Below are 144,179 nucleotides of genomic sequence, written 5' to 3'. Positions count from 1 at the left end.
TGAATTGTGAGTATGGCTGTTATGTTGGGGCTTTTTTACCCTGTTACGCTGTGCTGTGAATATTCCCACATATGAATAAACTATTTAATAATGCTCATACTTGTCATGCTGTGTAATCGGTGTTACTCCTGGGGACTCTCCATGTGCACCTGATATTTATACTATGTATGTAAATTTACTGTATTTACCTCTTGCTGTATTTATTTGAATAAAAATACTTTTATACTTTGGCAAGTAGATTTGATCTGACTAATTATTGGACTACTCAGTAGTCATATCTACTATAATCCCCTTGGTTCTCCTGTTTTTCTATAATTTTAAGGGTAGGTAAATTTTAGCAGTGAGAGATAGAATATCCAAAATAAAATCCAGAAAATCACATTGTATAAATTATATACATTTATTTGCATTTTGCATATGGAAATAAGTATTTGATCAGGTAACCTGTCAGGTAATTTATGTGTTGCATAAGTAGTAGCATAGTAGCAGTGTGATGTATGGCCTAGTAACCACTTCCTACCCATCCTTGTGTTGTAATATTGTGTAATATGAATGTATAAAAATATGTTTAATTACTTATGTGTACACTATGTAAATGAGCAGGGGCTCTAGCCCCATGGGCATCACATCATCCTGTGGGCGTTTGCATGTTTTCCATGATATTACGCCCCTGTGGGCGTGATACCATGGATTTACATGAGCAACATCCCTTCGCTCCTTGAGATCCCACACATGCATACTTATTATTCCTGCAGCCTTGTTATCCAGGTGCTTGCTTCTCGTCTTCAGACGCACACTGTGCATGACCGGAACCGCAGGAGTCTTCTGAGCATTGCACCAACAGTTGTCTTTTTCTCTCCCAGTGTCTTACTTATGGTTTTGTAGTCCATTCCAGCCTTGTGCAGGTCTATGATTTTGTCCCTGACATCCTTAGAAAACTCTTTGGTCTTGTCCATGTTGTAGAGGTTAGAGTCTGACTGATTAATTGAGTCTGTGGACAGGAGTCTTTTATACAGGTGGCAATATAAGACAACTGTCTTTAATGCAGATAACAAGTTAATTAGGAGCGTCTAAGTGGTCTGTAGGAGCCAGAACTCTTAATCGTTGGTAGGGGATCAAATGCTTATTTTTCTCTGCAAAATGAAAATAAATGTATATAATTTATACTGTCGTGGAAACCCCTTTCCTGAGAGCTAATTTAGGGTGAGATCCAAAGGGATCTCCAGATCTGCCAGTGTTGGTCCAATTAATAGCGATGCATCGGAGGCAAACACAAGAACACACAGCCAATGTCCGTGTACCAGGCTTCGTCTGAATCTCAGATGCCAAAACAGTAGTTTATTAAAACCACAAATGAAGAGGGGACGGCTTAGTACATGACCAAAAATGGAATGAAAGTTGGAAATAAAATCGTAAATTATGGATTCTGCTGAATTCCTTAAAACTAGATCTTTCCAGTTTTCTGGACCTTCAGTAACAAAGAAACTTTAGACAAAGGCCTCTTTAAAGAGACTACACCCTGTGTTATTGCTTTTATGAATAACACTTATAAATCTAATACAAAAATACAAAATTATTAAAGATATATAAATTGCTTAAATGATAATCAAAACGTAATATCAAATATTAACTATAACAATTCAATGTGATTTTCTGGATTTTATATGTGATATTCTATCTTTCACAGTTAAAATTAACCTACCCTTAAAATTATACAATATTAATATATTTTCCAGTGGTCAAACTTAATTTTTTCCCCCACAGTAGTTCTATCAAATCCACAAAGTAAAGCATGACTTCTATAGGAGATTCATGTCGCCTAACAGCAGTATAAATTAAGACCAAATCTCAAATTTCTACTAGAATTGCCCCAATTCTTTTATTACTGGTCCAGTAGTATTTATTGATAGATAATCTCATTTTAATTCTATTATTATAATTACAATTAAGTTTTTACTGCTAATATCTTTTACATTTCTTATTTTTTCCAAGTAAAATATATCTTTGTACCGTGTTAGCCAGTAGAGATAAAAAAAATTGTTTAAAAGAACAGAGAGTCCTCAGTGGATACCATTAAAAGGTATCAACCACTGAGGACTCTCTGTTCTTTTAAACAATTTTTTTTATTTTTTCCAGTGACACAAACATTTTGAATTATATTTTCCATCTCTCATATTTCTGGACTATTAAAATACGAAGAACCCTGCCTGATGTACCACTTATCAGTTAAACTCTTAAATGGCTGATGTTCCACCCTACATAATCGGTTTGCGATGTGCCCTCCTGTGCCAGGTCAGCAATGTGTTATACAATTATGGTACCGTCACAGTACGACACAGGGGCAAGCAACAGGAAAACAATTACTTTCACACAGCTTTATTCAATGTCACTGTTCACATCTACTGCTAATGTTTGTATTTATATAAATTTCCACTTTCAACAATTTATTAAGAATAGAGGAAATAACATTGCCTCGGAGATTGGAAGGGTTTAATGTAAATAAAAGGCATTTACAGTATAATGCACTATTTACGTGATGATGACATATAGAATGCACTATTTAGGCTGAAACATGCTTTTTAATCTCTAATTTGTATACTGTAAAAGCTTTTATACTAAAATTCTATGATGATCGTGTCTTTAATATTAGATTTTTATATTACGGGGAAAACTTTGAGACTTAAATTATAGGATATTCAACAAGTTTGTTCTAAAAAGTTAATCTCTTGTTCAAAAGTGTTCTTTGAAAATTCTACAGAACATTAAGAAAATTACTATTACTAATACTTTTATGTTATTTTATTCTTTGCTGAGCCGTACCACTGCATGATAAAGCACTTAGATCTGTCCCTCTCCCCAGTAAGGTATACAATCTAGTTTACTTATCTTAAACATGCAGTCACTCTCTGGGACCAGTTTAATAAAAGGTCAACAATTTTGGAGTTACAAGCTAGCAAAAAATCATGACCAAGTTAACAGATCTTTTCCTCCGCCATCCTGAATGTATGAGTGCTCGGTTATGCTGAACATTGATGGATTCAATATGGGGAAAGGATAGCAAGCTACCGAAAAAATCTGGTGGTGGTTTATCTGCCCAAAGAAAAAAAGCATTAAAAATGCCTGTGTCACAGGGTCTTTCTTCATTAGCACACAATCAACAGAGCAAGAGATGATTGAATAATCCAAAGAATATTTATTCCAAGGAAGTCAGAAGGTCCATTAAATAATCCACCATACAAAGGGTAAAATAGTCCAGAAACACGGATATAGTCCAGTAAGCGATAAATGTCCAGATCTCTCTGCAGAGCCTCAGCTTCTCACCCAGAGGATGAATCTTCCTACTTCTCTCTTAAAGTTCTCAGACAGACTAAATAATCTCCCAGGTAAACAAAGAAGTTGGGTGGATGCCAGGCCCCCTTCCCTCAGACTTAGGGGTACTTTACACGTTGCAACATCGCTAGTGTGACGCCCTGGACTAGCCAGATTGTCACAGGTAGGCCCTTACACAAACACCTTCCCCCCTTAATAAGGTGACATCAGCCAAACCACAAAACCCTTGTCACCTCCCTCCGGGTTTGATGTTCACACCAGGGGGGGCGGAGACAGGCGGTTGGCTTCGCCCACCAAGGAGTTCACAGGCTCGTTGGCAGGAAAAACAGTAGTCAAGTTTAGTAGAGTCTAGTCTGAGTAGTCTAGTGGAGTGGAGTGAAATTCAAGGGCAGACCTGTGTCCAGGTCTGCCATAGTTTACAACAGGAGGCTGGGTTGGAGCCCAGTCACCTCTGGCAAGGAGGCAGACGGTGATGGCCACCTGCAGGAGCTGGGATTACAGCCGTGGAACCGTAGGGACCGGGGACGAGCAATGGCCCGCCGGTACCGAACCGGGGAACCGATTGGAAACCGGAGCACCAGGAGGGGTACTCAGACCCAGCACGAGGCCCCGAAACAACTGGGCTGAGTCAAATCAACTGATTGAGGACTGGACTTTAGGCCCTTTCCCACCTAAGACCGACTGAAGACAACAGCCCAACCACAAGGGTAGAAAGCCACCGCCCAGGCATAGAGACCCGACGGGCCAGCGTCTGTGGGTAAAAAGGGCTCACCCGGCACACACCAGGCTAGGGAGTGGACTACCGTTGCTCAGGCATAGTGAGACATGCCCCCACGCTGAGTGACAGCTGTCTCACTGCCGTCAATCACAGCAGCTGGTGGGCGTGTCTATACTGTGTAGTAAAATAAATAAATAAATAATTAAAAAAAACGGCGTGCGGTCCCCCCAATTTTAATACCAGCCAGATAAAGCCATACAGCTGAAGGCTGGTATTCTCAGGATGGGGAGCTCCACGTTATGGGGAGCCCCCCAGCCTAACAATATCAGTCAGCAGCCGCCCAGAATTGCCGCAGACATTATATGCGACAGTTCTGGGACTGTACCCAGCTCTTCTTGATTTACCCTAGTGCGTTGGCAAATCGGGGTAATAAGGAGTTAATGGCAGCCCATAGCTGCTACTAAATCCTAGATTAATCATGTCAGGCGTCTCCCCGAGATACCTTCCATGATTAATCTGTAAATTACAGTTAAAAACACACACACCCGAAAAATCCTTTATTAGAAATAAAAAACACTAACAAAGTCCCTCATCACCAATTTATTAACCCCGACAAACCCTCCATGTCCGGCGTACTCCACAGTCCTCCAGCGTCGCGTCCAGCTCTGCTGCATGCAGGTGACAGGAGCTGCAGAATACACCGCCGCTCCGGTCACCTCCACGCAGCTAATGAGATGAGTAGCGCGATCAGCTGCTGTCAGTCAGGTAACTCACGGCCACCGCTGGATCCAGCGATTAACCTCAGTGACAGCTCAGCTGATCGCTATACTCACCTCAGTTGCTGCGTGGAGCTGACCGGAGCGGCGGTGAGTAGCGCGATCAGCTGAGCTGTCACTGAGGTTACCCGCGGCCACCGCTGCATCCACTGCTGGATCCAGGTAACCTCAGTGACAGCTCATCTGATCGTGCGGCTGTCTTCATTTGCTGCGTGGAGGTGACCGGACCGGCGGTGTATTCTGCAGCTCCTGTCACCTGCATGCAGCACAGCTGGATGCGACGCTGGAGGACTGTGGAGTACGCCGGACATGGAGGGTTTGTCGGGGTTAATAAATTGGTGATGAGGGACTTTGTTAGTGTTTTTTATTTCTAATAAAGGATTTTTCAGGTGTGTGTGTGTTTTTTAACTGTAATTTACAGATTAATCATGGAAGGTGTCTCGGGGAGACGCCTGACATGATTAATCTAGGATTTAGTGGCAGCTATGGGCTGCCATTAACTCCTTATTACCCCGATTTGCCAACGCACTAGGGTAAATCGGGAAGAGCCGGGTACAGTCCCAGAACTGTCGCATATAATGTATGCGGCAATTCTGGGCAGCTGCTGACTGATATTGTTGGGCTGGGGAGCTTCCCATAATGTGGAGCTCCCCATCCTGAGAATACCAGCCTTCAGCTGTATGGCTTTATCTGGCTGGTATTAAAATTGGGGGGGACCGCACGCCGTTTTTTTAAATTATTTAATTATTTATTTCACTGCACAGTATAGACACGCCCACCGGCTGCTGTGATTGGGTGCAGTGAGACACCTGTCACTCAGCGTGGGGGCGTGTCTCACTGCAACCAATCATAGGCGCCGAAAAGCAGGAAAGCAGGGAATACGAGATTGTTTAATGAGCGGCCGGCTTTTTCAAAAGAGGAAAAGCCGCCGGAGTTTAGCGAACAGCTGTGCAGCGCCGCGGCAGTGATCGGGGAACGGTAAGTAAGAGAGAGGGGGGAGAATGACCGACAGACTGTGAGAGGGACAGATAAGACAGAGAGAGACCGACCGACGGGAGATAGAATGAAAAAAAAATGACCGACATCGCTAGTAAAAAGCACAAAACGTGCGTTTTGGACATCAGAGTGCCACACAATGTTTTACGTAAAATCTTCCATGTATTAATCTCAAAAAGTAACATACACCAGCTCTATCTTACTATTGGATATGTGCCCTTGACATTTCCGCCATGAAAATTCATTTTGGTGTCATTTTGGAAGGTTTTCTGGTGAGTCCGTAAAAATGGCGTAAAACTCGGACAAAATTGTTCACAGCTGTGACTTTTGAGTGATAAATGCTTCAAGGGGTCTTCCCCATGCTGTTGCCATGTCATTTGAGCACTCTTCTGAGACTTTTGTGACATTTTTAGGGTTTCTACATGCTGCCGGGGGTGATTTCATAAAAATACTCGGGTCTCCCATAGGATAACATTGGGCTCGGTGCTCGGGCCGAGTACACGAGTATCTTGGGATGCTCGGCCCGAGCCTCGAGCACCCGAGCTTTTTGGAACTCGCCCATCACTAGTCAACACCAAGCTGCACAACCGTCCCCGGGAGCCTAGTCAACGGCAGCGGTGGTGTCAATCCATTCACCACAACCCGTGGGTGGCGTCATGAGCTCAAATCCCCAACAAACAACCGTGGCTCCGGCTGTGGACCTTCCCTCCAATGTACTACGTGTAGCGCCAACCCCCTTTCAGAGCGACGTGACCCCCGGGTCCGTGAGGAGCTCGAGCCACCCACCGACGAGGACAGATCCGAGGGGCTCGGCAGCCCGCCGAGCTCCGGGGCGGTACACATCGACTCTTCTGGCGTCACATACAGGATTGAACCCGTCCACTTACCTGTGGAAGTGCGCCTTGAAGTTCTTGTCAGCAGTGTCCCACTGAAAAATCTCAATCCATCATCGTGTCACTATCCTGTGGCACGAAGTTTCCCACCCAAGCCGTCTTCTCCAAGCAAAAGGGCGCGAAAGAAAAGCCCCACCCCCTGAGAGCAGAGCGGTGCAGAAAGAAAGCAGAGGGCCCTGAAAAGACCACGGGGGGGACACATGGAAAAATGTCGGCGTTCCCGGATGGGTGCGGAGAGGCGCCCGCTGCTGGAGCGGCGGGACCCATAAGGAGCAGAGGCGGAGTAGCCTTTGAGGATGAGGACTGCGGCCTGGGTGAGCTCCCCGCCAGAACCGCTGCCTGGTTGGAGCGGGAGCTGGGTCGATTCTGCTTGAAGGTGAGAGCGCAAAGTTTGCAGCAGGTGCTTGACTGGAAAGCGGAGTTACGGAGGATGGTTGCCGTGGTGTGGGCCCGTGAGCAGAGGGCCGCCGCAACCATGCAGCGCTGAGATAAAGCCACGCAGACCCCCATGTCGTCCCTCATCAGCTGGGAGCTGGAGCCCGCAAGTACCATGACCAGCAAGCCCGGGGTAGCACAACTCATGGAGGAAGAGGTACCGGCTACTCTGCCCCCACCACCGTTCCCGGTAGCGGCCTACAGCCCAGGAACCTACTGCACCTGGAAGGGGAAACCAATAACCCGTCCGACAATGGCGCAGTATGGTACCCTGCAATGGTGAGAAGTACCGCAAGTTAACCCCTTCAGTTCCACTATTTTAAAGTTTTTAAAGTTACAAGTTTTAAAAGACCCGCTTCTGCAAAAACCTCCTGCCTTTGTTGAACGTCCCCATGTTCCGGGGAGACGCCATACAGCACACGGGTGGAAGGAGGAGGACTCTGCCTGACTTGTTGAACGCCGCTGTGGTTGGAGTCCCAGTGGGTGCCATCAGGGGTTGGAGTCCCTGGTGGAGGACGGCAGGGAGTTAAAAGAGTTAAAACAGTTCCCGTTCCGGAGCTCGGCTCACCGTACCCGCACCGCAGGCAGTGAGGACGGGTGTTACGAGGGGGACCCGGGGAAGCGTGCCAAGATGGGATATGGACTGCTTCCGCCGGTCAAGGTCCACTGTGCGGTGTAAGGGACCGCCGCTATGGTGGGTGAAGAGTGAGCGGGTTGCTGCTAGCGATCGTCTGGAATGTCACAGACGATCTATGTACACCGATCTGCCCTAACCCGTGAGGGTTGTATGGCACAGATCTCACAGCTCGGTGTACCTGTTGCACGGGGAAGCACAGAGGTGCCCACGCACGTGTGCCAGTGGAAGTCACGAGAATATGGCACGAGGGTAGCACAGAGGTGCCCACGCACGTGTGCTTTCAATAACCAGGTGAGTCCAAAGGAGACTTGAGGAGCTCACCTGGGACAGGAACACGGCCTGTTGACGGGGGTACTGCCGGAGCAGCAAGGCAGGAACACGGCCTGCAAACGAGGTACTGCCGGAGCAGCAAGGGCCAAGCCCACAAGAGACAGTAATGCCTGAGCAGTGGCGTGGCAGCACGCTGCCAGACATCCAAACATAGAAGGACGGTCGCGCGCCGCCATGATGGCAGGGGGAGCTTTTAAGGAGGTGCAGCTCCACCCGAGGGCGGGCGCGAGGCGGAGATGACGGACTTGACCCAATCAGGGTCCACGACGTCCCAGCCTGGCCAGTCAGGATTCACCACGTCACCAGCCTTGTCATCAAGCCGTGTGACGTCAGTGAGCGAATCAGGACCCACCACGCATTGCACATGCTCACCCTCCTGCCTCTGGGAAATAGAGGCGGGATCCTCGGTCTCACAATGTGCAGAGATAATGGGAATCTCACTGCTTCCCTGAGCAGTAAACCTCTGCACATTGCGCAGCCTCGCAGACCTTCGGGGCCGCTGAGCAGGAGAGTCTGCGGCAGGCCAGGAATGGGAGACCGCTTCACTCCTTGTAACAGGAGAACCACTAGGTGTCACCCTTCTGCTGCCTCTCTGAGAAGGTATAAAAAAGCAAAAAGAAAATATCATTACTTACAGCAAGATGGAATTGCAGCTGTATATTGCTCAGGCCAAAAGACTACTACTACTCCAGCAGGATACAGCTAAACCCCCACTAGGTGGAGGCAACACAGGTGCAGGTGGAGCCATTCACACGCACTCCCAAATATGGAGGAGGTGATGGCTGGATGGTAAAACTGCACACTGGTGGCTTGCATAGAGCACTGTTCACACTAGCAGACGCACAGTCACAAACCCGCAGCCTATTAGGTGACGCCCATACTATTAGATCAGGCGGGCTGCCAAGCCGTACCCCCACTGCGCGCTACGTAGGGACAGAAACTCTGATAGCAAGGCCTAACAAAAAGGGGCCTGGCTGTATCCTGTACAAAAAAGTTTTTGAGGTTTTTTGTTAGCGTTATGGCCATAAGACGTAAGCCTACAACCCTCGTCACGGGAACCTCATGCTTGTAGGTCCCTACACTACATATGATATAAAAAAGCAAAAAGAAAATATCATTACTTACAGCAAGATGGAATTGCAGCTGTATATTGCTCAGGCCAAAAGACTACTACTACTCCAGCAGGATACAGCTAAACCCCCACTAGGTGGAGGCAACACAGGTGCAGGTGGAGCCATTCACACGCACTCCCAAATATGGAGGAGGTGATGGCTGGATGGTAAAACTGCACACTGGTGGCTTGCATAGAGCACTGTTCACACTAGCAGACGCAGAGTCACAAACCCGCAGCCTATTAGGTGACGCCCATACTATTAGATCAGGCGGGCTGCCAAGCCGTACCCCCACTGCGCGCTACGTAGGGACAGAAACTCTGATAGCAAGGCCTAACAAAAAGGGGCCTGGCTGTATCCTGTACAAAAAAGTTTTTGAGGTTTTTTGTTAGCGTTATGGCCATAAGACGTAAGCCTACAACCCTCGTCACGGGAACCTCATGCTTGTAGGTCCCTACACTACATATGATATAAAAAAGCAAAAAGAAAATATCATTACTTACAGCAAGATGGAATTGCAGCTGTATATTGCTCAGGCCAAAAGACTACTACTACTCCAGCAGGATACAGCTAAACCCCCACTAGGTGGAGGCAACACAGGTGCAGGTGGAGCCATTCACACGCACTCCCAAATATGGAGGAGGTGATGGCTGGATGGTAAAACTGCACACTGGTGGCTTGCATAGAGCACTGTTCACACTAGCAGACGCACAGTCACAAACCCGCAGCCTATTAGGTGACGCCCATACTATTAGATCAGGCGGGCTGCCAAGCCGTACCCCCACTGCGCGCTACGTAGGGACAGAAACTCTGATAGCAAGGCCTAACAAAAAGGGGCCTGGCTGTATCCTGTACAAAAAAGTTTTTGAGGTTTTTTGTTAGCGTTATGGCCATAAGACGTAAGCCTACAACCCTCGTCACGGGAACCTCATGCTTGTAGGTCCCTACACTACATATGATATAAAAAAGCAAAAAGAAAATATCATTACTTACAGCAAGATGGAATTGCAGCTGTATATTGCTCAGGCCAAAAGACTACTACTACTCCAGCAGGATACAGCTAAACCCCCACTAGGTGGAGGCAACACAGGTGCAGGTGGAGCCATTCACACGCACTCCCAAATATGGAGGAGGTGATGGCTGGATGGTAAAACTGCACACTGGTGGCTTGCATAGAGCACTGTTCACACTAGCAGACGCACAGTCACAAACCCGCAGCCTATTAGGTGACGCCCATACTATTAGATCAGGCGGGCTGCCAAGCCGTACCCCCACTGCGCGCTACGTAGGGACAGAAACTCTGATAGCAAGGCCTAACAAAAAGGGGCCTGGCTGTATCCTGTACAAAAAAGTTTTTGAGGTTTTTTGTTAGCGTTATGGCCATAAGACGTAAGCCTACAACCCTCGTCACGGGAACCTCATGCTTGTAGGTCCCTACACTACATATGATATAAAAAAGCAAAAAGAAAATATCATTACTTACAGCAAGATGGAATTGCAGCTGTATATTGCTCAGGCCAAAAGACTACTACTACTCCAGCAGGATACAGCTAAACCCCCACTAGGTGGAGGCAACACAGGTGCAGGTGGAGCCATTCACACGCACTCCCAAATATGGAGGAGGTGATGGCTGGATGGTAAAACTGCACACTGGTGGCTTGCATAGAGCACTGTTCACACTAGCAGACGCACAGTCACAAACCCGCAGCCTATTAGGTGACGCCCATACTTTTTTGTTAGCGTTATGGCCATAAGACGTAAGCCTACAACCCTCGTCACGGGAAACCTCAAAAACTTTTTTGTACAGGATACAGCCAGGCCCCTTTTTGTTAGGCCTTGCTATCAGAGTTTCTGTCCCTACGCAGCGCGCAGTGGGGGTACGGCTTGGCAGCCCGCCTGATCTAATAGTATGGGCGTCACCTAATAGGCTGCGGGTTTGTGACTGTGCGTCTGCTAGTGTGAACAGTGCTCTATGCAAGCCACCAGTGTGCAGTTTTACCATCCAGCCATCACCTCCTCCATATTTGGGAGTGCGTGTGAATGGCTCCACCTGCACCTGTGTTGCCTCCACCTAGTGGGGGTTTAGCTGTATCCTGCTGGAGTAGTAGTAGTCTTTTGGCCTGAGCAATATACAGCTGCAATTCCATCTTGCTGTAAGTAATGATATTTTCTTTTTGCTTTTTTATATCATATGTAGTGTAGGGACCTACAAGCATGAGGTTCCCGTGACGAGGGTTGTAGGCTTACGTCTTATGGCCATAACGCTAATAAAAAACCTCAAAAACTTTTTTGTACAGGATACAGCCAGGCCCCTTTTTGTTAGGCCTTGCTATCAGAGTTTCTGTCCCTACGTAGCGCGCAGTGGGGGTACGGCTTGGCAGCCCGCCTGATCTAATAGTATGGGCGTCACCTAATAGGCTGCGGGTTTGTGACTGTGCGTCTGCTAGTGTGAACAGTGCTCTATGCAAGCCACCAGTGTGCAGTTTTACCATCCAGCCATCACCTCCTCCATATTTGGGAGTGCGTGTGAATGGCTCCACCTGCACCTGTGTTGCCTCCACCTAGTGGGGGTTTAGCTGTATCCTGCTGGAGTAGTAGTAGTCTTTTGGCCTGAGCAATATACAGCTGCAATTCCATCTTGCTGTAAGTAATGATATTTTCTTTTTGCTTTTTTATATCATATGTAGTGTAGGGACCTACAAGCATGAGGTTCCCGTGACGAGGGTTGTAGGCTTACGTCTTATGGCCATAACGCTAACAAAAAACCTCAAAAACTTTTTTGTACAGGATACAGCCAGGCCCCTTTTTGTTAGGCCTTGCTATCAGAGTTTCTGTCCCTACGTAGCGCGCAGTGGGGGTACGGCTTGGCAGCCCGCCTGATCTAATAGTATGGGCGTCACCTAATAGGCTGCGGGTTTGTGACTGTGCGTCTGCTAGTGTGAACAGTGCTCTATGCAAGCCACCAGTGTGCAGTTTTACCATCCAGCCATCACCTCCTCCATATTTGGGAGTGCGTGTGAATGGCTCCACCTGCACCTGTGTTGCCTCCACCTAGTGGGGGTTTAGCTGTATCCTGCTGGAGTAGTAGTAGTCTTTTGGCCTGAGCAATATACAGCTGCAATTCCATCTTGCTGTAAGTAATGATATTTTCTTTTTGCTTTTTTATATCATATGTAGTGTAGGGACCTACAAGCATGAGGTTCCCGTGACGAGGGTTGTAGGCTTACGTCTTATGGCCATAACGCTAACAAAAAACCTCAAAAACTTTTTTGTACAGGATACAGCCAGGCCCCTTTTTGTTAGGCCTTGCTATCAGAGTTTCTGTCCCTACGTAGCGCGCAGTGGGGGTACGGCTTGGCAGCCCGCCTGATCTAATAGTATGGGCGTCACCTAATAGGCTGCGGGTTTGTGACTGTGCGTCTGCTAGTGTGAACAGTGCTCTATGCAAGCCACCAGTGTGCAGTTTTACCATCCAGCCATCACCTCCTCCATATTTGGGAGTGCGTGTGAATGGCTCCACCTGCACCTGTGTTGCCTCCACCTAGTGGGGGTTTAGCTGTATCCTGCTGGAGTAGTAGTAGTCTTTTGGCCTGAGCAATATACAGCTGCAATTCCATCTTGCTGTAAGTAATGATATTTTCTTTTTGCTTTTTTATATCATATGTAGTGTAGGGACCTACAAGCATGAGGTTCCCGTGACGAGGGTTGTAGGCTTACGTCTTATGGCCATAACGCTAACAAAAAACCTCAAAAACTTTTTTGTACAGGATACAGCCAGGCCCCTTTTTGTTAGGCCTTGCTATCAGAGTTTCTGTCCCTACGTAGCGCGCAGTGGGGGTACGGCTTGGCAGCCCGCCTGATCTAATAGTATGGGCGTCACCTAATAGGCTGCGGGTTTGTGACTGTGCGTCTGCTAGTGTGAACAGTGCTCTATGCAAGCCACCAGTGTGCAGTTTTACCATCCAGCCATCACCTCCTCCATATTTGGGAGTGCGTGTGAATGGCTCCACCTGCACCTGTGTTGCCTCCACCTAGTGGGGGTTTAGCTGTATCCTGCTGGAGTAGTAGTAGTCTTTTGGCCTGAGCAATATACAGCTGCAATTCCATCTTGCTGTAAGTAATGATATTTTCTTTTTGCTTTTTTATATCATATGTAGTGTAGGGACCTACAAGCATGAGGTTCCCGTGACGAGGGTTGTAGGCTTACGTCTTATGGCCATAACGCTAACAAAAAACCTCAAAAACTTTTTTGTACAGGATACAGCCAGGCCCCTTTTTGTTAGGCCTTGCTATCAGAGTTTCTGTCCCTACGTAGCGCGCAGTGGGGGTACGGCTTGGCAGCCCGCCTGATCTAATAGTATGGGCGTCACCTAATAGGCTGCGGGTTTGTGACTGTGCGTCTGCTAGTGTGAACAGTGCTCTATGCAAGCCACCAGTGTGCAGTTTTACCATCCAGCCATCACCTCCTCCATATTTGGGAGTGCGTGTGAATGGCTCCACCTGCACCTGTGTTGCCTCCACCTAGTGGGGGTTTAGCTGTATCCTGCTGGAGTAGTAGTAGTCTTTTGGCCTGAGCAATATACAGCTGCAATTCCATCTTGCTGTAAGTAATGATATTTTCTTTTTGCTTTTTTATATCATATGTAGTGTAGGGACCTACAAGCATGAGGTTCCCGTGACGAGGGTTGTAGGCTTACGTCTTATGGCCATAACGCTAACAAAAAACCTCAAAAACTTTTTTGTACAGGATACAGCCAGGCCCCTTTTTGTTAGGCCTTGCTATCAGAGTTTCTGTCCCTACGTAGCGCGCAGTGGGGGTACGGCTTGGCAGCCCGCCTGATCTAATAGTATGGGCGTCACCTAATAGGCTGCGGGTTTGTGACTGTGCGTCTGCTAGTGTGAACAGTGCTCTATGCAAGCCACCAGTGTGCAGTTTTACCATCCAGCCATCACCTCCTCCATATTTGGGAGTGCGTGTGAATGGCTCCACCTGCACCTGTGTTGCCTCCACCTAGTGGGGGTTTAGCTGTATCCTGCTGGAGTAGTAGTAGTCTTTTGGCCTGAGCAATATACAGCTGCAATTCCATCTTGCTGTAAGTAATGATATTTTCTTTTTGCTTTTTTATATCATATGTAGTGTAGGGACCTACAAGCATGAGGTTCCCGTGACGAGGGTTGTAGGCTTACGTCTTATGGCCATAACGCTAACAAAAAACCTCAAAAACTTTTTTGTACAGGATACAGCCAGGCCCCTTTTTGTTAGGCCTTGCTATCAGAGTTTCTGTCCCTACGTAGCGCGCAGTGGGGGTACGGCTTGGCAGCCCGCCTGATCTAATAGTATGGGCGTCACCTAATAGGCTGCGGGTTTGTGACTGTGCGTCTGCTAGTGTGAACAGTGCTCTATGCAAGCCACCAGTGTGCAGTTTTACCATCCAGCCATCACCTCCTCCATATTTGGGAGTGCGTGTGAATGGCTCCACCTGCACCTGTGTTGCCTCCACCTAGTGGGGGTTTAGCTGTATCCTGCTGGAGTAGTAGTAGTCTTTTGGCCTGAGCAATATACAGCTGCAATTCCATCTTGCTCTCTGAGAAGGTATCTCCTGCACACTGCACAGTCTGGCAGACCTTCGGCGCTGCTGAGCAGGAATGCTCGTGGCAGGCAAGGAATGGGAGACTGCCTCAGTCCTTGCCTCAGGAGAGCCACGAGATGTAACAGACGGGGTCTTTTTGGACAGTGTTACCTGTGAGTGAAGTGGCATTGGGGACCCGTGCTGCCCTGTGGTGGACTGAGGGAAAGTGGCTGGAGGAGGCTGCGCCGGCAGCAAAGTCCCATTTGTAAATAATCTCTTGACCGATCTGCCCCATTTCACGTCCTCCGGACAGGCAGACTGGAGGATGGGCCTGCGGGAAAGTGATGGCCGAGGCCCCGTCACCAATGCAACTGGTGGCAATCCTGTGGGTCAGGGGTCCCCTGGATGTGGGGCCCCTGAGAGACAAACAGGTGTGGAGCCCTGTATCCATCCCGTAAAGCAAACCTTGGCCCGTTCATGGACTGGGGAAAAGGGGTGCTGCCCGTTTCTTAGGGGCAGCATCAAGGCTAGGTTTGATTGGGGGGGCAAACAGAAGGACCCGTTCCCGTTCCCATCTTAATAAAAATGTTTTGATTTTTGCAACTTTTAAGAATATGCCTCCCGTAAAGGAAGATTCCAAAATATGCTTGAATTGTACAAAGTTTATTATACTTGTAACATGTTTTACTCTTTTCCAGTTATAAAGCAACAAAATAAACCGGTGGTGGACGGGCAGCCCGCAGACGGTCTGCATTAAACCAAGGGGGAATGTGACGCCCTGGACTAACCAGTTTGTCCCAGGTAGGCCCTTACACAAACACATTCCCCCCTTAATAAGGTGACATCAGCCAAACTATTAAACCCTTGTCACCTCCCTCCGGGTTTGATGTTCACACCAGTGGGGTGGAGACAGGCGGTTGGCTCCGCCCACCGAGGAGTTCACAGGCCCGGAGGCAGATAAACAGTAGTCTAGTCTAGTTTGATCAAAAACAGTGTTTACTAAGTACCCTATGTTTATATGCACTATGCTTTTATTTAGTTACAGCAGGGTATGTTTTCACAATTTTTCCCTTGGTTTCTCTTTGTCTAATGGCCAGTGTGAACATGACCATCTCATACTCCGGCTCACTTTTTTGTTTTTATGTAATTTTTTTTTTTTTTTTGTATTCAGTACAAATGGGGTGTGGCCCTCCCTCTTGGTGAGCTGGACATTTCATTCTGTGAATCCCCCTGACTGTGTGTGTCCTGTTGGGACCCGGTTGCTCTCAGCCCTTAGCCACATTGAGGCCTATTTTAGACCCATGGTAAGGTTTTAATATTAGAGAGTGTAGGTACTATCCCAACTGGGTACACCTTGGCGTTGGTGGGATAGCTTTATGCTTTTTTTGATCAAAAACAGTGTTTACTAAGTACCCTATGTTTATATGCACTATGCCTTTATTTAGTTACAGTAGGGTATGTTTTCACAATTTTTCCCTTGGTTTCTCTTTGTCTAATGGCCAGTGTGAACATGAGCTCACAAGCTCCATGTATACCATCTCATACTCCGGCTCACTTTTTTGTTTTTATGTAATTTTTTTTTTTTTGTATTCAGTACAAATGGGGTGTGGCCCTCCCTCTTGGTGAGCTGGACATTTCATTCTGTGAATCCCCCTGACTGTGTGTGTCCTGTTGGGACCCGGTCGCTCTCAGCCCTTAGCCACATTGAGGCCTATTTTAGACCCATGGTAAGGTTTTAATATTAGAGAGTGTAGGTACTATCCCAACTGGGTACACCTTGGCGTTGGTGGGATAGCTTTATGCTTTTTTTGATCAAAAACAGTGTTTACTAAGTACCCTATGTTTATATGCACTATGCTTTTATTTAGTTACAGCAGGGTATGTTTTCACAATTTTTCCCTTGGTTTCTCTTTGTCTAATGGCCAGTGTGAACATGAGCTCACAAGCTCCATGTATACCATCTCATACTCCGGCTCACTTTTTTGTTTTTTTGTTTTTGTTTTTAAGTAGTCTAGTCTAGTAGAGTCTAGTCTGAGTAGTCTAGTGGAGTGGAGTGAAATTCAAGGGCAGACCTGTGTCCAGGTCTGCCATAGTCTACAACAGGTTGTTGGGTTGGAGCCCAGTCACCTCTAGCAAGGAGGCAGATGGTGGTGGCCGCCTGCCGGAGCTGGGATTACAGCCGGTGGAACCGTAGGGACCGGGAACGGGCGGTGGCCCGCCGGTACCGAACCGGGGAACCGTTTGGAAACCGGAGCACCAGGAGGGGTACTCAGACCCAGTACGAGCCCAGAAACAACTGAGCTGAGTCAAATCAACTGATTGAGGACTGGACTTTAGGCCCTTTCCCACCTAAGACCCGACTGAAGACAACAGCCCAACCACAAGGGTAGAAAGCCACCGCCTAGGCATAGAGACTCGACGGGCCAGTGTCTGCAGGCAAAAAGGGCTCTCCCGTCACACACCAGGCTGGGAGCGGACTACCATTGCTCAGGCATAGGAGTCGTCATTTTTACACAAGTGAGGTGCAGGAGAAAGGCGGAAACCACCAACCTGAAAAGGGGAAAAGCGCAGCCCGCTGCGGGCACCGTTCACCATCTTGTTTAGTTTACCAGAGACTTCAGCGTGTTTGTAATAGTGAGTACAACAGTGCCTTCAGGCCGCGCACCGCGCCGCACCGCACCGACATGCTAGCACGCATCCATTCCCCCGCCTCAGCACCTCCCTCGGGCCCCCGGGACCATCATCCCCCTACCCACGGAGGGGTCAACACCAAGCTGCGCAACACCATCCCCGGGAGCCTAGTCAACGGCAGCGGTGGTGTCCATCCATTCACCACAACCCGTGGGTGGCGTCATGAACAGGATTGAACCCGTCCACTTACCTGTGGAAGTGCGCCTTGAAGTTCTTGTCAGCGGCAGGTAAGCTGCAGGTCGTTGTTCTCGAGGTGTCACACGTAGCGATGTGTGCTGCCTTCGGGAACAATGAACAACCTGCGTGCTCAACAATCAATGATTTTTTAAAAATGAACGATGTGTCAACGATGGCCGATTTGGTGAGCATTTTCCATCGTTAACGGTCGTTCGTGCGTGTCATACTCAACGACGGCGCTAACAATGCCGGATGTACATCACGGAATCCATGACCCCGGTGGTATATCATTAGATACGTCGCTGCATGTGACGGGGCCTTAAGTCACCTCTCCAGTTCTCTGACCAAAACCGAGCATCGGTGTATGGTTGGAGGGTCCAGGTCCAAACTTTGCAACAGGGCCCATCAAACTATAGTTACGCCATTGTCCTTAGTTTCAATTTCCTCCCTATCCTGCCAAGATTTAGCATTGTCACATGATATTAAGACTTTGGAAAATGACCTGGATGAAGCAACACCTGCTACACGCAGAAAGACCCCACAAAGATGACGGCAACCCTGGTACATTCTAGAAACATTTTTTTTCCTGCAGTGCTCCACGTGTGTCGAGAGTCAGTGGAGAAAATCTTTTTCAGCAGATGGCTTTATCCACAATAATTTCAGACTCAAAACGCAACATTCTGCTCTCCATCTTGCCAAACAAGCCTACTTCACCAAGTTCATCCCATCATGTTCCGACAATCTAAAATGACTCTGACACTTTCTACTTCCTCCTGAGCACTAAAGTACAGGCCCCATCACAACCTCAGTGCTGACAATCTGGCCACTTATTTAAAAAAAAAAAAAATAACCATATGTTTCAGGATGTTTTCGCCCAAACCCTTCAGAGCTTGGACCCCCTGCTGCACCTCAAGTTCACTTTACATCTTTGAGCTTGTAACACAAGAAGTTACCAGGCTCCTCATTTTTTTCTCACCCTCCATCCCTCACCAATGATCCTATTCCCTCACATCTCCTCCAGGCTCTGTCCCCGATTGTCAGAAGTTATCTAATATATTTAACCTGTTTCTTCTTGTATCTTTCCCTCCTCATTTAAATATGCCATTATAACACCATTAATTAATAAAAAAATGCTTAAACTAGGACTGCTCTGCTATATACAGACCTGTCTAATCTCCAATTTATTTCTAAACAGAAGGAACACTTGGTCCACGCTCATCGGATTCTTTTTCTCTACTACTTGCTGCTGATTCTCCTTCATCTCTTTGTAGCATTTGACAATGTGGACCTGCAGCTCTTCCTCACAGTTCTCTGGTCTATCAGCCTCAACCAAACTGCTCATTCTTGTTTCTCCTCCTACCTCTCAGACCGCTCTTTCATCATATAATTAACAAAAGAAAAAACTCCTAAAATGTATTTTATTCGAAAACCAATAAAATCGAACAACCATATTCTACCAACTTCTCTTTTAGAGTGTAAAACTATGTGATAGGCAGGGTAACCCTAGAGCCACTTTACAGCTAGCCCAAGACCTTCTCTTTATACTTTTTCGTGGGTTCTTGCCTTTAAAGCAATTTACTTGGTGTTAGTTATCTGTATATAGACATCTATTATGTCTGCGGTTGTTGGATTTTAATGGTTTTTGAATAAAATACATTTTAGGAGTTTTTTCTTTTGTTAATGTTTGGTTGTGGAACTCTTTTACATTCCCGGTTTTTGTTTTTGAGACATTGTATAATTTGCCGGCTCTTCCTCTGCTCCTCTTTCCCTTACGTCGGGGTTCCTCAGGGCTCAGTCCTCATATTCTCTATATTTGCTGCCCCCATTGGACAAATCATCACCAGATTTGGTTTCCAATACCATCTGTTACGAGGGGGACCTGGGGAAGTGTGCCAAGATGGTGAAGAGGCAGCTTCCGCCAGTCAAGGTCAACTGTGCGGTGTAGGGGACCGCTGCTATGGTCGTTAGAGAGTGAGCGGGTTGTTGCTGATGATCATCTGTTCCGTAACAGATGATCTGCGTACACCAGCTCGCCCTAACCCGTGAGGGTTGTATGGGACGGGGCTTACAGCTCGGTGCACTTGTTGCACGAAGAAACACAGTGGCGCACACGCACGTGTGCCCAAATGGAAGTCACGGAAATGTGGCACGAGGGTAACATAGCGGTGACCGCGCACGTATGCTTCAATAACAAGGTGAGTCCGAGGAGGTCCCGAGGAGCTCACCGAAGGCAGGGATATGACCTGCAAAACAAGGCGATGCCGGAGCAGCAAGAGCAAAGCCCACAAGAAGACAATAATGCCTGTACAGCAGCATAGCAGCTCGCTGCCAGTCATCCAACAAAAGAGGACGGTCGCGCGCCACCATATTGGAAAGCGGGGCTTTCAAGGAGGCGAAGCTCCACCCAAAGGCGAGCGAGACGACGGATTTGACCCAATCGGGATCCACGAGGTCCCAGCCCGGCCAATCAGGGTTCACCACATCATCAGCCTCGTCATCAAGCCGTGTGATGTCATTGGGCGAATCAAAACCTGTCACGTGGTGCACATGCTCATTCTCCTGCCTCTGAGACATAGAGGCAGGATCTGTGGCTTCACAAGATGCAGGGATAATGAGATTCTTGCTGCTTCCCTGAGTAGCTATCCTCTGCACATTGTGTAGTCTCCTGGACCTTTGGTGCTCCTGAGCAGGAGGGATCGTGGCAGGAAAGGCATGGGAGACCACATCATTCCTTGCAACAGTGGAGCCATGTAGTCTCCTAGACCTTCAGTGCTGCTAAGCAGGAAGGCTTATGGCAGGGAAGGAATGGGAGACCACATCATTCCTTGCTACAGGAGAGCCATGAGGTGTAACAACCATCTATATGCTGATGACACAAAGTTATAAAAATCTTCTCCTCCCATCAACCCCGCTTTAATAAAAAATATCAGTGATTTTCTGTCTGCTATCACTAACATCATGTCCTCCCTCTATCTGAAACTGAATCTCCAAAACTGAACTTCTTGTATTTCTTCTCGCTCCTAACCTAGCTATGGTGCAGTTTCCATGAGTGGTTCAACTATAACTCCTAAGCAGCACGCTTGCTTTCTTGGGATCATATTTGACAATGAATTTCCTTTTATTCACTATATACAGTCACTCGGTCATTTCACCTGCATCTTAAAAACATCTCCAAAATCAGACCTTTTCTCACCTTTGAAAAAGCAAAACCTTTTACTGTTGCACTTATTCATTCTCATTTGAACTATAACTTTCATCTGATTGATCTCCCTCTAATCAAATTTTCTTCTCTCAAATTTGTCCTGAACAAAGCAACCAGGATCATATTTCTGTTTAGCTGCTACACCGTTGCCTCCACCTTGTGCCAGTCATTGCACTGGCTAGGTTACCTACCTGCTGTTAGGGTGAACTCTTAACCAGAGATTACTAGTTGCCTACTGCCTGGCCGAATTGGTATATACCAAGTGCATGCATAAAAGAATTCACACCAGACACAGTCGGATATGAAATCTCTTCTTGGTCACAGTAAAGATGGCACCGAACAGACTGACTACAGAGTATGCATCTCCTGATATAGGCTAGGGGCGTACACAAGTTCAGATATGCCCATTTAGTGGGACAGTTCATGGGCTAGCCAATGGGGAGATCCGTGTTGCTGTTGATGGGTGGGTCTGACTTCAGTGGAGGAATCCATGATGTCATCTGATCTGGGGGTTGGTTCTCTAGCTTGACCAGGGGTCCTCCTTATATGGTGGTCTTCTTAAATCTGGACATTCCTCACATTCCAGGCAAGGTGTGGAGAACAGGAAATGGCAGCCATCTTTAAATCTGTGTCATGTGTATGATCTGAAACCTGAATTATGTAAGCAAATCGGCATATTTCCCACAATCCCTTGTCAAGAGGTTAATTAAGTATTTCAGCTTATGGCTCTCCTCAACACTGCTACAATAGAATACAAGTAGTAGAATACAAACTTATCTCTGTCAACCACACAACTCTTCATAGTCTTGCACAACCCTATGTCTCCTATTGAACTGGCAAAGACAAGAATCATCAAGCCAGGTCATTATCTAGAGGCAAAAGTCAGGGACAGAATTGTGAGTTGGTTAAGAAAACAAAAAAAGTGATTCAAGGTTAGGATTAAGCACCAGAAGATAGAAACTACAAGGGCTAGGCAAAACAATATACCAGGGTAGTAACAAACTATAACTGGCAGCTAGAAAATTCCTGCAGAGGATTTAAGTAAAGGCCACTTCACACATAACGAGATCGCTAACGACATCGTTGCTACATCAGTTTCTGTACAAGTTCTGGACAAGTACCAATGATCCGCCCCTTGCTGTGAGATCGTTGGTCATTGCTGAATGTCCTGGGCTATTTTTGGTTCGTTGGAATCCTGCCGGGGAGGATGGGTCTGTATGTTTGACACCTACCAATGATCTCCTTAACGACCTAGATGAGAACTTAAAGTGTGACACATAGGAGTGTAGTTGCGTCACCTTTTCCGCGCCCCCTCTGCACCGATTGGTTGGAGTTGAGAACAGTACTGCATTCTGATTGGGTATCGCTTCATGTTTTGTTCCTTTTTGAGCCTTGCTTTGAGGATAAAACAAAGGAGGGATGAATCCGGGTGCAGATGCAGCTTCGATCCGAAAAGCAAGCAAGCAACCGGGAACAAAGTACGAATGAATCTGGGTGGAGTCGCAGGTTCTATCCTCAAAACAAGGCTCAAAAAGGGACAAACGATGAAGCGATACAAAGTTGCCTTCTAGGCTGGCCGCCTAATCAGAACGCAGTATTGGCCACCAATCGAAGCGGAGGGATGTGGAAAAGGCGACACATATGCACACCTACATGGCTTACAGCGTCAAACACTACGCCCCTATTCGAGGTCGGAATCATTACATAGCTGCTGTGTAACAGGGTCCCAACGACCAACGAGATCGTTACACAGGTCGCTGCATCGTTACTAAAGTCGTTGGGAAAATGACTGTGTGACATCTCACCAACGATATCACCAACGACTTAACAAAGATCCGGAAACTGTAACGTAGTAACGATTTCGTTAACAATCTCGGTATGTTTGACTGGACCTTAAGGAGTTGTTACTCCCAAAGCTCAAAGCAGAGAGCAAATTTCAAAAGATAATCAGCACCTTGTAGCAAGACATAGACCCCCTGTTAGGATAAGACCACAAGTCTCATACAGACATGCATCAATCAAATACAGGGAAAGGGTTTAAAGACAGAGACAGGAGAATGGGTTGATAGGCTATGTGAGCATGCTGCATCTTTGTGGTGACCACAAAGATGCACGTACCCTGCGCACAAGGCCTTACTCATTTACTTCAAATAAGCCAATTAATTTTGGAGCTAGTTATTTGCATAGAGTCATAAAATGTTTTGGTGGAAAGCCAAAATTTATCTACTGGAGCGATATTGGGAGCAGGTCGTTCATATTTACCAGCACATTTTTCTACCTTAATTATAGCAGCCGCCAGATAGGGTTGCACCATAAAAGAGAATATGCACAGAGAGCCTTTAGCAGTCAATTTGGAGGTGAAATATAATGAGATGACTTTGTTAATTGTGTCTAAATCTACACAGCAAAGCTGACAAGTAAACAACAGGAGACAGGAAGTTTACATTTTTACATGCGCTCTAATGGTCAGTTTGAAATTTGAAATATTGTAATATTTTTATATAGATAGGCAGAAACATATAAAACGTCTAATGATACTTTCCTTTTAATCCGTTCTTTTGTACAAGGCTAATTCACAATTGTTATGTATTGCTGTTACTAGAGGCCAGCATAAGTTGTTAACATGTCTATTTTAAGTGCTTAATATTCAAATGGTTATTTCTTTCCACTTTCCTTATGATCACTTACCCACTTAGGAATAGCCTCTAATGAAATGGGATGTTGAAAGTGGACAACACCTTGTGAAATAAATAACTGCTGCAGAAAGGACAACTTTTAATTGCATCTCAAAGTCATTTCCATAGACATTCTTTTTGGCTCCTAGTGAAAGACAAATTAAGGAAATCCTCTCATAGATATATTTTTAATAAAATGTGTGTATATGGATATGTAATGTATTATGAGTGTATTAATATACTCACTTACCGATGCTTTCTCCGGTGTCCAGTGCTGCTCTTCTTTTCCTTGACGCCCCCCGCCCTTTGCACATTTTCCAGTCTTGCTGATCTCCGCATCACCCAGAAGTGAGCAATCTAGTTGCAATTGTGGTGAAATTACTCAGAAGAGAAGCAGACTGGCACTAGACACCAGAGAGAGTAGAGATATGTGAGTATATTAAAGGGAACCTGTCAAGTGAAATATGCACCCAAAACCACAAGCACTTCTGGGTGTATATTGCTAATCTCTGCCTAACTGTCCCTGTATCTAGAAGCATTGTTAGTTCCTCCGACTAATATGCCCTCTTAGCATGTTAGCACGCCCACAAGCGCATGCTACCATGCTATTCAATGTTCATTGCTCAGCGTCATCAGCGGTGACGCGCGTACCTGTCCGTTGTCACCACTTCAGAACGCCGGGTTTAGGGTCAGTGCACATGATCAGAATGCCCCGCACTTCCGGGCACGCTCACTAGACCTCTCTGAAGCCGGGACGAGTACACCCAACTTCATACTGCGCATGACCGGACATGCGGGACATTCTGATCATGCACATTGACCCTAAGCCCGGTGTTCTTAAGTGGTGACAACGGACAGGTACATCAGCAGGTATCACTGCTGATGACACTGAGCAATGGACATTGAATAGCATGTTAGCACGTGCCTGTGGACGTGCTAACATGCTAAGAGGGCATACTAGTTGGAGGAAATAACACCCATGTGACTAGTCCCTGCACTCATTAGCATATCATAAAGGATCTTTAGAAATACTTTCTAAAGATCTCCTTATTTATGCTAGTGAATATAGAGACGGTTAGGCAGGGATTAGCAATATGCACCCAGAACTGCTCGTAGTTCTGGGTGCATATTGTACCTCACAGGTTATAATAATAATTAATAATGATTTTATTTATATAGTGCTATTAATTCCACAGCGCTTTACATACATTAGCAACTCTGTCCCCATTGGGGCTCACAATCTAGAGTCCCTACCTGTATATCATTGGAGTGTGGGAGGAAACTGGAGTACCCGGAGGAAACCCACACAAACACGGGGAGAACATACAAACTCCTTGCAGATGGTGTCCTTGGTGGGATTAGAAGCCAGGACCCCAGCGCTGCAAGACTACAGTGCTAACCACTGAGCCACCATGCTGTTCCCTTTTATACATTCACACTATATTATATATACATATTTAAAAAAAATATACACATAGGGGTGATTCTTTAAAATTCATAAAATATCAAATAAACTTCATCATTTTGAAAAATGTTGCACGTAAATAAATGGGCCTAAACAATAGATCACATAGGTTGCAGAATTGCTCTTATCATTTGTGCAGATGATATTTTAGCATCTTCTACTTTGCAGTGGCCATTTTATATGTGCCCCAGGTAATAGAGAGTGGTGACTGTTTTGTCAGGTTGCATTGGTTAATTAGATAACAGTTTTCTGTAGAATCTTATCATTTTTTTGGCAGATGACAGCATTTTCACAGTTACAGTTTTTAATTTGAAATTTTCCTAAACTAAATGCAAGAGGCGCTGTGAGCAAAAATAAGTATAGGTTATGTACATATTATAAAATGCTTAAGGTCAATGCAAAATGTAACCCTGGAATGAGTAAGTTGACTTTTTCTTACATCTAGTATTGCCATTAAATTATTGCTAATAAAAAAGCCTAGGGAGTTCCTCATACCAGGACATAAAATGGCACATTCTACATACTTCTACTTATGTCACTTGTAATAGATGTTAAAAAATATTTCTTAAATACTTTCAGCATGCCTTATATTTTGAAGGAAAGTTAACCCATCAAATGTTATGTAAATTAACGCCATAGTTTGATACAGAATATTATCTGTATGGCTAACTTATGAGGGAAACATCTAAAGATGGTCTACAGATGAATCGTCATAATCCAAGTCAACAGTCCAGCAGAATGCGTAAAGTTCTATCAAGATGTAGTATTGTTAGTTTTTAGGGATGATCGAATATCACAAATATTCGGCAATATTCGGCTTCGCGAATATCCAACGAATAGGTCGTGGCTATGCGAATATTCGATGCGCAATGTAAAGGAGGCTTTACACGCAGCGATACACGCTAGCGAGCGTACCCACCCTCGTCGTTTGTACGTCACTGGCAAATCGCTAACTGTGGCGCACAATATCGTTAAGAGCCGTCACATGGACTTACCTGCCTAGCGACGTCGCTGTGGCCGGCGAACCACCTCCTTTCTAAGGGTGCAGTTCGTGCGGCGTCACAGCGGTGTCACTAAGCGGCCGCCCAATAGAAGCGGAGGGGCAGAGATGAGCGGCCGTAACATCCCGCCCACCTCCTTCCTTCCTCATTGCCGGCGGCCGCAGGTAAGCTGTAGTCCGTCATTCCCGAGGTGTCACAGATAGTGATGTGTGCTGCCTCGGGAACGACGAACAACCTGCGTCATCAACAATCAATGATTTTTTGAAAAGGAACAACTTGTCACCGATGGACGATTTGGTGACTATTTTCCATCGTTAACGGTCGCTCTTTGGTGTCACACGCAATCACATCGCTAACGATGCCGGATGTGCGTCACGAAATCCGTGACCCCGGCGATATATCGTTAGATACGTCGTTGCGTGTAACGGGGCCTTAAGTCTATGGGAAGCCCGAATAGTTGCTATTCGGCAACTATTCAGGTTTCCCATAGACTTACATTGCGCATCGAATATTCGCAAATAGTCATAGCGGCAACCTATTTAGCGAATATAGGCGTTGCCGATATTTGAGGTATTCGATCATCCCTATTAGTTTTCTATTGATCTGCAAAAAGTGTGAAAAATTATCTCATCAACATGAGCTCTAATATAGGAAATATTACACTAATGAGCAAATGAAGACAAAACTTTGGGTGCCTCAGGTATTAGGCTTGATTCTAGGTATATTCAGTCAGAATATGTCATTTTCGTTTTTTGTAGCAGCTCTACTTTTTGAGATAATGTACAGTTTTCTACATATGAATTTGGGATTTTTTTCTGCATAGGGGTATTAATTATAGAATTATAGAATCAAAGATGGTCTCTAAGTAGTGATGGGCGAACTTGCAGATAACTGGGGTTGGCGAGTCTAACCGGATTAAAAAAAATTGGTCTCGCTAGGAATTGACCCTGGATATCTGGCCAGATGCTGGTCCTGATATAAGTCTATGGTGGACAGAATCTGGTGCTTAAAGATGGTAGTAGAATAAAGAGGGGGATTTTATATATATGTATATATATATATATATATATATATATATATATATATATATATAATGGGGCTATATATACCAGCAGGTTCCCAGATTGGGGACATATACGAGGAGGGGTCCCAGGATGGGGACATATATACCAAGAGGGACCCAGGATGGCAATATATATATATATATATATATATATAATATGCAGATATATAGCAATTAATTGACCCAATTCCCATTTTCTTTCACATGGCCTTCTTGAAGCTCTGGTAAGCCATTTCTTTAGACCTGTATTTAGTGATACCTTTCACAAATCAAAAATGAGGCTTTTCCTGCATATTTAGCACAAGCTCCTCTGGTGTAGAAAAAGCATAATATTATGGATACTGGCCAAACGGCCCATAGTTTTATGAACTGTTTAATTTATGAACAGTTGGCAACTCAACTCATAACAGCATGGCATGTGTAGGAGCAAACACCAGTGTAATTTATCTGCTGACTATAAGCCACTATGCTATCCTTAGAGCCCTTTCACACTGCGTTCCCCATGTTCAATGGAATCATCTGGGCTTACGTCCAAACCCTAAACAAAACAGGATTCGGACGTATGTGACAACGGAGCCATTGACTATAATTGTGAAGTCGTTCTAACATGTACTCTGTCGTGCATCACTTTTGGGCATATACGCCTACTAGAAGCTAGACTAGAGACAACTATTTCTGGTTGTCCACTCCCAGTAAGCATATATGCCCAAAAAAGGTGCACGACAGAGCAAATGGTGATCCTCTTGTCACTATTATAGTAAATGGCTCCTTTGGCGCATATGTCCGAATACCATTTTGTGGGTAATTAGGAGGTAAGGCCATATAGGACCACTGAACATGGAGAAGAACACAGTGTGAAAGGGTCCTTAGCATTCTGTTAAAGAACTCACAGTCACACCGATGAGTGATACTCTCTAGAACAGACTTGCTATAAAATAGAAGCACTGAAGCTGCATAAAGCAAATAGTGACATTGTAAGGAGGTGGACTTGTTGTTGCATTCCTTCCCAGAAGACACCAATCCATGTACTGTCATGTAAATTATATCTTGTGTCATTGTGAATGTACTGACAAGCAGTCAGACCCTGAATGACCTACAACAATTAAAGGCAATGGGCCAAAGACGGAATAGTTAGTAAGACAAAGTGACTGTCCAGTGTAGAATTCCCTAAGCGTCTGAACGCTTGAAGCTTGACTCCAGCCATATTGGTGAATTTGCTCATCTGGGAGGAGAATCAGACTCACAACCGTAGGGAAGGTAGAATGGATTTTAAGGACTATACAGTGGTATTGGACTAGATTGTGCAGAAACTAGCTAGACCTATGACAACAGGAACATCCCAGATATGTTTGAAGAATGTGTGCTTGACGATAGACTGTTACTGAAATATACGAGAAGTTGTGTATCTGCTATCTGACATATATAGTTTTCATTGAAGGACTATTCAGTAAAACTTCACTGTTTAAAAGGAAGTGGTAGTCTCCTTGACGTAACGAGATAACATAAGGAACTAGCCAGCTAAAGCCATCTGCAATATGCAGCTTACACGGCCATACTGCTCCTACGACAATAATGCACACAACCAGCTAGGACCTCGTCCTTCATGTAGTGTGCCGAAGCATCAGAGAACAGCACCTCACCCATGATTACCACCCCATGCCACTGAACATCACCCTCTGGGAACATATAAGTGCCCTTATATCTGTATTGGTGGCACATCATAGAGCACAGCTGGGCAAAGTGTGGACCGCTGGCCACATATGGCTCTCTGGCTATTCCAGTTCAGCCAACAGACTAAGACAGCAGAAGGAATGGAAAACAGCGGCCCTCATGCTGCAGCATGCCCTCGCCCACCACCTGTCTGCTGCGTCCCGCTTCCCTAAGTCACTGCTGTCTGTGCCCTCAGTATACAGACAATGGTGAATTCATTGGTGAAAAATTGAGCCACTGCTTCTTATTCCACCAATCAGCATGTGAAACAGCAGACAGGAGGACATCCCTTGATTAGTGATTGGCGATCCCGAACTGTAAAAATCGTGGATCATACCGATCACATAGTGATCATGTACACACGATCCTGATCACAAGCTTTCCTGGGAAGCTCGTGTTACAGATCGGGTCCAGGGGCTGTAAAAAAAACCCAAAAAAACACTAGCTTACTGACTGGTCACATGACTATGATGTCATCAAAGGTTCTGGAGGCAGGAAAGTGGAATCATACCCTCACTATCTCCTGCTTCTTGCCCTGTACAGTGCAATGTAGCAGCTCTGACAGTGCCCTCTGCTTCTTTTTCTGTATAGCCACTTGTCTGGAAACACCAAATTAGACATGGCAACCATGAATATCTAGTAAACAGTAAAAAAAAAACGCAACACAGAGACATTTTTTTATTAGAAATAAAACAAAAAAAACATTAAGAGACTGCGTCTTTATTATAAAAAAAATCCTTAGTCCAATGTAATCCACAGGGACAGCAATGTCAACTCTGCTTTATCACTCTGTAAAGACAAGCGTCTCTACAGAGAGAGAAGCAGAGAGAGAATTGTCAGCTCTGCTACATCTCTATATACAGAGCGAGAAGCAGGCTGACAGTGATGGTATGATTGCACTTGCATCTTGTATTACATCATCCCACAAAGCCTGATGCTCTCAGGACTGGAACGCCTCAGCTGCATGGAAATGCATGTAGCCGACCTCTCCTGAGGGGAGAGTGTGCGCTGTGATGCAATGCGACACTCACACAGTGACAATCAAAGTTCAGTTAACAGGACAGGACCTTTGATAATGTCATAGTCATGTGACCAGTCTGTAACCAACAAGGTAATACAACATCCACACCTGACTGGTCACATGGCCTTGACCTCACGGAAGGTCCTTTAGTCAGTGCTGGTTACCGAGAGGGCAAAGTAATGATCGGACTCAGAAGCAGAAGCCCCGGGAGACAGAGTCTGCAGGATGCGTCACGAGACCTGTAAGTATAATTGACAATGTTTATTATTAACTATATTTTTTATTTTACAGCCCCCCCGCCACATCCCATAACTGTAAAGCCCGAGATCGGTGATCGGACACAAGATCATGTTATCTGGATCCCGATCCCGATCTTTACAAAACGATCATGTGAGGCTCCCAATCCCAACCATCGGGGGGATCGCCCATCACTTCACTTGATTGCTTGTGCTGTACGAAGAGTCAGTGCACTGAAGAAGAGCTCTGGGGAATGGGAGGATGGTGAGTATGTGTTGTTTTTCTTATATGTGTATGGGATGTTTGTATGTACATATAGAGTCTATGTGGTAATTTACACTGTATTTAGAATGCCTCACGGGGACTCACACTCTATGAAGGGTAGGAGACAGTAGCGTAACTCGAGTTATTATTATTATTATTATTTATTATTATAGCGCCATTTATTCCATGGCGCTTTACAAGTGAAAGAGGGTATACGTACAACAATCATTAACAGTACAAGACAGACTGGTATAGGAGGAGAGAGGACCCTGCCCGCGAGGGCTCACAGTCTACAGGGAATGGGTGATGGTACAATAGGTGAGGACAGAGCTGGTTGCGCAGTGGTCTACTGAATCTATGAATCCTGGTGCAAAATATGGACCTGTATCCCCCACCTGCATGTTGGTCAGATGTATGTATATTTATGCACACATTTAGCATTGTAAATCCTATAAAGGCATACTAGTCGTCCCTACTATGTTGTAATGTCCCCCATCATGTTCTTATTTACCCCATCCTGGGCTCCTTCCTGGAAAATATGTCCCCATCCTAGCATACAGTACAGACCAATGGTTTGGACACACGTTCTCATTCAATGAGTTTTCTTTATTTTCATGACTCTGAAAATTGTAGATTCACATTGAAGGCATCAAAACTATGAATTAACACATGTGGAATGAAATACTTAAAAAAGTGTGAAACAACTGAAAATATGTCTCATATTCTAGGTTCTTCAAAGTAGCCACCTCTTGCTTTCATTACTACTTTGCACACTCTTGGCATTCTCTTGATGAGCTTCAAGAGGTAGTCACTGGAAATGGTTTTCCAACAGTCTTGAAGGAGTTCCCAGAGATGCTTAGCACTTGTTGGCCCTTTTGCCTTCACTCTGCGGTCCAGCTCACCCTAAACCATCTCAATTGGGTTCAGGTCTGGTGAGTGGAGACCAGGTCATCTGGCATAGCACCCCATCACTCACCTTCTTAGTCAAATAGCCCTTACACAGCCTGGAGGTGTGTTTGGGGTCATTCTCCTGTTGAAAAATAAATGATGGTCCAACTAAACACAAACCGGATGGAATAGCACGGCGCTGCAAGAATGCTGTAGTAGGCATGCTGGTTCAGTATGCCTTCAATTTTTAATAAATCCCCAACAGTGTCACCAGCAAAGCACCCCCACACCATCACATCTCCTCCTCCATGCTTCATGGTGGGAACCAGCCATGTAGAGTCCATCCGTTCACCTTTTCTACAAAGACACGGTGGTTGGATCCAAAAATCTCAAATTTGGACTCATCAGACCAAAGCACAGATTTCCACTGGTCTAATGTCCATTCCATGTTTTCTTTAGCCCAAACAAGTCTTCTGCTTGTTGCCTTTTCTTAGCAGTGGTTTCCGAGAAGGTGTGTCCAAACTTTTGGTCTGTACTGTATATGTTACCCATCCTGGTATATATGCCTCCCATCCTGGTAAGTATGTCCCTCATCCTGGTATATGTTAATATGTGTTCCCATCTTGGTATATATGTCCTCCATCCTGGTATATATATAGTCCCATCATAGTATATATGTCCTCCATCCTGGTATATATGTCACCATTCTGATATATATATATATATATATATATATATATATATATATATATATATATATATATATATATATATATAAAAATAAATATATATATATATATATATATATACAGTTAGGTCCAGAAATATTTGGACAGTGACTAAAAGTTTTATTATTTTAGCTGTTTACAAAAACATGTTCAGAAATGCAATTATATATAATATGGGCTGAAAGTGCACACTCCCAGCTGCAATATGAGAGTTTTCACATCCAAATCGGAGAAAGGGTTTAGGAATCATAGCTCTGTAATGCATAGCCTCCTCTTTTTCAAGGGACCAAAAGTAATTGGACAAGGGACTCTAAGGGCTGCAATTAACTCTGAAGGTGTCTCCCTCGTTAACCTGTAATCAATGAAGTAGTTAAAAGGTCTGGGGTTGATTACAGGTGTGTGGTTTTGCATTTGAAAGCTGTTGCTGTGACCAGACAACATGCGGTCTAAGGAACTCTCAATTGAGGTGAAGCAGAACATCCTGAGGCTGAAAAAAAAGAAAAAATCCATCAGAGAGATAGCAGACATGCTTGGAGTAGCAAAATCAACAGTCGGGTACATTCTGAGAAATAAGGAATTGACTGGTGAGCTTGGGAACTCAAAAAGGCCTGGGCGTCTACGGATGACAACAGTGGTGGATGATCACCGCATACTTTCTTTGGTGAAGAAGAACCTGTTCACAACATCAACTGAAGTCCAGAACACTCTCAGTGAAGTAGGTGTATCTGTCTCTAAGTCAACAGTAAAGAAAAGACTCCATGAAAGTAAATACAAAGGGTTCACATCTAGATGCAAACCATTCATCAATTCCAAAAATAGACAGGCCAGAGTTAAATTTGCTGAAAAACACCTCATGAAGCCAGCTCAGTTCTGGAAAAGTATTCTATGGACAGATGAAACAAAGATCAACCTGTACCAGAATGATGGGAAGAAAAAAGTTTGGAGAAGAAAGGGAACGGCACATGATCCAAGGCACACCACATCCTCTGTAAAACATGGTGAAGGCAACGTGATGGCATGGACATGCATGGCTTTCAATGGCACTGGGTCACTTGTGTTTATTGATGACATAACAGCAGACAAGAGTAGCCGGATGAATTCTGAAGTTTACCGGGATATACTTTCAGCCCAGATTCAGCCAAATGCCGCAAAGTTGATCGGACGGTGCTTCATAGTACAGATGGACAATGACCCCAAGCATACAGCCAAAGCTACCCAGGAGTTCATGAGTGAAAAAAAGTGGAACATTCTGCAATGGCCAAGTCAATCACCAGATCTTAACCCAATTGAGCATGCATTTCACTTGCTCAAATCCAGACTTAAGACGGAAAGACCCACAAACAAGCAAGACCTGAAGGCTGCGGCTGTAAAGGCCTGGCAAAGCATTAAGAAGGAGGAAACCCAGCGTTTGATGATGTCCATGGGTTCCAGACTTAAGGCAGTGATTGCCTCCAAAGGATTCGCAACAAAATAATGAAAATAAAAATATTTTGTTTGGGTTTGGTTTATTTGTCCAATTACTTTTGACCTCCTAAAATGTGGAGTGTTTGTAAAGAAATGTGTACAATTCCTACAATTTCTATCAGATATTTTTGTTCAAACCTTCAAATTAAACGTTACAATCTGCACTTGAATTCTGTTGTAGAGATTTCATTTCAAACCCAATGTGGTGGCATGCAGAGCCCAACTCGCGAAAATTGTGTCACTGTCCAAATATTTCTGGACCTAACTGTATATATATATATTGCCATCCTGGGTCCCTCTTGGTATATATGTCCCCATCCTGGGACCCCTACTCGTATATGTCCCCAATCTGGGACCCTGCTGGTATATATAGCCCCATCATGGCATATTTGTCTCCTGCCTGGTATATATGTCCCACTTTCTCAGTCACTTGGACACCAATGAAAATTGCCAGCTTATGTTTAGCGTTTATCACAGTACATAAATAGCTGAAGCAGGAGCTGGCATCAGTGATTCCCCTGACCACCAGGCCCGGTCATAGTTGCGATTCCTGCGACCATTATGCCCCTAGTAGGAGGGCTATGTTGCAGCTCATACTATATATAGGAGGTCTATGTGGGGTCTCATATTGCATTTAGGAGGCTATGTGAGTGCTCATACTGTCTGATGAGAAGGCTATGTGGGGACTCATGCAGAATATAGGAAGGCTATGTGAATGAAAATTAGATCAAATGTTTATATGCTAGAGTAAGCATACACTGAAGGACAGTGAAAATTTATGGTAGAAAATATGGGGAAAAAAAACAGTCATGAGCCTGACACATAGTTCCTTACAATAGGAACTGTCAATCAGATTGGAGGCTAAGGAAACAGATAATGAAGGGAGAACACCTCCTAGACTTCAGGAAGTGTTGACAAATCTCCCAGGTGGTGCACCCATTTTCCATAGGGCAGCATTATCCCAATTTTATTTGGTGAAAGGGCAGAATGCTAGGTCATCATTCTTGAACATTACGTATGTGGAACGTGGCATGGTAGGGAATATGGCCAGTTGTAAAGGGGTTTGTGCAACACGTTCCCACATCTCCAGGAAACATCTAACAAAATTTCATAGTGTTATCATTATTTCACTATAGTCAATTTTAAACTTCAGCTTCACCTTTAAAATATGTACCCTGCACTAGTAAAATTCAGGATCAATATTGGTTACGGATGTGATGCATGAGAAATTTTTACTTTCTTTGTCTGATAATTTGCATCTCACGCATTGGCACCAGAAAACATTATTATGCTATATTTGGATGCAAATCCCAGTTATCCTTAGGGTGAGATATTATCATGTTTAAACATTTCCTATTTTGAAAGAAAGAAAAAATTAGACTGAAATTATAATTTCAAGATATTATCAAATCATTAAAATAAAGTGTACTAGTGTCAATTTGTGCCTTGGAAAGGGCAGACACACTTAAAAGAAATCTAGCTAAAAATTGAAAAGGTTGGATGACGCTACGCATGATTTTTAAATGATTACCGGTACTTTTTTAATTCAGTCAATAAAACAGTTTTCTGTTTTAACATTAAAGTATAGTTTAGGGATTCACATATTCAAAAGGGTTAATCTCTAGTGATAAGCGGACACTAATGTACTTGAGTGCTCATTACTTGAATCGAGCGGGTCCGAGAAAAATGGAAGTGTACGTTGAACTCAAATATTTTTCCAGCAGACCCTATTTTAAAAAAAACTGTGTGTGGTCCCCCCATCCCCCCCAATTTTAATACCCAGACATGATAAAGCCTGACAGCTGGGCCTGGTATTCTCAGTCTGGGGAGGCCTATGGTGATTAGACCACCCCCCCAGCCTAAGAATAACAACCTGTAGCTGCCCGAGATTATCGCATCCTGGCTCGGATGTTTTATTTATTTATTTTTATACCATGATACTCACCAGCAGACAGCACCTGTGATTAGGTGCAGGCAGACTCTGTCACACAGGCTGGGGGCGCATCTGACTGCAACCAATCACAGACGCCACGATGGCCGGTGGGCAGGGCAAGCAGTGCATATGGATGAGCAATGATGAGTGGCCCAGGAAGTGAAGGAGAGGCCATGCGAGCAGTGTACAGCCACACTGGAGCCTCTGTAAGTATGATCCACCTTCTTCATTCTTATTTTCTTTCTTTATATTTTTTTTCGAGTTCCGAATTTGGATCAAACACCCGGAATCCCGGACCCGGGTCTGGCATTCGGGTATGTTTGAAACTAAGTGGATCCGGACATTTTCCTTATTACTCTTCTTGAAAATTAACACTTTGGGGCCAAAGCAACATTTTAGTTGAAATAAATGGTAGTTTTTTATTTTCATAACCCAATGTTACACAATTACGTGATTCACCTGGGTGTTAAAATTGCTCACTATATCCCTAGATGAATTCCTTAAGTGGTGTAGTCTCCAGAATGGGTTCACTTGTTGTGGGTTTCTACTGTTTTGGCATGTCAGAGGCTCTTGAAATGTGACATATTGTTTGCTATCCCAGCCAAAACAGTGCTTTGACATTCAATTAGTGTTCCTTCTCTTCCAAACCCTGCTGTGTGCCTAAACAGTAGTTTTCCACCACATATGAGGTATTAGTGTACTGAGGAGGTATTGCACAACAAAATGTATGGTCTATTTCTCCTGTTACCCTTGTGAATAATGAAACAATTTGGGGTTAAAGTAACATTTTTGTGGTTACAAATTATTGTTTGATTTTCACAATTCAACAGTAAATCTGTGAAGCACCTTGTGGGTTCAAGGTTCTCACCGCACATTTAGAGAAATTCCTTGAGGGGTATGGTTTACAAAATGTGGTGGCTTATGGGAGTTTCTACTTTTTAGGCACAAAAAGAACCAAAAATAGAAAAAAAACAGTTAAAAATTAACTTTTAATAATTATACAAAAAAGTCATATGATCAACAACCATACAACATTAGTAAAGGCAGGGTACTTATCTATATATATATAATTGCCTTATTCTGTCTGTCTGTCTGTCTGTCTGTCTATCTGTCTGTCTGTCATGCTCCGAAATTGTGTCCTTACGGTGACACAAAGCTGATTGGCCGCTGGGCTCGCCATGGCCCCGCCCCCCCACACGGATTGGCCTCTCGCCCCGGCTCTCTGCAGGCCCCGCCCCCCTCACGCAATGCACGCTCGCTCTGCCCCAACTGACACGGAGCCGCGACTCCCAGGTGAGTACACACACACACACATCAGATCACACTCACTCTCACACTCACTCTCACACATCACATCCACACACTCACAACATGCTGGGATATCGCTTGCTTCTACACCGGCTCCGTCACGATCCCAGCAGCGCCAGACATAACCTTGCGATGCTGGCATCTTGACGGAGGCCGTGAAAGCTGGTAACCATTATACACATCGGGTAACTAAGGTCCCTTAGTTACCCGATGTGTATCATAGTTACCAGTGTACACCGGCTCACACTCACTCTCACACACACATAACACACACATCACATCGCATCCACACATCAAGGTCCTGCAACGGCGGAAAATACAGACACATAACAGCACACACATAACAGCACACACATACACACACACACACACATACACACACACACACACACATACACACACACAAATCAGATCACACACACCTCACACATCACATCGCATCCACATACTCACAACATCCTGGGATATCGCTTGCTTCTCGGCGGCGGGACTGTGCTGTTGTGAGCTTCCAGGACCTGCGGGAGGATCACATGGCCAGAAGCATGTGATATCCCCGGATGTTGTGAGTATAAGCGCGTATGTGCGATATCGTCAGTGTCTGTGTGTGTGAGTGTATGCGATCGGGTGTGTGTGAGTGGATGCGATCGGGTGTGTGTGAGTGGATGCGATCGGGTGTGTGTGAGTGGATGCGATCGGGTGTGTGTGAGTGGATGCGATCGGGTGTGTGAGTGTCGGCAGAGGAGCACGGCGTGCTGGAGGAGGCTGGGAGCAGAGAGGCTGATCATGGGGAAGGCTGGGAGGAGAGAGGCTGATGCTGGGGGAGGCTGGGAGGGGGAGGCTGGGACGAGGGAGGCTGATGCTGGTGGAGGCTGATACTTGGGGAGGCTGATGCTGGGGGAGGCTGGAAGGAGAGAGGCTAATGCTTGGGGAGGCTGATGCTGGGGGAGACTGGGAGGGGAAGGCTGATGCTGCGGGAGGCTGGGAGGAAGGAGGCTGGGAGGAGAGAGGCTGATCCTGGGGAAGGCTGGGAACGGGAGGCTGATGCTGAGGGAGGCTGGAAGGAGAGAGGCTGATGCTGGGGGAGGCTGGAAGGAGAGAGGCTGATGCTGGTGGAGGCTGATGCTTGGGGAGGCTGATGCTGGGGGAGACTGGGAGCGGAAGGCTGATGCTGAGGGAGGCTGGGAGGAAGGAGGCTGGGAGGAGAGAGGCTGATCCTGGGGAAGGCTGGGAAGGGGAGGCTGATGCTGGGGGAGGCTGGAAGGAGAGAGGCTGATGCTGGTGGAGGCTGATGCATGGGGAGGCTGATGCTGGGGGAAACTGGGAGCGGAAGGCTGATGCTGAGGGAGGCTGGGAGGGGGAGGCTGGGAGGAAGGAGGCTGGGAGGAGAGAGGCTGATCCTGGGGAAGGCTGGGAAGGGGAGGCTGATGCTGAGGGAAGCTGGAAGGAGAGAGGCTGATGCTGGGGGAGGCTGGAAGGAGAGAGGCTGAGGCTGGGAGGAGAGAGGCTGATGCTGGGGAAGGCTGATGCTGAGGGAGGCTGGGAGGGGAAAGCTGATGCTGGGGAAGGCTGGGAGGACGGAGGCTGGGAGGAGAGAGGCTGATCCTGGAGAAGGCTGGGAGAGGGAGGCTGATGCTGGAGGAGGCTGGAAGGAGAGAGGCTGATGCTGGCGGAGGCTGATGCTGGGGAGGCTGGGAGAGGGAGGCTGATGCTGAGGGAGGCTGGGAGGAGGGAGGCTGGGAGAGGTAGGCTGAGAGAAGAGAGGCTGATGCACACACACACGCGCGCGCACTGCACAACACACCACACACACACACACACTGGGAACCACAAACAACTGCCCTACACAGACACCCACACACACAGACAACGCTGCACACACACAACACCCAACACACAAACACCGCGGCACACACAAATATACGCACATACCGCACAACACACACATTGCACAAAACATACCTCCCCCCAAAACACACCACACACACAAACCGCGCAACACACACACAACGCTACAGACACACAGCGCTCCACAAACAACACAACACACGCAACACACATACAACACCGCTCTCACCCCCGTCACACCCAGACAACACCCAGAACATGTACAGCGCCTACACAAACACTTGGTAACTACAGACAACAACATCTCTCTCTCTCTCTCTCTATATATATATATATATATATATATATATATATATATATATAACAAAAATCATACATGAACTACACAATACGGAAATTCTAGAATACCCGATGCGTAGAATCGGGCCACCTTCTAGTATATATATATATATATATATAAATGTGGTGCCACTGACCTGGTCAGGCGCCACTGAGTACTGCACCCATGCTGGGGCAGTACTTCCAGGTAATTCTAAAGGCTGAAATAGGGTTTGTACGCACAGACACAAAGCAACCAGGTCTCCCACACCTTGAGAGGGGACCCAAGGGCAGACACAAGAGGGGGCTTGCCGCCACATCTCAGCAAGGGATGTAGTGGGAGGAGCTGGAAGCTAAGACGGCAGCAGCTGTAAGGAAAGTAGGAGGAGTTAGCCAGTCTGGTAGCAGTAGGCGCAGAGAGAGGATGCTGGAGGAGAGACGCGCGCTGACATGCTAGTTAGACCCTGCATGTGTAGTAGCCGTTATTGGGGGAGAACGGTTACCAGCAAGTCGGTCAGAAAGACGCTGAAGAAGTCAGCTGGTCGAGTACAGAGACTCTGGTGACTAGGCACGCATGGGAAATAGATCCCTAGAGTAGATGTACATTTAATGATCTGCTAAACCTGCCGGTGAGGAGAACGACAAGTCCCACACCAACCAACTAGAGTCCGAACCTCAGCAGCAATGAGGGGGCCCATAAGGAGGATCAAGCAAGGAGCCATCTTCCTTGGTCCACGCTGCTGGCAAACGGTCCAAAAAGGGGAGAAAAGGCAGTAGCGACTTCCCTGGATGTATCCCACGGTACTTCAAGTCGGGGGTTATCCGAAACAAGAAATGCTAGGAAGGCGAGTTAATGGTTACCCTCAGACCGGCCTAAAGAATACCTGGTCCCTCCTGGTTAATCTTAGCCTCGAACCGGTTCCTCACAGAACATCTGACAGTGAGTAAACAAGTTAAAAGACTATACAGACTGAGCCTGAATTATTTTGGGACCTGTTGTTCCACGCACCCGAGCCCCTGGGGCTAGCCTCACTCACGGGAGGCCATACCATCTGACTGCAGACCCCATCAGCCCCAGACGCTCGTTAAACCTGCAGTGGCGGTCACCCATAACCCTGACCACAAATCGTGAGTGGCATCACGACTCCCATGTAAATAAACCTGACATACCTGTGGCCAGAGATACCAACGAGTGGAGACCCTATGGCGTCCCTGAAGGTGGAGTGGAGTCCCTGGGGCGATCGCTGCAGGCGGGCGACACACATATATATATATATATATATATATATATATATATATATATATATATATAAATATATATATATATATATCCCTCCCTATCAATGGAGGGTATGATACCCTAGGGTTGGGGCACCCCAATTCACAGTGAGAAATGCCTAGAGTTCTCTAATATACCTTGTGCTGTACTCAAAATGCACCAACACACATTTAAAAATAAATATGCAAACCCATGACCAATAATCACAGGTATATAACCACACCAATGTGTAATCTTACAAAGGAATCTCAAGAAAGACTCCCCACTCATTTCTCCACATAAGGTCCACGAAGTTCATCAGGGGACAAGATCCAATAAATTGAGGGTGGCAGATGTTGCATCCCAAGAGCAGCTAACTAAAGGTGCCTGAGGATAGGTATATATATTATCCTCAGGCCCATTTAGTGATTTTGTAAAGTAAAAATGTGGGAATTGTTATTTATTAATTATTTTGTGTGCTATAACTATCTTGTTTGAGGGCATAAAGTTTGAAAATTGGGAAATTTTCAAATTTTTTTGCAAAATGTTTGATATTTCCTTAAATATCTAGAAATTATATTGACCAAAATGTACCACTAACATGACGTACAACATGAAATGGGAAAAAAACAATCTCAGAATCACCGGGATCCGTTGACGCGTTGCAGAGATATTACATCACAAAGTGACTCCCGGTTAGAATTGAAAAATTTGGCCTGGTCATGAAGGTAAAAACAGGCTCCGTGGTGAAGGGGTTAACATTAGGGTTGATCGTGTATTATACAGTACTATCTCTTCCGGTAATAGCTCATGTCATACCCACTGCTATATCACTGCTATATCTGACAGCCTGTTTACAAGTGAGGGAAGAGGTTGGCTTTTACTTTCAGTTTCCTCAGCTGCTCCGGCCTCTTCTTGTTGATTGAACTATATAAAAATCATCATAAACAAATATCAGCTGACAATAGATCAGGAAGATATTCATAAGACTTAAAGGACTATTGTTATCATGATGTGAGGAGCTTACCGGAGATTTCCTGCCTGGATCTGATAAACATATAGAAGGAAACATTTCATTTGGATTTTGGGGAATTTTCTGAAGTTTCCCGTCACACGCACCATCTGTCCCATCTAGCTGCCCACAAAGGGAAATGGAGAATGATTGTGTTTGTATAACTTCGGACACAGAATTTTCTCCTGCTGCTCATACAGGTAACTATTTTCAGTAAATGTTATCGAGCATTGTGTTTAGTTTTATTTTCAGTTTGCATTGCTCCAGTTTTATAAAAAAAAGGTGATGTGTTAAGTTATGACCAAAGATGACATTTTTACAATATCCATGTAAGTGTTAATGGCAAAAACAAATTTAGTTGTATGGATTTGCAGGTGTCAGTTTACACAGACTCTCATTTAGCATCTTAGTATGGTATGAACGCCAGTAAGTAAATAGCAAAACTAAAACCTTGTTCACATGGCCAGATTTTGAATCAGGAAGTTTCCAAATAATCACTGCTAGCATTAGTCTGGTCCACTTGTTTGTTTTACGGACTGCACTAGTACATGTAAAGGCCCCGTCACACGCAGCGAGTCCTCGTAGTTTGTGCGTCACAGGCAAATCGCTGCCCGTGGCGCACAATATCATTCGCAGCCGTCACATGGACTTACCTGCCTAGCAACGTCGCTGTTGCCGGCGAAACGCCTCCTTTCTAAGGGGGCGGTTCGTGCGGCGTCAGAGCGGCGTCACTAAGCAACCGCCCAATAGAAGCGAGGGGCAGAGATGAGCGGCCATAACATGCCACCCACCTCCTTCCTTCCTCAGTGCCGGCGGCCGCAGGTAAGCTATAGTTTGTCGTTCCCGAGGTGTCACATATAGCGATGTGTGCTGCCTCGGGAACGACGAGCAACCTGCAACCTCAACAATCAATGATTTTTTGAAAATGAACGACGTGTCAATGATCAACGATGAGGTGAGTATTTTTGATCGTTAACGGTTGCTCGTTGGCGTCACACGCAGCGACATCGCTAACGATGCCGGATGTGCATCACAGTGTCCGTGACCCCGGCGATATATATCATTAGATATGTCGTTGCATGTTACAGGGCCTTAAGGCCTCCTTCTTACATAAGCACAAAACACTCATGTCTGGCATGTTCTGTTCTGCCCATCCGTGTGGTCATCCATGGCTACGTATGTGTCATCCGTGTGACGTCCGTGTTTTTCCAGAATGGTTAAAGGGAACCGTCAGCAGATTTGGGACCTATAAGCTGCAGCCACCACCAGTGGGCTCTTATATACAGCATTCTAACTTGCTGTATATAAGAGCCCAGGCCACTGTGTAGAACGTAAAAATCACTTTATAATACTTACCTAAACGGTCGCTGCAGTGGAGTTGGGTCATATGGGCATCTCTGTTCTCCAGTGCCGACGCCTCCTTTTTTGTCCATCTTTGTCCTTCTTCAGAAGCCTGTGTGCTTGACACATCCTATGTCATACACACTCGCCGGTCCTGCGCAGAAGCACTGCAATACTTTGAACTGCCCTGCTCAGGGCAGATCAAAGTGTGTCTGCGCAGGACCTCAATGCCGGTGAGTGTGGATGACGTAGGACGTATCATGCACCCCGGCTTCAGAAGACGGACAACAAAGATGGCCGAAAGAGGAGGCACCAGCACCAGAGAACAGAGACGCCCATATGACGCAACTCCACCGCAGCAACTGTTTAAGTAAGTATGATAAAGTGATTTTTACGTTCTACAGAGCGACCTGGGCTCTTATATACAGCATGTTAGAATGTTGTATATAAGAGCCCACTGGTGGTCGCCGCAGCTTATAGCCCCCAAATCTGGTGACAGGTTCCCTTTAAAGGAAAAACGAAATTAATTAATTCCCAACATCCACACCTTTAAGTGGGCCCTAAAAACACATTTTTTTTTAGACTAGCCTATAGGCCGCTTTACACGCTACGACATCACTAGCAATTGCCAGCGATGTCGAGCGCGAAAGCACGCGCCCCCATCGTACATGCGGTATCGTGTGATCGCTGCCGTAGCGATCATTATCGCTACGGCAGCGTCACATGCAGATACCTGCTCTGTGACATCGCTGTGACTGGAGAACCGCCTCCTTTCTAAGGGAGCGGTTCGTTCAGCGTCACATCGATGTCACAGCAGCGTCACCGAACCGCCGCCCAATAGAAGTGGAGGGGCGGAGATGAGCGGACATAACATCCCGCCCACCTCCTTCCTTCCTCATTGTGGGCGGCCGCAGGTAAGGTGAGGTTCCTCGTTCCTGCGGTGTCACACGTAGCAATGTGTGCTGCCGCAGGAGCTACGAACTAATTCGTACACCGAGCAGCAGCGATATTCGAGAACAGGGGGGCATGTCACCGATGAGCGATTTTGACCGTTTTTACGATGATTCAAAATCGCTCATAGGTGTCACACGCAAAGACATCGCTAAAGCGACTGGATGTGAGTCACAAATTCTGTGACCCCAACGAGATCGCTTGAGCGATGTCGCAGCGTGGAAAGCGGCCTTATCACCTCACTGCCCTGATCTAATCTAGTCCCTTTCTGCCCTTCATAACACAAAAATTTACTTCCATTTCTTGTCCCCTGTACCTGTATAAATTCTGGCCGATGACGGGTTCATGCAGCTGGTTTTGAATACCCTATTAAATCGATGGCTGGACCATATATAACAAGCTCCCCCCCCCCATTCACCTTTTGTGCCTCCCCTATTTCCTCATAGACTGTAAGGGGTGCTTCACACACAGCGAGCTCGCTGCCGAGATCGCTGCTGAGTCACGCTTTTTGTGACGCAGCAGTGACCTCATTAGCGATCTCGCTGTGTGTGACACTGAGCAGCGATCTGGCCCCTGCTGCGAGATCGCTGCTCGTTACACACAGCCCTGGTTCGTTTTCTTCAAAGCCGCTCTCCTGCTGTGACACACAGATCGCTGTGTGTGACAGCAAGAGAGCGACAAATGAAGCGAGCAGGGAGCAGGAGCCGGCGTCTGACAGCTGAGGTAAGCTGTATCCAAGATAAACATCGGGTAACCAAGGTGGTTACCCGATATTTACCTTAGTTACCAGCCTCTGCAGCTCTCACGCTGCCAGTGCCGGCTCCGGCTCTCTGCACATGTAGCTGCTGTACACATCGGGTTAATTAACCCGATGTGTACAGCAGCTAGGAGAGCAAGGAGCCAGCGCTAAGCAGTGTGCGCGGCTCCCTGCTCTCTGCACATGTAGCTGCATTACACATCGGGTTAATTAACCCGATGTGTACTGTAGCTAGGAGAGCAAGGAGCCAGCGCTCAGTGTGCGCGGCTCCCTGCTCCCTGCTCACACTGGTAACTAATGTAAACATCGGGTAACCATACCCGATGTTTACCTTACTTACCAGTCTCCGCAGCTTCCAGACGGCGGCTCCGTGCAAGCGCAGCGTCGCTTGCACGTCGCTGCTGGCTGGGGGCTGTTCACTGGTCGCTGGTGAGATCTGCCTGTTTGACAGCTCACCAGCGACCATGTAGCGATGCAGCAGCGATCCTGACCAGGTCAGATCGCTGGTCGGATCGCTGCTGCATCGCTAAAGTGTGAAGGTACCCTAAGCTTACGAGCAGGGCCCTCAATCCTCCTGGTATCTTAATTTTGTTATTTTGTATTGTCTCGAATTGTCTGTACATGTCCCTTCTGAATTGAAAAACGCTGCAGAATATGTTGGCGCTATAGAAATAATACGTTATTATTATTATTATAAATTACAAAACGTCTCTATGTTTTGCAATGTTAAGCATCTACAGCAAGCTTACAGCACATGGACGGCACATGGATGTCACATGAAATTCATCGATGTACTGTATATATTTCATCCATGCTGCTGGATAAAACCAGACATGTCTCAATGTGAATCACTTGGACATTCTTGTGATTCACACCGACACACAGTCTATGTGAAAACACAGAGGTGTGAAGATCACAATAGATTTTAATGAGGATTAGTGATGGGCAGATCTGGACTGTAAAAGTCCGGATCTACTCTGTTTCAAACTTACCTGAGTACCAGACCCAGGCTCAAGGTGTTGATCTGGGTCCAGCAACTCAGGAAATAAAAAAAAATAAAATAAAAATAAAGAAAATAAGAATTAAGTAAGAGCTTCATACTTACCGAGGCTCCGTCGCGGCTGTACATTGCTTCCATGGCTGCCCATTCACTTCCGTGGCTGCTTATGAACCTCTTGCATATGCACTGCTTTCTCTGCCCACCAGTGTCTGTGATTAGTTGCAATCAGATGTGTCTCCAGCCTGTGTGGTGACAACGTCTGCCTGCAACCAATCACAGACTCGGTTTGCGGGTCTATATTGTAGAGTTAAAATAAATAAATAAACCATTTGGTGTAGAGTCCCCCCATATTATGATACTCAGCACAGATAAAGCATACAGCTACAGGCTGCAGCCCCCAGCCATGCGCTAATCTTGGCTGGGTATCAAAATAAGGGGGACCCCATGCGACTTTTTTCTTTAATTATTTAAACAAATAATTTAACAAAACAGCGTGTGGTCCCCCCAGTTTTGATACCCAGCCATGATAAAGCCAACAGCTGGGTGCTGGTACTCTCAGTTCAGTGGCATTCGCGGTAATAAGGGGTTAATAGCCCAGAGCTGCCACTAAGCTCTAGACTTGTAATGGAGAGGGTCTAAAAGATCCCCCCTTTACTAATCTATAAGTGAAAGTAAATATAAACACAAACATCAAAAAAAAATCCTTTATTTGAAATAGAACACAAAAAAAACCCTTTTTCACCATTTTATTAACCCCATAAACACCCCTGCAGGTCCGAAAAAATCCCCAGGAGGTCCCATGATGATTCCAGCTCTGCTACATATCTGAAGTCACAGAGCACGATCATAGAACATGACCCGGCTGCAGACTTCAGGCAAAGACTGAGCCGTGTGATAAGCAGTGACATCACTCAGGTTATTTGTGGTCACAGCTGGAGATTCCCATGGTCCTCCACCTGTCATCACAGGTAACCTGACCTCATGTGACCTCAGTAAAGTCAATGACCTCACCTCAGGTGAGACCTGCATCTCCTGGCAGAAAACCGTGCGTTTTTTTTGCCAAGAGATGTAGATTTGATGTTGAAAGTTTTACACCATATTTTTGCACCCAATCTACACCTCCTGGTAAAAGAATCGCATCACTACTGCATCATACCCCATGCAGTTTTTATGCTTTTTTGCCAGGAGGTGTACATTGGGTGCATGAATACGATGTGAAAATGTCATCATCAAATCTACATTTCTTGGCCCAAAAATGTAAAAGAAGGTTTTAACTCGAGTTTGGTGAAGTTTTCTGCCAGGAGGTACACATTTGGTGCGGAAATGCACCAGATTCCAGCACCAAATTTGCACCTCCTGGCAGAAAAATTGTTTTCTTGCATTTTTGGGCCAAGAGATGCAAATTTGGTGATGACATTTTTACACCATATTAATGCACCCAATCTACACCTCATGGCTCTCATGTGGGATGATGCAGTAGTGATGCAATTTTCTGCCAAGAGAAGCAGAGTGGGAACGTAAATATGGTGTAAAAATTTCAGCACCAAATCTTCATCTCTTGACAAAAAAAACGCAGTTTTCTGCCAGGAGATACAGGTGAGTTCACTGAGTTTAATGAGGTTACCTGCGATCACAGGTGGAGGACCATAGGAACCTCCAGCTGTGACCTCAACTAACTTAAGTGACGTCACTACTAATTGCTGTGACTCATTGATTCTCTGCCTGGAGCTCACAGCGGGTAGTCATGTGCCATGATCGTTCGCTGTCAGTTCAGATACAGCAGAGCTGGAATCATCGTGGGACCCTGTGTGGATTTATGTCGGACCTGCAGGGGTGTTTTGGAGTTTATAAAGGGGTGAAAGGGGGTGTATTTTTTGTGTTTTATTTCAAATAAAGAATTTTTTTGGTGTTTGTGTTTTCTAAAGCCTGCTTTACACCTTACAATTAAGCATACGGTATCGTATGTGATGTGACACGCCCCCATCGTATGTGCGACACGTTCAATTTGTTGACCGTGTCACACAAACGAATAATTGTCGTCACACGTACTTACCCTTCCATACGACCTCGATGTGGGCGGCGAACATCCACTTCCTGGAGTGGGAGTGACGTTCGGCATCACAGCGACATCACAATGCTGCCGGCCAATAGAAGCGGAGGGGCGGAGATGAGCGGGACGTAAACATCCTGCCCACCTCCTTCCTTCTGCATTACCGGCGGGAGCCGAGTGACGCAGGTAAGATCTGTTCATCGTTCCTGGGGTGTCACACACAGCGATGTGTGCGGCCTCAGGAACATTGAACAACCCGACGTACAATTTTTAGCAAATAAACGACGTGTATGCAATGAACGGTTTTACATTCAATCGCAATCGCACGTAGCTGTCACACGCTACACCACCACTAACGATGCCGGATGTGCGTCACTTATGACGTGACCCCGCAGACACATCGTTAGATATGTTGTAGCGTGTAAAGCCCGCTTTACTTTCACTGACAGATTAGTAATGTGAGAGGGGGTCTCGTAGACCCCCTACCCATCACTAATCCAGGGCTTAGTGACAGCTGTGAGCTGTCATTAACACCTCATTACCCCGATTGCTACTGCACCAGGGTAATCGGGATGAGCCTGGTAAAGTGCTGGGATTGTCACATGTAATGGATGCGACAATTCTGGATGACTCAAGGCTGCTATCTTTAGGCTGGGGGACAATAACCTTGGGCCTCCACAGAATGAGAATAGCAGCACCTAGCTGTTGGGCTTTATCTTGGCTGGGTATCAAAATTGGAGGGGACCGCATGCTGATTTTTACATTTTTTTATTTAAATATTTAAAAAAATAAATTAAAAGTGTATGCGGTTTTTCTTATTTTAATACACAACCAAGATAAATGCATGGCTGGGGGCTACAGCCCGCCGGCATTATCTTTGCTGGTATCAGTACTGGGGACCCTACGCCAATTGTTTTATTTATTTATCTATCACCATTATAAGGACACAGACAGCATTTGTGATTCCAACCAATTACAGATGCTGTCTCAGAGGGTGGAGGCATGGTTCAACGGCAGCCAGACAAAGACGCCGGTGGAAGGGGAAAGCAGTGAATATGGATGAGGGATAATTCTCGGCCCTGGAAGTAGCGCTGCAGCTGCGGGGGAGAATCGGTAAGTATTTATTGCTTTAACCCTTTTTTTCCTTTTTTTTGCAGCCCACTTACACCATTTTACAACACATCACTTTTATCTCACATTGAATTTAATGGGTTTGGCTAGGATCACCAATAAGATCAGCGATTTAAAATAGGTTCGGCGATCTTGAACCAATCCGATCCTTGGCAGGATCAGTCATCTCTAGTTCATACATCCAGTAGTTTTTTTCATTTTTGGACTGGTTTGGGATCAAAGAAGGACATAAAATGGTGCAATATAGGGCCCACCCATTTCGATGGAAGTGGAAGTGTCATAAAAGGTTTTCTATTTTATTTCTGTTCGTCTGCTATCTGTTTTCTTGAGGGTGTGTGGTTTTTTTGTTGCTTTCCTGGATTTTTTGGGGGTGGTCAATTAGTGGGTCTCTTTTTTTAGCAGTGCAAATGTCCATAACACTACAGATGTTCAACAACCCCTATAGTAAAAACAGATTCCGTAGGGCTCATTCAGATGGGTTTTTTTTCCTAGTATAAATTCTGTGATTTTCTTACTAACTATAGTCTATATTACATAGGTATAAAGAAGAAAACGGCACTTCCTTCGTATGTATTTTCAAAAGATGCCGGGGTGCACTTCAGGTTCCAAAGCCATAAAACAAGAAGTAACAAGGCACTCCCAGGGTGTGATGAAAAAGTATATTTATTGTGCTTGAAGAGAACGTTTTCGGCCCAAATTGGACCTTCCTCAGTAGCACAAATGTGAGGAGGAATGTAGCATGGACTGCAGGCGCGGAATCCACCGCTGCATGGGGGCTGCCATGTAGCGGTGGATTCCGCGCCTGCAGTCCATGCTACATTCCTCCTCACATTTGTGCTACTGAGGAAGGTCCAATTTGGGCCGAAAACGTTCTCTTCAAGCACAATAAATATACTTTTTCATCACACCCTGGGAGTGCCTTGTTACTTCTTGTTATATTACATAGGTAAGGATGGTTGACCTTAGGGAGATTAACATCCAGCGCCACGGAGCACCATCACGTGTTTCTCAACGCAGTGATTCTAGAGCAATGCCCCCTATAGTCTATATTACTTACAGCAAAGATAGGGCCGCATATTTTTGCTATCTCAGCTGTCCACACATAATCACGGAGACGTGACCGATTTTGATCCCAGTCTCAAATCAAACTCTCCAGTGTAAAGCTGACAATACACATTAGATGGCTGTCAGCTGAACAATACTTTTACCAATCCTTCTGCCAACATCCAATTCAGCTGACTCTCCCATGCACCGTAGCAGTCATTTGGTCAAGTGCTCCTGTGTTCTCTAGGAGAAAACCAATAGTCGATGCATCGGCAGTGGCTTTTCTCCAGGTAAACAATGCTATTGGCAGTCTGCAAGTGGAAATGGGTGATAGTGAAGAGCAAGTATGCTTGCTACTGCTCGATACTTCATCAGTACGCTCGTAATTCGATCGCGTATCATGGATGCTTGAGCACCATGCTCAAGTCCCCGCCCTACATGTTTCGAGACAGACAATCAACATGCGGGGATTGCCTGCTTTACACAATATTGTTGTAGCCATATTGGCTACTGACATTACTGTAATTGCCTGGCCACATTATGTCATCGATATTATAAGGCTGGGATGATCAATGCTAATTTGGCCCTTCCCAGCCTAAAAATATCCGCCTGCAACCACACCAAAATTGTCTCATCACACTAAATGTGCCAATTCTGGTGCTTTGCCCTGCTCTTTCTGATTGCCCTGGTGCAGTGGCCATCAGGGTAATATTTTTGAGGGTTGATGTCAGCTGTGTAATGTTAGCTGGTGTTAGAAATTGAAAGACGTCTATTAGACACCCCCATTACTAACCCTGTAATCCCAAAAAACAACACACACACACACACACATAACAACTCCCCAACGGGTGTCACTGAGTTCAGCATTGAGCAGGCGACTCTGATGAGAGTAGTCATTAGTTCCCGGAGCCTGTGAATAGCTGTCCTTTACTGCTATTCAGAGTCGTTGGAGGTGCATTTGGGGAATGTGGACTATGACAGAGAAGCTTCGTAGGTACCCTTTTGATAATCAGTTGATGAAGGAGGGATAGTTTGGAGGAGTCTTTATTCAAATAAACTCTTTTTTCCTGTGTGTTGGTTTTTTTTTTTGATCACTGCATTAGTAATGGGAGTGTCTGATTCAAATCTCTCTATTAGTAAGCCCTGGGATTGATGCCAGCTGGCATTCCACAGCTGACATAAATCCCAGAAAATATTACTCCAACTTCAGCCACACCAGAACAAATGGTAACAGAAGGGCAATGCACCGTAATTGGTGCATCTTATACTCAATAGGAGAATATCTGTGAGCAAATCACCAATGAAGTCACTGGACAAGGTCCTCAAATTGAGGAACATTTCACTTGTGTGTTTTTCTGTAGTCATACATGGATGCAGAACAAGGACAATAAAGTAACAAGAAAGAAAAATAATCAATGCCTTTGATCTGTAGTGCTGGAGAAGTATCTTATTAATAACATAGATGGCAAGACAAACAAACAAATCAGTTTTGGAACAAATCAAGCCAGACATATCATTCAAAGCAAGGATCACCAAGCTACAATTTGCTGACTTTAGACACATCATACAAAGAGACCAGTCACTGGAGAAGGGCATCATGGTTATAAGAATAGAAGGATCAAGGCAAAGAGGAAGACCAGAAAACCAATGGCTTGATACTATCAAGATAACAGCATAGAACAAGATCAATCTTCCTACATAGCATTTATCCATCAAGTTGTTATTGCTCGAGATTGACCTGAAGATTATTAAAAAAAAAAGGATGCACCACTTCTCGGGTGGCTGAAGGCTGATTATATTTAGGCTAAGAAGGGCCCAATAACCATGGCCCTTTCCAGCTTGTTAATATCAGCCCAGAGCTGCCTGCTTTACATTTGATAATTATCAAAAATAGGGGGGAATGTGGAAACATAAGAGTCATTGGATGCGCTCACCGCATGCCTCAATGTCTTCAGAAACACCATATGGACCAGAGCTCATCCTACTGAGCACCCACACTCATTCCTTGTGGGAAAAACAGTACTCAGACAATGCAGGGTGAGGGAATCCTATATTGAAAAGAGTTAATTGGTTATTGCACATTCCCAGCAAGAACACAAGATGGTACAAGATCCAGAGTCTCGCCCTTTCTGTGGCTCACCAGGAATAATAGAATCTTCATGCTTCAGGGTTCCCAGGGCCAACTATCCCAGTCAGTAGCACCCTGCTTTTGGCTGACACCCATTGAGAGGAGATAGCGGAAAGCTTAGAAATCTAACCAAGTACAGCAATATATGTAGTTAAATCACCGAATTGTCCCAACCTGCATTCTCCAAGCAAATGTGCGAGCTCATCGTTGAGCAATGAAGTGGTTCTGTGATCCTTAGGCGGGCTTTGCACACTACGACATCGCAGGCCGATGCTGCGATGCCGAGTGCGATAGTGCCCGCCCCCATCGCAGCAGCGATATGTGGTGATAGCTGGCGTAGCGAAAGTTATCGCTACGCCAGCTTCACACACACACTCACCTGCCGTGCGACGTCCCTGTGGCCGGCGACCCGCCTCCTTGTTAAGGGGGCGGGTCGTGCGGCGTCACTGCGACGTCACACGGCAGGCAGCCAATCAGAGCGGAGGGGCGGAGATGAGCAGGATGTAAACATCCTGCCCACCTCCTTCCTTCCGCATATCCTACGGAAGCCGCAGTGAGGCCGGTAGGAGACGTTCCTCGCTCCTGCGACTTCACACACAGCGATGTGTGATGCCGCAGGAGCGAGGAACAACATCGGACCGTCGCGTCAGCGTAATCATGGATTACGCCGACGCTGCACCGATGATACGATTACGACGCTTTTGCGCTCGTTAATCGTATCATCCAGCCTTTACACACTGCGATGTCGCATGCGATGCCGGAAGTGCGTCATTTTCAATTTGACCCCACCGACATCGCACCTGCGATGTCGCAGTGTGCAAAGTGCCCCTTAGACTGGAACCATGGATCTTAGGCTGAAGTTCTTTAGAATGAATTAATCTTTAAGCAGTTTTGTGATTCCAGCTGGAACGATGGATTCTAGGCTGAAGGTTTGTTGAATATGAATCTGGTGACAGGAGCAAGGCCCCTTTTATACCCCTTTGTTTCACTTCAGGGTATTGTGTGTTGCAGGATTGGTGGGAGATGCCTGTTATCTCATTGATCGCTAGTTCAATCTGACTGCATAGTTTTCCTCTGAATTATGTAGTGAAAAGTGCTGAAACAGTTCACATTTAGCAGGCAATCCATGATTAACAGGCAATAGGGCTCTGCTCAGTCTGACATGAGACAATGGACTGAGTTACCAAAGAAAGGAACTATACATCTGGCTTAATTTAGAACAGTTCAACCCCCACACAAGTGGCCAGATGCTGAGTTATCTTAGGGACCCCACCCCATTTTTTACAATTATTTATTTATTAATTTATTTAGTTCCCAGCAGTGATGTGGGGTCAAAGATTCATCCAGATGTCTTCACTGTGCTGTTTCCTTTTATTTCAGCAATTTTCCAGCCTCCCCAGCCCTCTTGTTAGGGTTTTCTGGCAAAATACTTGAGTTTCCCATTGTCTTACATTTTACTCAGTACCCAAGTCGATATAGTCTGAGTAGTGTTCAACCTGCTCAGTTAGAGTACCGAGCATGCGAGCATTTTAGTGCTCGTTCAACACTAGTGATAGTCATCTCTTCTGACCATCAGTCTGCCAGCACCCCGATACATATTAGACTGTTGGGTGAATTTGACAGTATTGGTGGGTTCAGTTGACATTAGTCTGTGTAAAAGAGCTTTATGTCTATGGGTGCATGAAGTAGACTCAGAAGCCATTGTCTTTTTTTATTTACTGTTTGATATGGATCTGTTACAAACAGATTACAAAAAGACATGTTAACCGAGCCTAAACTAAAATCTTGAATTGAAAAGTGTAAAAAGAAAAAGAAAAATCAATATGTGGCTTTTGATATTAATATAATATTGGCAGGGATGTACTTTCAATGATGTAATGATACAATGTTGCATCAAGCAAAGTGTATAATATTGAACATTTCTCTAATATTGCTCCTTTTTACTTGTGTATTTCCTCTGTTTTAATGCTTGGCAAATATGTTAGCACTTCTAAATCAATCGCCTTGCAATATTTCTGTCAAAGTCCAACCATTTCTTTTTTGGCAAAAGTTTATTCTTTAATATAAGCACTTAGAATTTAACACATATTCAAATGCAGCCAACATGTAACAAAAATACTAATGCAAAATCCAATAAAGTAATTTAAGACAAATCTATCTGCAAATGTTCTAATGGGTTATTCAGTTAGTGCTTACAGTAAGTCCTTTCCAGATGTTAAAATTACCTGAATTTGTAAGCAGTGAATTAATTGACATAAATCTTCACTATATAAAGGAGGGTTTTACCTTCTCATATTCCTTTTATCTCCGTACCCTTGTTTTAAGCACATCAGATACAGTTCATTTAAAAGCCTCTTTTTCATAAATGGAAAAGCTACAAATGCAAAGCCGAGATAGAGCACTCCTCTGACTCCAATATTTGCTTTTAACACTTGTGTAACTTTAGGATTCTGGCAGTGTATGAGTTCTAAAGAGCATAAGCTGGCTTTCTTCCAAGTATATTCACTTTATCCAAAAGGAAAAAAAGGACTAAAAACAGTGGATCTTAACATAAAGGCAGAGTGCCCTTTACTGCCTATGCTCACCAAATGGTGAGTACATCTGATCCAGCTGCCACAAATTCCTTGCAGATTTTGACTATCATTTTTTGGACTATTCCCTGCAAATAAATAGTACTACCGTTCTGGCAAAAACAGGCACCAAATGTGATGTTAAAGAGAACCAACCATCAGGATTTTCCTATATAAACTAAGGCCAGTGCTATACTGGTGCTATCATTCTGATTCTATACATACAGTGCTGGCCAAAAGTATTGGCACCCCTGCAATTCTGTCTGTCAGATAATACTCAGTTTATTCTTGAAAATTATTGCAATCACAAATTCTTTGGTATTATCTTCATTTATTTTGCTTGCAATGAAAAACACAAAAGAGAATGAAACAAAAATCAAATCATTGATCATTTCACACAAAACTCCAAAAATCAGCCAGACAAAAGTATTGGCACCCATAGCCTTAGGGGTACTTTGCACACTACGATATTGCAAGCCGATGCTGCGATGCAGAGCGTGATAGTCCCCGCCCCCGTCGCAGCTGCGATATCATTGTGATAGCTGCCGTACCGAATATTATCGCTACAGCTGCTTCACATGCACTCACCTGTCGTGCGGCGTCGCTCTGGCCGGCGAACCGCCTCCTTATTAAGGGGGCGGGTCGTGCGGCGTCACTGCGACATCACACGGCAGGCAGCCAATAGGAGCGTAGGGGCGGAGATGAGCGGGATGTAAACATCCCGCCCACCTCCTTCTTTCCGCATTACAGCCGGGAGGCAGGTAGGAGATGTTCCTCGCTCCTGCGACTTCACACACAGTGATGTATGCTGCCGCTGGAGCGTCGAACAACATCGGATCGTTGCGTCAGCGTAATTATGGAATTCGCCGACGCCACACCAATGATACGATTATGACGCTTTTGCGCTCATTAATCGTATCATCTAGGATTTACACACTACGATGTCAAGAGCGACGCAGGAAGTGCGTCACTTTTGACATGACCCCACTGACATCATACCTGCGATGTCGTAGTGTGCAATGTACCCCTAATACTCGGTTGCACAACCTTTAGCCAAAATAACTGCAAATAACAGCTTCCGGTAACCATCAATGAGTTTCTTACAATGCTCTGATGGAATTTTAGACCATTCTTCTTTGGCAAACTGCTCCAGGTCCCTGAGGTTTGAAAGGTGCCTTCTCCAAACTTCCATTTTGAGATCTCTCCACAGGTGTTCTATGGGATTCAGGTCTGGACTCATTGCTGGCCACTTTAGTAGTCTCCAGTGCTTTCTCTTAAACACTTTTCTAGTGCTTTTTGAAGTGTGTTTTGGGTCATTGTCCTGATGGAAGACCCAAGGCCTCTGAGGGAGACCCAGCTTTCTCACACTGGGCCCTACATTATGCTGCAAAATTTGTTGGTAGTCTTCAGACTTCATAATGCTATGCACACGGTCAAGCAGTCCAGTGTTAGAGGCAGCAAAGCAACCCCAAAACATCAGGGAACCTCCGCCATGTTTAACTGTAGGGATCGTGTACTTTTCTTTGAATGCCTCTTTTTTTTCTGTAAACTATATGTTGATGGCTTTTCCAAAAAAGCTCTACTTTTGTCTCATCTGACCAGAGAACATTCTTCCAAAACGTTTTAGGCTTTCTCAGGTACGTTTTGGCAAACTCCAGTCTGTCTTTTTTATGACTCGGGGTAAGAAGTGGGGTCTTCCTGGGTATCCAACCATACAGTCCCTTTTCATATAGACACTGACGGATAGTACGGGTTGACACTGTTGTACCCTCAGACTGCAGGGCAGCTTGAACTTGTTTGGATGTTAGTTGAGGTTCTTTATCCACCATCCGCACAATCTTGCGTTGAAATCTCTCGTCAAATTTTCTTTTCCTTCCACATCTAGGGAGGTTAGCCACAGTGCCATGGGCTTTAAACTTCTTGATGACACTGCGCACCATAGACACAGGAACTTTCAGGTCTTTGGAGATGCACTTGTAGCCTTGAGGTTGCTCATGCTTCCTTACAATTTGCATTCTCAAGTCCTCAGACAGTTCTTTGGTCTTCTTTCTTTTCTCCATGCTCAATGTGGTACACACAAGGACACAGCACAGAGGTTGAGTCAACTTTAATCCATGTCAACTGGCTGCAAGTGTGATTTAGCTATTGCCAACACCTGTTAGGTGTCACAGGTAAGTTACAGGTGCTGTTAATTACACAAATTAGAGAAGCATCAAATGATTTTTCAAACAGTGCCAATACTTTTGTCCACTCCTTTTTTATGTTTGGTGTGGAATTATAACCAATTTGGCTTTATGACAATTTTTTTTTTTTTCATTGAAGACAAATTAAATGACGATAATAATACCAAAGAATTTGTGATTGCAATCATTTTCAGGAAGAAACTGAGTATTATCTGACAGAATTGCAGGGGTGCCAATACTTTTGGCCAGCACTGTACCTTTAGTTGTTAGATCAGCTGTATAGTTTCTGAAATACAGGCAAGTAAAGTTTGTGAAATGCACTGTTATTTGATTGATAGGTGCTGCAGAATATGCAATAGGTGGGTCGGATCTTGTTAGTTATTCCTGCCTTTATCTGCCTTCCTGTCTTTCATCTCTCCCTCCTCCCCCTGGATTAACAGAGACAGAGGGAGGAAGGACAGGCAGGCAAACAGGGGCAGAAATAACTAGCAAAACCTGACCCACCTAGATATTCTGTAGCTGCTATCAATCTGTGTATTTCACACACTTTACTTCCCTGTATTTCAGAAAGTATACATCCGATCTTACAACTAAAGGTATGTTTACAATCAGCATGATAGTGCCAGTATAGCACTGGCTTTAGTATATATGAATATATGGTGGGTGGTCCTCTTTAAATAATGCTGAAAATATGAAGGTCCACCTTCAATACAATTATGTTTTGTTTTTTTTATCTAAAAAGGTGCAAAATTCCGTAGTTCCATATCTTAAAATAATTTAAGAATAGCCTTTGCAAAATATCCTACAGAGTAGTAGAAAGATTATATCTAGTGTTGAGCGAGTATGCTTGTCACTACTCGGTACTCGCACGAGTATCACTGTACTCGGGCTACTCGGCGGGGACCGAGTAATCTCGCGATACTCGTGCTGTACTCGTGGTCTTCATCCCTGCATGTTGGCGCTCTTTTGAGAGCCAGCCCTCATGCAGGGATTGGCTGGCAGACCACTGCAATGCCACAGCCCTGTTATTTGTGGAATTGCAGTGATTGGCCGGCCTGCACAGTGTGACCGAGCCTTTATACCGGCGGGCGCGCTGTGCTCTGCACACAGCCATCCAGACAGTCAGTGCAGGGAGAGTGTTGCTGCTTCAGGGAAAGGTTTGCGGCCCTTTATAGTTATTTCCGTAGCAGGGGTGCAAACAGTGTGACCAGAAGTCCTTCTCAGGACTATTGTAGTTGTATACAGGCAGGCAGGGTATAGCCAGGTCGGAGTACAGGAGCAGAGTCCTTCTCAGGACTATTGTTGCTGTATACAGGCAGGGCAGGCAGGGTATAGCCAGGTCGGAATACAGGCTAGTGACCAGAAGAGTCCTTCTCAGGACTATTGTAGCTGTATACAGGCAGGCAGGCAGGGTATATAGCCATTCCTAGTGGTGACCGTATACCAGCCTTCATCACCATATCTGGGGCTGGTGTACACAGTCTAAAACAGTCCTGATAGTGTCAGACTTCTCAGTAATTGTCGCTCCTAAAAACCTGTTAGGGTTCTTAGTGCGTCCGTGCTTGCATTTAAAAACCGCACGTGTGTGCCTGTCGGTGGCAGCGTACAGGTGCACTTGTGTGCGTTTTGCACAAACTTGGATATAACGCACAAGTCTAGTGAATAATACACGTCAGTCAGCAGTGTCTGATAGTGTCAAACTTCTCAGTAATTGTCGCTCCTAAAAACCTGTTAGGTTCTTAGTGCGTCCGTGCTTGCATTTAAAAACCGCACATGTGTGCCTGTCGGTGGCAGCGTACAGGTACACTTGTGTGCGTTTTGCACAAACTTGGATATAACGCACAAGTCTAGTGAATATAATACATGTCAGTCAGCAGTGTCTGATAGTGTCAGACTTCTCAGTAATTGTCGCTCCTAAAAACCTGTTAGGGTTCTTAGTGCGTCCGTGCTTGCATTTAAAAACCGCACGTGTGTGCCTGTCGGTGGCAGCGTACAGGTGCACTTGTGTGCGTTTTGCACAAACTATTATATAACGCACAAGTCAAGTGAATAAAACACGTCAGTCAGCAGTGTCTGATAGTGTCAGACTTCTCAGTAATTGTCGCTCCTAAAAACCTGTTAGGTTCTTAGTGCGTCCGTGCTTGCATTTAAAAACCGCACGTGTGTGCCTGTCAGTGGCAGCGTACAGGTGCACTTGTGTGCGTTTTGCACAAACTAGTATATAACGCACAAGTCTAGTGAATAATACACGTCAGTCAGCAGTATCTGATAGTGTCAAACTTCTCAGTAATTGTCGCTCCTAAAAACCTGTTAGGTTCTTAGTGCGTCCGTGCTTGCATTTAAAAACCGCACGTGTGTGGCAGTCGGTGGCAGCGTACAGGTGCACTTGTGTGCGTTTTGCACAAACTTGGATATAACGCACAAGTCTAGTGAATAAAACACGTCAGTCAGCAGTGTCTGATAGTGTCAAACTTCTCAGTAATTGTCGCTCCTAAAAACCTGTTAGGTTCTTAGTGCGTCCGTGCTTGCATTTAAAAACCGCACATGTGTGCCTGTCGGTGGCAGCGTACAGGTACACTTGTGTGCGTTTTGCACAAACTTGGATATAACGCACAAGTCTAGTGAATACACGTCAGCACAGCATTGCAAAATGCGCAAGGGCGTTGGCAACGAACAAGGAAGTGGACGTGATGGTGGTGCAGGCAGAGGCCGAGGTCGTGGGCAAGCTCTAATTTCGCCACAACAAAGGGCCACATCTCGCTCGCATGTCCTGTCCCAAATTCTTGGGGACCGCAGCAGTACACCGCTCTTGAACCAAGACCAGTGTCAACAGGTTGTTAGTTGGATAGCGGATAATGCTTCCAGTCAGATTAGCACCACCACAAACACTCTATCTTCCACACGGTCAAGTGTCAGTAGCCGTGATACTGCACCGCACATTTCAGAACCTGATCCTCCTTCCTACCACAAGGCTGAGTACACGTCCACGGACATTACTGATCCCACACTTGGACAACTCGGAAGAGATGTTCACGTTTCCATTCGCACATTCTGGCCTCTCGCCAGCTCCTGTTGAAGTGGGTCATGAGGAGATCGTATGTACAGATGCCCAAATATTTGAGCAGCCACGGTCTCACGAAGTTGGCAATGTGTCTCAACAAGGGGTGGACGATGATGAGACACAATTGTCAGGAAGTCAGGAGGAGGAGCAGGGTGTGGAAGAGGAAGACGACGTGGTGGATGATCCAGTAACTGACCCAACCTGGCAGGAGGATATGCAGAGCGAGGACAGCAGTGCACAGGGGGAGGGAGGTGTAGCATCCCAACAGGCAGTAAAAAGCAGGGTGGTGGCCCCAGGCAGAAGTCAGGCAACCGTTCCCCGGAACAACAACACGACACAAGGTGCCTGTACAAATGTTAGGTCTTCCCGAGTCTGGCAGTTTTTTAAGTTGGCTCCAGATGATTCTAAAAAGGCCATTTGCAACACCTGCCATGCCAGCATCAGCAGGGGTACCAAAACTAGCAGCCTGACCACCACCAGCATGATCAGGCACATGTCAGCCAAGCACCCGACTTTGTGGGATGTACAACAGAGTCGAGGAGCAGTGCTTGCTTATGTCACTGCTACGTCTTTGCTTGTTGTGCATGCGAGCCAATCCCCTGTCCATGCTGCCTGCGAGCAAGCCTCCTCCGGTCCTGCACCTGCAGTTGCCTACGCAGAAATAACACCATCATCAAGCACGTCCTTGTCCCAGTGCAGCGTTCAGTTATCCATTCAGCAAACCTTTGAATGCAGGCGCAAATACACTGCCAACGCCCCACATGCCACAGTTCTAAATGCTAACATTTCGCGACTGCTTGCGCTGGAAATGTTGCCTTTTAGGCTGGTGGAGACAGAAGTATTCCGCGACCTGATGGCGGCAGCTGTCCCACGTTACTCGGTCCCCAGCCGCCACTATTTCTCCCGGTGTGCCGTCCCCGCATTGCATAACCACGTGTCACAAAACATCACACGTGCCCTGAACAACGCTGTTTCAGGCAAAGTCCACCTAACCACAGACACGTGGACAAGTGTTTGTGGGCAAGGCCGCTACATCTCGTTGACGGCACACTGGGTTAATATTGTGGAAGCTGGGACCCAGTCTGAGCGAGGGACGGAACACGTCCTTCCCACACCAAGGTTTGCAGGCCCTACCTCAGTCAGGGTTTCACCCACACTCTATAGCTCCGGAATGTCATGCTCCTCAGCCTCATCCTCCTCCTGCGCATCCTCATTCACTTTACCCTCCACACCAGTCCCAAGCTGGAAGCACTGCAGCACTGCCTCGGCGAAGCGGCAACAGGCTGTGCTGAAGCTAATCTACATAGGTGACAAACCCCACAATGCAGAAGAGGTGTGGACAGCTCTGAAACAGCAGGCAGATCACTGGCTCACACCTCTGAACCTAAAGCCAGGAAAGGTCGTGTGTGACAATGGCCGGAACCTGGTGGCGGCTTTGAGGCGAGGCCAGCTGACACATGTTCCATGCGTGGCCCATGTGTTCAACCTCGTGGTTCAGCGGTTTCTAAAGTCATACCCAGAGCTGTCTGATCTGCTGGTAAAAGTTCGCCGCCTGTCTGCACATTTTCGAAAGTCACCTACTGCTTCAGCCAGCCTTGCTGGCTTTCAGCGCCGTTTGCATCTTCCGGCTCACAGACTGGTGTGTGATGTCCCCACGCGTTGGAATTCAACTCTGCACATGTTGGTCAGGATATGTGAGCAGAAGAGGGCAGTTGTTGAGTACCTGCATCACCTAAGCCGTCGGGAAATGGGTCAAACTCCACACATAACACCTGAGGAGTGGAGATGGATGTCCGACCTATGTACCATTCTCCAAAACTTTGAGGACTCCACCAAGATGGTGAGTGGGGATGACGCCATTATTAGCGTCACCATACCGCTTCTCTGCCTTCTAAAACGGTCTCTGCTCAAAAACAAACATGATGCATTGCAGGCGGAGCGCGATGAGTTGCAGCAAGAAACAGTAGTGCGTGTGGGTGATAACACACAGCCGAGCCTCGTCTCATCACAACGTGCAGTGGAGGACTATGACGAGGAGGGGATGAAGACATGGAGCAACTCTCCGGCCAAATTGAGGATATGACATGCACACCAGTCATATCCTCGGTTCAGCGTGGCTGGCAAGAGGACAGGGTAGATGAGGAGGAGGAGGAGGAGGAGGAGGACAGCATGTTCAGTCATCGTGTTGGTCAGGATACTGAAGTACTGGCTGTTAAGAGTCTGGCGCACATGGCTGACTTTATGGTAAGCTGCCTGTCTCGTGACCCTCGCGTTAAGAACATCTTGGCCGACAATCATTACTGGTTGGTAACACTGTTAGACCCATGCTACAAGGATGTCTCTTATTCCCGAGGCGGAGAGGTCAGCCAAAATGCAGCAGTTCCGGAAGGCCATAGTCACGGAAGTAGGCAAAGCATTCCCCTCACAAAACGCTAGCGGCATAGGTCAGGAATCAGTGGACAACCAAGGCGTACAGCCGAGAGGGGCACAAGTCCAATCCGCCAGAGGTAGGGGAACAGTCTTTAAGATGTGGGACAGTTTTCTCAGCCCCTCACGTACCACAGCCCCTGAGGTGCGGGGTAGTTCCACAAGAAATCCTAAGTTTGCCCAGATGCTCAAGGAGTACCTTGCAGATCGAACAACTGTACTCCGACATTCCTCTGTGCCTTACAATTATTGGGTATCCAAGCTGGACACGTGGCATGAATTGGCTCTATACGCCTTGGAAGTCCTGGCCTGCCCTGCCGCTAGCGTTTTGTCAGAGCGTGTTTTTAGTGCCGCAGGTGGAATCATTACAGATAAACGAACCCGCCTGTCAACTGAAAATGCTGACAGGCTGACTCTGATCAAGATGAACAAGGGTTGGATTGGGCCAGACTTCACCACACCACCAGCAAATGAGAGCGGAATTTAACGTTTGTAACGGGAATTTGCCATGTACCTACACTCACCCATGGGTACACACTTCTAGTCTTTGGATAATCGCTGGACTGCTCCTCCTTCTCCTCATGCGCCACCATGATGACCGTTACAATAGTTAGGCCGCTGTTTCAGGTATACCCCCAGTGGTAAATTTTTTCACCCATTCTTTCAGATTGGACATTACAACGACAGGAGACCCGCTCCTTTGCAATGGGAACAATGTTTTGAGGCCCTCATGCACGTCTCTATCCAGGGACAATGTGGAGCCTCCCAATTTTTGGCTGCCCTGCCTAAGGGCTATACTACAATAGACCCACTTTCTTACAATGGGCACTTCAGGTTTACAGGCCCTCATGCACGTCTCTATCCAGGGACAATGTGGAGCCTCCCAATTTTTGGCTGCCCTGCCAAAGGGCTATACTACAATAGACCCACTTTCTTACAATGGGCACTTCAGGTTTACAGGCCCTCATGCACGTCTCTATCCAGGGACATTGTGGAGCCTCCCAATTTTGGACTGCCCTGCCTAAAGGCTATACTACAATAGACCCACTTTCTTACAATGGGCACTTCAGGTTTACAGGCCCTCATGCACGTCTCTATCCAGGGACAATGTGGAGCCTCCCAATTTTTGGCTGCCCTGCCAAAGGGCTATACTACAAAAGACCCACTTTCTTACAATGGGCACTTCAGGATACAGGCCCTCATGCACATCTCTATCCAGGGACAATGTAGAGCCTCCCAATTTTTGGCTGCCCTGCCAAAGGGCTATACTACAATAGACCCACTTTCTTACAATGGGCACTTCAGGTTTACAGGCCCTCATGCACGTCTCTATCCAGGGACAATGTGGAGCCTCCCAATTTTTGGCTGCCCTGCCAAAGGGCTATACTACAAAAGACCCACTTCCTTACAATGGGCACTTCTGGTTTACAGGCCATCATGCACGTCCCTATCCAGGGACAATGTGGAGCCTCCCAATTTTTGGCTGCCCTGCCTAAGGGCTATACTACAATAGACCCACTTTCTTACAATGGGCACTTCAGGTTTACAGGGCCTCATGCACGTCTGTATGCAGGGGCATTGGTGAACCTCACAATTTTGGACTGCCCTGGCAAAGGACAAGGCAAATACTACAAAGACTCACTTCCTCAAAATGGGCACATTAGACTCAAGAGGCCTTCATGTACATCTCTTCTCAGGGACATCGGAGTGCCACACAATGTTTTCACGTAAAATCTTTCATGTAATCTCCAAAAGTAACATACACCAGCTCTATCTCACTATTGGGTATGTGCCCTTAACATTTCCGCCATGAAAATTCATTTTGGTGTCATTTTTGAAGGTTTTCTGGTGAGTCCGTAAAAATGGCGTAAAACGCGGACAAAATTGTTCACAGCTGTGACTTTTGAGTGATAAATGCTTCAAGGGGTCTTCCCCATGCTGTTGCCATGTCATTTGAGCACTCTTCTGAGACTTTTGTGACATTTTTAGGGTTTCTACATGCTGCCGGGGGTGATTTCATAAAAATACTCGGGTCTCCCATAGGATAACATTGGGCTCGGTGCTCGGGCCGAGTACACGAGTATCTTGGGATGCTCGGCCCGAGCCTCGAGCACCCGAGCTTTTTAGTACTCGCTCATCACTAATTATATCCAGTCTGCAGCTACCTTCAAAGGGACTGTAGGAGCTTATGGCATGCTACTTGTGCATTTATCTCATTGATAAAATGGTATCCTTTGTATAGCAGTTGGAAACTCTCTTTAAATGGGTTGATCAACCTTAGAATAAGTTAAAAGGAACCTGTCAGGTGTAATATGCACCCAGAACCATGAGCCTAACCGTCCCTGTATCTAGTAGCATACATAAAGAGATATTTAGAAAAAGTATTTCTAAAAATCCTTTCTAATATGCTAATGAGCACAGAGACTAATCGCAATGGCTTTAGCTCCCCTGACTAGTCGGCCCTCTTAGTTTGTTAGCACACCCACAGGGGCGTACTAACATGCTATTCAATGACCATTGCCCAGCATCATCAGCGGTGACACGCATACCTGTGTCCGTTGTCACCGCTTCAGAGGCCAGGATTAGGGGCAATGCGCATGATCATAAGTCCCTGCAATTCCGGTAATGCGCACTATGAAGCCGGGTGTACGTGTCTCGGCTTCAGAGAGGTCTAATGCTCATTATCGGAAGTGTCGGAACTTTTGATCATGCGCACTCACCCTATACCCGGCATCTGAAGTGGTGACAGTGGACATAGGTACACGCGTCATGTCTGATGACGCTGAGCAATGGACATTGAATAGCATGTTAGCATGCCCCTGTGGGTGTGCTAATATACTAAGAGTGTGGACTAGTCAGGGGCTATAATGCCCTTTCGAGTAGTCTCTGCTCTTATTTGCATTTCATAAAGGATCTTTATTAATACTTTTTCTAAAGATCCCTTTATCTAAGCTACTAGATACAGGAACGGTTAGGCAGGGATTAGAAATATGCACCAGAAATGCTCGTGGTTCTGGTGCATATTGGACCTGACAGGTTCACTTTAAAAAAAAAAAAAACAAAAAACAAAAACAGAGAATGTGATAAGCTAACAGGTGATCATTGGGACAGGTCATCTTTATCCAATTGGACGTTGCCATATACCTGGTAAACTCATCAATTAGTTGTTTGCATCTCTGTTGTTGGCCTGATGTAAATGAAACCAAGCAATGGTTCTGCAGCCCGGCTCTATTAAGAGCTAGGTTGTAGTACACAGTGAACAGAGATGAAAACTTTTATTCAGTGGGGGTGTCAGAAATCCAATAATCATATATTGATGACCTATCCTTAGGATGTCATCAATATTTGAAGCCTGAAAAACCCCTTCAACTATTTTATGCATGAAATAAGAGTAATAAAGGAGCCTCAACTACTAAATTATATTAATCGGCTTAGGAATGTGAGCTTAGAAATTAGATGGTGTTACAATAGAACACTACTTTGTAAGGCAACAGTAAACCTAGAAATTAAAGAAATATCCTTCTCTTAGCTTTAGTCTGCAACATTTTCAGCATGATCCTGAAACAATTACAATGTGGAGAACATAAGGATTAAGCCCCCTATACACATTAGATGGATGTTGGCCAAATGATGCTTCAGCCGAAAGCCAAATCTCCTATACATAGCCAAATGCATCTACGTTCTGTACGTATGAGGAAACTGCTGGTTGATTAGTCTGGTGGCAGCTTGTCTCCATGAGGACAAAGTGATGGGCTCAGAACTTAGATATGTCCAATCAACATCTCCCCAACAATCAGTTGGCCAGTGACCTCCATACACATTAGCGTTGAGGCTGACCCTGTTGATATTGGTGAGTACATTTCATATTAGTCTAATGTGTATGGTGTGCTTTACTCTCCTAATCAAGCTAATCTTCAGATTGTTAAACCCCCACCCTCTTGCAGGGAAATTTCTGCTGTAGCCAGTTGCCTTAAAGTCTGTCACAAGTATACATATGTCACAATTACTCTGTGCAGAGCATCTTGCACGTTAGGAGATGCTCTGCTGTGTTTTCTTGGGCTTCTGGCTGACAGGTTAATTGACAGTGCTGGCTTACATGCTGGTTCTGAGACGTGCTGATTGCTCAGGTGTACCATCTCCTGGGAAATTGCTCTTCTTCTTTACTGAGCATGCTCTCCCAGAAACTTGCAAGTCATACATTCTGGTTCGGCTGCTGTTCTGTTGGCCTGAATTCCTGACTATGTTCTGATCTTGGTTTCCTGACCCTGGACTGTTGTTTGACTTCCGCCTGATCCCTGTTCCTGTCGTGATCTCCTAGCTTTTGACCTCGGACCATTACTTGGCCACGTCTCAGTTTACTCCCTAAATCCGTTACGTGCCTTCCCGTAATTCTGACCGTCGGATCGTGACCTGACTATGCCTCTATGTACTCCCTATGCCCATACATGACCTCCTGTTACCTGACTCCAGCTTTCCTGACTACTCTACCGTTTGTATTACCCATAAGTAGTGACTAGCATCACAACATATTTTTTAATTGTAATATGTTCCAAAATGGGATAAAAGAAAAAGGAGTTTAGAGTATGTTTCCATGTAGTATTTCCAATGCATACATCTTGCAGAGGAAATACTGTAATTGATGTCTATAGAGCCGAGGAGTTCAGCTCAGGAGTAGAAAAACATCTTAATGGGCTCCTAACCAGGTAACCCTTATTACAACTCCAGTGGTGTACCCTAATCGTGGGTATAGGGGGAACCTCAGCGGATGACCTCGAGACAATGCCTTATCGAGTTTTGTGGGGCTATTTTTTTTTATTTTTTTTAGATTTTGATGTATGACATATGTAAATCTTATTAATGTAACATTATAGATATATAGTCGTACTTATTTAATATTTTGTTGCCGCTCTACCAATACAGAAGATTATGATTTCACTCATCATAAGGAAAAATCCTGACCTAAAAATAAAAATGGTGAAAGCTAATGGAAAAGACAATATGTATTAAGAGGAAAAATGTCCAGATTAAATTGTTTTCGACATGTACAACAATGATCCAATTTTGTGACCTTGAGGACAAATTCAGATCTGCATCAAGATTTCAGCATTGGCTGTCGGCTGCATTTACATTATAAAATGTCTTTTTATGCATAAAGAAAGTAAAATGCTCTCTATAATAGCACATAGTCGATTTCCTTACTGACAAGATGAATAAATCAGAAGACGTTTACACTCTGAGTCTGGGTTTTGATACATTTAGATATTTTTACATGTAATGTGCACAATATAAATGAATGACTCTTTATGTTTATGTTTACCCCCAGGAATACAATTTGTGAAGCTGATTTAAGAGCTTACCATTTCAGAATGTGTTTTTGGATTATAACTGTTTCTGCCATGAGTGTTTCTAGCATTCCAGTGGTTGCTTGCTTTAGAAATCTTAGTCTAGGTGTGTGGTGCATTGCGTGTGGGGTTGTGTGTATGTGGGTTTTTTTGTGAGGTTGCTTGTAAAGGTTTATACTTATGTGTCGCCCAGGGTTATGGGGTACTCGGTCCCGGGCGGTGTATAACTGGAGAATGTCACTTTTGTTGCTGTTGCCCGGTCTCGTGCCTTGGGTGCTTTTTAAAAGGGGGAATTGAATAATGTTCACACATGACGCCACTTGCGGTGTTGCGGCCATGAGGATGGAGCCGCCGCTGCACAGTTTTCACTACTGGGGCTGGTGTTAGTGGCAGCCTGGATGTTAGGCCAGTTCACTTCTAGGGGTCCTTGTGGCTCTAATGATCTGATCATCAATGGAGGTGGGGTGGTAGCCTTGGTTTAAAAATGTCTTTTTAAGATGGGTTAAGTGTTCATCCCTGTCTGCTGGCCTGCAACAGATACAATTATATCTGAGGGCCTGGCTGTAGACAATGGACTTTTTAATGTGTTTGGGATGGAAACTGTCCCATCTGAGGTATGTAGGACGGTCAATAGGCTTCCGATACACTGATGTCTGGATTGAGCCATTTTGAATTTTTATGGTGGTATTCTAGAAGTTGATTTCTGTTTTTGAGTAGTCCAATATCAAGTTTATGGTTGGATGAAATGCATTGAATTTTTCATGAAATTTTAGAAGCTCTTGCTCAGATTCGGTCCAGATTATTAAGATGTCATTGATTAAACGGAAATAGGCCAATGATTTGAGGTTGCAGGATGCTAGAAAGTCATTTTCTAGTTTAGCCATGAAAAGGTTGGCATACTGTGGTGTGGTGGAGAGGTCAGCTCCAGAGACTACGAGGGTACCAGGCCTCTGATCCTACATGGATATTGGGACAATAAGGGTGCCTTCACACTTTAGCGATGCAGCAGCGATCCGACCAGCGATCTGACCTGGTCAGGATCGCTGCTGCATTGCTACATGGTCGCTGGTGAGCTGTCAAACAGGCAGATCTCACCAGCGACCAGTGACCAGCCCCCAGCCAGAAGCGACGTGCAAGCGACGCTGCGCTTGCACGGACCCGGCGTCTGGAAGCTGCGGACACTGGTAACTAAGGTAAACATCGGGTATGGTTACCCGATGTTTACATTAGTTACCAGCGCACACCGCTTAGCTGTGTGTGCAGGGAGCAGGAGCCGGCACCGGCAGCGTGAGAGCTGCGGAGGTTGGTAACGAAGGTAAATATCGAGTAACCACCTTGGTTACCCGATGTTTACCTTAGTTACAGCTTACCGCAGGCTGTCAGATGCCGGCTCCTGCTCCCTTCACATTCAGGATTGTTGCTCTCTCGCTGTCACACACAGCGATGTGTGCTTATCAGTGGGAGAGCAACAATAAAAAAACGAACCAGGGCTGTGTGTAACGAGCAACGATCTCACAGCAGGGGCCAGATTGCTGCTCAGTGTCACACACAGCGACATCGCTAATGAGGTCACAAAAAACTTGACTCAGCAGCGATCTCAGTAGCGATCTCGCTGTGTGTGAAGCTCCCCTAAAGGCCCCGTCACACTAAGCAACATCGCTAGCAACATCGCTGCTAACGAACAACTTTTGTGACGTTGCTAGCGATGTTGCTGTGTGTGACATCCAGCAACAACCTGGCCCCTGCTGTGAGGTCGTTGGTTGTTGCTGAATTTCCTGGGCCATTTTTTAGTTGTTGCTGTCCCGCTGTGAAGCACAGATCGCTGTGTGTGACAGCGAGACAGCAACAACTAAATGTGCAGGCAGCACGAGCCGGCTTCTGCGGAGGCTGGTAACCAATGTAAACATCGGGTAACCAAGAAGCCCTGTCCTTGGTTACCCGATATTTACCTTTGTTACCAGCCTCCTCCGCTCTCACTGTCAGTGCCGGCTCCTGCTCTGTGCACATGTAGCTGCAGCATACATCGGGTTAATTAACCCGATGTGTGCTGTAACTAGGAGAGCAGGGAGCCAGCGCTAAGCATTGTGCGCTGCTCCCTGCTCTGTGCACATTTAGCTGCAGCACACATCGGGTAATTAACCCGATGTGTGCTGTAACTAGGAGAGCAAGGAGCCAGCGCTAAGCATTGTGCGCTGCTCCCTGCTCTGTGCACATTTAGCTGCAGCACACATCGGGTAATTAACCCGATGTGTGCTGTAACTAGGAGAGCAGGGAGCCAGCGCTCAGTGTGCGCTGCTCCCTGCTCTCTGCACGTGTAGCTCCGTGCGGTGGTAACCAAGGTAAATATCGGGTTGGTTACCCGATATTTACCTTAGTTACCAAGCGCAGCATCTTCCACGCGGCGCTGGGGGCTGGTCACTGGTTGCTGGTGAGCTCACCAGCAACTTGTGTAGCGACGCTCCAGCGATCCCTGCCAGGTCAGGTTGCTGGTGGGATCGCTGGAGCGTCGCAGTGTGACATCTCACCAGCAACCTCCTAGCAACTTACCAGCAATCCCTATCGTTGTTGGGATCGCTGGTAAGTTGCTTAGTGTGACTGGACCTTTAGACTCACACCACTAATCAAAGTTAATTAAGGATTCACTTTCCAAGCTCAGTGTTTGTTTATTTAAATGTCCTTTTACTATGCATCGCTCTGCCCTGTTTTGTGTATATATTTGTGTTTCTTCAGATATTTTGTCACACCATGCCTGAGGAAGAGACCTGAGATGTCTCGAAAGCTTGCTTTATAATATAACATCATATTTTATTTTTATTTTAGTTAGCCATTAAAAGGTATCACAACTACAAAATTTTAGCAATCAATCATTTTTCAACTGGTTAACACGGTACCAAAACCTTTTTCTTTTAACTCTTGGCAGTGCATCTTCTCTCTTTCACTGTCACTGCTCGACTCCTCTCACAGCTCCGTATCTCTGTCCACTGTCTGCCCCTCCCACCTGGTCGTCTAGTGGACTGGATTGGCTCCACCTCTAGGCGGCCATCCATTGTTCCGACCCGAGCCTGGTACCATTCTATGGGGTATTTTGGGGAAAACAGGGATTATCTGAAATGTTTGGTTGTTACCGTCACTGGTCTTCTGGGTTCCTAGGGGGTAGGCCCTGTATCTTGGTGGGGATGCAGTACCTCGTAGCTCCCGGATGGCTTTAGGGGCGCTACACATATGTACTGTATCATTTAGGAAAGTTTTTCACTTTGTAGGCATTTCAGCTCTGATGTAATCTATCATTTGTATCTGTATTTTTGCTTTTAAGCTTAAAGGGCCAAATAAGTACCATATTTTTCATATTATAAGATGCACTGGATTATAAAACACCCCGGATTATAAGACGCACTCCAAATTTGAAGGAGAAAAATAGTAAAAAAAATTTTTTACTGTAAAAATGAGGGTCTATCTTCTAATTCTTTTATTAGCTCAGCAGGGGGGAGCGGCGGAGGTGGAACGGCTCAGGAAGGTTGCAGGAGGCAGGGTAGGTGTTGCTGTGGGCTCGGAGGAGGGGAGGCGTGGCTTAGGAGGGTCAGTACTGCGGGCTTGTGGGGTATCACAGTGGTGGGTACCATTGATCTGCCGATGAGCTTGGAGGAGGGAGTGTCATGGCTCAAGAGGGTCAGTGTGTGGCAGCGGAGCCACGACATATCTTCAATCTTCAATGCTCTTACTGAGGGAAGGAGGTTGTTGGCCAAAATCTTGCAATACATGACCCCATCCATCCCTGAAACACGGTGCAGTAATTCTTTCACTTTGCAGAAAAGCACCCCCAAAGTATGATGTTTTCACCCCCATGTTTCATGGTTGGGATATTGTTCTTGAGGTTGTAATCATTTTTCTCCTTCCTTCAAACAAAGTGAGTGCAGTTGATACCAAAAAGTTCTAGTTTGGTCTCATCTAACCACATGCCTCCTCTGGGTTATCCAGATGGTCATTGGCAAGCTTAAAAAGGGCCTTGGCATTTTCTGCCATGAACAGGGGGACCTTGCGTGACCTGTAGCATTTTAATCCATGATGACCTAGTGTGTTACTAATTGTAATGTTTGAGACTCTCTTCCCATCATTGTCCAGGTCCTCACATGTAGTTCTGGGCTGATTCCTGACTATAATCAGAATCTTCCTTAACACACAAGACGAGATCTTGCATAGAACCACAGACCGATTACATCTTAACCCACGAGATGAGATCTTGCATGGAACCCCAGACTGATTATGATTAACCATCATCTTGTGTTTGTTCCATTTTCTAATAATTGGGCTACAGTTGTTGCCGCCTCAACAAGCTTGTTGCTCATCCTGACTTGTGCACATCTACAATTTTTTCCATAATGTCCTTAAACAACTCTTTGATCTTGGACATTGTGGAGAGGATTGAGTGTGACCCGGCTTATCCTGATTACCCTGGAATGGTTAAAATCGGGGTGATTTAAGGGATTAATGACAGTTATGATTTTTCAAAAAAATCCCAGCTGTTATCAAGCTCATGGTTAGTAATGGGTAGGCGTCTATGATGCCCCCCATTACTAATTGTGTAAGTCAAAATAAATAAGCACAAAACACAGAGAAAAAGAATTTCTTTAAACAAAAAAAATAAAACACCCTCTTTTTTCAATTTACTAACCCCCAAAACAGGCATGAAGGTCCGACATAATCCACAGATGTGAAGTCTCAGGATGATCCCAGATATGTAACATCTGAGATTGCAGTGCATGGTCACAGAAAATGAAACCGATCAGTGAGGCATCAAGGATACACTGGTGGAGCTGCAGTGACTGTGACTGCAACCAATTACGGATGCGGTCAGGGAGGGTGGGCGGGGGAAGTAGTGAATATTCATGAGATTTAATGAGTGGACCTGGAAGCAATGTGACAGCCACGTGGAAACTCAGTAAGTATAATTGTCCAGCTTTACTACCTGTTTTGGTTCCTTTTGCAGGCCCCTACCCCTTACTAACACCTTTTAATAACTCTTAAGTTTGGATTCCTTAGACTTATATGGAGTTCGGTGTTTGGGATCAAGTCCAGTCCCAGACAAGACTTTTTTTTTTTTTTAGTTCAGCCAAACCACAGAACTTGACTACACTGACAACACGGTTGGCATGAAGTCAATCTCTTGTCTGAGCAAGACTGAATTGAGCTGTTTTTTTCAGAGTGGATGGCCAGTTCAGGAGGCATGGGGAGGGGAAAAAGTGGCTCATAAGTGGGGAAGGAGGAAGATTTGTTGCAAGTACAGTTCCCATTGAAGCCATGCTAGCTCTTAACCCACAGGATGTCCTGACTCTAGTGTCTCATTCCACAGCTGGTAGTTGGGTGTGCAAGAGTTGTCTGTTGGCTTGTGAAAGTATTGTGAGATGCAGGGGCAGAGCTAGGTAGTACAGACCTCGGAGAATCTATCTGATTTGGTATATTGCCAACCATGCCTGATTATCAGGAGGTGGAGCTGTGCTCTATGGCACTGAGACAATTCATAAAACTCATATTTAGTAAGAGATTTTTCTGACAAATTACATATATACGTCTTACACACAAGGTATATACTAGCTTTGATCAACTGTGCCTATTTAATACGAGAGATCAGATTAGGAACTTTTAATCTGTACGTTTTTTAATTTCAGGTTGGGGCATTTCTCAGTTTTAATAAGAGCCAAATGGTTTAATATTTAATTAAAAGCAGATGAGTCTGAGTGGTCTTGCAATTTTATTATTTATTTATTTATTTTTTACAGAAAAAGAATGTTTTATATGTCGTCAAACTGAGAAGCAGGGCCAAGAACGACTAGAAAACTTTTGTGATTGCACAGATTTAAGTGTACACCACCAGTGTTTGCTGTCATGGATACAGAAGGTGAGCAATTGATTGGCATACATAAGACAATTTATCTCCTTATGAAGTTTGAACATTCTATTATCACTAACACTGTCAAAGCTTGGTTACAGTATGAATTAAGCTTAAGTAGCGATGACTTGATCTTTAGCCACCTCATCCCATTCAGATTAAAAAAATGTTGGCTGCCCTTTCCGATACCAAAAAGTCAGCCAACGCTCTGACTGTCAAGGGGAATGTCAATCTGGCATCTGTGATTTTTCAGTGTAGATCGCTATGTTCTCCCGGAGATAAGCCGCCATCAGAGATGTCTGTTGGCGAATTTCTCGTAGAGGCCACTACTGGAGCACTCACCTGAAGAAATGCTCTAGTGCATGGGAATGTATGAAAAATATTATGCTGGCTAAATGATTGGCTTAAGCATCTTTCAGACGACAGTCATGTTAATGTAGATGGAGGCCTTTAACAAGATGTTGTCATAAGCATTCTATGAAGTCATTAAACATTGCTCTAAGCCCCCCTACTGTGTACAGTGTACTGTTATTTTCCCTTAGTAGGATGTTATGTAGCCTCTTTGGGGAATAGAACACACTAATCATTGCTAAAAACTAGTGTCCAACAATACAGCCATTAAGGATAGAAATAAATGGAGCTTGTAATTCCCAAATAGTGAAAAAATAGTATGAGGATCAAAAGATAGGTAGAAAGCATTACTGAAGTGTTCCACAAAAATCTGGAGTGGAACAATCAAAGCAAAAGTATAATAGAAATATGTGCTGCACTTCTGCATTTTCACCCACTCCTTGTTTTGGCTTATGTCACAAAACACCATTTGCTGTTCCAATCATCAGGACAATTACACAATTAATGAATATTAATAGACGAGACTGAGGCTGTTTCCACTACTAGGCTGATTTTTGGGGAATTAACAGTCAGGTTATAGTATATATAACCGATTCCACTACATGGAAATTATAAATACCTTACTATAATCACTGCGAAATCCACAATAACAAAAAAAACTATAAGCTGCCACCATCAATCGCTTTACAGGTCAATTAGACACTTGTTACAGATAGCATATGGCTTCAGGGATACGGTTTATAGAGAAAAAGGAAGGAAGCTAATACATTTTATTTATTTAATCCAAAATTAGGCACTGTTTATTGAAGTGTACAAAAGATGTTACAAAGGGGAACAGAACAATCCAGCATATACAATTACAGAAAATAAAATGGATAAGCACAAAATAATTATTAAACTGGATATCACTGCAATGACATCGGTTTTATGGAGGGAAGGACTCCAATGGATCGTGGAACAAATATACATGGCAATGTACCTTCCTGGCATTGAATAAAGTGCCAATTCAAATGCCTGTATTTATTATTGAACAATCATTCCCACATACCTCCTCTCGGCGACCTTATGTTGGGGCTCTTTATTTGATGTTTTTGACTCTTCAGAATTTTATGACATCCACAACTTTTATGATATCTTTGCCCCTGGAGGTCCCAGGTGGTAGATATTACTATCATCTTTTCTATCACAATTTTATCGTTTTCTAGATTGGAAATGTGGCATACATATTGTCATCTCTCTGGCCAATATTGATTTGATTGGACCCTGGCCATTGTCCAGCAACATAGAATAATATTTTGCATTCACCACTTCATTACAAATGCAAAAACATGACTTTTATATCTATTATATTGGTGCAATTTATCAAATCTCAATTCATAATTTATATAAGGGAACAAAGGATTTGAATGTACTCTAGTTTTCGATTCACTGAAGATTTCTACCTGTCATAAATCTGCCCTTCTCCAAAGTCTTGTGCATTGAAGCTGAGGCTGGGCTCACATTTTCTATCTTTTTAATTACATGTTTCATAAAGGAGGTGGTCAGCTGTTGACCCCTGTCACTGTCATGACGTAGTTCCTGTGAATGCCAACTGAGCGCCAGCATTCACAGGAGATCAGCATTTCTGCTGTACAGCAGAAGTAGCCCGACTACATCAGCTTTAAGGGGACTAGTAAAAACAAAAGTGTAAAAAAAAGTTTAAAAAATATGAAAAAATAGAAAAAACACAAAAGTTGAAATTAGCCCCATTGAAAATAAGACAATAATAAAAAAAATACACATATTTGGAATAGCCATATTCAGAAATGCTCGATCTATCAAAATCTAAAATAAATTAATCCGATCGGTAAAGGGTGTAACGAGAAAAAAAAAATCAAAACGCCAAAATTATGTTTTTTGGTAGCCACAACATTGCAATAAAATGGAATAAGAGGTGATCAACATTTCATCTACCCAAAAATGGTATAATTAGAAACAACAGCTCAGGGTGCAAAAAGTAAGCCATCCCCGAGCCCCAGATCCCAAAAAATAGAATGTTACAGGTCTTGGAAAATGTTAACAAATTTCTAAAAAGATTTTCACCACTTAAATTTAAAAAATAAACTGACCTGGGGAATCAGACTGCCAGATCAGTTTTACCATTTAGTGAACATGGTAATAAATAATAAAAAAAAACCACAATTGTGGAATTACACTCTTTTTGCAATTTCTTGACATGTGGAAATTTTTTCCCCATTTTCCAGTACAATATGTGGTAGAATATAACAGATGTCTTTCAAAAGTACAACTCGTCCTGCAAAAAAACAAGCCCTCATATGGCTAAAATGACGGCAAAATAAAAATGTTATGGCTCTTGTAAGAAAGGGAGCAAAATACAAAAATGGAAAAGTGATGGGTGAAATGGTTAAATATCAATATAGCAGTGATAGGTGTATGAGGGCTTTTTCTGTTAGAAGGGTTGGGGTGTGTGTGTGTGTGTGTGTGTGTGTGTGTGGGGAGTCCGCTTGTTTAAATTGTCTGATTTTTGTTTAAGAATTGGCACTGTATAGAAAAAATAATTTGATTTTTAGCCTTTTTCTATCAAAGTTAAATACCGGTTGTTGAGTTTTTCACGTAGATATCGTATATCAACTGAAATGCAAATTAAGTGGACATCAAAGAAGCAGATTTTATGCTTAAATTAAACTGATCAACACATGTTGTCTTCCCAGATGTTGCATGGTGCATATGTATTCTAGCAATCTACCCCCTTCATTAGGCAGCCACTCATAACGTAACAGAACCAGATGTTCCTAGTTCATCTTCTGCTGGATAAACTACACAAATTCTTAGCCTCATGTCAGCTCGAAATGTGAAGGTGATCCTTTTACATGTGTAAGAAATCAGCATATAAACCCTATACAAGGAAAACCACAGTTTTCATGTTTTAAATGAAATTATTTTTGACCAATACGGAAAACTGTTTTGATTTGTACAGTCAAAAGTTGAAGATCCTTGGCTAAATTCAACAATCTTTAATCTGACCAACCCATCTACTATGTGCTATTTATACTATTGGTGTCTAAGGTGACAGTGGATCTCTAGTACCTACCAGATGTATTAGGGCCTCGGGTGTAACGGCCACCTCTTAAGGCCGCTTTACATACAACGATATCGCTAGCGATCTCGTTAGCGATGTGATACGCCAAGATCGTTGCCGAGATCGCTTATAGGTTGTTTTGTAGTTGTCACACGTACCCATCTCATAAAAGACGCTACATTGTTCAGCAATATATTGTTTTACCAAGGCGGTCGTGTGGACACCGTCACACAGCATTCCTCCAAACGATTCCAGCAATGACAAAGGTGTATAATTGTCATAGCATACACCTTGGCGTGACACCAATCTGAGCGGAGGAGGCGTGGAGCATTGCTCATAACGACACGCCCGCGTCACTAATGACGGACGCACTAACGATGTTGTTTGTTGTTGGCAGGGTGTCAAACGTAGCAATATGCCTGCTGCGTTCTAAATGACAAACAATATTTTGAAAATGAACGACGTGTCAACGATCAACGATTTTCGCTATTTTTACGATCGCTCTGAGTCGCTCGTAGGTGTCAGACGCAACGACGTCTCTAACCGTGACCCCGACGACATATCGTCAGATAAATCATAGAATGTAAAGCGGCCTTTAGGCTCTGTACCTGGAAGAGTTGTCATTAAGCATTAACTGCTATTTAAAAAACCACAGCAAGCAAAGTTGTTATCCTTCTAATATATTGAAATCATCATTAGTGATGATAAAGCACTCCATGGCAAGACAGGGAGCTCATCGAGACTTCATGTTTGGTGGCCAAGCCAGAAGCTGACATTAAAGATGTCACCATGATGGAATTGCTGTCAAAGGTCTAAGGCGGGCTTTACACGCTGTGACATCGCTAGCAATGTCAAGCGCGATAGCACCCGCCCCCGTCGTATGTGCGATATCTGGTGCTTGCTGCCGTAGTGAACATTATCACTCAGCAGCTTCACACACACATACCTGGTCGGCGATGTCGCCGCACCGCCAAACAATCCCTCCTTCAACGGGGAGGTGCGTTCGGCGTCACAGCGACGTCACCACGACGTCACTCAGCGGCTGGCTAATAGAAGCGGAGGGGCGGAGATGAGCGGGACATAACATCCCGCCCACCTTCTCCCTTCCGCATTGCCGTTGGACGCAGGTAAGGAGATGTTTGTCGTTCCTGCGGTTTCACACACAGAGATGTGTGGTGCCGCAGGAACGACAAACAACATCATATCTTCAGCAGTAACGACATTATGGAAATGAACGACGTGACACAGATCAGTGATTTTTTACGCTTTTATGCTCGTTCATCGTCGGACCTAGGATTTACACATTGCGATGTTGCTACCAGCGCCGGATGTGTGTCACTAACGACGTGACCACGACGATATATCAGTAGCGATGTCGCAACATGTAAAGCCCGCCTAAGATTTAGCACACACAGCGAGTAATACGGAGCGAGTGGAATGCAATAAAAAATTGCATTTCACTCAGGCCAATATTACTCTATGGGGAAGCTTCCATGATGGCCCTAATTGGATTGAAAAACCAGTCGCAGCATACTGCAGGTGCAATGCAAGCTTGTTTTATTCGCACCCATTCAAGTGTATCGGGCGAGAGAAACATCGCACTGCACTTGCGTTACACCGGTGTAACATGAGTGCAGAGCGAGAATGGCAATAGCCTGCAAAGGATGAGATAGGTCGATAAATCCCTCCCTCTCCTCCACAGCGCTGGCCCTCCCCTCCGCAGCGCCGGCTCTTCCCCCGCAGCTGTAGTCTGATTGCAGGATCGGACCACAGACACATGACCCTCGCATAACACTTGGCCTCGCTGTACTGCAAGCGTGAGCTGAGTGTCATGCGAGGACTCGCACATAACCCCTTGTGGCCTCAGCCTAAAAATAACAGTGACGATAGTTTCTGCAGTGGAAGAAGGACCTGTTCTCAGAATTGTTGGGGTGTACTAAGATTTTACAACATATGGTCCTGATGGAACGCCATGTGTGGGTGATCTTGAAGCCCTACCGGATTCCTAAAGCCCAGAGAGAGCAATCTCTAAAGAAGTGAAGCAAATGCTGAATCTAGGAGTCATTGACGAATCCAAGAGTGGCTGATCCAGTATGATTATCCTTGTTCCGAAACCAAATGGAGAATTGAGATTCTAATGATTATCGGAGACTGAACGAGGTCTCCAAATTTGATGCATATCCAATGCCTCAAGCTGATTGAGAGGCTTAGGCCAGCATGGTATATAACTACATTGGACTTAAAGGGAAATTGGCAAATCCTCATATCACAGGAAGCCAAGGAGAAGATGTCCTTTTGCCTGATTGATGGTTTCAATACATTATAGGATGCCGTTCGGATATCAGGTAGCTTAGGCCACCTTTCAGAGGTCCATGGACCAGAACCTGGCACTTCATAAGAATTAAGCAGTGGAATACCTGGATAACATTGTAGTTTTCAGCCAGAATTGGGAAGTCACCTGGGTAAGGTCCAAGCAGTGTTTAATGCTCTAAGGAAGGTAAGATTTTCTATAAATTCCCAAATATATGCCATGAGGAAAGAGGAGGCAAAATACCTTGGCTATACAGTGAGTTGAGGTGAAATTAAACCCCAGATCAACAAAGTGGAAGCAATCCAGAATTGACTGAGACCTTTCTTAAACAAGCAGGTTAGAGCCTTTCTAGGAATTGTAGGGTACTACAGAAGGTTCATCCTGAACTTTGCTATAGTGGCCGTACCCCTGACTGACCTTCTTAAAGGGAGAAAATCGACTATGGCCAAGTGAACTTTGGAGATGGAGACTCCAATTCAAGAATTGAATTTAGCTCTGTGTAACCAGCCAGTTGTGGTTGCAACCAACTTCAAGACAGAATTTGTGGACCAGACGGATGCCTCCAAAGTTGGATTAGGACTGGAGCAGTCCTGTGTCTGTAGATAAACGGAGAGGAACACTTCATTCTCTACCTTAGCAGCAAGCTGCTGGCCTGTGAGAAGAACTATTCTATTATAGAAAGGGAAGTATTGGCTATAATGTGGGCGGTGTACACATTGTGCTACTACCTTTTGGGCCTAAAGTTTGGATTAGTATCAGACCATATTCTACTCAAGTGGATGAGGGAGACAAAGGGGAAGAATTGTTAAGTCACCTGCTGGTTTTTAGCCCTCCAGCTTGAGCTTCCATGTGTAACCAAGAGGTGGGAAACTGCCGATGCTTTTTTGAGCCTCCCTTGTATTGTAGTGGAATGTGACAAATCCTACAGCTTTAGGCAGAGGGGAAGGTATGTAAGATTGCGGTTCGACATGATGTCGATGGGAGATATGTTATCCTCTGTAATGTAAATCCTGGTGCAAGCTCTAGTACATTTAATACTATGTTATATGAGCAGCCAGAGAGATGGCTGGTTTGGCTGCTCACATACCCCCAACCATGTGTGTGGTACATGGGTTAAAATGGAGACTGTTTGTCTCACACATGGTCTGTGTGTGGAGGTTGCCACATCTCCAGTTAGAGACCTCTGTATAGAAGTGGATCATTTCCCAACTCACTCACAGATAAAGTAGACATTATTTTCTGTTCTGTTGCTTTATGTTGGAGTAAAGTGGACTTTACACTCTGTGACATCGCTAGCTCATGTCGCGAGCAATAGCACCCGTCGGTGGCGCGTCACGGGGTGATCGCTGCCGTAGCAAACAATATCGCTACGGCAGCGTCACATGCAATTACCTGTTCACCGACGTCGCTGTGGCCACCGAAAAATCTCTCCTTTAAGGGGGAGGTTCGTTCGGCGTCACAGCAGCGTCACTAAGCGGCCGCCCAATAGAAGCGGAGGGGCGGAGATGAGCAGCCGGAACAGCCCGACCACCTCCTTCATTCCTCATTGCCGGTGGCTGCAGGTACGATGTTGTTCCTCGTTCTTGCGTTGTCACACATAGCCATGTGTGCTGCCGCAGGAACGACAAACAACCTGCGTTCCTAACGAGGAACAATTTTTTAAAAATGAACAGCGTGTAAACGATGAACAATTTGACACTTTTTTGCGATCGTTACTGATCGCAAAAAGGTGTCACACACAACGGCATTGCTAATGAGGCCAGATGTGCGTCACCAACACCGTGACCATGACGATATTTCGTTAGCGATATCGTTGTGTGTAAATGGGCCTTTAGACTCTCTGTGCTGACTAAGTAAAATATTGATGCTTATTTACTCCTAAGCTTTATTGGGAACGTTTACTTTTTTTTTTTTAATTATACGAATATATAGACTTTGTGCTACATTCCTGAACCATGTGCACTATTTTGAAGAATTTGGTGCAAAATAATATCAACAAATACTAAACTAAAAAAGGGACTTAAAACCGCAACTGGTAAATTGAGTTCTCTATGCATAGATTGTACAAATGTTATTTAGAAAATAGCGTCCAAGGAGAAAATCACCCAGGTAAGAATGAGTACCTCACAAATAATAGTGAATATAGCAATGGGGTGATTAAAATGTAACCTTTAATGAGACTAGATAAAACAAAATACAAATCAAAAAGTGCTCATCCAGTAAAAACACTGCCAATCTGCAGTGTGTTTTAGGTGACCCATCAACAGTTAGTATATTATTGGGTACCACCTATGTTCCTACCCAGCAGGGATTAGAAAACACATAAAGTGAACGGTGTAATAAATTCAACGAAGGATATGTCTAGGACAAAGATCACATCAGCCTCATAAATCAAATAATGGATTGATCTCACCCAGTCCAGTTGTCAAAATCCATCCTGCCAACGAACCGTCCACTCTGGTCATATAGCTGGGTCAGGAGCAGGGCCTTGCTTAAGTAATATACTGGCCATAAATAATATAGCTCCCGCCCTGACAAGGGCAGTCCACAGCTAGCCCTATACTATGGCTTCCCCCAGTTGGGAGGCAGCAGACCAACTGGGGGAAGCCACAGTATAGGGCTAGCTGTGGACTGCCCTTGTCAGGGCGGGAGCTATATTATTTAGGGCCAGTATATTACTTAAGCAAGGCCCTGCTCCTGACCCACCTACATGACCAGAGTGGACGGTTCGTTGGCAGGATGGATTTTGACAACTGGACTGGGTGAGATCAATCCATTATTTGATTTATGAGGCTGATGTGATCTTTGTCCTAGACATATGTACCGCCCCGCGCTCGGCTGCAGCCGAGCCGCTCGGATCCGGGCTCATTGATGGGTGGCTCGAGCGCCTCCGGACCTGGGGTCACTTCACTCTGAAAGGATGCTGGCGCTACATAGGGGGGTGGTAGGTAGGTGTACGGCCGGAGCCATGTTTGAGTTCGTGATGCCACCCACGGGATGTGGTGAAGGTGTAGACATCACCGCTGCAGTTACGGGGCACCCGGGGGAGATGGTTATGCAGCAAGATGTTAACCCCTACGTGGGCAGGGATGATGGCCCCGGGACCCGTTGGGGAGAAGTAGCTGGGCGGTGCAGGGCTATGTGCGGCCGGATGGCACTGTGGTACTCACTGTTATTGACACACACAAGTCTCTGGTAAACAAAGTTGATGGTGGTCGGTGCCCGCAGCCGGCTGCGTCTGGTCCCCCACCCGGTTCGGTGGTCTTTGCCTTTCTCCTGCACCGTGTAGTGTATGTGTAGACTGCCTGCGCTTCAGCGATGGGAGTCCGCTCCCCGGCTGTATGTAAGTCGGGAAAGCCCGTTTGCCCGCATACGCTGGCCCGTGGGATTTCTCTCCCTGTGCGGAGGCTTTCTATCCCCCTCGGTGGGCTGTTGTCTTCAGTCGGGACTTGGGTGGGAAAGGACCTATAGTCCAGACCTCAATCAGTGAATTAACTAAGTCCAGTGGCTTCTGGACTTCGTTTCAGGGTCTGAGTACCCCACCTGTGTGCTCCGGTTTCCAGTCGGTTCCCCGGGTCGGTACCGGCGGGCCACTACCCTGTCCCTGTCCACCACGGTTCCACCGAGCCGTCTTCCCGGTTCCTGCAGGCTAGGCCACCGTCTGCCTCCTAGCCAAGGTGTGCTGGCTACGACCCTCACACCTGTCAGTCTGACACAGGCCCATACCACGGGCCTGACCTCCTCTCTCCTTCACTCCTGTCATTAATCTGTCTTGACTACAGAACTTGACTGACTTGCACTTCCTGCCTCAGGCCCTCTGAACTCCTCGGTGGGCATAGCCAACTGCCTAGCTCCGCCCCCCTGGTGTGTCCATCAAGCACGGAGGGAGGTGACTATGGTTTATGTGTTTGGCTGATGTTACCTAATGTGGGACTGGTGTTGTGCGGGGCGCTATCTGTGACTACCTGGCTAGTCCAGGGCGTCACACATATCCTGCGTTGAATTTATTACACCGTTCACTTTGTGTTTTCTAATCCCTGCTGGGTAGGAACATAGGTGGTTCCCAATAATATACTGACTGTTGATTGGTCACCTAAAACACACTGCAGATTGGCAGTGTTTTTACTGCACGAGCACTTTTTGATTTGTGTTTTGTTTTATCTAGTCTCATTAAAGGTAAATTTTAATCACCTCATTGCTATATTTATTACAAATGTTATTTACCCTCAATTCAGGGCCATGCAATATGTCATTATAAAAAATAATGCTGGATCCAAATTGAAGTAGAAATTTCTGGTTTATTAGATATAAAATGAATACTAGCATAGTTGGGTATTAATGCAGCTGTCTAATGTCAACAGTATAACATCTATTGGAACATTCTATACTGCCGATTGGCACCAACAGTCCTTTCTTGACCACCGTACCTATTAATGGGTCATATCTGTGGATATATACAGTGGTATTGATATCTGAGAAAAGTAATATCAACTTTGACAAAATATTATGATATTGTTGCATAGATTTTTTTCTATTCCAGTCTAACCACACTGTGTACATAACTTGTACTGAAATTCAATAATGTTTCTGGGCAAGTGCTCTTCAAATGCCACCAGGGAATAGTTATAAAATAGATATTTTTAAATGAAGTGAAATGAAAGACATATTTTGGGAAAATAGTATGTTTTGGTTTGCTCTAACCAAAGGAATCTAGAACAAATATTTTAGAAGAATACTACTGCAGATACAGGTTATTTCATAAAGATGTGTAAATTGGCACATCACAATAAATGGTACTGCTGTCATGTACCGTATTTTGCGGACTATAAGGTGCACCTAGAAAAAAAACTTGAAGCAAAAAATGTGGTCATGACACTCTGTTATGGGGAATCTGCTGACATGGTAATGGGGGTAATGTCCCCCAATTCTGTACTAATGTCCCCCAGTCAGGGCCCCTTCCAGGGTTATGTGTACCCCATCCTAGTCTATATGTCCTCCATCCTGGTCTATATGTTCCCCATCCTGGGTCCATCCTGGTTTACATGGCCATCCTCCTTATATATAAGTCCTATACCTGGTATATTTGATTTCCATTACTGGCCCATCCTGGTGCATATGATCCTTATCCTGGGCCCATCCTGGTATATATGGGTTTTTTTTGGTATATATATCCCCATGCTACATATTTGGTATACAGTGCCTACAAGTAGTATTCAACCCCCTGCAGATTTAGCAGGTTTACACATTCGGAATTAACTTGGCATTGTGACATTTGGACTGTAGATCAGCCTGGAAGTGTGAAATGCACTGCAGCAAAAAAAGAATGTTATTTCTTTTTTTTTTTTTTTAAATTGTGAAAAGTTTATTCAGAGGGTCATTTATTATTCAACCCCTCAAACCACCAGAATTCTGTTTGGTTCCCCTAAAGTATTAAGAAGTATTTCAGGCACAAAGAACAATGAGCTTCACATGTTTGGATTAATTATCTCTTTTTCCAGCCTTTTCTGACTAATTAAGACCCTCCCCAAACTTGTGAACAGCACTCATACTTGGACAACATGGGAAAGACAAAGGAGCATTCCAAGGCCATCAGAGACAAGATTGTGGAGGGTCACAAGGCTGGCAAGGGGTACAAAACCCTTTCCAAGGAGTTGGGCCTACCTGTCTCCACTGTTGGGAACATCATCCGGAAGTGTAAGGCTTATGGAACTACTGTTAGCCTTCCACGGCCTGGACAGCCTTTGAAAGTTTGAACCCGTGCCGAGGCCAGGCTTGTCCTAAGAGTCAAGGCTAACCCAAGGACAATAAGGAAGGAGCTCCGGGAAGATCTCATGGCAGTGGGGACATTGGTTTCAGTCAATACCATAAGTATAAGTCTCGATAGTTCTAGATACGTTCGAGAACGGTTCTAGCAGCAAAAAGCAGGGCTTCTTACAGCTACAGTGTGCAGAAGCCATCGCTGGCAGCCTGCCAGAAGCTGGTAACCAAGATAAACATTGGGTATCCAAGCAAAGCGCTTTGGTTAGTAACCCGATGTTTATCCTAGTTATGTGCAGGAAGCCCACACTTCCCCGCTCAGCTCACTCCGCCCCCTCCTGCACGCGGCATACACACACTCACACTCACCTGTCCCCAGCCAAGCAGTCCACGACACTGACGTCCTCAGCGCCAACCACTTCGCACTCCGCCGCCAGCACACATGGCTCCTCCCACCTGCACTCTGCACACATGCTTCCGCTTGGCTTACCTGCGGTGATGAAGTCCCGACCTCAGCGCTGTCACTGTCCTCCATGGCCGCCGCTTGTCACATCACCTTCTCTCGCTTCCGACCCGAGACTGACTAGCGGTGACGTCACGGGCCGCTCGCGATACTTGGCTGTGAAGGCGGCGGTCATTAAACTCAGTGACAGGTGCTGTCAGCAGTGCAGGAGATCAGCTCAGGTAATGTACCTCGCTGACAGCAGCACTTGTCATCCCCTGCAGTGACCTGGGCTGACCCATTGATGTTAGCTCAGGTCACTGCACTGCTCTCCCAGCTAATGGGGAACATCCTGCTCTTCATTGACTGGGACAGTGTGGATCATCATGGCAACCCCTTGGATTACACCAGACCTGGATTTGTTTTTCTTTCTAATAAATTGGTTAAAGAGGGAATGTATTGGGGAGTGTTTTTTAAAATAAAAATGTGTTTGTCGTCTATTTTTTTTTATTACTGACTGGGTTGGTGATGTTGGGTATCTGATAGACGCCTGACCTCACCAACCCCAGGGCTTGATGCCAGGTGACATTACACATCTGGTATTAACCCTATATATTACCCTGTTTGCCACCGCACCAGGGCACGGGATGAGCTGGGGCGAAGCACCAGGATTGGCGCATCTAATGGATGCGCCACTTCTGGGGCGGCTGCGGCCTGCTATTTTTAGGCTGGGTAGAGGCCAATAACCATGGACCTCCCTAGTCTGAGAATATCAGACCCCAGCTGTCTGCTTTACCTTGGCTGGTGATCCAATTTTGGGAGGACCCCTACGTGTTTTTTTTTTAAATTATTTATTTAATTTAAAATAACAGCGTGGGGTGCCCTCAGTTTTGGATTACCAGCCAAGGTGAGGCTGCCAGCTGTGGTCTGCAGGCTGCAGCTGTCTGCTTTACCCTAGCTGGCTACCAAAATAGGGGGAACCCTACGTCATTTTTTTTCTTCATTTTTTTGGCTAAATACAAAGCTAAGCACCCCTTAGTGCCACATGAAAGGCACCAAAGGGTGCAAAATTACAAAATGCAGGAGAGAGGGACATTATGTGTCTTTCTGCCATTATAATGACAGAAAAGACTGATATGAAGTGCACAAGCACAAGAAAATCACCAGAGCGCTCTACGCCGTGAAAAGCAGTAGAAAATGGCACTGGAGTGAACATGTGACCGCCTCATGTAGGATGAAGCTATGGATCCTGGGTAAATTTATGTATTTTCCCTCCTTCAGTTTTTTTGCAGTACACAAAAAAAACGTAAGGCACACGGATGACAAACACATGACATACGGATCGTCTACGGAACGGAAACGGATGCCACACGGATGCACCCGTGAAAAAAAACGGACTGTTTTTTGCAGACCGCAAAAATGGATCGGTCGTGTTAATGTAGCCTTATTCTGATCTGCCATTTATAAACAGCAGGCAGAAATGAGTGAATAACGCCCCCCAGCGTCAGAAAATCTCCGGGGTTTCAGGGCTAGCTGAGACCCTGGAGATCATGATTCAGGACGGTTTTTCCGGTCCCCGCTCACGTGATCACAGGTATACACCGTACACCGATGATCACGTTACAGTAAATGACAGCGCCGGTAAAAAATTATTTATCTTCCATCTGGCATGAACAAACGTGATAAATCTCCTCCCCGGTCCCCTCCGGTCCCCCGGTGTCGCCAAAGTGCCCCCCTGATGCCCTCCCAGACGTCCAAGATGGCCGTGCGCCCATCAGCGCGCCGGCCGCATTTACCCTACTCCTCTGATTTCTGTCGCATGTGCCATGACACATGCGATAGAAAACTCCTCACCAGGCCCTGCCAGGTAACCCCCTATAACCCCACCGGTGTTCCCCGGTACCTGTGCAGCGTTGATCCCCCCCACGGACCTCTCCTTCACAATAGACGCTGCCGCAGGGACAGAGCGGCTGTCAGCTCAGCTTCCTGTGTTCAGACACAGTGAGTGGTGGTTATGCATCTGTAAGCTAAATGGGTGGCACGGTGGCTCAGTGGTTAGCAGTGCAGTCTTGCAGCGCTGAGGTCCTGGGTTCAATTCTCACCAAGGACACCATCTGCAAGGAGTTTGTATGTTCTCCCTGTGTTTGCGTGGGTTTCCTCCGGGTACTCTGGTTTCCTCCCACACTCCAAAGACATACAGCGCTATGGAATTAATAACGCTATATAAATGAATAAATTATTATTATTACTGCAATGCCCTGCTCATGAGGTAAGGAACATAATTGATCAGGAGAGCTATATACTACATTTCCAAATGAAGGGATTACTTTTATAGTTTCCCTGGACAAGATAGCAAAGTGAACAGTAACAAATACAGTTAGGTCCAGAAATATTTGGACAGTGACACAAGTTTTGTTATTTTAGCTGTTTACAAAAACATGTTCAGAAATACAATTATATATATAATATGGGCTGAAAGTGCACACTCCCAGCTGCAATATGAGAGTTTTCACATCCAAATCGGAGAAAGGGTTTAGGAATCATAGCTCTGTAATGCATATCCTCCTCTTTTTAAAGGGACCAAAAGTAATTGGACAAGGGACTCTAAGGGCTGCAATTAACTCTGAAGGCGTCTCCCTCGTTAACCTGTAATCAATGAAGTAGTTAAAAGGTCTGAAGTTGATTACAGGTGTGTGGTTTTGGATTTGGAAGCTGTTGCTGTGACCAGACAACATGCGGTCTAAGGAACTCTCAATTGAGGTGAAGCAGAACATCCTGAGGCTGAAAAAAAAGAAAAAATCCATCAGAGAGATAGTAGACATGCCTGGAGTAGCAAAATCAACAGTCGGGTACATTCTGAGAAAAAAGGAATTGACTGGTAAGCTTGGGAACTCAAAAAGGCCTGGGCGTCCACGGATGACAACAGTGGTGGATGATCGCCGCATACTTTCTTTGGTGAAGATGAACCCGTTCACAACATCAACTGAAGTCCAGAACACTCTCAGTGAAGTAGGTGTATCTGTCTCTAAGTCAACAGTAAAGAGAAGACTCCATGAAAGTAAATACAAAGGGTTCACATCTAGATGCAAACCATTCACCAATTCCAAAAATAGACAGGCCAGAGTTAAATTTGCTGAAAAACACCTCATGAAGCCAGCTCAGTTCTGGAAAAGTATTCTATGGACAGATGAGACAAAGATCAACCTGTACCAGAATGATGGGAAGAAAAAAGTTTGGAGAAGAAAGGGAACGGCACATGATCCAAGGCACACCACATCCTCTGTAAAACATGGTGGAGGCAACGTGATGGCATGGGCATGCATGGCTTTCAATGGCACTGGGTCACTTGTGTTTATTGATGACATAACAGCAGACAAGAGTAGCCGGATGAATTCTGAAGTGTACCGGGATATACTTTCAGCCCAGATTCAGCCAAATGCCGCAAAGTTGATCGGACGGCGCTTCATAGTACAGATGGACAATGACCCCAAGCATTCAGCCAAAGCTACCCAGGAGTTCATGAGTGCAAAAAAGTGGAACATTCTGCAATGGCCAAGTCAATCACCAGATCTTAACCCAATTGAGCATGCATTTCACTTGCTCAAATCCAGACTTAAGACGGAAAGACCCACAAACAAGCAAGACCTGAAGGCTGCGGCTGTAAAGGCCTGGCAAAGCATTAAGAAGGAGGAAACCCAGCGTTTGGTGATGTCCATGTGTTCCAGACTTAAGGCAGTGATTGCCTCCAAAGGATTCGCAACAAAATATTGAAAATAAAAATATTTTGTTTGGGTTTGGTTTATTTGTCCAATTACTTTTGACCTCCTAAAATGTGGAGTGTTTGTAAAGAAATGTGTACAATTCCTACAATTTCTATCAGATATTTTTGTTCAAACCTTCAAATTAAATGTTACAATCTGCACTTGAATTCTGTTGTAGAGGTTTCATTTCAAATCCAATGTGGTGGCATGCAGAGCCCAACTCGCGAAAATTGTGTCACTGTCCAAATATTTCTGGACCTAACTGTACGCCTAAAACATAGCCACTCTAAGCGACCGGCACATTTAAACACGGCGGTGCGGTAAGACAGATGCGCTCTGCCCAGGATTCTCCTGGTCTTGATGGAAGTAAGTTTACCCGCTGCACGTTCCTAACTGTCCGCTTGTTTTCCGGTATGGACTTTGTCTGATGTAGTTTTTATATGTATTTTTCCACAGTAATTGTGCCATTTTGTATGGGTCATTTCTTGAACGGGACATTGGAGTCTTTCTCTCCCCTGATGCTATAAGAAACGCGTTGGGAGAATTATGCACACCGCTGGATGCGTGTTTGGAACCTGTGGGGATCCTGAGTCATTCAGATAAGGACCAGGTTATCTTTTCTTTGGTGGCCAATACAATCCAGTACCAGTGCTTCACCAAGCAGGGAAGGGGTTATACGGCAGATGGGGTAAGACCGTTCCTTTCCTGTACTTGTCACTGCCATAATTGGCGTTTTTTTTTGAGTGTTGGATACATTATTCACATCACCTTATCATAAGGTCAATTCTAGATAAGCCAGTTAGTCTGATTTTAGGATCATGGTAAATGATTATTGGCTATTATTTCCTTGTTTTTTGTCCTGTCCTTTTTAACACAGGTCCTAGTCTGACCTTTTTAGTATTGGAAATATTAAAGGCTATGTTTTAGGCGTATTTGTTACTGTTCACTTTGCTATCTTGTCTATTCTATCAGTGAATTGATACCCAGTAGTTAACTTTCATTTATAGTTTCCCTGCTGAACGACTACCAAACATGAGAGTCCGTTATACGCCACAAGAAAACACATCTAAATAGCGAGCTTTGTTGTTAAGTATTCATTCAGCTGGATAACTGGACTTAAAGGGGTATTCCATCTCCAAGATCCTATCCCCAATATATAGTAGGTGGAATAGCAATAATATCAGCAAATACCAATATTTGGAAATGTAGAATAGTTCTCCTGATTAGGCATGCCCTTACCTCATGAGCAGGGCATTGCAGCTTTGGTAGCAACCATTACGACATGGACTCTGCTGCTGTGGACCGGGGAGAGTGAGTGCAGATTCATTGCACCCACACTCCTCACATGAAGGGTCTGCACTCCTAGAAAATGGGGGATACGTTCCCTGATTGTCTCCCCCAATATTCTAGACGGTCCAGAGTCGTCGTGGGACCCCTTTATTTTTTTTTCTTACAATAAATTGGTGAAAGAGGAAATGTTTTGGGGACTGTTTTTTCAAATAAATTTTTTTTGTCGATTTTTTTTTTTTATTTTTTTTTTTTTTTTTTTTGTTAGTACTGACAGTTTATGATGTTGGGTATCTAATAGACGCCATGACATCACAAACTGCTGGGCTTGATCTCAGGTGACTTTATAGCTAGTATCAACCCGATTTATTACCCCGTTTGCCACTGCACCAGGGCACGGGATGAGCTGGTGTGAAGCGCCAGGATTGGCGCATCTAGTGGATGCGCCCTGTCTGGGGTGCCTGCGGCCTGCTATTTTTAGGCTGTGAAGGCCCAATAACTATGGACCTTCCCACCCTGAGAATACCAGACCACAGCTGTCCGCTTTACCTTGGCTGGTGATCCAATTTGGGGGGGACCCTACTTTTTTTGTGTAATTATTAATATTTGTAAAATAATTATAAAAAAAGAGCCTGGGGGGACCTCCACATTGGATCCCCAACCACGGTAAAGCTGCCAGCTGTGGTTTTCAGGCTACAGCTGTCTGCTTTACCCTAGCTGGCTATCAAAAATTCAAACAGCAGAAAAAGAAGTCTTTGCATTTGCCTTATATTACATCATATCCCATGGCCCCAGAAACACCAACACCAAAGCAAATTGCACATAGAAAAACTTTAATTAGTTGGGTCAGGCATATAAATATTACATGGGATATAAAACATTGTAACAAGTGAAGAGGTTAAATGACACATAAGAGCTAGTGATGAGCGAGCATGCTTGTTACTACTCGGTACTCGCACGAGTATCACTGTACTCGGGCTACTCGGCGGGTACCGAGTAATTTTGCAATACTCGTGCTTTACTCGTGGTCTTCATCCCTGCATGTTGGCGCTCTTTTGAGAGCCAGCCCTCATGCAGGGATTGGCTGGCAGACCACTGCAATGCCACAGCCCTGTTAGTTGTGGAATTGCAGTGATTGGCTGGCCTGCACAGCGTGACCGAGCCTTTATACCGGCCGGCGCGCTGTGCTCTGTACACAGCCATCTCATATTCCCTGCTTTCCACGCCCACAGGCGCCTATGATTGGTTGCAGTGAGACACGCCCCCACGCTGAGTGACAGGTGTCACACTGCACCCAATCACAGCAGCCGGTGGGTGGGTCTATACTATGCAGTAAAATAAATAAATAAATAATTTAAAAAAACGGCGTGCGGTCCCCCCAATTTTAATACCAGCCAGATAAAGCCATACAGCTGAAGGCTGGTATTCTCAGGATGGGGAGCTCCACGTTATGGGGAGCCCCCCACCCTAACAATATCAGTCAGCAGCTGCCCAGAATTGCCGCATACATTATATGCGACAGTTCTGGGGCTGTACCCGGCTCTTCCCGATTTACCCTAGTGCGTTGGCAAATCGGGGTAATAAGGAGTTAATGGCAGCCCATAGCTGCCACTAAATCCTAGATTAATCATGTCAGGCGTCTCCCCGAGATTCCTTCCATGATTAATCTGTAAATTACAGTTAAAAAACACACACACCCGAAAAATCCTTTATTAGAAATAAAAAACACTAACAAAGTCCCTCATCACCAATTTATTAACCCCAACAAACCCTCCATGTCCGGCGTACTCCACGGACTCCGGCGTCGCGTCCAGCTCTGCTGCATGGAAGTGACAGGAGCTGCAGAAGACACCGCCGCTCCGGTCACCTCCACGCAGCTAATGAAGGGAATAGCGCGATCAGCTGCTGTCAGTCAGGTAACTCCCGGCCACCTCTGGATCCAGCGGTGGCCGCGATTAACCTCAGTGACAGCAGCTGATCGCTATACTCACCTCAGTTGGTGCATGGAGCTGACTGGAGCAGCGGTGAGTAGCGCGATCAGCTGAGCTGTCACTGAGGTTACCCGCGGCCACCGCTGCATCCACCGCTGGATTCAGGTAACCTCAGTGACAGCTCAGCTGATCGCTATACTCATCTCATTAGCTGCGTGGAGGTGACCGGAGCGGCGGTGTATTCTGCAGCTCCTGTCACTTCCATGCAGCTGAGCTGGACGCGACGCTGGAGGACTGTGGAGTACGCCGGACATGGAGGGTTTGTCGGGGTTAATAAATTGGTAATGAAGGACTTTGTTAGTGTTTTTTATTTCTAATAAAGGATTTTTCGGGTGTGTGTGTTTTTTAACTGTAATTTACAGATTAATCATGGAAGGAATCTCGGGGAGACGCCTGACATGATTAATCTAGGATTTAGTGGCAGCTATGGGCTGCCATTAACTCCTTATTACCCCGATTTGCCAACGCACTAGGGTAAATCGGGAAGAGCCGGGTACAGCCCCAGAACTGTCGCATCTAATGTATGCGGCAATTCTGGGCGGCTGCTGACTGATATTGTTAGGGTGGGGGGCTCCCCATAACGTGGAGCTCCCCATCCTGAGAATACCAGCCTTCAGCCGTATGGCTTTATCTGGCTGGTATTAAAATTGGGGGGGACCGCACGCCGTTTTTTTTAATTATTTAATTATTTATTTCACTGCACAGTATACACACACCGGCTGCTGTGATTGGGTGCAGTGAGACAGCTGTCACTCAGTGTGGGAGCGTGTCTCACTGCAACCAATCATAGGCGCCGAAAAGCAGGAAAGCAGGGAATACGAGATTGATTAATGAGCGGCCGGCTTTTTCAAAAGAGGAAAAGCCACCGGAGTTTGAACAGCTGTGCAGCGCCGCGGCAGTGATCGGGGAACGGTAAGTAAGAGAGAGGGGGGGGAACTGACCGACAGACTGTGAGAGGGGGACAGACAAGACAGAGAGAGACAGACCGACGGACTGAGGGAGATAGAATAAAAAAAAAAAAATGACCGACATCGCTAGTAAAAAGCACAAAACGTGCGTTTTGGACATCGGAGTGCCACACAATGTTTTCATGTAAAATCTTTCATGTATTAATCTCAAAAAGTAACATACACCAGCTCTATCTCATTATTGGGTATGTGCCCTTAACATTTCCGCCATGAAAATTCATTTTGGTGTCATTTTGGAAGGTTTTCTGGTGAGTCCGTAAAAATGGCGTAAAACTTGGACAAAATTGTTCACAGCTGTGACTTTTGAGTGATAAATGCTTCAAGGGGTCTTCCCCATGCTGATGCCATGTCATTTGAGCACTCTTCTGAGACTTTTGTGACATTTTTAGGGTTTCTACATGCTGCCGGGGGTCATTTCACAAAAATACTCGGGTCTCCCATAGGATAACATTGGGCTCGGTGCTCGGGCCGAGTACACGAGTATCTTGGGAGGCTCGGCCCGAGCTTCGAGCACCCGAGCTTTTTAGTACTCGCTCATCACTAATAAGAGCGAACAAAGAACCCCATGTGGGGCTGCATGGATCAAATAAGGTACACGCAAGGGTATACTCCCAGCAGGGCCAGTGTAAGTGCCTTTACAATGAATAGATTCACAATAAATGACAGAATGATACTTAGTCAAGAACCATAGGCACATTACCCAAACACATAGTCCAATGGACAGGGGTATACTCCCAGTAGGGCCAGTGTAAGTGCCTTTACAATAAACAGGTTCACAATAAATGGCAAGATAACACTTTAGTAAATAACCATAGGCACATTATCCAAACACATAGTCCGGTGGACAGGGGTATACTCCCAGCAAACCCAGTGTAAGTGCCTTTACAAAAAACAGGTTCATAGTAAATGACAGGATAACACTTAGTAGATGACCATAGGCACATTACCCAAACACATAGCCCGGTGGAGAATCCACCATTTGTAACACTCACATGCAGACGCACAAGGGGAAAAGTCCCAATACGTATTTCGTGATGACTTCCTCAGGGGACCGTGGACAAAAGGAGGGAAATGGTTGAATTTATACACTAGTGTATGTCAGATCATTTGCAGCACCTGTTGCGGCTGCAGGGTACTGAGACACGCTGAGCTAGCGTGGGCGGCTACTCCAGCGTCACCTGGGCCAGGGAAAACCCCTTTGATGACGTCAATATTACCCAGGGGACGCTTCAAGGAGAGCCGCACACACTGCGCATGCGCAGAGCCGCAAACAGGAAGTAAAGCTGCAAATGCCATGTCTACTCCTGGCAGAAGAAAGGGCAAATCGCATTAGGGAGCATAAACAGTGCACAGCACTATAAAGGGACAAGAATACATATAATTGCATCATAAAGACATCCAGTACGATATACATAGAAAGTATTAACACTGTTTATGCATTTATCAAATATGACAGCATATTAGTCAGTAAAACACAGTCCAATGGACAATCTCATATAGATGACTTGAATATACTGTATTCCTTCCCAGCTCATTTTCCAATGCAGGCAGACCACCAGGTTAGTGACATAGAAAAATATTGCACCAAGAGCACAAACGTAGACAACTGTAGAGAAAGAAGGACACAAAGAATCCAGTTAAAAGAAAGATAAAAACCATTATATACAAAGCAGATTCAATCACAGGGAACCCGCAACCACAAACAAATACAGCCCATAGCGGGATACATATCAACCGCAGACGAGACCTACTGGATTATAAGTAGGAACTAAAGGTCTGCCTCTCATTCAAACCCCGAGGGACCACTGTGTCGAGGAGAAATATCCATCGACATTCAGCCCGTGCCAACACCTTATGAATATTACCACCCCTCAATCCAAGGTGCACACGGTCAATCCCCCTCACCTTAAAACTTGAGGGGTCAGACCCGTGATGCAACCTGAAATGGTGGGGAATGGTCTTCAGGGAATCAACATCCTCAGATTTCGCTTTTTTAGCAGCGATGATGTCCCTAGTATGCTCCCTCGTCCGGACCCGCAATTCACGACTAGTGAGTCCGACATATATTAGGTCGCAAGCGCACGTGGCGTAATAAATTACGCCCGTGCTACTGCAAGAAATATATTGTCGGATCTCAAATGTTTTAGAGCTGTCCGAGGAGGCAAAGGATGTTGCTCTAATGATGTTACCATGACGACACGCAATGCATGAGCCACATGGATATGATCCACAGATAGAACGTCCCATCATGAATGATGGTTTCTTTTGGGCCACATAATGACTTTGGACCAGCATATCGCGTAGGCTCCGGCCCCGACGTGCCGTCATGAGGGGTCGGTCTGGAAGCATATCTTTCAGCACAGGTTCCGTTTGTAAAACAGACCAGTGCTTAGTTAATATGCCACGAATGTGATCCCATTGGCGGTTGAATGAGGAGATAAAACGCACCTTGGGTTCAGCAGGCTTCGTCTTATCAGGATTGAAACGTAAAAGTAGTTGGTCTCTTGGAGCTGCTTTGGCCCGACTATAGGCCTTTTTAATGGATCTAGAACTGTACCCTCTCTCCCTGAACCTATCACGCATCTCACTGGCCCGACCCTCAAATGTATCCGTCTCTGAGCAAATCCGTTTAAGGCGGATAAATTGCCCAGTGGGGATAGCATTGATGGTAGATTGTGGATGGCCAGAAGATGCGTGTAACAGGGCATTCACAGAGGAGGGTTTCCGATAAATGTCAGTAGTCAAGAGACCCTGATCATTAATGGAGATGCCAATATCCAAAAAATCGACCCTAGCCAGATCAGCCTGATACGTGAGGTAGATGTTATAAGGGTTGGAGTTCAAGTGGCGCACAAAGCCCTCAAGCTCCGGGGCAGTCCCCCCCAGATGACAAAGATGTCATCAATGAAGCGGAGCCAGCACTGCACATGGGAGCTGGCCGGCACGCCGGCATTCGGTTCGTCGAATGTTCGCCGAACTGAACTCGAACGAGACCTCCGTTCGACGAACCGAACTCGAGCCGAACCACGGCCGGTTCGCTCATCTCTACTCCTGACCTTAACCCAATTGAAAACTTGTGGAAGGAGCTCAAGATTAAAGCCCACATGAGACACCCAAAGAACCTAGATAACTTGGAGATCTGCATGGAGGAGTGGGCCAAGATAACTCCAGAGACCTGTGCCGACCTGATCAGGTCTTATAAAAGACGATTATTAGCTGTAATTGCAAACAAGGGTTATTCACAAAATATTAAACCTAGGGATTGAATAATAATTGACCCACACTTTTATGTTGAAAATTTATTAAAATTTAACTGAGCAACATAACTTGTTGGTTTGTAAGATTTATGCATCTGTTAATAAATCCTGCTCTTGTTTGAAGTTTGCAGGCTCTAACTTATTTGCATCTTATCAAACCTGCTAAATCTGCAGGGGGTTGAAGACTACTTGTAGGCACTGTATATGTATTTTGGTACATAGGGTCCTATGCTGGTATATCTGGCCCTTATACTTTGTATATACTGTATGTACCCATCCTGGTATATCTGGCCCTCATTCTATGCTCATCCTTTAATATATGATCCCCATTCTGGTATATATATTTCCCATCCTGGGACAATTCTGGTATATATTTCCCTCATCCAGGTATATATGATCCTCATCCTGGTATATAAAATCTCCATCCTGGGCGCATCCTGATATATACGTTACTAATCCTGATATATATGTCCCCCACTCTTGTATATATGATCCCATCATCAGTCCATTCTGGTGAATATGCCTCTCATCATGCTGCACACATAAAAAAGAAACAACTATACTCACCATCCTTCCATTTTCCTGGTGCATGGTGTCATCTTCTGATGCCGGCAACTGATTTCAGTGTGTAAGCAGCGCATGACATCAATGCCATGTACTTTGACGTCAGCTGTCGGAATATTCACTGCTCCCCTCACCCAGGATTATTAGATTGAGACTGAAAACTTGGACATTAGGCCATTGGCGTACACAAATATCATGGCGCCCCATAGCAGAATTGCTAACTGGGGCCCTACGTCCTCCCCCACCAGCCCAATTTTTTTTTTTTGCTGGGTCACAAAAGACATATCTCACAACTTTTCATCCATTACAAAGTAAGTTTCCCAGTACTATACATATGCACAGTGTTTTGACCCCAACACAGTATAATCTCCCAAATGTGACCCCCACACAGCCCTCTATGCAGCATAATGGGACTACATACAGTAAATTGCCCCCACACCTCTGCAAACTGTATATTGACCCCCACTAACCTTCCAATTATTATAAAGGCCCCCACACAATATGAATGACCCCTCACAAACTTCCACACTGTATTTTTGCTTACATACAGTATAAAGGCCCCCCCATAGCCCTCCATAAAATATAAGACTCCCACATATTACCCCAAATAAAATAATGGCCACAGGGGCATGCTAACATGCTAAGGGGACTGACTGATGCCCTTGGGACTAGTCCCTGGCCTCATTAGCATATCATAAAGGATCTTTAGAAATAATTTTTCTAAAGATCTCTTTATCTATGCTAATACAGGCTGAGACTGTTAGACAGGTATCAGAAATATCCACCCAGAACTGCTCTTGGTTCTGGGTGCATACAGGACCTGACAGGTTCCCTTTAAGCTACCGTCAGAGATATCTTGCAAAGACTCTCTCACAGAGTTGTTTTTGTGGGATATTTGTTTGTGCAGGAGATTAATTTATGAAGTTTATATGCACTTGCTTTCAATGATCTCTGTTTTTTAACCCTTTATTATCAATGGCCCTTTTTGTGTAAATCTTTGCATTATTTTACATGGCGCTATCATGTTACTTGCTGTTAATGTCCACACTACCTTGATTTTATGGGTTGTGGGGTGGTTTTATGGGATATCTTGGCAGGGTTCTGTTTTGTGTGTATAATTATTAATAAAATATTTGTATTTTTGGATACTTTTCTGATTTGATTTTCTGGTAGTTCATGTATTCTTTAAATCTCTCACAGAGAACATGGGATTATAAATGCCAACTTAACACTCTACAATAGTAAATAATGACATGACAAGAGTTGTGGAAGAACTAGGCAGCAGAGCTTTAATAAGGGATTACATATTAAAATTAATGAATAAATAACTATAAAACCAATAACAATAAAATAAACTTTTACAAATATAATCACGCTCAGTCCTCAAATGACTCGAGCTGTCAGAAAGGTCCATTTTACTACATAAACCACCTCAACCAGCGTTGTTTGTTACTTTCCTCTAAAAATGCATGTGACAAATTGATAAAATGGGGCTGGTGGGTCGGGGTTCTTCAGTACAAGGTAAACAAATTTTCTTCTCAAACAACAAGGGGAAGGGTTAAATATCAGCTCCCCACAACCTCCTTCAATGTTCCTCCAATCAGTGACCAAACAAATAAGTGGGAATGTATCTCCAGGGGTCCTAATGTGCCCAGTAACCAGCCTCTTCCACCAAGTTCCGAGAAGGAATAATTAATCCTTAAGGGAACTCAGAAACAGTAGTAAATAGTAACACATATTAATAAAAACATATAAAAACTTAATTATAGGAATTATAATCCTATGAGCTCCTTGTGCTTAGGGCACCGGGACTTACACTAGAGTGCTCAGTGACAAGAGTGCCCCGGTGTATGAGAGAGCCATTAAATCCATCGGTCTGCCAACAGCTATGTAATGTGTACAGACACATTATGAATACATTTGACAATCATTATTCAGACAATGATGGAGAGACACATTGAAAACCTGTTAAAAACTCAAAATGCACTCAATTAACAATTTATAGAAACTAGCTTTATTACCTGGCTTTGCCCGGGATAGTAACAATGTCTCTCTCTCTCTCAGTCTCTCTCCCGCTCTCCCTTCCTCTCACTCTCCTACTCTACCTCTCTCCCACCGTACCCCCCTCCTCCTCTCCCACTCTCTCTCCTACTCTTCCTCTCCCACTCTCCCTCTCTCCTACTCTCCCCCACTCCCACTCTCCACCTCTCCCACTCTCCCTCTCTCCCACTCACCCTCTCTGCCCCACTCCCCCTCTCTCTCCCACTATCCCTCTCTCCCTCTCTCCCTCTTTCCTAGTCTCCCTCTCTTCCACTCTCCCTCTCTCCCTCTCTTCCACTCTCCCACTCTCCCTCTCTGCCGCACTCCCCCTCTCTCTCCCACTCTCCCTCTCTCCCTCTCTCCCTCTTTCCCAGTCTCCCTCTCTCCCACTCTCCCACTCTCCCTCTCTGCCGCACTCCCCCTCTCTCTCCCACTATCCCTCTCTCCCTCTCTCCCTCTTTCCCAGTCTCCCTCTCTCCCACTCTCCCTCTCTCACACTCTCCCTCTTTCCCAGTCTCTGAGTCTCTATTTCTTTCTTTCTGTCTCTCGCCCACTCTCACAGTCTCTCACTCTCCCACTCTGCCTCTCATCACCACTGAACCCATATTATCTGACATATAAGCTGTCTTATACTAAGAATGTCCTTCATTGGCTATAGCAACTAATTAGAGCTCCTATTATTGACCTGTAGAAAAATAGAATCAGAGCTGTGATTGGTTGCTATCGGCCACCTTATAAATATCCAGACAAACTATCAAAACAGCCAATATATTACCTTACACATCCAAAAAGTAAGTAAGCATTTTTTTTTTATGAATAACTGTAAAGCAAGTGGTTAAAATTTCCCCTCAAAACATAGTCTATGACATTCCCTGAGTCAAATGAGGTGTCTGTGCAAAATGTCATGATTGTAAATGCAATGGTACGTATTCCTTTAGTGGACATACACGCGCACACACACACACACACACGTACACATACACACACACGCACACACATACACACACACACATACATACACACACATGCATACTGTACATACAAACACACACATACACTCAGCATTATATATTAGAGTAAAAAGTTAACTTCAGGACACAAACTAGTAGAATACAGGTGGGAATCTCTAACTCTTAACTACCCCCCCCCCCCCAGAAGAGCCAACTGGTGGCACTAACCCATTGTATTATTGGTTTCTACACTAACATGCCCAAGAATTCACCTACAGTAGAAAATATTTTGTAATTTTTTTTCCAAATTTCAGCCCACATAATACAACCATATAGTGCCAAGATAATCCTGTGTTATACAATCCACATAGTTCAACTGTGGCGCCCCTGACCTGGTCAGGCACCACTGAGTACTGCACCCATGCTGGGGACAGTACAATACAGGTAATCCAGAAGGCTGACTGGGGTGTGGAACACAGGCGCATAGTGACCAGGTCTCACACATGTACCCATGAGAGGACCCCTGGGGATCCCAGGAGGGGGCAAGCCTTCACCTTCACTGGAATAGTGGAGGGGGTAGAGCCTCCATCTCCTCTCAAGGGGTGTGGTGGAGAGTCTGGTTGCTAGGTGGCGTAGGCAAGAACAGGAGAGGAGGGGCAGTGAGTCAGTTAGAGCAGAACTCCATAGGGCTCAGTGAGGAGCAGACCTGTGGGGCTGTTGCTGTCTAACAGCGCCCGCGCAGTGGCTACAGACGGGGGAGAACGGTCAACTAGGAGTGCTGCCTGAAAGCCAGCTTCAGCTAGAGAGTGCACGGAGTGGGAAGTAAGGAGACTGCTAGAGAGCACCAGGCCCAACCGGGCGGCAGATCCCGAAGCGAGGATAGATTCACCTTTCCCTGCTAAACCTGCCGGTGTGGGGCTCTCAAAGCCCACACCACATCACCACAAAAGCCGCAGCCACGTAACCGCAGTTAGGGCCCATAGGTCATAGGAGGCAAGAGGCTGGAGTGGCCTGGTCCGGGGAACAAGCACACGGCAAACAACAAGGGGAGAGAGGCTGCAGCATCTTCCCTGGGTGACCCCCATAGGGACTCAAAGTCGGGGTCACCCCAAACCACCAAGGGCTAAGGAAGGCGAGTCAGTAGTCACCCTCATAAAGTCAGCCTGAAGGATACCTGGTTCCTACCTGGTTCATCTCAGCTACGCCCGGGTTACTCACCCTGCCACCTGAAGTGAGTAAAAACCCTGAAAGACATCCTGCCTGTGTGGTCATTCTGCGACTTGTGGTACTACAAACCTACACAGGGCCCTGGGGCTTGCCTCACTCTCAGGAGGCTACTACATCTAACTGCACACATCATCAGCCCCAGGCGACCCTCAACCTGCAGTGGCGGTCCCTACTGGCCGCAATACTGAGAGTGGCGTCACGATCAAAACAGAAGATTTCCTACCAGTGACGGAGATCCAGCAACGTGGAGTCCCTGAAGGTAACGCACCGACACCGATACAACACCTGTGGGGCTTCACGTCTGGCGTCACGAACAGGATAAGGACTAGACCTGTCCAGACAGGTGACCATGTGCCTAGGCGGTCCGCTTGAAAAATTGGAAGCGCCGCCATATTGCCACCATGAAAAGCGCGCTGAGAAACAACAGCAGCCCGCGCTGGGAGAAGTTACCGCCCACGAAGAGGTGTGGCTACCCAGAGATCCCCTGCAGAGTCCTGACCTCGCTGATGAAGAAAGCGGAAGCGTCCAGAGACGGCGGAGCAGAAGAGAAGCCGGTAGCGTGCTAGAGAAAATGGAGTCCAGACGCGGATACCCAGAACCAGGCACTGCTGCCTGGTGGTGCCGGGAGCTTGCCATCTTCTGCGACCGGCTGGAAGCCGGGATTGTGCGATGGCTCAGAGAAGAACGCACGGAGCTCCTGGAAATGGCTGCGGCGGTGCGGACCTATGAGGAGAGTGCCGCGCGGAGCCTGCCGGATCGAGCGGCGACGACGATTCAGACCCCGATGGGTGAGTCCGGTGTTGCCCCGGCTAGAACAAGAGCCCCGACCCTAGCTGCTACGACCGCGGTCCCAGAGGAGGCGCCCGGTGCGGCGACGCTGAGTGAGGCCGCAGCCACGCTAGGTGCGGCCCGCCAAGCCCAGGCCGCTGCAGCGATGCCCCGCCTGTCCCGCCGGGCTCCGACCACCACGGCAGTGCTCATCCGTGCTGCAGGTGTGACGCTGACCCAGGCTGCCACCCTGCTGAACCCGGTCCGCCAAGACCCCAACGCAGCAGCGACGCTCGTCCGCGCCGCAAGTGATATGCTGAACCAGGCCGCAGCCCCGCCGGGTGCGGCCCGCCAAGCTCCGATCACTGCAGTGACGCCCGACTCAGCCTGCACGGACCCCATCGAGGCTGCGACGCCAAGTGAGACCGCGGCTGCAGTGTCCAGTCCGGCCCGCCAGGAACCGGCCGCGACAGAAACGCCAATTCAGGCCGCCGCCATGCAGGGCGCGGCCCACCAAGACCAGGCCGCCGCCATACGGGGCGCGGCCCGCCAAGACCAGGCCGCCGCCATGCCAGGCGCGGCCCGCCAAGACCAGGCCGCCGCCATGCCAGGTGCGGCCCGCCAAGACCAGGCCGCCGCCATGCCAGGCGCGGCCCGCCAAGAAGAGATTACCTCGCCATTTACCCCGGCCTGCAAGGCCAGAGCAGACACCGCTCCCCAGTCCACAGAGGTCCCTGCTAGGAAGACCCTGATGGGAGAGGACCCTGAATACTGGAAGCTGAAGGCTGACCTAGAGGCCCAGTTTCCACAAGAGATGGTGGATCGGTATTTGCTCCCTCCGCATACCCCCAAGGAAATACAGGCAACCCCTGCAGCTGCGCCGGAGAGTCCACCGCCCAGACCAGCTGAAGAGAGCCCATCCCCAGCACTGCCACAACCAGAGTGCAGCGAAGAACTAAGGGGGAGAGGAGGCCAGGAAGCTGAGGAGCTGACTCCGACGCCAACCGCAGCAGACCCCTACCCAGAGCCGGAGATGCTGCCCTATTCCCGCTGGGAGGAGGAAGACTTGACACCGTCAGCAGATGAAGATCAACCCAAAGACCTCACCTGGGAGCCCACAGGCATGAACCCAGCCCGCAAGACACGGCGCAGCAGATCAAAGCGTCCTCCAACACCACAGTCTCCAGAGCAGAGGGAGGTCACAGCCAGAGACCTGGAGGAGAAAAGGTGCCTAAGAAGGTCCGAAGCCCAGGCTAGAGGACCCCTTTACAGAGGAATAGTAGAGGACTTCAACTTGAAAAGCGGATACGGCTTTATTGTAGTAAAAGGAATAAAAGAGGGCATATTTGTGAATCGGAGAGATGTTCAAGCCCACCTGCCCAGAGGACATTCAGGCAGAAATTTGAAAATTGGGGACCTAGTACAGTTCACCTTGCATCAAGGAGAAAGGGGCTACTATGCCTTAGACGTAGCACCATGTCCCAGACAAGAAAGACAAGAAAGACAAGAAAGACAAGAAAGACAAGAAAGAAAAGACAGAGATAAAGAACCAGATGTAGAAACAGACGAAGATCAAGAAAGGAAAGATAAAGATCCTACAGATGAAACAACCACAGACAAAGATCCTACAGATGAGACAACCACGGACGACGACGGAGAGCAAGAAAGTCACAGGTGCCAGTGCCCAACGTGCCCACGCCCTAGTGAAAAAGAGGAGTAAAGTAAAGGAAAGTAAGAAGTTACTGTTTTGACCAGTTTTGAAAAGTTTTGTTTGCAACGTTTAAGAAATGCGCCCACAAAAACTATTGTGAGAAATAAACTTTAAGGCTATGAACTTGCTATAGCCACAAACTCTCGCAGTGTAAATAGTTACACCAGTGGCACCACCACCAGGGCCAGCCTGTTTAGGGGCTTGGCTCGTCTGCGACCAGGGGGGCCCGTCCGTAGAAAAGGGCCTTGGCTCACCTGCGACCAGAGAGCACGCCTGTTTATGGGGCCTTGGCTCACCACCACAAAGAGGGTACCTGGTCAGCACCAACTGTGGAGGCCGCCTCTGCATCCTGCCAGAAGAGGCTGACGGCGCGGATCCACCAGGCCAGGTATACCCTGAAACCACCAGCCCATGTAAGCCGCCTCTACATCCTGCCAGAAGTGGCTGAAGTCGCGGCCAACGGGAGAGGAAGATTGGAGGAAAGGTCTGGGGAAACGGATGGCCCAGACCTGGTTACCAACAGGACCGGTGACCCGCCTCCTGAGAGGGTTTTGGGTGGGTTAACGGACTTGTGGGTGGAGGGTGGTGATGTCTGATACCTGGTGGTTTTAAAAATGTTTTACATGTTTTAATGTTTTATGCATTTTAAAATGTTGTCTTGCAGCCCGAGGACGTGCTGGTGATAACTAAGGGGGAATGTGGCGCCCCTGACCTGGTCAGGCACCACTGAGTACTGCACCCATGCTGGGGACAGTACAATACAGGTAATCCAGAAGGCTGACTGGGGTGTGGAACACAGGCGCATAGTGACCAGGTCTCACACATGTACCCATGAGAGGACCCCTGGGGATCCCAGGAGGGGGCAAGCCTTCACCTTCACTGGAATAGTGGAGGGGGTAGAGCCTCCATCTCCTCTCAAGGGGTGTGGTGGAGAGTCTGGTTGCTAGGTGGCGTAGGCAAGAACAGGAGAGGAGGGGCAGTGAGTCAGTTAGAGCAGAACTCCATAGGGCTCAGTGAGGAGCAGACCTGTGGGGCTGTTGCTGTCTAACAGCGCCCGCGCAGTGGCTACAGACGGGGGAGAACGGTCAACTAGGAGTGCTGCCTGAAAGCCAGCTTCAGCTAGAGAGTGCACGGAGTGGGAAGTAAGGAGACTGCTAGAGAGCACCAGGCCCAACCGGGCGGCAGATCCCGAAGCGAGGATAGATTCACCTTTCCCTGCTAAACCTGCCGGTGTGGGGCTCTCAAAGCCCACACCACATCACCACAAAAGCCGCAGCCACGTAACCGCAGTTAGGGCCCATAGGTCATAGGAGGCAAGAGGCTGGAGTGGCCTGGTCCGGGGAACAAGCACACGGCAAACAACAAGGGGAGAGAGGCTGCAGCATCTTCCCTGGGTGACCCCCATAGGGACTCAAAGTCGGGGTCACCCCAAACCACCAAGGGCTAAGGAAGGCGAGTCAGTAGTCACCCTCATAAAGTCAGCCTGAAGGATACCTGGTTCCTACCTGGTTCATCTCAGCTACGCCCGGGTTACTCACCCTGCCACCTGAAGTGAGTAAAAACCCTGAAAGACATCCTGCCTGTGTGGTCATTCTGCGACTTGTGGTACTACAAACCTACACAGGGCCCTGGGGCTTGCCTCACTCTCAGGAGGCTACTACATCTAACTGCACACACCATCAGCCCCAGGCGACCCTCAACCTGCAGTGGCGGTCCCTACTGGCCGCAATACTGAGAGTGGCGTCACGATCAAAACAGAAGATTTCCTACCAGTGACGGAGATCCAGCAACGTGGAGTCCCTGAAGGTAACGCACCGACACCGATACAACACCTGTGGGGCTTCACACAACTACATAGTGGAGAAATACCTTCTTAAAAATCCCATATAATATTACAACTTATCAAAATTCCAGTTTTTATTTTCAAGTGGAACAATGTTATTCCAGTGTAACATACCAATCTCAAATTAAAGCTGGGGGTTTATTTTGGAAACTTCACCCTCAGATAAACTGTTCTATGGTCTTGTTTTCTCTCAAATTTTTTCCTTAGACTTAAAAAAAAAAATCATGGCCCTAAAGAATTACTTTGATTAGCAAAAGTATGTGTTTTTTATTTTTATGATCTATTCAGTTGCCCAGAGTGTTTTAGGCTTCCCTTGTGTGTCCTGACATCTGAGGCTTGTATAGTTAATTGGTTACTGTATGTTAGTTTTAACACTGCATTAATATATAATTTGACACTGTATGGGGTTCTATTTGTACACAGCATAATGGCACCTTATAGGGAGGAGAGCATTAATATGGAGTTCAGCATAGGGCCTCATCTAACTTATAAAAGATCAGACACCAGTTTAAAAGTGGCCAGTTTGGGTTCCTATGTGTTCCTGCTGCTCCCCTAAGTTTGCAGTGTTTTATTTTATTTTTTATTTTTTTTTTTAAATCTGCCATTGAGTTCTAGAAATAAGGGCCTTTTTAATTAATGCAAATGTTATAGTCGCTATCAAGGGAGCATTGTTTTACAGGGTAATGTTGCAGAGCAGCCAAAAGACCCATCCCAGAGGATCCTGTGATCACTCCCCATTAGTAAATACCATAAAAATTAGCCATAAATAAAAATGCCTACATCTCTGGAACAGTATGGCAGATTAAAAAATATAAATATATATGTACACTACAGACCAAACGTTTGGACACACCTTCTCATCTCTAGAATAACTGTTAAGAGGAGACTTTGTGCAGCAGGCCTTCATGGTAAAATAGCTGCTAGGAAAGCACTACTAAAGACAGGCAACAAGCAGAAGAGACTTGTTTGGGCTAAAGAACACAAGGAATGGACATTAGACCAGTGGAAATCTGTGCTTTGGTCTGATTAGTCCAAATTTGAGATCTTTGGAACCAACCACCGTGTCTTTGTAGAAAAAGTGAACGGATGGACTCTTGTAACGCCCTGGTAAAAACAGGGAGTCACACAGTTTATGCCCCGCACAACACCTTCCCACACAGGGTTACATACAGGTGATCTGAAATCCTAGTCACCCCTCCCAGGGTAGGAAAGGCACACCAGTGGGCCAGACCAGGCCTATGAGAAACGCCCACCTAGGGGTCTAGAGAACCCAGGCTGGGAAAACAGTCAGTTGAGTTAAGCGGAGTTGAGTAGTGGAGTGGAGTAGTTGAGGAGGAGAAAGTTGAAGTGCGGAGACAGAAAGGAAAGGCGCTGAGGTTGGAGCCCCGGTGTACTGGCTAGGTTGCAGACGGTAATCCGTGTCTGTCAGGAGACTGGAAGATGGCTGCCAGAGATCCGAGGTGGACCGGGACAGGGTTGGAGTCCACCGGTACGGACACCGGAGAACCGACCCGAAAACCGTGCACAGAGGGGGTACTTGGACCCTGAAGCCAGGACCGGAAACAACGGCCTAGCTAATTAACCAATTGAGGGCAGGATTATAGGTCATGTCCCAACCAAAGTCCCAAAAGCAGACAACCACCCACTGAGAGGGATAGGGCATCCGCCAGGGCACGGTAGATCCCAAGGGTCAGCGTCAGCGAGCAAGGCTCCCAACAAAAGGATCGGGAGCGGACTCCTGTGTTTCACACCGGGAAGTCCAACACACCAAACACTGAGTGCAGAGGGAAGTGATACGAATCATCAGCCTGGGTGTGGGACCAGATACACCCGACCGTGGCGGCCGGCCACCAGCACCTTGGTTTACCACTGGACTTGGGTGATTTATTCAACCGTGAGTAACCTAAGATCCCTCGGTCCGACCGTGCGCGCCGGCCCCTGCAGTCACCATCCTCCGCATAGAGACACTGGGTCCAGGGGCATCCATCCCTACTCACGGAGGGGTTAACATCCTGCTGTCATCCCAGTGCCCCCGGGTGTCCCACAACAGCAGCGATGGTGCCACACTTCACCACACACCGTGGGTGGCGTCACAGACAGTTTACGGCAAATCCCGTAGAAATACGTCCCCTTTTTAACTTGTGGGCGGCGGACCGCTGCTCGAGCCCAGGTCCGATTCCCACTTGAGCCGCAGTAAAGCTCCGGATCCGAGCATCCCCGAGCAGCCCCTTAGCTACGGTCTGGCCCCCGTCCGCAACACTCTACATGCCTGGTTCCCACCGTGAAGCATGGAAGAGTAGGTTTGATGGTGTGGGGGTGCTTTGCTGGTGACACTGTTGGGGATTTATTCAAAATTGAAGGCATACTAAACCAGCATGGCTACCACAGCATTTTGCATTGGCATGCTGTTCCATCCGGTTTGTGTTTAGTTGGATCATCATTTATTTTTTAACAGGACAATGACCCCAAACACACCTCCAGGCTGTGTAAGGGCTATTTGACTAAGATGGAGAGTGATGGGGTGCTGCGCCAGATGACCTGCCTCCACAGTCACCAGACCTGAACCCAATCGAGATGGTTTGGGGTGAGCTGGACCGCAGAGTTAAGGCAAAAGGGCCAACAAGTGCTAAGCATTTCTGGGAACTCCTTCAAGACTGTTGAAAAACCATTTCCGGTGACTACCTCTTGAAGCTCATCAAGAGAATGCCAAGAGTGTGCAAAGCAGTAATCAAAGCAAAAAGTGGCTACTTTAAAGAACCTAGAATATAAGACATATTTTATATTGTTTCACACTGTTTTAAGTATTTCATTCCACATGTGTTAACTCATAGTTTTGATGTCTTCAATGTGAATCTACAATTTTTAGAGTCATGAAAATAAAGAAAACTCTTTGAATGAGAAGGTGTGTCCAAGTTTTGGTCTGTACTGTATATATTGGTATATACAGTATATACAGTGTATATATATATATATGTATATATCTATATATATATATATATATATATATATATATATATATATATATATAGATATATACATATATACATACAGTATAATTATGCTTCAAGGGAATTTGTCAGCACGTTTTTGCTTCTTTATCTGAGAGCTGCATGATGTAGGCAAAGAGATCCTAAATCCAATGATGTATTGCTTAGATTACAGGGTACGGCCATTCTGACACAATCAGAATTTTTAGATGTGGCCATGTAGCAGAGGTGAGGGAGCTGTCCCCGCCCATACCAGGCTCTCTGTAGAGATTGCACATGAGGTGCAAGAGGAGGGGGTGTGCCGGACTGCCCTGTAGTCTGAGCAATGATAGGGTACTGCTGCTTAAATTAACATAGCAAATGAAAAAGATATTGGACTGTGACAAGACAGGCATCCCTGAATTTTCTATGTTAACGCTTGCAGCATGATGCCTTCGGCTTAGGCCTCTTTCACATGTCAGTATTTTGCATCAGTGTTTCGTCAGTGTGTCATCAGTGTTTGGATGCCAAAACCAGGAGTGGAACTCACAGAGAAGAACTATAATTGAAAGACTGACACCTGTTCTGTGTTTTGGAGACACTCCTGGTTTTGGCATCCAAATACTGATGACACACTGATGTAATACTGAATGTAAAAGAGGCCTAACATAGCAAAAACCCGCTGACAGATTCCTTTTAAAAGGCATAATGGTTAGAAAGAACACTTTTCTCTTCTTCATATCATGCAGACATATTCTATTTGCCACAAACTTGACCTGTTATTCAATGTGTCTCAGGTTTTGCAGCAACTTTATATAATTCCGGATGTTAGATATTCAGATTCACCTCCAGGATTCTACCACATGATTGTGTTCCCTGCTGCGCACTTTCTCCACAACATGTGAACTTTGTGTTGTGAAAATTAGATCCTATCTCTGATCTCTAGTGATGAGCGAGCATGCTTGTTACTACTCGGTACTCGCACGAGTATCACTGTACTCGGGCTACTCGGCGGGGACCGAGTAATCTCGCGATACTCGTGCTGTACTCGTGGTCTTCATTTCTGCATGTTGGCGCTCTTTTGAGAGCCAGCCCTCATGCAGCGATTGGCTGGCAGACCACTGCAATGCCACAGCCCTGTTAGTTGTGGAATTGCAGTGATTGGCCGGCCCGCACAGCGTGACCGAGCCTTTATACCGGCGGGCGCGCTGTGCTCTGCTCACAGCTATCCAGACAGTCAGTGCAGGGAGAGTGTCGCTGCTTCAGGGAAAGGTTTGCGGCCCTTTATAGCTATTTCCGTAGCAGGGCTGCAAACAGTGTGACCAAAAGTCCTTCTCAGGACTATTCTAGTTGTATACAGGCAGGCAGGGTATAGCCAGGTCGGAGTACAGTAGCAGAGTCCTTCTCAGGACTATTGTTGCTGTATACAGGCAGGGTATAGCCAGGTTGGAATACAGGCTAGTGACCAAAAGAGTCCTTGTCAGGACTATTGTAGCAGTATACAGGCAGGCAGGCAGGCAGGGTATATAGCCATTCCTAGTGGTGACCGTATACCAGCCTTCATCATATCTGGGGCTGGTGTACACAGTCTAAAACAGTCCTGATAGTGTCAGACTTCTCAGCAATTGTTGCTCCTAAGACCTGTTAGGTTCTTAGTGCGTCCGTGCTTGCATTTAAAAACCGCACGTGTGTGCCTGTCGGTGGCAGCGTACAGGTGCACTTGTGTGCGTTTTTACCAAACTATTATATAACGCACAAGTGTAGTGTATAATACACGTCAGTCAGCAGTGGCTGCTCTCGCCAGCTCATGTTGAAGTGGGTCATGAGGAGATCGTATGTACAGATGGCCAAATATTTGAGCAGCCACGTTCTCACGAAGTTGGCAACGTGTCTCAACAAGGGGTGGACGATGATGAGACACAATTGTCAGGAAGTCAGGAGGAGGAGCAGGGTGCGGAAGAGGAAGACGACGTGGTGGATGATCCAGTAACTGACCCAACCTGGCAGGAGGATATGCAGAGCGAGGACAGCAGTGCACAGGGGGAGGGAGGCGTAGCATCCCAACAGGCAGTAAGAAGCAGGGTGGTGGCTCCAGGCAGAAGTCAGGCAACCGTTCCCCGGAACAACAACACGACACAAGGTGCCTGTACAAATGTTAGGTCTTCCCGAGTCTGGCAGTTTTTTTAAGCTCCAGATGATTCTAAAAAGGCCATTTGCAACACCTGCCGTGCCAGCATCAGCAGGGGTACCAAAACTAGCAGCCTGACCACCACCAGCATGATCAGGCACATGTCAGCCAAGCACCCGACTTTGTGGGAAGTACAACAGAGTCGAGGAGCAGTGCTTGCTGATGTCACTGCTACGTCTTCGCTGGTTGTGCATGCGAGCCAATCCCCTGTCCATGCTGCCTGCGAACAAGCCTCCTCCGGTCCTGCACCTGCAGTTGCCTACGCAGAAATAACACCATCATCAAGCACGTCCTTGTCCCAGCGCAGCGTTCAGTTATCCATTCAGCAAACCTTTGAACGCAGGCGCAAATACACTGCCAACACCCCACATGCCACAGTTCTAAATGCTAACATTTCGCGACTGCTTGCGCTGGAAATGTTGCCTTTTAGGCTGGTGGAGACAGAAGCATTCCGCGACCTGATGGCGGCAGCTGTCCCACGTTACTCGGTCCCCAGCCGCCACTATTTCTCCCGGTGTGCCGTCCCCGCGTTGCATAACCACGTGTCACAAAACATCACACGTGCCCTGAACAACGCTGTTTCACCCAAAGTCCACCTAACCACAGACATGTGGACAAGTGCTTGTGGGCAAGGCCGCTACATCTCGTTGACGGCACACTGGGTTAATATTGTGGAAGCTGGGACCCAGTCTGAGCGAGGGACGGAACACGTCCTTCCCACACCAAGGTTTGCAGGCCCTACCTCAGTCAGTGTTTCACCCACACTCTACAGCTCCGGAATGTCATGCTCTTAACCCTCCTCCTCCTCCTGCGCATCCTCATCCACTGTACCCTCCACACCAGTCCCAAGCTGGAAGCTCTGCAGCACTGCCTCGGCGAAGCGGCAACAGGCTGTGCTGAAGCTAGTCTGCATAGGTGACAAACCCCACAATGCAGAAGAGCTGTGGACAGCTCTGAAACAGCAGGCAGATCACTGGCTCACACCTCTGAACCTAAAGCCAGGAAAGGTCGTGTGTGACAATGGCCGGAACCTGGTGGCGGCTTTGAGGCGAGGCCAGCTGACACATGTTCCATGCGTGGCCCATGTGCTCAACCTCGTGGTTCAGCGGTTTCTAAAGTCATACCCAGAGCTGTCTGATCTGCTGGTAAAAGTTCGCCGCCTGTCTGCACATTTTCGAAAGTCACCTACTGCTTCAGCCGGCCTTGCCGGCTTTCAGCGCAGTTTGCATCTTCCGGCTCACAGACTGGTGTGTGATGTCCCCACGCGTTGGAATTCAACTCTGCACATGTTGGTCAGGATATGTGAGCAGAAGAGGGCAGTTGTTGAGTACCTGCATCACCTAAGTCGTCGGGAAATGGGTCAAACTCCACACATAACACCTGAGGAGTGGAGATGGATGTCCGACCTATGTACCATCCTCCAAAACTTTGAGGACTCCACCAAGATGGTGAGTGGTGATGACGCCATTATTAGCGTCACCATACCGCTACTCTGCCTTCTAAAACGGTCTCTGCTCAAAACCAAACATGATGCATTGCAGGCGGAGCGCGATGAGTTGCAGCAAGAAACAGTAGTGGGTGATAACACACAGCCCAGCCTCGTCTCATCACAACGTGCAGTGGAGGACTATGACGAGGAGGAGGATGAAGACATGGAGCAAATCTCCGGCCAAATTGAGGATATGACATGCACACCAGTCATATCCTCGGTTCAGCGTGGCTGGCCAGAGGACAGGGTAGATGAGGAGGAGGAGGAGGAGGAGGTGGAGGACAGCATTTTCAGTCAACGTGTTGGTCAGGCTACTGAAGTCCTGGCTGTTAAGAGTCTGGCGCACATGGCTGACTTTATGGTAAGCTGCCTGTCTCGTGACCCTCGCGTTAAGAACATCTTGGCCGACAATCATTACTGGTTGGTAACACTGTTAGACCCACGCTACAAGGAGAACTTTATGTCTCTTATTCCCGAGGCGGAGAGGTCAACCAAAATGCAGCAGTTCCGGAAGGCCATAGTCACGGAAGTAGGCAAAGCATTCCCCTCACAAAACACTAGCGGCATAGGTCAGGAATCAGTGGACAACCAAGGCGTACAGCCGAGAGAGGCACAAGTCCAATCCGCCAGAGGTAGGGGAACAGTCTTTAAGATGTGGGACAGTTTTCTCAGCCCCTCACGTACCACAGCCCCTGAGGTGCGGGGTAGTGCCACAAGAAATCCTAAGTTTGCCCAGATTTTCAAGGAGTACCTTGCAGATCGAACAACTGTACTCCGACATTCCTCTGTGCCTTACAATTATTGGGTATCCAAGGTGGACACGTGGCATGAATTGGCTCTCTATGCCTTGGAAGTCCTGGCCTGCCCTGCCGCTAGCGTTTTGTCAGAGCGTGTTTTTAGTGCCGCAGGTGGAATCATTACAGATAAACGCACCCGCCTTTCAACTGAAAATGCTGACAGGCTGACTCTGATCAAGATGAACAAGGGTTGGATTGGGCCAGACTTCACCACACCACCAGCAAATGAGAGCGGAATTTAAAGTTTGTAACGGGAATTTGCCATGTACCTCCAGTCACCCATGGGTACACACTTCTGGACTTTGGATAATCGCTGGACTGCTCCTCCTTCTCCTCATGCGCCACCATGATGACCGTTACAAGAGTTAGGCCTTTGTTTCAGGTATACCCCCAGTGGTAAATTTTTTCGCCCATTCTTTGCAGAATGGACATTACAACGACAGGAGACCCGCTCCTTTGCAATGGGAACAATGTTTTGAGGCCCTCATGCACGTCTCTATGCAGGGACAACGTGGAGCCTCCCAATTTTTGGATGCCCTGCCAAAGGGCTATACTACAAAAGACCCACTTCCTTCCAATGGGCACTTCAGGTTTACAGGCCCTCATGCACGTCTCTATCCAGGGACAACGTGGAGCCTCCCAATTTTTGGCTGCCCTGCCTAAGTGCTATACTACAATAGACCCACTTCCTTCCAATGGGCACTTCAGGTTTACAGGCCCTCATGCACGTCTCTATCTAGGGACAACGTGGAGCCTCCCAATTTTTGGCTGCCCTGCCTAAGGGCTATACTACAATAGACCCACTTCCTTCCAATGGGCACTTCAGGTTAACAGGCCCTCATGCACGTCTCTATCCAGGGACAACGTGGAGCCTCCCAATTTTTGGCTGCCCTGCCAAAGGGCTATACTACAAAAGACCCACTTCCTTCCAATGGGCACTTCAGGTTAACAGGCCCTCATGCACGTCTCTATCCAGGGACAACGTGGAGCCTCCCAATTTTTGGCTGCCCTGCCAAAGGGCTATACTACAAAAGACCCACTTCCTTCCAATGGGCACTTCAGGTTAACAGGCCCTCATGCACGTCTCTATCCAGGGACAACGTGGAGCCTCCCAATTTTTGGCTGCCCTGCCAAAGGGCTATACTACAAAAGACCCACTTCCTTCCAATGGGCACTTCAGGTTAACAGGCCCTCATGCACGTCTCTATCCAGGGACAACGTGGAGCCTCCCAATTTTTGGCTGCCCTGCCAAAGGGCTATACTACAATAGACCCACTTCCTTCCAATGGGCACTTCAGGTTTACAGGCGCTCATGCACGTCTCTATCCAGGGACAACGTGGAGCCTCCCAATTTTTGGCTGCCCTGCCTAAGGGCTATACTACAATAGACCCACTTCCTTCCAATGGGCACTTCAGGTTTACAGGCCCTCATGCACGTCTCTATCCAGGGACAACGTGGAGCCTCCCAATTTTTGGCTGCCCTGCCTAAGGGCTATACTACAAAAGACCCACTTCCTTCCAATGGGCACTTCAGGTTTACAGGCCCTCATGCACGTCTCTATCCAGGGACAACGTGGAGCCTCCCAATTTTTGGCTGCCCTGCCTAAGGGCTATACTACAAAAGACCCACTTCCTTCCAATGGGCACTTCAGGTTAACAGGCCCTCATGCACGTCTCTATCCAGGGACAACGTGGAGCCTCCCAATTTTTGGCTGCCCTGCCAAAGGGCTATACTACAAAAGACCCACTTCCTTCCAATGGGCACTTCAGGTTAACAGGCCCTCATGCACGTCTCTATCCAGGGACAACGTGGAGCCTCCCAATTTTTGGCTGCCCTGCCAAAGGGCTATACTACAAAAGACCCACTTCCTTCCAATGGGCACTTCAGGTTAACAGGCCCTCATGCACGTCTCTATCCAGGGACAACGTGGAGCCTCCCAATTTTTGGCTGCCCTGCCAAAGGGCTATACTACAATAGACCCACTTCCTTCCAATGGGCACTTCAGGTTTACAGGCGCTCATGCACGTCTCTATCCAGGGACAACGTGGAGCCTCCCAATTTTTGGCTGCCCTGCCTAAGCGCTATACTACAATAGACCCACTTCCTTCCAATGGGCACTTCAGGTTTACAGGCCCTCATGCACGTCTCTATCCAGGGACAACGTGGAGCCTCCCAATTTTTGGCTGCCCTGCCTAAGGGCTATACTACAAAAGACCCACTTCCTTCCAATGGGCACTTCAGGTTTACAGGCCCTCATGCACGTCTCTATCCAGGGACAACGTGGAGCCTCCCAATTTTTGGCTGCCCTGCCTAAGGGCTATACTACAATAGACCCACTTCCTTCCAATGGGCACTTCAGGTTAACAGGCCCTCATGCACGTCTCTATCCAGGGACAACGTGGAGCCTCCCAATTTTTGGCTGCCCTGCCAAAGGGCTATACTACAAAAGACCCACTTCCTTCCAATGGGCACTTCAGGTTTACAGGCCCTCATGCACGTCTGTATGCAGGGTCATTGGTGAACCTCAAAATTTTGGACTGCCCTGGCAAAGGAAAATACTACAAAGACTCAGTTCCTCAAAATGGGCACATTAGACTCAGAGGCCTTTATGTACGTCTCTTCTCAGGGACATCGGAGTGCCACACAATGTTTTACGTAAAATCTTTCATTTATTGATCTCAAAAAGTAACATACATTAGCTCTATCTCACTATTGGGTATGTGCCCTTAACATTTCCGCCATGAAAATTCATTTTGGTGTCATTTTGGAAGGTTTTCTGGTGAGTCCGTAAAAATGGCGTAAAACGCGGACAAAATTGTTCACAGCTGTGACTTTTGAGTGATAAATGCTTCAAGGGGTCTTCCCCATGCTGTTGCCATGTCATTTGAGCACTCTTCGGAGACTTTTGTGCCATTTTTAGGGTTTCTACATGCTGCCGGTGGTCATTTCACAAAAATACTCGGGTCTCCCATAGGATAACATTGGGCTCGTTGCTCGGGCCGAGTACACGAGTATCTTGGGAGGCTCGGCCCGAGCTTCGAGCACCCGAGCTTTTTAGTACTCGCTCATCACTACTGATCTCTTATTAATACTGTTCAGCTATGAGATGAATACATAGACCAAATTTTAGAAAATGCAAAAAAAAAATGTAAAAGATGCCAACTGTCAAATGTAAACCAGATTTTGAAATAATAAAACATTCATTTCTCATTATTTCTCTGGCGAGATGCTTGTCTTACACTGCCAGAAAAATGAATATTTTTGTATTCTGTCTTTCTCCAGAAAAATAATTTTATATCTTAACAAGATGTTTCTTTAATAGGGATCTGGTAATGAAAATCGACAACAATGTAGCGCATGCACGGCTAAGGTAGGTGAAAAGTTCCTGTTTGGTGAATGTTTACTTGGTTTTATTTTATTCTAGGCTCCTGTAATATTTAGTATAAGGCAATGGGATAACTTTAGACTCTAGTGCGTTCACACTGGAAATCCTGCTGCTGGAATAAATCTGCTGATAAAATGGGTTACCTGCTACTGTCTGGGTCCTGCAGACTATAACTATTGCCTTTTTAGTTTTGATTTCCTACTGTACCAAAAATAAAGTATACACTTTATATAACTGTCTGCCAAACACTTGTTCTGCTGCTCTTTATTACAGTATATCAGAAAAGTGATTTCAACTGTCATGGTCGTCTCCTTTTTTTTGGAGACAGCTGTCAGACTGGAGCCCCTCATCTCTATATAGGACTCTAAATTTAAAGGGGTTTTTTTGTTTCTTTTTGTCTTGAAGTATTTAATGTCAGTTTTTCTGCTAGTAGCTCTCCTGCAGTTAAGGTTAGCTGCTGCTACTCTGTAGCCATATCCCCTTGTGTTTAAATAGCTAGTTTTCTGAGCATGCCTTGCTGATTATACAAAGTTGTTTGTATGCTGGCCCCCTTGGTGAAGGAGCTGCTGAGGATTCAGTCTGAAGGTTTACCTTCTCCAATTTTTGGTTGTTATTCCCCTGTTTGTCTCACCTACCCACCTGTTGTATTAGTGCACCTTCCCGCCCCATTCTTTAGCCAGACTATAGTAGGAATTTTTTAGGGCTTCAGGTATTCCTGCTCGGCGATGGGAGTGGAGCCTGCATAGGGTCTGGCTAGGAGTGCAGGATACAGTGCCAGGTAGGGCAGGAGGTGATCATCTACTCTCTCACTAGCGCCAGGGCCCATCATTGTTATTGTTTTCTTGGTGTTTCCCTTTGTTTGTGGTGTAGTTGTGAGGGTTTTTTTTTGTGTCAGACATCAGTAGGTCTGACTGTGTCCGCCACGTTTTATTGCGTGACAAAACCCCTAACATTTTTGTACATTTTTTAATATATCTTTTCATGGGACAACACTGAAGATATTAAGCTTTAATACAATGTAAAGTAATCGATGTTCAGCTTGTATAACAGAGTAAATTTGGTGTGACCACTAAATAACAACACACAGCCATTAATGTCAAAACCGCTCGCAACAAAAGTGAGTACATTCCCAAATAAAAATGGCCACATTTTGCCCAATTAGCTATTTTTCCTTCAGGGTGTCATGTGACTTGTTAGTGTTACAAGGTCTCAGGTGTGACTGTTGAGCAAGTGTGATACATTTGGTGTTATCGCTCAATCACTCTCTCATACTGGTCACTGGAAGTTCAACATGGCACTTCATAGTAAAGATTTCTCTGAGCATCTGAAAAAAATAATAACTTATTCTACATAAAGATGGCCTAGGCTATAAGAAGATTGCCAACACCATGAAACTGAGCTACAGCATGGTAGCCAACACCGTAAGTGGTTTAACAAGACAGGTTCTACTCAGAACAGACCTTGCCAGGGTTGACCAAAAAAGTTGAGTGCACATGCTCAGCGTCATCTACAGAGGTTTTCTTTTCAAAATAGACATATGAGTGCTGCCAGCATTTCTGCAGAGGTTACAGTTGTAGGGAATCCGCCTGTCAGTGCTTAGATCATACACCCCATACTGCATCAAATTTGTCTGCATGGCTGTTGTCCCAGAAGGAAACCTCTTCTAAAAATAATGCACAAGGAAGCCTGAGAACAGTTTAATGGAGACAAGAAGTCTAAGAACATGGATTACTGGAACCATGTCCTGTGGTCTGAGGAGACCAAGATAAACGTATTTGGTTCAGATGGTGTCAAACGTGTGTGGCGGCAATTAGGTGAGTACAAAGACAAGGGTGTTTTTTCTACAGTCAAGCATGGGGGTGGGCATTTCATGGTTTAGGGCTGCATGATTACTGCTTGTTGTGAGAGGACCATAAATGCCAACATGTACTGTGACATACTGAAGTAGAGCATGATCCCCTCCCTTCGGAAACATAATGACCCCAAACACGCCTCCAAGACAACCACTGTCTTGCTAAGAAACTGATGGTAAAGGTGCTCGACTGGCCAAGCGTTTCCAGACCTAAACCCTATTGAGCATCTGTGAGGCATCCTCAAATGGAAGGTGGAGGAGCACAAGGTCTCCAACATCCATCAGCTCCGTGATCTCATCATGGAAGAGTGGAAGAAGATCCAGGGCCTCCTATGAAGCTCTAGTGACCTCCATGCCCAAGAGAGTTAAGACACTGCTTGAAAATAATGGTAACCATATGGATGAGGCCATAATATAATACAGGGGTGGGGAACCTGCGGGCCGCGGGCCGCATGTGGCCCGCCATGACCATTTCTGCGGCCCACGGTCAGATTCCCGGTGGTGGCAGTGCTCCGACCACCGCTGCAGTCTTACCGGCCACCATCCCTTTAAATCCCCACATGCGCTGCTTGTGTGCACCAATGGGCTTTCTCGCTGGCAGGTGCCAGCATGCTCAGGACTTTGTGGGCGGCTTTAGCGCTCTGCGTTTCCGTCCCACAGCAGCTTCACTGCTTCCAGCATTGTGTGCCCGCTTTCTGGCGCTGTGGGCCTCCCATTTTCCAGCAGCGTGTGCCGTCCTATTTCCAGTGCCGGGTGCCTCTCGCTTTCCAGCGCCGTGTGCCTCCCGCTTTCCAGCGCCGTGTGCCTCCTGCTTTCCAGCGCCATGTGCCACCCGCTTTCCAGCGCCGTGTGCCGCCCGCTTTCCAGCACTGTGTACCTGCTCTCCCCCCCTTCTCCGGTGCAGTGTTCTCCCTCCAGTTCTGTGTACAGCCCCCAGTGATGTGTATCACCCCCAATGTTGTGTTCCCTCCAATGCTGTGTACCACCCCCAGTGCTGTGTACCCCTTAGTGATGTCTGTGCTCTGCAAGTGCTGTCCGTGCCTCCCAGTCTCCTCCTAGTGATGCCTGTGCCCCCCCTCAGTGATGCCTGTGCCCCCCTTAGTGATGTATGTTACCCCCGCTTAGTGATGCCTGTGCCCCTTTAATGATGCCTGTGCCCCCCTTAGCGATGACTATGCCCCCCTTAGTGATGCCTGTGGCCACCTTAGTGATGCCTGTGCCCCCTCTTAGTGATTCCTGTTTTCCCTACTGATGTCTGTGCACCCCTCGTGATGTCTGTGCCCCCCTAGTGATGCCTGTGCCCCCTAGTGATGCCTGAGGCTGCCCAGTACTGTCTGTGCCCCCTAGTGATGTCTGTGCCCCCTAGTGATGTCTGTGCCCACTTAGTGATGTCTGTGCAGACTTAGTGATGTCTGTGCCCACCTAGTGATGTCTGTGTGCAACTAGTGATGTCTATGTGCTCTCTGTGCCACCCTGCAATGCTTATGCCTCCCAGTGACCTAGTAATGTCTGTTCCCCAGCCCCTACTGTCATATATATGCCCCCAGCGTTTTCTGTGATGTGTATGATGCTGGGAGCATATACATCACACGCTGGGGCATATACATCACATTGGAGATGCAGGGGCCATACGTATCACAGGAGAGGCTGTGGGCATATATATCACAGGAGGGGCTGGGGGCATATATATCACAGAATGGACTGAGCGCATATACATCACAGGAGGGCCTGGAAGCACATTCATCACATGAGGGGCGTGTGATGTATGATCCCCAGTGTCTCCTGTGATGTAGGTGTCTCCTGTGATGTATATACAGCAGTCACAGTGTCTCCTATGTGATGTGTATATACAGCAGTTCCACCGTCTGCTATGTGATGTATATACAGCAGTCCCAGCGTCTCCTATGTGATGTATATGCCAACAGCCCCTTCTGAAAAAGCAGTTGTGAGAAGTAACATAAGTATCGCCGAACATCACAGCCGCACCAAACAGAAGCAGCTCCAACCACCGCAATAGGGGTGAGTTAATTATTTGTTTGACCAAATATAGCCGATTCATTTCCACATTGATAATTTTGTGCAGCCCCCGAAGGTTGGCAGAAATTTCCATATGGCACCCGGCAGAAAAAAGGTTCCCCTCCCCTGATATAATATATAGACCTGAGGCAACATAAATTTATGTACCGCACAACAGGTATATACTTCAAATAGGAGAACAATGTAAGTAAGAATACCAAAACAAAAAAATGATTACTATAGAAAATTATGACAACGTTTATTATTTAAAAAAGGAAGAGCATACAAAAACAATATAAATAGAAAAATTAGAGCAATACGTATACTGATGAACAGGAAGACTAAGCTGGTTACATAGGTGCGGGGGAAGACAGAGACTACTAAGTGGAATCAGGCACAGTAAAGATGTGCAACTGCATTAAATAATGTCTTATTTGAATGGTGAACCCATAAGGGGTTTCCCCTTCTCCTACCTCCTGGCTTTTACTACATCTATTGAGGTATTGTAGTTTCCTATTATGCTCTTGCTGTATGCTGTAAGCTACTACGTGTAGAGCCCCTTTTCTCTATCACTCTTTACCTCGTTTTCTGGGACCATGTTACTCTACCCCCCTTATGGGTTCGCCATTCAAATAGGACATTACTTATTGCACAATAGCAGTTTGCTGCACTCTTATTATCATGTGCCCCATCTCATATTCTGAACCCTGGGTGGGCTGTTAATGATAATGACCAGCTCACTAAATTATTTATTCATATAATTGCCTTGAGGAAGAGTTAAGAGGTTAATCTTTCCTGTGCCTGATTCCACTTAGTAGTCTCTGTCCACCCCCGCACCTATGTAACCAGCTTAGTCCTCCTGTTCATCAGTATGTTTTATTCTAATTTTTCTATTTATATTGTTTTTGTGTGCTCTTCCTTTTTTAAATAATAAACTTTGTCAGAATTTTCTAGAATACTCATTTTTTTGTTTTGGTATTCTTACATCATTGTTGTCCTGGTTTATCTTTTTCAAAATAATGGTGACCACACAAAATATTGACACTTTAGGCACAATTTGGTAATTTTCATTTAGGGGTGTACCCACATTTGCTGTTCGTGTAGTGACCAGAGAAGGGGGTACTCAGTCCCGGGCGGTAACAAGTGGGAATGTCACTCTGGTGGCCGTTGCCCGGTCTCGTGCTCTGGACACCTTTCGTTAATGAGGGGTATTTACAGGGGAGATAAGAGTTTTTGTCATGTGACGCCACCTGCGGGTTTCAGTTAGGGATGGAGAACCGCCGCTGCTTAACGTAGGTACTCCCTGGGCTGGTGGTAGTGGCAGCTGTGATGGTAGGCCCTCCGCAGGTAGGGCTGTGCCTGGGAGATGTAGAGGGGCAATAATGGAGACCACATCAGATTGTCCTTAACAGTCTCTACTGGACCTAGGGGTTGCTGGTTCAGGTCCCAGGAGGACCAGTGCCGATGTAGTTACCCAGGTTACTCTGTCCTTGGCAATCTCTTTAGATTGAGTCACCGTAGCATGGAGCATTTGGGGACCCCAACTGTCCCTTGTGAGGTACAGTCTCCTTCTCCGTACGGCAGGCAGTGCGGACCCTGCGGGGAGGTTAGTGTCCGAACCCCGATGCTAGTTTACTGATGCTCCCGGATTATGTGGTTCGGTGAAGCCTGGGCAGGAATTTGCCAAACAGTTTAAAATTTGTGCTTGACCTAGGGCCCTGTGCCCCGTGCGTGCTCCGGTCCCAGCGGTATCTCGGTACCCATCTTGGCGACCTCTCTCCTGTGCCCCCGGGGTGACCGTTACACAGACCCAGCTCAGGCATGTCCGCACACCTTTTCTGTGTGCTCCCGACTCTCGACTCCTCTCTGACTGACTAACCCCTCCCAGCAGGCTGGCTATACCCAGGGACTCGTTCCCATGGCGACATCCCCTTACGTGGTTAACCCTCTATGCCCAGTGTGGAGAGGAGAACTAGGATTTAGATTGTGTTTTGGTGGAAAAAGGTACTGGTACTCCAAGTCCCAGGGGGTAGGTCCTGCATCCCCAAGATGATGCAGTTTCCTGTAGTGCCCTGAGGGTCTCAGGGGCACTACATCAGCAGTTTAGATATCATTGGCTCTGTGTTCATTTATTAAGAGTGCACCAAATTTACACTGTTAGGCTGAGGCTACACAGGGATTACTGCGTGTGCTTGCATGACACTCGGCTCACGCTCTCAGCACAGCGGGAGCCGAGTGTCATGCGAGTGTCATGCGACTGTGGTCCAATCGTGCAATCAGACCACAGTTGTTGAGGGGAGGGCCGGCACTGTGGAGAGGAGGACCGGCGCTGAGGAGGGGAGGGATTTATCTCCTTATCTCCTCCGTTGCCGGCTGATGCGAGAATTGCATTGCACTCACGTTACACTGGTGTAACGCGAGAGCAATACGATGTTTCTCTCGCCCCATAGACTTGAATGGGTGCAAGTGAAACTGGATCGCATTTCACCAGCAGCATGCTGCGACTGTTTTTTCGATCCGATTAGGGCTGAGAAAATAATCGCTCATGGGAGCTGACCCATAGAGTAATATTGGTCCGAGTGTAATGCGATTTTTTTTATCGCATTCCACTCGCTTTGTATTACTCACAGTGTGTGCTAGGCCTTATACAAGCTGTACACTGACTAGTTTACAATATGTTTTCTTTAGTGTTGTACTATGAATGGTTAAAATAAAATATTCACAAAAATTTGAGGCGTGAACTCATTTTGTGGTATACTGTACATCCAAAGTCTCATATTTACTCAATATGTAGAGGCTAAGTTTCTGCCAAACAGCCTTTATGGGGGTTGATCTTCCTTTGCCTCTTCAAGACAGGACTATTTTCTATTTTGCACTTTCAATTTTTCCAAGGGCTTTCACTTTTACATTTTTCCATCCACATAGCCCTTTGAGGGCTTGGTTTTTACAGAACAATTTGCCCTTTTAGAATTGTTACTTTCTGTGCAGAATCCATAAACTGTTAAAATTCTAATTGTATTTTTACAATTAGCACAATGTATAGTTCCATTGGTTTCCCCCGTGGAATTTTAGGGGCATTGCAGCTATAAGTCCCCTTACCTGGCAGCCAGACTGGCTTGCAAAGTCTCCTTAAGGAGAATAGTGTTCCCCCGTGGTCCCCACATAGCTTTCTCATGAGCCAGATCAGACACCCCCATACTTTGCACTGACGAGGGGCAAGCACCCCGAAACACCGTGTCTGCAAATTGGGATTCTGATCTGGCTTATATATCCTGAGTCATATTGCAAAGGATTGTCGAAAATCCACTTGTGACTTTTAGGATCGCTACTTCCAATAGGTGGCGCTGTGCTAGAGTTTGTCTCCTTTACTGGAGAGACAATTTGAATATTTCCCAGAGGGGCATTGCAGCTATAAGTCCCCTTACCTGGCAGCCAGACTGGCTTGCAAAGTCTCCTTAAGGAGAATAGTGTTCCCCCGTGGAATTTTAGGGGCATTGCAGCTATAAGTCCCCTTACCTGGCAGCCAGACTGGCTTGCAAAGTCTCCTTAAGGAGAATAGTGTTCCCCCGTGGTCCCCACATAGCTTTCTCATGAGCCAGATCAGACACCCCCATACTTTGCACTGACGAGGGGCAAGCACCCCGAAACACCGTGTCTGCAAATTGGGATTCTGATCTGGCTTATATATCCTGAGTCATATTGCAAAGGATTGTCGAAAATCCACTTGTGACTTTTAGGATCGCTACTTCCAATAGGTGGCGCTGTGCTAGAGTTTGTCTCCTTTACTGGAGAGACAATTTGAATATTTCCCAGAGGGGCATTGTAGCTATAAGTCCCCTTACCTGGCAGCCAGACTGGCTTGCAAAGTCTCCTTAAGGAGAATAGTGTTCCCCCGTGGAATTTTAGGGGCATTGCAGCTATAAGTCCCCTTACCTGGCAGCCAGACTGGCTTGCAAAGTCTCCTTAAGGAGAATAGTGTTCCCCCGTGGTCCCCACATAGCTTTCTCATGAGCCAGATCAGACACCCCCATACTTTGCACTGACGAGGGGCAAGCACCCCGAAACACCGTGTCTGCAAATTGGGATTCTGATCTGGCTTATATATCCTGAGTCATATTGCAAAGGATTGTCGAAAATCCACTTGTGACTTTTAGGATCGCTACTTCCAATAGGTGGCGCTGTGCTAGAGTTTGTCTCCTTTACTGGAGAGACAATTTGAATATTTCCCAGAGGGGCATTGCAGCTATAAGTCCCCTTACCTGGCAGCCAGACTGGCTTGCAAAGTCTCCTTAAGGAGAATAGTGTTCCCCCGTGGAATTTTAGGGGCATTGCAGCTATAAGTCCCCTTACCTGGCAGCCAGACTGGCTTGCAAAGTCTCCTTAAGGAGAATAGTGTTCCCCCGTGGTCCCCACATAGCTTTCTCATGAGCCAGATCAGACACCCCCATACTTTGCACTGACGAGGGGCAAGCACCCCGAAACACCGTGTCTGCAAATTGGGATTCTGATCTGGCTTATATATCCTGAGTCATATTGCAAAGGATTGTCGAAAATCCACTTGTGACTTTTAGGATCGCTACTTCCAATAGGTGGCGCTGTGCTAGAGTTTGTCTCCTTTACTGGAGAGACAATTTGAATATTTCCCAGAGGGGCATTGCAGCTATAAGTCCCCTTACCTGGCAGCCAGACTGGCTTGCAAAGTCTCCTTAAGGAGAATAGTGTTCCCCCGTGGAATTTTAGGGGCATTGCAGCTATAAGTCCCCTTACCTGGCAGCCAGACTGGCTTGCAAAGTCTCCTTAAGGAGAATAGTGTTCCCCCGTGGTCCCCACATAGCTTTCTCATGAGCCAGATCAGACACCCCCATACTTTGCACTGACGAGGGGCAAGCACCCCGAAACACCGTGTCTGCAAATTGGGATTCTGATCTGGCTTATATATCCTGAGTCATATTGCAAAGGATTGTCGAAAATCCACTTGTGACTTTTAGGATCGCTACTTCCAATAGGTGGCGCTGTGCTAGAGTTTGTCTCCTTTACTGGAGAGACAATTTGAATATTTCCCAGAGGGGCATTGCAGCTATAAGTCCCCTTACCTGGCAGCCAGACTGGCTTGCAAAGTCTCCTTAAGGAGAATAGTGTTCCCCTGTGGAATTTTAGGGGCATTGCAGCTATAAGTCCCCTTACCTGGCAGCCAGACTGGCTTGCAAAGTCTCCTTAAGGAGAATAGTGTTCCCCCGTGGTCCCCACATAGCTTTCTCATGAGCCAGATCAGACACCCCCATACTTTGCACTGACGAGGGGCAAGCACCCCGAAACACCATGTCTGCAAATTGGGATTCTGATCTGGCTTATATATCCTGAGTCATATTGCAAAGGATTGTCGAAAATCCACTTGTGACTTTTAGGATCGCTACTTCCAATAGGTGGCGCTGTGCTAGAGTTTGTCTCCTTTACTGGAGAGACAATTTGAATATTTCCCAGAGGGGCATTGCAGCTATAAGTCCCCTTACCTGGCAGCCAGACTGGCTTGCAAAGTCTCCTTAAGGAGAATAGTGTTCCCCCGTGGAATTTTAGGGGCATTGCAGCTATAAGTCCCCTTACCTGGCAGCCAGACTGGCTTGCAAAGTCTCCTTAAGGAGAATAGTGTTCCCCCGTGGTCCCCACATAGCTTTCTCATGAGCCAGATCAGACACCCCCATACTTTGCACTGACGAGGGGCAAGCACCCCGAAACACCGTGTCTGCAAATTGGGATTCTGATCTGGCTTATATATCCTGAGTCATATTGCAAAGGATTGTCGAAAATCCACTTGTGACTTTTAGGATCGCTACTTCCAATAGGTGGCGCTGTGCTAGAGTTTGTCTCCTTTACTGGAGAGACAATTTGAATATTTCCCAGAGGGGCATTGCAGCTATAAGTCCCCTTACCTGGCAGCCAGACTGGCTTGCAAAGTCTCCTTAAGGAGAATAGTGTTCCCCCGTGGAATTTTAGGGGCATTGCAGCTATAAGTCCCCTTACCTGGCAGCCAGACTGGCTTGCAAAGTCTCCTTAAGGAGAATAGTGTTCCCCCGTGGTCCCCACATAGCTTTCTCATGAGCCAGATCAGACACCCCCATACTTTGCACTGACGAGGGGCAAGCACCCCGAAACACCGTGTCTGCAAATTGGGATTCTGATCTGGCTTATATATCCTGAGTCATATTGCAAAGGATTGTCGAAAATCCACTTGTGACTTTTAGGATCGCTACTTCCAATAGGTGGCGCTGTGCTAGAGTTTGTCTCCTTTACTGGAGAGACAATTTGAATATTTCCCAGAGGGGCATTGCAGCTATAAGTCCCCTTACCTGGCAGCCAGACTGGCTTGCAAAGTCTCCTTAAGGAGAATAGTGTTCCCCCGTGGAATTTTAGGGGCATTGCAGCTATAAGTCCCCTTACCTGGCAGCCAGACTGGCTTGCAAAGTCTCCTTAAGGAGAATAGTGTTCCCCCGTGGTCCCCACATAGCTTTCTCATGAGCCAGATCAGACACCCCCATACTTTGCACTGACGAGGGGCAAGCACCCCGAAACACCGTGTCTGCAAATTGGGATTCTGATCTGGCTTATATATCCTGAGTCATATTGCAAAGGATTGTCGAAAATCCACTTGTGACTTTTAGGATCGCTACTTCCAATAGGTGGCGCTGTGCTAGAGTTTGTCTCCTTTACTGGAGAGACAATTTGAATATTTCCCAGAGGGGCATTGCAGCTATAAGTCCCCTTACCTGGCAGCCAGACTGGCTTGCAAAGTCTCCTTAAGGAGAATAGTGTTCCCCCGTGGAATTTTAGGGGCATTGCAGCTATAAGTCCCCTTACCTGGCAGCCAGACTGGCTTGAAAAGTCTCCTTAAGGAGAATAGTGTTCCCCCGTGGTCCCCACATAGCTTTCTCATGAGCCAGATCAGACACCCCTATACTTTGCACTGACGAGGGGCAAGCACCCCGAAACACCGTGTCTGCAAATTGGGATTCTGATCTGGCTTATATATCCTGAGTCATATTGCAAAGGATTGTCGAAAATCCACTTGTGACTTTTAGGATCGCTACTTCCAATAGGTGGCGCTGTGCTAGAGTTTGTCTCCTTTACTGGAGAGACAATTTGAATATTTCCCAGAGGGGCATTGCAGCTATAAGTCCCCTTACCTGGCAGCCAGACTGGCTTGCAAAGTCTCCTTAAGGAGAATAGTGTTCCCCCGTGGAATTTTAGGGGCATTGCAGCTATAAGTCCCCTTACCTGGCAGCCAGACTGGCTTGCAAAGTCTCCTTAAGGAGAATAGTGTTCCCCCGTGGTCCCCACATAGCTTTCTCATGAGCCAGATCAGACACCCCCATACTTTGCACTGACGAGGGGCAAGCACCCCGAAACACCGTGTCTGCAAATTGGGATTCTGATCTGGCTTATATATCCTGAGTCATATTGCAAAGGATTGTCGAAAATCCACTTGTGACTTTTAGGATCGCTACTTCCAATAGGTGGCGCTGTGCTAGAGTTTGTCTCCTTTACTGGAGAGACAATTTGAACATTGGTTTTTATATATTTATAAATATGTGTGATACTAAGATTTCTTATTATTGGTCTTAGCGTGAACAAAGGGGGTTAAACTGTTATATTAAGTATGAATGATATACTACCTAATTATTTGTGCACTGCATTGTTATGAGCATTCATGGGATGATCTAAAGTCCTATTTTAATTGTATAACTAAGCCATTCTGATAGGTTGATGGAGGTCATAAATAAGAAATTTGGCAAGATCTTTAAGGAGTGGTATTGCGATAATGGCCAGGCCTTTATGGAATCATTGTTTTTAAATGTGTTTTATAAAAGAAAAAAATAACTTCATTTTCTTTGCAGTTGAACGAAAACTTCATCTTTTTACAAGTTTCCAAAAATTTCCAAAGCACACCCTATATATACTGTATATACGATCATTTATAGATCAGAGGAGCTGCCTTTTGCATATTTATATTGCATTAAAGAATAGATTCTCTGAAATAACACTGGATGGGATAGAGGGGTGTCACATACAAGTCCTATTATATATAAATTAAGATTTCTTGACCACAAGAGTTAATATTAATGGTATATCATAATTTAAAATTGGGTAATACATTTCTTACATATAAGGGTATTGACAATTCAGGTGGGGTATGGGTAGCCCTCTAGGTTTTGACTTGTGTATCTATAGATAGAAATATTTGGCTGAGTAGGCAGTCATATCTCCCAACTTTTATAAACAGAGGGACCTGTATTATGACATGTATGTTCTGCCCCCGTGCTGGTAGCCTGCCGCTGCTCGGGTCCGGGCCTTTCGGTGGGTGGCTCGAGGGTCTCCGGACCCGGGGGGATCCCGCAGACACTCCGAATGAATAGGGTTTGGGGGTTGTGGATGTAGGACATATATGTACGGGCTGAGCCGTACTAGGTTTGTGACGCCACCCACGGTATTTTGTGAGTTTGGACACCACCGCTGCAGTTATGGGGCAGCCGGGGGAGATGTTGTGCAGCAAGTTGTTAACCCCTCCATGGGCAGGGATGGTGGCCCCGGGACACATTGGGTGATTCGCTGGTGCAGGGAGATGGGCGACCGCAGGGTACTGGTGTACTCACTAGTGAAGGAAACACACGAGTCTCTGGTAAACCAGGGTGATGGTGGTCGGTGCCCACAGCTGGCTGTGTTCTGGTCCCCCACCTGGCTGGTGGTCTCTGTCTTTCTCCTGAACTTTTGTGTGATGGTGGACTGCCTGTGCTTGCAACTTCAGGAGTCCGCTCCCGGCTGGATGTGGCCTAAGGAGCCCTTGCCCGCAGGCGCTGGCCCATGGGATCTCTGAGCCCTGGCAGTGGCCTGTTATCTCCCTCAGTGGGCTATTACCTTCAATCAGGACTTTTCGTGGGACAGGACCTCTAGTCCTGGCCTCAATCTGTTAATTAACCAGTTCCAGTCACTTCTGGATCTCGCTTCAGGGTCTGAGTACCCCCCTGTGTACTCCGGTTTCTGGGTTGGCTCCCCGGATCAGTACCGACGGGCCACTACCCTGTCCCGGTCCACCTCGGTTCCACCTAGCCGTCTTCCCGGCGCCTGCAGACGGAGACCGCCGTCTGCCTCCTAGCCAAAGGCACCAGGGCTCCTGTCCTGGTACCTGTCAGTTTACTTCAGGCCTGACACCCAGGCCTCACCTCCACTCTCCTTGAACTCTCAAACTGATCTCTCTGTTTTCCCGCCCCGGGCTGTCTAGGCTCCTTGGTGGCGTCTTCCAACTGCCTGGTTCCGCCCCCTGGTGTGTCCATCTATCCCTGAGGGGGGTGACTCGGGTTTTAAGGTTGGCTGATGTCACCTGTGAGGGAAAGGTGTAGTGCAGGGGCCTATCTGTGACTACCTGGCCCGGCCAGGGCATCACATGTACATAGTAATTATGCCCCTTTTAAGCATCTTTAGAGTTCACACCCACTTTCTTGGCAACACAGAGTATGATATTTTCACATTTAATTTCCTTCCACAGCCCTACCTACGAGTACAGTATAAAGACTCCATAGTTCCTCCAGCAAAGTGTATAACCCCCTCAGTGCCGCCAACAGAACATAATGCACTCATAGCATGATGCTCTTAAAATGCCCTCCCTCTCACAATATGTGGTTCCTACAAATTATAATGACTTACACATAGTATTATGGCCATAGTCAGTATGGAATCCCACAGCTGCCCATACAGTATAATGCTCTTGCCTGCCCATTCCCCACTCAGTATGATGTCCATGACTGAGGACTTGTGTGGGCCATCATACTGACATTTTAAAATATATAAATGCTACTTACCCTCTCTTCCCCGCAGGTCTGCGCAGAGAGAGGACTGTGCAATGTGAAGACTGAGGCGCAATGTTTTGATGTCATAATGCTTGCAGCTTGCTGATTTTGACTCATGGGTGTAGTCGGAATGGTGGATTAGAGAACTTCTGGTTTCCTGATATCTTTTTTTAGTCAACGGTATTTGTATTCCTCAGGATCTGTTGAATATAATGAGGGATCAGGATTCTGCTAAATTTGTGGAGGGGCAAGTGACATCCGGACTCTATCTTCTGATAGTGGCTGGGTGTCAGACCCCTGCCGATCAGACATTTATGAACTAACCTAAAGCCCACTTTACACGTTGCAATTAGTTGTACAATCGCATTTGCGATGTGACACGCCCAGGTTGCATACGGGATCTTATGATATTGCACGTAGGTCGTTCATTTGCTGTCACACGTGCGTTAGTAGTCTATGTTAAATTGATCAATTTTGTTTGCGCTCCTTTAGATCATGTGTTCTGTGACGTATGCATTGGGCACCTTTTTTTTTTTTATTTATTAACTTGCCAAGCGTGTGTAATGTGTAGGGATGCGTTTTTACTATGTCATCTGCCATTCAGCTCTGCTACATGGCCGCTAACAGCAGACACAGACAGCCATGTAGCAGAGCTGAATGGCAGATGACAGCAGACACAGACAGAGCCGCACATTCAGAATGAACTCGGGTGAACTTCACCCCACTTCATTGTCATGCTGCGGCTCTGTCTGTGTTGCGTCCTGATTAGCGGTCACCTGTGAAGGACTCACCGGTGACCGCTAATCTCCTGAGTAACTGAATTGAGCAGCCCTCTCTCATATACTCACCGATCCCCGATCACCGGCGCTGCACGGCGTTCACACTGCTCCGGCGGCTTTTACTATTTTGAAAAAGCTGGCCGCCCATTAAACAATCTCGTATTCTCTGCTTTCCACACCCACCGGTGCCTATGATTGGTTACAGTGAGACACGCCCCCACGCTGAGTGACAGGTGTCACACTGCACCCAATCACAGCAGCCGGTGGGCGTGTCTATACTGTGTAGTGAAATAAATAATTAAATAATTAAAAAAAACGGTGTGCGATGCCCCCCAATTTTAAAACCAGCCAGATAAAGCCATACGGCTGAAGGCTGGTATTCTCAGGATGGGGAGCTCCATGTTATGGGGAGCCCCCCAGCCTTAACAATATCAGCCAACAGCCGCCCAGAATTGCCGCATACATTAGATGCGACAGTTCTGGAACTGTACCCGGCTCTTCCCGATTTGCCCTGGTGCATTGGCAAATCGGGGTAATAAGGAGTTATTGGCAGCCCATAGCTGCCAATAAGTCCTAGATTAATCATGTCAGGCGTCTATGAGACACCTTCCATGATTAATCTGTAGATTACAGTAAATAAACACACACACACCCGAAAAAATCATTTATTAGAAATAAAAAACACAAACATATACCCTGGTTACCCACTTTAATCAGCCCCAAAAAGCCCTCCTTGTCCGGCGTAATCCAGGATGGTCCAGCGTCGCTTCCAGCACTGCTGCATGGAGGTGACCGGAGCTGCAGAATACACCGCCGCTCCGGTCACCTCCACACAGCAACTGAAGACAGCAGCGCGATCGGCTGAGCTGTCACTAAGGTTACCCGCTGTCACTGGATCCAGCGGTGGCCGCGGGTAACCTCAGTGACAGCTCAGCTGATCGCGCTACTCACCTCAGTTGCTGCGTGGAGGTGACCGGAGCGGCGGTGTATTCTGCAGCTCCGGTCACCTCCATGCAGCAGCGCTGGAAGCGACGCTGGACCATCCTGGATTACGCCGGACATGGAGGGCTTTTTGGGGCTGATTAAAGTGGGTAACCAGGGTATATGTTTGTGTTTTTTATTTCTAATAAATGATTTTTTCGTGTGTGTGTGTTTATTTACTGTAATTTACAGATTAATCATGGAAGGTATCTCATAGACGCCTGACATGATTAATCTAGGACTTATTGGCAGCTATGGGCTGCCAATAACTCTTTATTACCCCGATTTGCCAACGCACCAGGGCAAATCAGGAAGAGCCGGGTACAGTTCCAGAACTGTCGCATCTAATGTATGCGGCAATTCTGGGCGGCTGTTGGCTGATATTGTTAGGCTGGGGGGCTCCCCATAACGTGGAGCTCCCCATCCTGAGAATACCAGCCTTCAGCCGTATGGCTTTATCTTGCTGGTTTTAAAATTGGGGGGACCGCACGCCGTTTTTTGAATTATTTAATTATTTATTTCTCTACACAGTATAGACACGCCCACCGGCTGCTGTGATTGGGTGCAGTGTGACACCTGTCACTCAGCGTGGGGGCGTGTCTCACTGTAACCAATCATAGGCGCCGGTGGGCGGAGAAAGCAGGGAATACGAGATTGTTTAATGGGCGGCCGGCTTTTTCAAAACAGTAAAAGCCGCCGCAGCAGTGTGAATGCCGTGCAGCGCCGGGGATCGGGGATCGGTGAGTATATGAGAGAGGGGGATAGACTGACATGGACAGAGAGTGAGGGACAGAGATAGTGACCGACTGACAGAGATTAGTGAATGACAGACATTGTGAGGCGCTTCAGAACGCAGCTTTTCAGCTGCGCTCTGAAGCAGACCTTTTTTAAGCTGCGGTGCAGAGCGCACACCTGTGCACATAGCATCAGACACCGAAATCGTATGAGGGATGTCACACGTTACAATTGAGTAGGTTCGTGCAACAAAACGCTCAATTCTAGACAAAGATACGATGTGTTTGCGATCAACGGTTTTGCGTTCAATCCTGAATGCACGTAGGTGTCACACGCAAATACGTCACGAACGATGCCGGATGTGCGTCACTCACAACTTGACCCCAACGACGGATTGTGAGATATATTGAAGCGTGTGTAGCGGGCTTAAGGATAGGTGGTCAATGTTAAAGTAATGGACAACCTCTTTAATGCAGTTTTATTTGCAAATTATTTTCTTTTTTAAATAACAGTAATTTTTTGAGTGGGAGAAGCTCTCTGGAAGAATCCCCTTCTGGCATGTGTCCCTGTACAGCACAGGAAATCAAGTAGCTCTAGTAGCGTTTCTTAACTTGTACTCCCACAATCAGGTTTTGAGTAGATGATAGGATTAAGCAAGTGAATTTTGAGTTAAGGGGGCTTTACACGGTAGCGATATCGCTAGCAATTTGTAGCGATAGCGAGCGTGTAAGTACCCGCCCCCGTCGCGCATGCGATTGTTTGTGATCGCTGCCGTAGCGAACATTATCGCTACGGTAGCGTCACACGTACTTACCTGGTTGGCGGCGTCGCTGTGACTGCCGAACAATCCCTCCTTCAAGGGGGAGGGACGTTCGGCATCACAGCGACGTCACCGCAACATCACACAGCGGCCGGCCAATCAAAGCGGAGGGGCGGAGCTGAGCGTGATGTAAACATCCCGCCCACCTCTTCCTTCCGCATTGGGGCCGGCGGCAGGTAAGGAGACGTTCCTCGCTCATGCGGTGTCACACATAGCGATGTGTGCTGCCGCATGAGCGATGAATCACAACGCTAAACAACCCTTACCGATTTTTGAGTTTGGGACGACCTCTCCATGGTGAACGATTTTCACCAATTTTGAGGTCGCCTAAGGTCGCTGGTAAGTATCACACGCTGCGATATTGTTAATGACGCCGGATGTGCGTCACTAACAATGTGACCCCGATGATCAAACATTAACGATATCGTTAGCGTGTAAAGCCCCCTTTAGCCACATGATGAAAATTTCAGCCATTCTTATGGATTTTCAGTAGTGATGAGCAAGCACTAAAATGCTTGAGAGCTCAGTATTGGAATTGAGCAGGTCGGACACTCAGGTAGACGTGACTTGAGTAGCGAGTAAAATAGAAGTCAATGGGAAATCAAATATTTTTCCAGAAGGCCTTAACTGGAGGGCTATGGAGGCAGGAATCTAGCTAAAATTGATGGAAACAGTGCTCAAATGGAATGGGAACCACATGGGGAAGATGTCTACTTGCATTGCTAACTTCCAGATCGCTTCTGAGAACAGTAGTATTGTAAAACATAAATAAAGCCAAATAATATAATTAAGCATATAAAACCAAATATACAGTTAGGTCCAGAAATATTTGGACAGTGACACAAGTTTTGTTATTTTAGCTGTTTACAAAAACATGTTCAGAAATACAATTATATATATAATGTGGGCTGAAAGTGCACACTCCCAGCTGCAATATGAGAGTTTTCACATCCAAATCGGAGAAAGGGTTTAGGAATCATAGCTCTGTAATGCATAGCCTCCTCTTTTTCAAGGGACCAAAAGTAATTGGACAAGGGACTCTAAGGGCTGCAATTAACTCTGAAGGCGTCTCCCTCGTTAACCTGTAATCAATGAAGTAGTTAAAAGGTCTGGGGTTGATTACAGGTGTGTGGTTTTGCATTTGGAAGCTGTTGCTGTGACCAGACAACATGCGGTCTAAGGAACTCTCAATTGAGGTGAAGCAGAACATCCTGAGGCTGAAAAAAAAGAAAAAATCCATCAGAGAGATAGCAGACATGCTTGGAGTAGCAAAATCAACAGTCGGGTACATTCTGAGAAAAAAGGAATTGACTGGTGAGCTTGGGAACTCAAAAAGGCCTGGGCGTCCACGGATGACAACAGTGGTGGATGATCGCCGCATACTTTCATTGGTGAAGAAGAACCCGTTCACAACATCAACTGAAGTCCAGAACACTCTCAGTGAAGTAGGTGTATCCGTCTCTAAGTCAACAGTAAAGAGAAGACTCCATGAAAGTAAATACAAAGGGTTCACATCTAGATGCAAACCATTCATCAATTCCAAAAATAGACAGGGCAGAGTTAAATTTGCTGAAAAAAACCTCATGAAGCAAGCTCAGTTCTGGAAAAGTATTCTATGGACAGATGAGACCAAGATCAACCTGTACCAGAATGATGGGAAGAAAAAAGTTTGGAGAAGAAAGGGAACGGCACATGATCCAAGGCACACCACATCCTCTGTAAAACATGGTGGAGGCAACGTGATGGCATGGGCATGCATGGCTTTCAATGGCACTGGGTCACTTGTGTTTATTGATGACATAACAGCAGACAAGAGTAGCCGGATGAATTCTGAAGTGTACCGGGATATACTTTCAGCCCAGATTCAGCCAAATGCCGCAAAGGTGATCGGACGGCGCTTCATAGTACAGATGGACAATGACCCCAAGCATACAGCCAAAGCTACCCAGGAGTTTATGAGTGCAAAAAAGTGGAACATTCTGCAATGGCCAAGTCAATCACCAGATCTTAACCCAATTGAGCATGCATTTCACTTGCTCAAATCCAGACTTAAGACGGAAAGACCCACAAACAAGCAAGACTTGAAGGCTGCGGCTGTAAAGGCCTGGCAAAGCATTAAGAAGGAGGAAACCCAGCGTTTGGTGATGTCCATGGGTTCCAGACTTAAGGCAGTGTTTGCCTCCAAAGGATTCGCAACAAAATATTGAAAATAATTTTTTTTTTTTGGGTTTGGTTTATTTGTCCAATTACTTTTGACCTCCTAAAATGTGGAGTGTTTGTAAAGAAATGTGTACAATTCCTACAATTTCTATCAGATATTTTTGTTCAAACCTTCAAATTAAACGTTACAATCTGCACTTGAATTCTGTTGTAGAGGTTTCATTTCAAATCCAATGTGGTGGCATGCAGAGCCCAACTCGCGAAAATTGTGTCACTGTCCAAATATTTCTGGACCTAACTGTAAAATGGATTTTACAGGAAGAAATATAAGGAAACATTCCTTTGGGTATAATAACTTGTTTATAAGGTAAAATTAAAGATAAAAAAAACCCTTAATAGCTGAGCAATCTCTTATGGTAATTCACTATTGCCTATGACTACAGTAGATGATATACTAGAAGTGGAAATAAAACTACATCCAACAGTAGAAAACAGTAAATATAATTTTAACACTTTACCACCTTATCTTGGCATGTGGTGTGTGCCATGATTGGACACATCCTGTTTAATTTATGAAGGAAGGACTCAGAAACACACAACGCCTATGTGGACAATGCAAGAACTGACAAAAATTAGAAGGAAGAGGGACTCAGATACACCCTGTATTAGACATAAAAGAGCGCCTCATACACATTCTGTTAAAATTGTTATGTAGTGGGACTCCTACACTCATAAAGGCTATGCACTAAGTGCAAGGGCTGCCAAAAATGATATGAAGGGACAGCAATACACTCTAGAAGACACATTGAGGAGGGCCTCAATAAACATTATTTATTCATTTTAAAGGAATGGGACACCTAGAGCAAGTGCCGCCTGACAGCGCCGTATTTACCACTAGGCACTGAAGGGCACGTGCCTGGGGCGGCGCCTTCCAGAGGGCGGCGCTAGACCGAAACTAAAAAAAAAAACAAAAAAATGTAATCTTCTCTCATCAAAATTCTTTATTGGAGGAGGGGGGGGCGCCACAGTCATTTATATTTGTGTGTATCAGACACCCAAATATAAATGAAGCTATGAGCTCGTCAGTACTTCCGGGTCAGCGAAGCTCCAAGCAGCTCCCTGCCCCAACGTGCGGCCGTGCGCTCATTCTGCAGAGGTCACAGCAGCGTGAAGCAGCACCGTGCAGAAGAGGATGGGAGATGGAAATGCCGCTGAGGACCAGAGATTCAGCCGCCGCTGCTGCCGCCAAAGACCAGAGATTCAGCCAATGCCACCGAGGACCAGAGATTCAGCCGCCGCTGCCGCCGAGGACCGGAGATTCAGCCGCTGCCGGCGCTGCCACTGAGGACCGGAGATTCAGCCACCGCCGCCGCTAAGGACCGGAGATTCCGCTGCCGCCAAGGACCAGAGATTCAGCCGCCGCTGCTGCCACTGAGGACCGGAGATTCAGCCACCGCCACCGCTGAGGACCAGAGACTCAGCCACCGCCACTACCGCCGAGGACCGGAGTTTCAGCCGCCGACGCGAATTGGAGATTCAGCCTGGAGTAGGTAGGCACTTTACAGCCGAAGACAGCGCCGAACAAACAGCCCGAGGGGGGGAGATGGAGCGTGATGTGGGGGTGCAACATGGAAGATGAGGAGATGAAGCATAATGTGGGGGCGCAACATGGAGGATGAGGGGATGAAGCATGATGTGGGGGCGCAACATGGAGGATGAGGGGATGATGCATGATGTGGGGGCGCAACATGGAGAATGAGGGGATGAAGCATGATGTGGGGGCACAACATGGAGGATGGGGAGATGGAGCATGATGTGGGGGCGCAACATGAAAGATGAGGGGATGAAGCATGATGTGGGGGTGCAACATGGAAGATGAGGGGATGAGCATGATGTGGGGGCACAACATGGAGGATGAGGGGATGAAGTGTGATGAGGGGGTGTAACATGGAGGATAAGGGGATGGAGCATGATGTGGGGGCGCAACATGGAAGATGAGGAGATGAAGCATAATGTGGGGGCGCAACATGGAGGATGAGGGGATGAAGCATGATGTGGGGGCGCAACATGGAGGATGAGGGGATGAAGCATGATGTGGGGGTGCAACATGGAGGATGAGGGGATGAAGCATGATGTGGGGGCACAAAATGGAGGATGGGGGGATGGAGCATGATGTGGGGGCGCAACATGGAGGATGAGGGGATGAAGCATGATGTGGGGGTGCAACATGCAGGATGAGGGGATGAAGCATGATGTGGGGCACAACATGGAGGATGAGGGAATGAAGCATGATGTGGGGGCGCAACATGGAGGATGAGGGGATGAAGCATGATGTGGAGCGCAACATGGAGGATGAAGCATGATGTTGGGACACAACATGGAGCATGGAGCATGATGTGGGGGCGCAACATGGAGGATGAGGGGATGAAGCATGATGTGGGGGCGCAACATGGAGGATGAGGGGATGAAGAATGATGTGGGGGCACAACATGGAGGATGGGGGGTTGGAGCATGATGTGGGGTGCAACATGGAAGATGAGGGGATGAAGCATGATTTGGGGGTGCAACATGGAAGATGAGGGGATGAAGCGTGTTGTGGGAGCGCAACATGGAGGATGAGGGGATGAAGCATGATGTGGGTTCGCAACAGGGAGGATGAGGTGATGAAGCATGATGTGGGGGCACAACATGGAGGATGGGGGCATGGAGCATGATGTGGGGGTGCAACATGGAAGATGAGGGGATGAAGCATGATTTGGGGGTGCAACATGGAAGATGAGGGGATGAAGCATAATGTGGGGGCGCAACATGGAGGATGAGGGGATGAAGCGTGATGTGGGGGTGCAACATAGAGGATGAGGGGATGAAGCATGATGTGGGGACGCAACATGGAGGATGAGGGGATGAAGCATGATGTGGGGCGCAACATGGAGGATGAGGGGATGAAGCATGATGTGGGGCGCAACATGGAGGATAAGGGGATGAAGCATGATGTGGGGGTGCAACATGGAGGATGAGGGGATGAAGCATGATATGGGGTCGCAACATGGAGGATGGAGCATGATGTGGGGGCGCAACATGGAGGATGAGGGGATGGAGCATGATGTGGGGGCACAACATGGAGGATGGGGGATGGGGCATGATTTGGGGGCGCAACATGGAGGATGGGGTGATGGAGCATGATGTGGGTGTGCAGGATGTGGTGATGGAGTAGGATGCAGGTGCGCAGCATGGAGAATGGGGAGGGATGGAAAATGACGGTGGTGGACAATATAGCGAATGAGGGTTGCAGTATGGAGAATGGGAGGCATGGAATAGAGAATGGGGCAGCATGGGGGGGCTTAGTATGGGTGGCATGGGGGGCTCGGTATGGGTGGGGCTCGATATGAGGGGGTTTGGTATGTGGTGGCTTGATATGGAGAAGGGGCACCATGGGGGGCTTGGTATGGTGGGAGCTTGATATGAGGGGGCTTGGTATGGGGGGGGCTCGATATAAGGGGGCTTGGTATGGGGGGCTTGATATGGAGAAGGGGCAGTATGGGGAGTGCTCAGTTAGGAGCCTGGGAGGGCTCGGTATACAGAATGAGAAGCATAAGGTTTATTATAGAGTGGGGACAGCATGAGGGGGGCAGTGAAGTGGGGGCTGCATGGAGAGTGGAGGTCATAGTTCATAAATGAGGAAGGTCTGGAGTGTATAGTTCATAGTGGGGAGGCCAGTGGGGGTTTTCATTTGAGGGGACAGTGTAGTGGGAATATGTTATAGGAGAGAATAATTTGGAGGCCGTATACTATAAGTGAGTGTGTGGGGTCATTTTTTGTGCAGTGAGCTCAATGATGGGCAATTATTTATTCTTGGGCAAAGCCTAGGGCTTACTTATGGTGGTTACTCTTTAGTGAGCAGCATTATATTGACACTATGTATCTTAAAGAGAATCTGTCACCAGGTTTTTGCCACCTAATCTGAGAGCAGCATAATGTAGGGGCATAGCCCCTGATTTCAGCAATAAATCACTTACTGGTCTGCTTAGTGTAGTTTTGATAAAATCACTGTTTAATCAGCAGTAGCTGATCATAACAGGACTACTTGGCGTGCTACAGGTAGTCCAGCATATTCATGAGCTCTGTAGAAATGCGAGATCTGCAGCAGAGAAAATGACAGTACACAGCTTAGTAAGTGACACATCGCTGGAATCAGGGGCTCTGTCTCTACATTATGCTGCTCTCAGATGGGGGAGCAAAAATCTGATGACAGATTCCCTGTACGGGCACCGTTTCGGTATGTGCTGCAGCAGACCAGACAAGAGGGAAGTCTTGGGAGACGCAGGACAATGTGTTGCTAAGAACAATGCCATTTTAAAGAAATCTTTTACTCCCAAAATGCAAATTAATCTGCAGACACATTTATACAGGGGACATCACACTGGTATATACAGTTTTAACTTAATATTTTATTTTTTATATGCAGACGGTTCTGTCTCCCCTGGTTTGGTCAATGCCTTGGTGCAGCGGTGCACCCTGCTATTTGAATATTAAAGACAGTCCCTCTTCTTAACTGACAGACGTCCTTTGTTGAGAGTCAGTGCTGTATAAAATCACTTAGTATTTCTGCACGTGTCCTGACACTGGAGGAGCAGAGTAGCACTCCCAATTGTCAGTGTGGGTGCGCACGCAGTGTTACTGCAGTGTCAGTGTGGGTGCGCATGCAGTGTGACTGCAGTGTCAGTGTGGGTGCGCATGCAGTGTGACTGCAGTGTCGGTGTGGGTGTGCACGCAGTGTGACTGCAGTGTCAGTGTGGGTGTGCATGCAGTATGACTGCAGTGTCGGTGTGGGTGTGCACACAGTGTAACTGCAGGTAAGTTCTGACACCTGGTTGCTGCCTGTATATGACTGCAGATTCAGTGAGGAAGGTTGTTGAAGTGAGCAGACAGCACATCGCAGCGCCATGTCCCCCTCCCCACTGAAGCCAGTCACTTGCTATACTTCCAGGTGCATCAAGTGGCAGCTACAGACACAGGATCCAAGCATCAGAATGCAGCACTGACACTTGGAGTGTACCGCTGTGGTCCTCCTGTGTTGTGTGCACACATGCACTGACGCTTGGAGTGTGCCGCTGTGCTCCGCTAGTGTTGGGTGCGGTGCAGACAGGAGATCTTGTGTTACAGTGCTCACTCTTACTAATGGATCACTATCAATCAAGACATAGGACTGGCTAGTATTTTCCTATATTAGGTGATATCGGTGCACCCAGGCCTAGGCCGTGCCGAGGGTGCACAGAAATGTCCTCATTTTCATACTAAAGAAATGTGTCTTTTTCAGTAAATATTAAAAGGAACCTGTCGCACAGTTTTTCGATATAAAACTGCCCCCAATGTCTTGTTAGTGACGCAATGTAAGTGATGCACATTTTCTTACTAACAAGATATTTGGGGCACTTTAATATTAAAGAATGACGTGACCGGGCCCCTTTTAAACTAAACTCAATATAGGTGGGATTATTTCTCCACGTACCACGTCCCACATATAAGTATTTCTGCAGTCTAGGTGTCATTTTGGGGTGACAGATTCCAGTTAGCTTAAAAATCATCTCACCTGACGAATGAAAATTTTTTTCTCGTGCATCGGGTGATTGACGCTTTTTAGATCAGTTCTGGTGATCTTTGGCTGCAGTGTTAATGCTACTTTAAAGGGTTTTTATCCACAGTGGAAACTTATCCCTTACCCTTGAGATGGGACATAACTTTCCAATTGCTGGGAGGTCCGACCACCGTTGCCCCCGGTCTTTCCAAGAACCAGAACATGCAGACAGAATGGATGCCGGGAGTAGAATTTCACAGTCCTTTCTCCTAAGCTGTGCACTTAAGAGGTCTTTTGAGCAATTGGTGGGGGTCTCAAGTCCCACCCCATGATGCCCACCTCTGCCCCTACTAATCTCAGAATTAATGGACCTAAACATATAAGATATCCTCCAAAAGTTATGTCTACTGCATGCAACTAATCCGTATTGTGGTTCCTATATGGTCCACAATCTAATGATGGCTAGTAACAACTACCACCATCTCCTTACCATTGTTAAGGACATACTGCGATTTGTACATTCATGCAATACATATGTGTATATGGGTCTAACCTGACACTGCACTTGATTGCTGTACAAAGTTAGCAATGTATTCATGTACTGATAGTGGTTTTGGTGATGTATTATAGTATTTAGGGTGCTTTTGGTGATGTATTACTGCATTGACAGTAGTTCTGGTGATTTATTACTGTACTAACTGTGGTTTTGGTAATGTATTCTTGTATTTAGTGTGGTTTTAGTGATGTATTACTGTACTGATGGTGGTTCTGGTGATAGTCATGTGGATGTTGTAATCTTTACCTTTTCAGTCTTGATCCTAAAACATAGGACAGTGTGCTGGACTAAAAATACAGCTATCTGCATGTCTGTCAGCCAAAGGCCTAAGACACACGACGAGAAAAACGGTGCGAGTGCAGTGCGATAAAAAATCATATTCCACTCGGACCAATAGTTTGTCAGCGCACATGAGCGATTAATTTCTTAGCCCTAATCAGACCAAGAAAACAATTGCAGCATAATGAGATTGTAATGCGATCATTGTTTCTCTCACACCCATTCAAGTCAATGAGGCGAAGGAAAAATCGCACTGCACTCGCGGTGCACCGGTGTACCGCAAGTGCAGTGCAAGAATGGCAACAGCCGGCAACGGAGGAGAGAGGGAGATAAATCCCTCCCTCCCTTCCTCAGTGCCGGCCCTCCCCCCGCAGTTGAGATCCGCTCGCACGATCGGACCTCAGTCATAGTGACACTCGCATGACACTCGGCTCTACTGTACTGCCAGCATGACCCAAGTGTAATGCGAGGGGATCGCAGTAATCCCTGTGTGGCCCCGGCCTAATAAGTAATAGACTAAGGTCCCCATACACTATCATCTGATCTTTCGACCGGCAGCTATCTTGCTCGGCTCTCCCATATACAGGAGCACTCATTCTGCCAAGTGTTTGTGTTCTCTATTAGAGATTTTACTTATTTTTTAAATAAACTAGTAAGCGACATCCAAGCAGAAGCCACCATATAATGGACTGGTCACTTTTGGCGGCTTCATGTCTGAGGAAAGCTGACGCACTTAAAAAAAAACTCCAAAGACTGAACATATGGACAGCACATCGTTTTTACATTGCAGTGTATGAGTTCAGTCTTTTTATTTTTAGAGTTTGGGTTTTTTGGGTGGGTTACTGGATCTGGCTGAAAACAAAATGCTGTGTGCACATACCCTTAATCTGACTGATCAGAAGGGGGCGCCACCTCTGACAGTGCCTAGGGCAGCATGAACTCCAAATACGGCACTGCCGCCCGATGACATTCTAAAAATTTTGAGCGAGGTTCGCCTGTTTACCCTCTTAAAATTTGGAGCAAGCGCTATCTGATGACCCTCTAAAAATTTGGAGCAAGGGCCCCTGATGACACTCTCAAAATTTTTAATGAGAGCCACAAGATGACCTTGATGATATAGTGAAGGAGGACAAGAAGAAGATGGAACCGTAAATCGTGTACCCTTTTTTAAATGGGAAGGGGTACAGGGCAATACACCAGAAAAAAAGGAACATTTCAATTGGCTTTAGGTTCTCTGTTGTCATCTGATAGGATTGAGAAATCTGGGCCAATCCAGGCCTTGTTCATTCATTTAAGTCAATCTGTCAGCATTTTCAGTTGACAGGTGGATGCGCCTAACAGTTATTATGCTCCCGGTAAGACTAACAACCTTGCTCTGGCAAAACACTAACAACAGGACAGGAGAGCACCTCCAAGGCGTAGAGGGACAGTTCATGCCATGTGTCCAGATTGGATACCCAATAGTTTTATTGCACAGAGGAATCACAGAAGATGCTGGTACAGTCAGCGAGATGCTCCGTCACCATCTTCAGAAACTTTTCCCTCTTTTTCCCTCCCTCCTTAACTGGTGACTCTCAACAGTGGTAATGAAACTAATGTCACCACTCTTTAGAGGCACCGGGTCTCACCCCAGAATTGCCTGTAAGTAAAGCCTATGAATTGTAAGAACAATGCTCGATAGACTTTGTCCTTTGGATTCGCTCTGTATTACAAAATCTATTCAGTGTATATACAGTTTTGATTTTCAGCGAACCCGGTGAATTAGAATTTCAAAAGTTTTGAACATGTCTATTAGTCGGTATTATTCAATGAAGAAAGGCAAATAAATCTGTCCTATTTTGTAAAGTGTACAGACGTTTTGATCCTCACCTTTTCTCTTGTCACATGTGTGACATGAAATGAACATGTTATTCACCTATATTGTCTTTAGGGCTAGGCTTTGCTCCCTTTCCCTATGGCCGGTCAGCCTCTGCTGTGCGATACATCAGGTCTTTCAATTGGTCCCATGTTACTCCTCCCAAAGCTTTTTAAGGCCCAAGTAGACTCAACAATGTATTGATTCTGATGGCAAACTTCAAACTGTAGCTGAACACATTACATCCAGTGTCTCCTGTTTCCATTGTCTCCTCAGACTTCTATGATTTCTACAGTTTGCACCTAATACTTATCAAGACTAGTTAACCTGTCATTTTCCGTAAGCTTCTTGAACTGCTTCTTACACTATTTCTTTCAATTACGCTGCATTGATCCATGCAAACTCCTGTGAGTTGAACAAAGTTTCAGACTTGCTGGCTAACCTTCTATCTACCACCTGCTGGTTAACCTATAAGATGCAGTAAGCATCTCAAACAATTATTAGACTGTTCATATTAAGCTATAATCTCCTGTGGATCCTGCCACCTTTATCTCTATGCTGGATTAGACCATACTATTTTCCTCTATGTATAACTTTCTGGCTCTTTGATTTCCGGTGTGCCCTGCCTTGCTTTTCGGCCATCAAACATAGCTTGTTCAAATCCTTCCTGGCAGAT

At 46.3% G+C, this 144,179-nt stretch overlaps 1 long non-coding RNA gene across 1 annotated transcript; it reads left to right on the top strand.

Annotated features, from left to right (window-relative positions):
• Window positions 1-41,102: 41,102 nt before the first annotated feature.
• LOC142249380 (uncharacterized) lies at window positions 41,103-116,045 on the top strand. Its single transcript, XR_012725042.1, has 3 exons — window positions 41,103-41,257; window positions 72,817-72,935; window positions 115,997-116,045. It is a non-coding gene; the product is annotated as an uncharacterized LOC142249380 (long non-coding RNA).
• Window positions 116,046-144,179: the final 28,134 nt, after the last annotated feature.

The sequence above is a fragment of the Anomaloglossus baeobatrachus genome, chromosome 8 (genome assembly GCF_048569485.1).
Source record: "Anomaloglossus baeobatrachus isolate aAnoBae1 chromosome 8, aAnoBae1.hap1, whole genome shotgun sequence".
NCBI lineage: Eukaryota > Metazoa > Chordata > Amphibia > Anura > Aromobatidae > Anomaloglossus > Anomaloglossus baeobatrachus.
Note: the sequence above shows the minus strand (reverse complement) of the source record. Positions and strands in the feature narration are given on the sequence as shown.